This window comes from Garra rufa, chromosome 17 (genome assembly GCF_049309525.1).
Source record: "Garra rufa chromosome 17, GarRuf1.0, whole genome shotgun sequence".
Classification (NCBI taxonomy): domain Eukaryota; kingdom Metazoa; phylum Chordata; class Actinopteri; order Cypriniformes; family Cyprinidae; genus Garra; species Garra rufa.
This window is the reverse complement of record NC_133377.1, coordinates 29,711,892-29,844,015: the sequence shown is the minus strand read 5'-3', so window position 1 is coordinate 29,844,015 and position 132,124 is coordinate 29,711,892. Positions and strand designations below refer to the sequence as shown.

Below are 132,124 nucleotides of genomic sequence, written 5' to 3'. Positions count from 1 at the left end.
AAAAGTTTGCATTCACTTAATTTTTTTAATACTTCGTTAACTGAATGATCCACAGCTGTTTGTTTGTTTGTTTAGTGATAGTTGTTCATGAGTCCCTTGTTTGTCCTGAACAGTTAAACTGCCTGCTGTTCTTCAGAAAAATCCTTCAGGTCCCACAGATTTTATGGTTTTTCTGCATTATTGCGTATTTGAACCTTTTCCAACAAAGACTATGATTTTGAGATCCATCTTTTACACTGAGGACAGCTGAGGGACTCATATGCAACTATTACAGAAGGTTCAAACACTCACTGATGCTTCAGAAGGAAATAACAATGCTTTAAGAGCCAGAGGGTGAAAACTTTTGAACGGAATAAGAATGTGTACATTTTTCTTATTTTGCCTAAATATTTTTTTTTTTTTTTCATTTAGTACTGCCTTCAGAAGCTACAGAAGATACTTACATGTTCCCCAGAAGACAAAATAAATAAAATATACCCTGATCTTCAAATTCAAAATTTTTCCTTTTGAAGCATCAGTGAGCATTTAAACCTTCTGTAATAGTTGCATATGAGTCAGTCATTGTTGAAAAGGGTTCAAAAACTGAAAAACAGTGGGCAGTTTAACTGTTCAGGACAAACTCATGAACAACTATCACTAAACAAAACAACAGCTGTGGATCATTTAGGTAACAACACAGTATTAAGAATCAAGTGTATGCAAACTTTTTGACAGGGTAATTTTTATAAATTCAACTATTATTTTCTCTTGTGGATTTTATGTGAAAAATCTTATTCAGGTCAGTACTAAATAAAAAAATAACATGCATTTTGTATGATCCCTATTATTTTGGGAAAATGATTAACATTTTGCAGATTCTGCAAAGTGTATGTAAACTTTTGACTTCAACTGCAGATGTGTTTGTTTCTTCATATAAACATTTTTTTTTCATATAAACAAATTTTAAGGATTTTAGCATTAGATCACTTGCTCGCCAATGGATCCTCTGCAGTTGCCAAAATGCCAGATTTTTGTGAGCATTTTATTGGTGAGCAACATTTCTCCAAATCTGTCCTGATGAAAAAACAAACCACTGTTGTCACATGGACTTTTTATCAATGTCCTTACTACCTTTCCAGGCCTTTTAATGTGTCAGTTGAATTGCTGTCTATCCAGTGTCAGAAAGCTTTAGAATTTTCATTTTTGGGTGAACGATCCCTTAAATATTATTATTGGAATGCTTCTCAGCCAATCAAATTAAAGAATCTAAACTAACTGTTGTATAAATAAGAGATAACATGCTATCAGCCAGTCATTAGTGTTAAATAAACCCGTACAGGTGGTCAGGACACATACTTGAAGCAGTCAGCTAACTGACAAATACATACTGATTTGAAATTATTTTATTATCTTGTAGAGATCGTGAAGAGACAGAACACGAGCACAGCTATAGGAAACAGGTTTCCTGGATGAGCAAATAGGCTTTCTTTACTTGGCTTTATAGAGCATTGTGCTACATGGTGAAATGCTAGACTAGACCAGCAAAATTTTGCACAAATCCAGGAACTCCAGTCATTTTCAACAAAAACAGACATAAGCATTTTATGCTTAATGACATACCTAAATTGGTCAGCAAACAAAAATGGCATCCAAATAAATGATACATAAACGTGTAATAACGCAAAAATTGGATGATTGTACATTTTTGAACAATTTCTGTATCTGAAAAAGTGCAAGAACCAAAAAGAAAAAGAAAAACAAATTGTGCAGTTTGTGCAACATTGCCCTCTACTAAAACAGTCTAACACAAAAGTAGACATCTTTCACATTAGTTGCTCTAAAGATTGAATCGTTCAATAAAATATGCTATGTCTTTAAAAGCAAAGGTACAAAGACCTTAAAATAGCTTTATCCCCCATTCCCCCAAATGTAGTACAAAGCCCATCTCTTAAGTATTTAAAAGTACAAATATTTTAGAAAACAACAATAGTGCGAGACATTGCACGTGTCATCTTTACATACAAGGGCTGTACGTTTAGAAGCACAGCCATAAAGATGAAGCATATTAAGACTTTTTGTTTGTCTCACTGCACAGGGAATGCTCCTCATTAGGCTACGTCTGCTAAAGACTGCAAATGTGCAAGTTTCTGATTAGGAATCTTCATTGTATCAATACTAGTATTTATCACAATTTCTGTAGGTTCAATAATAAATAAGTGCTGTTTGAAGGTATAACATTAGGTCATTAGAGTCATTTTTCTTGGTTGAGTTCTAGGCCACATTTTGCTACTATATAAAATATACAGTTTTTTCATAAAATTGATCTATATAAACAGATTTTTCACTATTATATACACACACTCTAGCAAGAACACATGCACGCCAAATGCATCCAGCCGCACACACCGTAAAATTGTTCCGCAGTTTTGGCAGAAGGAATTTTTAAGACAAGAAAAAGACTTTTCACATATGGCGGTCATGCGGATATTCACACACAACAAAGATCGATCTTTAAAGGAATAGCTCACCCAAAAATGAAAATGAAGAAATTCAGCATCACTTGCTCACCAGTGGATCCTCTGCAGTGAATGGGTGCCGTCAGAATGACAAACTGATAATCCACAAAACTCCAGTCAATCAACTGAAGCGCAGCTTTTTACCTTTTAAGACAATTGAGAAACCAAAAGTTTGTGGATTACTTGTAATGTTTTTATCAGCTATTTGAACTCTCATTCTGACGGCACCCATTCACTGCGAGGATCCACTGGTGAACAAGTGATGCAATGCTACATTTCTCACAAGTACATTTTCAGCAAATGTTCATTTTTGGGTGAACTATTCATTTTAGATAACCCTCCTTTTGTTGCAAAAACACTGGGGATAAAAAGGACCTATTTAGATATATATGCTAAATGCTGAGAAATAGAGGTAGAAAGGGAAACGGACTACTTGCGCCCCCTAGCTGGATTACTTGTCGATGAGGCCCGCCTCTTTGATCTTGGTGTAGAAGAATTTCTCTAGTAGGTTGGCACATTTGTAGTACTCGCTTTCGGGAGGGTTGTACTCTCGGCAGTTAGTGAAGATCCTCTGCATGTCGGCCATGAAGAGCTTCCGTGTTGTATAGTAACGACTCTTTAGACGCTCGCTCATCGTCTTCAAGTCTACGCAGTGCAGAATAACAGTCAGGCATTCCATGCTCAACAGTAAACATAAGGTGCACTGTGTCTAAGAGATCTTTGCTTACCCATAGGGAAGCGGATGACTTGGTAATAACCAGGTGCTTCGTTTTTCTTCACAGGCTCCATGAAGGGCCATGCATTCTGGTGTGACTGAGGAGCACAATATGTGTTACTCGTTAGTTGTTTTATGCTTTCATACATGTCACTTTAGAAACATGTAGGTGATGCAGATGTATATTACCTTGACCTGCTGTAAGATGTTCTTCAAGGTGCTGTACAACTGGTCTGGATCCTTCAGCTCTTTGCTGTGAAAGATTATACAAAAATGAAACAAACTACATGTTTACATAAGATTTGCTTAGCTGTGACTTGTAGATACACACTCACCTCTTCCCTAAAGGCTTCCAGCCTGTCTCACCTGCTCAAAGACAAGTAAATTAATAATTAAATTAAATAGTTATTAAATCAAATATTTATTATGATATAAATGAATTATGAGAATAAAAGTTCTGCCTTAATTACTCACCCTCATGTCGTTCCAGAGCAGTAAGATATTCGTTCATCTTCGGAACAGAAATTAAAATGTTTTTGATGAAATACGACCCTGCATAGATAGCAACGCAACAACCACACTCAAAGCCCAGAAAGATAGTAAGGACATTGTTAAAATAGTCTGTGTCACATCAGTGTTTTTCTCTGCGCACAAAAAATATTCTCGTAGTTTCATAAAATTAAGGTTGAACCACTGATGTCACATGGACTACTTTAACAAAGTTCTTACTATATTTCTATGCCTCAAACCTATTAGTTGCGTTGCTGTCTATGGAGGGTCAGAAAGCTCTTGGATTTTATCAAAAATATTTTAATTTGTGTTCTGAAGATAAACAAAGGTCTAATGGGTTTGGAATTACATTAAGGTGAGTAGTTAATGACAGAATTGTCAGTTTTTTTGGTGTCTTTAACTAAATATTTATACAATGCTTTTCAGAAGTTTGGAGTCCTTAAGATTTACAGCATCTTTTATTTCAATTTCAAATGCTGTTCTTTTCAATTTATTTTCAGCAAAGCATCCTGAAAACAATTGTATCACTGTTTAAACTAAATATTAGGCAGCAAAACTGTTTTTAATATTGATAATGCTAAGAAATGTTTATTGAGCACCAAATTAGCATATTAGAATGATTTCTGAAGGATCGTGTGACACTGAAGACTGGAGTAATGATGCTGAAAATTCAGCTTTGCCATTACAGGAATAAATTACATTTTAAAATAAATTAAAATAGAACAGTTATTTAAACTGGAGATGTTTAGATTATTACTGTATTGGATGTTTAATGTTTACTATAAATAAATAAAGCCTTGATTAGCACAAGAGACTAAAAATTGTTATTATTATCTAAACAATATGATTTGTGTAATAAAATGTGAGCCTGGACCACAAAACCAGTCATTAGTCTTAATTTATTGAATTTTGAAATCTGAAAGACTGGAGCAAGTGACACTAAAGGGGTTAGATGATCGTCTATAAAACCATTGGAGAAAACTGATTATGCCATTGGAGTGATTTTATATATGTGACCCTGGACAACAAAACCAGTTATTATAAGGGTCAATTTTTTTAAATTGAGATTCATACATCTAAATAAATAAGCTACCCATTGATGTATGGTTTTTTAGTTTTAGGATAGGGCAATATCTGGCTGAGTTACTATTTAAAAATCTGGAATCTGAGGGTGCAAAAAAAAAAAAAAAAATCAAAATATTGAGAAAATCGCCTTTTAAAGTTGTCCAAATAAAGTTCTTAGCAATGCATTTTACTAATCAAAAATCAGGTTTTGATATATTTACGGTAGGAAATTTACAAAATACCTTCATGGAACATGTTCCTAATGATTTTGGGCATAAAAGAAAAATGATCATTTGGACCCATACAATTTATTTTTGGCTATTGCTACAAATAAACCCATGCTACTTATGACTGGTTTTGTGGTCCAGGGTCACAAATGAAATTTAAAAAAAAAAAACATAATAGTGAGACTTACGGATTCCTGGAATGCTCTCAATGGCAATCTGACGAACTCCCTCTTTGAAACAGGACAGGCCAGGGTAGACTTTCCGAATCTGTGCTTGCTTGCGCTCTATAAGCTTCTTAATGATCTGAGAGAGAGGTTGAGATAGAGATAGAAAAGCCTTTAGGCAATAACAGAATAATGAATTTGACCATATTGAGTCACCTCTTTGACACACCTCAGATCCCATGCTCACTCACACACACACACACACACACACACACACACACACACACACACACACACACACACACACACACACACACACCTCTTTCTGTTTCTTGATGATGACAGAGAACTCAGTGTAAGGGATGCAGGGGTTCAGTTCACAACCCATGAGTGTGGCCCCCTCGTAGTCTTTAATGTACCCCACATACTTGGATTTCGGCACTTTAATGTCCTTAGAGAATCCCTGACAAAAAGCAAGAGAAACAAAATAAGAACATAAACATGTACTTAAAGAAAACCCTGGGTAAGGCTTGTATGGCCTAATATATCAAATGATGTCTCTTACTGAAAAATGCTATAGAAAACCCATGAAAGACTTAACTTGTTTTACAAAAATCGTTTTATACATATTTTGGATTATGGGGGCGCCATTATTTCAATGACGTGAAATGGTTGCACTTGGTGAGCTACTAGCGCTACCTGTTGCTATTTTTACCACACCACGACTCGGAAAATAAAATACTTATATTGACCACAGCTCTTGAAAGAGCTTACAGGTGGCGATGGATAGAAGCATAGGCTTAAACGAAATGTCGTATCATCAGTTTTCCCCACAAGGAGTCTAAACACCCAAATATAGAGTGAAATCCATGCTAAGAAACTCCTTCAGTGTCGGCAGCATCATGGCAAGCATCTGCATGTTTACATCCTGCCAGAATAGCATCTAGCATTTCTTTTCTCTGCCGTTTGTAAGGTCTTTCAGTAGCTGTGGTCTACTAAAAGCTTCAAAGGCATCAGAGCTAAAGTGGAAAGGACAAAGACGCAGGTCTTTAGAAAGTTTCATTCATCCAAAAGCATCTTGCCATTCTTTTCTCCTCTTCTTATCACTAGGAAAGCAGTAAAGACTTAAATCAATGTGGCATCGTAGCAGTATTTTTTAGTATTTCCAAGTTGTGTTGTGGTAAAAATAGCAACAGAGTGCAGCCATTTCACATTTATCATAATAATGGCACCCCCTCTAAACTATGTATAAAAATTATTTGGATTTTTTTCTTTCATTGGTTTTCTACTGTTTTTTTGTTAAACAAAAGATGTTAGGCAGAACATCCACACTTTTTGTCATATTTGGAGCTTTCACCTCCCACTTTAGTTGTATTTTGTGTCATAGTACTAATAAAGCACTGACCTGCTTTTTGAAGTAGCCAATGGCGTATTCATCAGCGTAGGTGAGAAAGTTGAGAATTTCGTGCTTGATGTGATACTCCTTCAGATGATTCATGAGGTGAGTCCCATAACCCTTAAACAGCAATCAACCGAATAAAGATCAAGCTAGCAATGAGTGAGGAAGAAGAATGACAATGCATCACAGTATAATAAGACAACACACCTTGACTTGTTCGTTGGAGGTCACAGCACAGAACACAATCTCAGTGAAGCCCTGAGTTGGAAACATCCGGAAACAGATTCCCCCAATAACACGGCCATCTTTAATCAAAGAGAGAGTCTTGTGTTTCCTGTAAAAAGAGGAAATACATTGACTCATCATAATGCTATGCCACATTTCACAGGAAGCAATAGACTAACTTTAACCATGGTGGTTAAGAATGGTGGTAACTAAACAGTTGCTGGTATGCATAGAATGGCATTCAATGGCTACCAGTAACTGTTTGATTACTTCATGTTAAACAGAAGAAAGAAACTCTTACGGGTTTGGAACAAGATGAGGGTGAGTAAATGATGACACAATTTTCATTTTTGGGTAAGCTCTACCTTTAACATGTCAACAAAGCACTAGTTTTCCTCCACAATAGACTTGTTACTGTAAGCATCAGACTTTTGAGGTCTTAAAGGTGTTTTTCACTTCCAGAACAAAAAATGAAAAATTAGGATTTTACTGACCCCCTTGTCATCCCAAGATGTTAATGTCTTTCTTTATGTAGTCGTGAAAAAAATGTTTTTTTGAGGAAAACATTTGAGGATTTCTCTCCATATAGTGGACTTCTATGGTGCCCTCGAGTTTAAACTTCCAAAATGCAGTTTAAATGCAGCTTCAAAGGTTTTATCTAGCTTTATCTAGCGAAAAGATCAGTTATTTTCTAAAAAAGAATTACAATTTATATAGAATTACATTTGAGGTTAAAAAGTATATAAATTGTCAATTTCTTTAGAAAATAACCTGCATTTAAACTTCATTTTGGACGTTCAAACTCACGGGCACCATAGAAATCCACTATATGGAGAAAAATCCTTTTTTTTACAACTGAAGAAAGAAAGGCTTTAACATCTTGGATGATAAGGGGGTGAGTTAATTATCTGTACATTTTTGTTCTGGAACTGAACTTCTTTAAATACAAAGGTAAAAACATACGGGTCAAAGACGAGGCGTGTGATGTATTCTTTAGGCATGCGGGGCAGCTGGTGTGAGAAGACGTTCTGCAGGCCAACAAGCCACATGAGGATCTTCTTATTGGGCTTTTGGTTGAGGGAGTTTCCAATGACGTGGAACTCAATGACGCCGCGCCTCTCCTCTAATCGAGCAGCTTCATCACGCGCAGAATGAGCTGAGAGAAGACTGGTCTGAAAGAAAGATGCAGTGGAAATTACATTTTTTGGTTCGGTCTCTATGATATGAGGTTGGTATTTGTCATTTGTCAAATACAAAAGACATCAGACAGACTCTGTTTACCTCTGGTCCCAGCATGGCAGTAGGGTCTGTAATGGTAGACATGACTTCATTAATTAATTCCATAGGAATGTCACCAACCACACGGGGTCGTTTGCTATCTTCGTGAGACAACGGCTCAGAAGGCTTTCGCTTTTCTCCACCTAAATGTGTGCAGAGAGTCAAATCTATTAAGATGAAACACAGTTTCTGTGGTCAAGAAACACTTTTTTTTTACTTTAATTCATGTGGGTTTAACACCTTAAACACAAATTTCGCTAATAAATTTTCTTATGAAAAATGAACATGTATAGGTTTAAATGCCACAGTATAATGTATATTTACAGCGTAATCCATTATTTTGTAGAAGGGGATCAAAATGGCAATTTGCACCTGAGATTCAGAGCCAAATTACAGGGGGGTAAAAATAACTTAACTTATTGGGTCTTAACAAACTTTCCTTTAAGCGTCATAATTTTTAAGGCCCTGTCTGATTCAGTTCTAGAGATATGTGAACCACAAATCCAGTCATGAGGGTAATTTTTTTTAGACTGATTTAAACATCATAAATAAGCTTTCCGTTGATGTATGGTTTGTTAGGATAGGACAATATTTGGACAAGATAATCTAGAATCTAGAATCTGAGGGTGCAAAAAAATCTAAATACTAAGAGAATCGCCTTTAAAGTTGTCCAAATGGAGTTCTTAGCAGTGCATATTACTAATCAAAAATTAAATTTTGATATATTTACGGTAAAACTTTAGTTAATATCCTAATGACGTTTGGCATAATAAAACAATTTATAATTTTGACCCATACAAAGGCATTCCAAAAGAAAAGTTTATTAAGAACTAGAATCTCACATTGTATTTCAATATCTTTACTACTTCTTGAGTTATAGGCACACAAACTTTGGAAAAAGATTATTTATGGCACTGTTTAATCCAGTTGTTTTGACAGAAGGAAACGAGATACATTTCTAGTCATTTGTTCTTCAGACATTCCTCTTTAAAAGAAAAGAAGAATCATTATTAAGTGTTTTTTTTCACTGAAAATGTGTACTATTTACTGATTTACTCATGGAGCCATATTAAAATTGCAATATCTGTGGAACTGAACCAATCATGGCCTTAAAGAAAATGATTCCAAAAGGAAAGTTTGTTAAGACCCAGTATATAAAATGCAAACTTTGGAGAAAAAAACTTGAAAAGTGCTCTTTGCCCCCATTTTTGAATGTCCAAAATTGGCACATAATAGAACAAAGATTGCTCAAGTTCAGATTTTACAAATTAATTGCTAATAACTCCCAACCTTTGTGTAGAAATAACATTATAATGCTGCCCTCTTTCTTATGTCATTTTTACCTAGGTTGATTTGACATGGAATGACCCATCAGCTATCTGTAGTTTATATACAGTATATTGTTTAAATTAATTAGTTAAATAGTAAAAAATATATTTTAAATTAACGAAACAATTATAATATAAACGTATTTACAATATAAACAGAAAAAACTGATAAGCTCATATACAGTGTTATTATTTTAAATTATAACATATTCACATCAAAATATAACTGTCACTAATTTTTTAATTACCATATAAAAGATTCATGAACATGCAAATGTGCTGTTATTTGTAATTTTTTTTTTAACATAAAATCTCAGGGGGTACTTAATAAAATGTAAAATGATTTAGAATGTTATTACAATTTAAATAACTGTTTTCTATTTTAAAATGTCATTTATTTCTGTGATGCCAAAGCTGAATTTTCAGCAGCCGTTACTCCACATGATCCTACGGAAATCATTTTAATATGCTAGTTATATTTTTGGAAACTGAGATACATTTTTAGAATTTTTGATGAATTGAATGTTCAATTAAATAACATTTATTTAAAATAGAAATCTTTTGTAATGTTACAACATTTTTTACCGTTACTTTTAGTCAATTTAAAGGAGAACTCCGGTGTGATTTTGACCTAAAGTGTATTGAATCATGATACCGAGTGTGAACGTACCTTGCATATCTCATCTCGGTTTGTGTCCAGCTGTCCGAAATCTGGGGTCAGTTAGCCAATGCTCACAACAGGTTGTCAATGAGAGTCAACAGGGCATCGGAATAGTCATGTAAATAAATCACTGTTTTACGCCATTTACGAGGCACAAAGTAGCTCCAGACTTCATTGGTAGACTTCCAAGGGCCCTGACATTTAAAACGAGACATTGAGAACTCAGAAAAAGCACCGGTAGTTTATTTACAAGTAGATTTATACAGACATTTTCCACCAGGAACAGACCGGTCGCCACCATCTTAAATTTAGTCACGATAAGTCGAGTGTCGAGCACGAAGGAAACTACAACCTGATAAGTTGATAACCTGATAAATTCCTTGGTGCTCGACACTCGACTTATCGTGACTAAGTTCAAGATGGCGGCGACCGGATTTTCTCTTCCAGGTACTGTCTGTATAAATCTTCTTGTAAATAAACTACCGGTGCTTTTTCTGAGTTCTCAATGTCTCGTTTTAAATGTCAGGGCCCTTGGAAGTCTACCAATGAAGTGTGAAGCTACTTTGTGCCTCGTAAATGGCGTAAAACAGTGATTTATTTACATGGCTATTCCGATGCCCTGTTGACTCTCATTGACAACCTGTTGTGAGCATCGGCTAACTGACCCCAGATTTCGGACAGCTGGACACAAACCGAGATGAGATATGCAAGGTACGTTCACACTCGGTATCATGATTCAATACACTTTAGGTCAAAATCACACCGGAGTTCTCCTTTAAGGAAAGTATGATTTCTTAAAAAAAAAAACAGTAGTGTAGATTCATCATTAAGACTACATAAATGAAAATGATTTTCTAGCATTTCTAATCTTGCATTGAATATAATGTTATAAAATAAGCTAATACCTGGACTGGGCTCTAAAGCGGACGCTGTTTTCCGGGCCGGACTTACACTGCCTCCTCCAGCCAGCTCCACTGGGGCGGGACTACTGCTGTAGTACAGGGGGCGGGTCACGGGTGGAGCACTGATCACTGTACCAATCAGAGAAGAGAAACGTCTGTTTACATAACCATGCAACACATACAACTGAATCAAACTGTGCAAATGAACTCTGCTAATCACCTGTGGGAATCTGTCCACCTGATAAACCAACCATGAAATCTTCACTCCAGATGGGCGAATTATGACTATAAACCTCTTCCTCCAGCATAGACAAAAACCTGTGCACAACACAAACACATTCACATACACATAATATCAGCCTGTTACTTGTAGAGATTTGTGTTTGTGTGCTTACTTGGGGAAATGTGTGAGAATGAGTGTGCGTTTCTCAGGTGGTAGTTTGTCTTTCTCCTGCCGGGCCTGTTCCAGCAGCTGCTTCCTCATTACAGTGAACACAGAGCGTAGGAAAGTACGGCCGAAAATCTGTGTGGCCTCATACCGAGGGAGACTGTCACAGAACTGGGGCACGTTACAATAACACAGCCACCTGCGACACGAACACACAAGAAGACCAGAAAGGGCTTTTATTTGATCTCTCCTTTAGTATGTAATATAGCTTTCTGTGCTGCCAAACTTAAAAATTAGCAGTCACCTGGTGTAATTGACTTTATAACCAGCCACATCGTCATCAGGTGCTCTTTGCCTCCTTTGTGAGGGTGTCTCTAGCTGCCAATAGTTGATCTGGTTGAGGAACATCTTTGCAAGCTCCACAATAGTTTGCCTCTCCTTTGATGGTAGGTGGCTAAACTTGTACTGCACAAAATTGTTCACACCCTAAAACAAAAAAGACACATGAAAAAAAAATGTATGAGTGACACCAACAACAAAGACATCAGGAATGTGTGTAGGGTTGTTTGGTTCCTCACTGATTTGTGCATCACAGACAAAGTAAAGTGCCAATAAATAAACCAAGGAAACTAAGACTTGTGGTAACCCAGTGAATGTTTTTAAAAATATCCTCAAAATTTCCTGTTTCAGAATAAAGCCGCTATAGGAGAAGTATCTGTATCTGTATCTGCACCTTTACACTGATACTGATACTGATACTGAAGAAAAGGTTAACCAAATTTTGTTACCAAATATTCCAAACTGAGGGGTTTCTCAGACAAAATCCATACTTCATTAACTATGGTGATTAGAGCCTTGCAATATAAGCAGCTACCTGTTCGATGCTTGGTTTTTCGAAAGGTGGGCTTTCCAGAGCTTCTACCACTGGCCTTCCCATCTGCAGGATGCATTTCCGTAACAGCTAAGACATTTTCAACAAATATAGGTAGGTAAGATCGACAAATAATAGCAAATATAAAAAACACAGCAAAAATTTCAGGTCAGTTTTTTTTTTTGAAATTAATACTTTTATTTAGCATCTTAAGAATGCATTAGATTGATCAAAAGTAACAGTAAAAACATTTATAATTTAATAAATGTTAATAGTAACTAAATTATATTTCAAATAAATTTTATAATAATTTTTTTTTTTATTCAGCAAAGAATCCTGAAATAAATGTATCATAGTTTCCAGAAAAATATAAACCCGCACTTGTTTTCAACATAATAAGAATAAGAATAAGAAGAAATGTTTCTTGAGCACCAAATCAACCTGATTAGGACTTTTTTTAGCTAAAGACTTAAATATTACCTGCTAAAAATTCAGCTTCCACAGGAATAAGTTACATTTTAAAATAAAATAAAAAAAATAGAAAACACTTACATTGCTGCTCAAAAGTTTGGGATCAGTAAGATTTGTAATGTTTTTTAAAGAAGTTTCTTATGCTCATCAAGGCTGTGTTTATTTGATCAAAAATACTGAAAAAAGTAATATTGTCAAATATAATTATGATGTAATACAACGTTTTTAAAGTTGAATTTTCAGAATAATTACTCCAGTCTTCAGTGTTACATGATCCTTCAGAAATCATTCTAATATGCTGATTTATTATCAGTGCTGCTTAATATTTTTTGTAACCTGTGATACTTATTTTCAGGATTCTTTGATCAATAAAAGGTTCAAAAGAACAGCATTTATTCAAAATAAAAAGGTTTTGTACACTACTGTTCAAAAGTTTGGGTTCAGTACATTTTTATTATCTTTTTTGAAATAATTTTTTTACTCATCAAGGTTGTGTTAAATTTTTAAAAAGTGATAGCATTGTTAGAAAAGATTTATATTTTGAATAAACACAGCTCTTTAACTGGTTATTCATCAAAGAATCCTGAAAAAAAGAATCACAGGTTCCAAAAAATATTTGGCAGCACAACTGTTTCCAACATTGATAATTTTACTAATAAATCTGCATATTAGAACGATTTCTGAAAAATCATGTGACACTTAAGACTGGAGTAACAGCTGAAGTATAATAAAACTAAAAAACTTTATTTTATATTGTAATAACATTATGCAATAGTACTGTTTTTTTCCTGTATTTTTGACCAAATAAATGCAGCCTAGATGAGAATTACAAATCTTACTGATCCCAAACTTTTGAGCGGCAGTGTATTTCCCAATATTAATCTCTTTACTGTATTTTTGTATCAAATACAGTTCCTTGCAAAAGTATTCATACCCCTTCATTTTTTTCACATTTTGTTTTGTTGCAGCATTATATTAAACTGCTTTAAATTACTTTTTTTCCCACATCAATCTACATCTCATACACCATAATGACAAAGCACAAAACAGGTTTGTATTAACTCTGCAAATTTATTAGAAATAAAAAAAAGATCCCGTTGCATAAGTATTCATACCCTTTTCTGGGACACTCGAAATTTAGCTCAGGAGCATTCATATTCCTTCTAGATGTTACTACACTTCAAGTGGAGTTAAAATGTGAAAGGCACACACCTCTCAGAAAAGGTCTAACAGCTGAAAATGCATATCAGAGCAAAAACCAAGTCCTGAGGTCAAGATAACTGCCTGTAGAGCTCAGTAACAGACTTGCGTTAAGGCGATGATCTAGGGAAGAGTTCAGAAAAAAATCTGCTGCATTGAAGGTTCACAGAAGCATTATCCATAATGGAAGACGATTGGAACAACTAAGACTCTAGAAAATGTCTGCCAGCCCCCATCCAAGCTGACAGAGCTTGAGAGGTGAAAAGGTGAGGCAAAGAATGGCAGATAATTGCCAAATGCAGATGTGCAAAGCTTGTCACATCATACCCAAAAAGACTTGAGGCTGTAAAGGTGCTTCAACTTTGTACTGAGTTAAGGGTATGAACACTTATGCAATGTACTTATTTCAGTGTTTTATTTTTAATAAATTTGTCAAATTTGCAAATCTGGTTTTTGTTTTGTCATTATTATGGTGTATGGAGTGTAAACTGATGTGGGGAAAAACTAATTTAAAGCAGTTTAACATAACGCTGCAACAAAACGTGAAAAAATGTGAATACTTTTGCAAGGCACTGTAAATGCAACCTTGGTGATCATAAGTGACATATTTAAAAAAAAAAAAAACATTACAAATCTTACAGATTTTTGGGAATTACATTAATTGTAAATACATTAACAGAAAGGTTATCACCATTTCATTCACTGATTTATTTTTATATTTAAGATATTATTTTTTAATATTTCAAAAACAAGGAATAGAGGTTGGCGATATTTAGGTTGACAAGTTTAACTGGTAGAGATTTTGGACTATTTTCTTTATTGCAGTTACACGACATGACCTTGTTGTGCTACAGGGTGATGAAAACATATCATTTGCACTCATCTTTAAGCAGTGCAGTTTAAAAACAAGTGATTTTAAGCTGCTGAAACATAATCAGCAGTTAAACTCATTTTGCTATCTTTGCCATCATTTTGCACTGTCAGAGAGCTGTTAGAGAGACACGCACACATTGAAGGTGGTGCTCACAGAGCGCAGGAATATTTTATCCACTTTATAGGCCTTGAACAGTTAAATACACACACTTGTATATGTCAAAATGTCTGTCTTTGTAAGTATCCTCTTAAATACAGTAATTTTGGTCTTAAGTGAAAGCAAACAGCTGAGAAAGAAAACATGTGTAAATAGTATATTGGATCCGGGCAGCTCTTAAAGTGACAGCAGTCTAATATTTCTGCTGTCTGTCATTCATGATAATCAAACAACAAAAAGAGAGAAAATCTCCCACCATTCCTGTGTTTTTATACATCAGATAACTTTTTTTTTTTTAAATTTAGGCTTATATTATTTTTTGTGATATTGACACTAAGGAAAAAATAACTATATTGTGACTCATATTAATTACTCATATTGTGATATAAGATTCTGGTCATTTCGCCCACCCCTACATGGTAGCATACTTAAGCACCACACAATAGCAATGTGCAACAACCCACAAGAACTCACTTTGAAGAGAGAGAAGTAAACTTGTTTAGTGTCAGGATCCTCTTCTTTATGGACACATGTGTACAAGTACTCCACATCCAGTACAATTCCAAGCAGTCTGTTCATCTCCTCTTCTGAAACATTCTCCAGGTGTGTCACATGGTCACCTGGCCAGGAACACAAAAGAATAAAATTGTGACTTTGTAAGAAGCCTTACCACTGATGGAGCACAATCATAAACAGTACAATATAAAACATACTTGACATTTACTCAATGTAGTTTGTGTGAAAACATTAGCGCTTCACAACCCTGACTCATTGTAGGTCTTTCTTGAAAGGTTTGTATCATAACACTGAACATCCATTTTTCTATAGATGACAGGAATGGGATTGTATCTTCCGGAACTCTATTATTACACAAACAATGATTACCGAGGGCGTGGCTGCAACTTCTGCACGGCTCCATTAAGTTAACAGCAATTGGCTGCTCAGCCCTGGGCGGGGTTGGAGGGGGTGGAGTTGGTGGTGGGTTTTGACTCTTCCAGCCATTACACTTACAAGCTCCTTCAGCCTGTGTGAGGAAGAAACAGATCAGCCACAAAATAAGATTCTAAAATAACTACATTAGGAATATCTTCATACTACTACAATAAACGTGTTGAAGCACTGAACAGAAACCGACAGACCAATTTAGAGTAGACGCCAGTTACGTCACTTGCAGCTGCGCGCACCTATTGGTTGCAGAAAAACACTGTGAACAAGTGGAGGTAAACAGTAAAATCCATGGAATAAGAGAAAAAAATGTGCCTTTTGATTTCACAATCGGAATGCAAATCACTTTTATAGAACACTGTCATGAAAGACGTCATTTAAAGCTAAACGCAGATGTTTAAACAGACATACTATGGATGAAAACTGCTATGAGTACTCTACTTTTAAAGTGCCCCTATTATGCCTTTTCAAATATGATATTTCATGTAGTGTGTCATGTAGCTGTATGTGAACATAAACTATCTGCAAAGTTGTGACGCCGATAGTGCACTATAAATAAAGTTTTTGTCTAACAAAAAAAAGAGTCGGCTCACATTCGCCTAAACGAGTCGTCAGCAATTCGAATCTTTTTTCTGTAACGGCCACACGTCACGAGCTACACATTTGCGTAATGTCCGCCCACATTCAATTTCGCGAACAACTTGCCCGCCCACAAACAGTAGGCCTACCATTTTCACGTGGATTACATCATGTCAAGAAGACGCCCGCGCTGTGAGAGTGAATTTGCTTTATATGCCCTTCCAAAAGATGAAACTATCAAGAATGAGTGGTTAACATTAATTTTTTCAACACCTCAGCAGTCCAATGCCAATCTTGTGTTGTGTTCGCGTCATTTTACTGATGACTGCTTTTCCAATCTTGGGGAGTAACGTTACAACACGGGATTCACCAAACGCTTGGTTTTAAAAAATGGATCAGTGCCCAGTTTATTTGGACCGGCTTGCTCCTCTGAACTCCTACCTGTAAGTATGATTAATAATTGTATTTTCTAGCGATCGTTCAAAATACGTCTTTGTGTACGTTATGGTGTGTAACAACCCTGCACATGTCTTGGTAACCGGCTAACTTGCGTTTCTGTAGTTCTGTTGTTCAGCTGTGAGTGCAATGTAGTCTAAAAAGTCTTGTGATTGATGCAGCTTGATTGTCTGTCTGCCTTATTAGTTTAAGTAATGATAATGATAAACGATGGCTTAACGCAGTGTTATGGATTGTACAGTGTTGAAGTTCACAACGTAGAGATGTGTCCGGTTCGCTTACAAAAGCAAATTGCAAACACTGTCCACAGTTAACATATGACAACCACTGAGAAACGTCCTGCTCCGGTCGTGCTTGCAAAACAGTTTCTTGTCGATGTGCCACTTCAACAGTTTCATCGTCAGACTCCGGCTCGAATTGATAGGGTAAAATCGAGGCTATCTTTTCTATGCATTAACAGGTCTCCGCAGCTGTCATTCAGTTATGCCAATGGGCGTTTCGTTTTGCGCTTTAGCGGTAGACCAATCCAAAAGGACTGCACCATCTGACCAATCACAGCAGTGAGGGCTCACTGAAAGGAGGGGTTTAGAGAGACTGATTCTTCTAACTGCTTCAAACGAGTCGTTTACGAATCATTTAGAAACGGGGTAAAAATAAATCTAATTTTGGAGAAAACTAAAGTGTTTTTTGAACTTGCATACATGTAAACCTGTTTTAAGAGACTATTACAACAATATTAACTACCTTTAAAATGGCATAATAGGGGCACTTTAAAGCATAAATTTGATTTAAACAATAGGCCTACATAATATTCACATATGCTGTTCATATGGGACTTTTTTGTATTAGCAGCATGAAATATTATTTAAACCTATTACTATTAACATTTTTACAAAACATTTATTTTATCTCACAATTCTGACTTTTTTTTACTCGCAAACGCAAGTTTATATCTCGCTGGGTGACAAGCTCTTGTAATAAGCGAAGAACATTTTGAAAATGACATCTAATCAATATAATCTATAATCCTTTTTTTTTTTTTTTTTTTTATCTAACTATTTTGTACCGTGTAAATCTCTAGCCATAAAGGCTATATCTCCAGGGTCTTCTGCAACCATAATGCTCATCCCAAATGCTTACAAACCTATAATTGGTCAATAGAATCTTGTTCACATTATTTAATTTTATAATTCCTACCTATGTTCAACGTATGTTTTCAATGCTGATAGACTCGTTTCTACGGAGGACCCAATTACTCACAATTAAATCATTAAATATATATGCTGAAACATGCCTCAACACACTTCAAAAGGGACGCCCACTATTGTTGCGTGACATGCTGACCTGAACTGTAACCTCTGTAAAAGAAAATTAAAAGACAACCTGTTTGTGCAAAGAAAAAAATTGACACAAACCTAATGCTAAAATAAAATACAATGGGCATTTATTAATTTATTATTTGGCCCTTTAATAAGTCTTTTAAAGATGTCATTGTTTTATTAACGTTTTGATTACGCATTTATTAAATATTTCAACATTTTTGAGTAATTATGCCCCCCATGTTTCGTGTGTGCCTGATCTGACAACAATGAGCGGACAACGCCCCCCAGCAACAGACCCCGCCCCCGGTAACAGACCACGCCCCTTCAGCAGCTGTCATCCTGTCAAAACAAAGACGCCGCTCTCCTCTTGAGTAATCAACTTCAGCTTGTGTCTCCCGTTCTGCCAGAACTCTCGCAACAAGACAGCATGAAAGTTTAGTTTTACTTGACAAAAACACTATAAATATATGCATTCATTGTTAAAAGAAAAAATAAATTGACAACCCGCCAAGAGTACCCAATGTTCACGTCATCTTGCCCACTACGGGCAAACACAGCGGTATTATCTCTGTAGATCACGGAAATGATATGTTCATTGATACATTTTTGTTGTGCATTAATTTAAAGCAAGAAAAAACAACACATTCGCAATTTAAAAGAATGGAAGACAAAGCAATGGCTTTTTGTGCTGTGCTTGCAAATTCAAGAGTGGGTAAAGTAAGGTAACAGCTAGTTTCGGTTAACAGACAAACGAATATAAGCGAGCCTTTCCTTTGCGCTGCAGACGTAAACAATGTTTTGACATCTCTAACGTACCTTGCACGAGGAATATACACCGAGTTTCTCCAGTTTCTTCGGACGCGGGGAGGAGCGGAGCTGCGCCTTCTTGACGGCGATACGTGCAGAACCGACAGCAGCGCTCGAACACTCGGTTCCACCGACTCCTGGTGCAGCCGGAGCCGAGCCCGCCGCGCCCACCGCCGGGGAGCCCTGAGGAATCCCCGTGCTCTCCGACATCGAGCCTGCTTCCGCTCTCCGACTCGAATCCTCGAAGTCTGCCCGCTGTATTCGCTCTCTCTACCCCTCAACAGCGGGATCAGACATGGCGTTCATCCCTGCTTTTTTATTTGACATTGTAAATCCGCCTTGTCTCCACTAGGGGAGGCACAAAATGAATATCCCGTTATGATTCGGAGAGGGATACAAATGTGTCAGGTTTCTAAACGAACCTTTCAAGGTCAAATACATTAAAGCGTTTGACATGATTTATAGAGACATTATTGTTTCTAAGATGACTAGCTCGAAAACTAAAAATTGGTTTACCATCCTGACCAGGCTGGTTTAACTGGTTTTCGAAGCTGGCCTTCCATTCTGACCATCTTAAAAGTCCTCAAAACTTTTCTAAAACCAGCCTGACCAGGCCAAGAAGCCAGCGTAGGCTGGTTTAAAGTATTTTTTTTATCAGTATAGATCTGCTGGTTGCACTAATAGCATGCTTTTTACAAATTAAGGCCTAGTCCCAATGTCAACATGTTTTAGACCTGCAGACACCTTCAAAAGCTATATGAAAAGGGTTTCAAATGATGTTAAAGGTAATAAGAAACTGAACTTAAGGTTAAAAAGCAGTTGCATGCTTACCCCTAAAACTAAAACTATTAAAAACCTGAAAATAAAATATAAACATCAGATGAAAATCTAATGAAAAATAGAAATTTTGCCTTTACAGCTAACTGAAATAAGTTAAAATGAAAGTACTAAATTAAAAATTAAATAAAAATGAACACCAAGTATGATTATAAAAAACGAATAGGATGGCAACCAAAAAACAAACAAACATAAATAACTAAAACTTACACAAAAGTTGAAAATAAATTGAAAATACAAAAATAAAACCAACAAAAGGTAAATTATAGCGTTGCAAAATGTTAATTATTTTACCAAAATAAGTGGGATCATACAAAATGCATGTTATTTTTTATTTAGTACTGACCTGAATTAACATAAACAACGTTTACATATAGTCCACAAGAGAAAATAATAGTTGAATTTATTAAAAGTTCAAAACATATGCTTGATTGTTAATATTGTGTTGTTGCCTGAATTATTCTGTGTTTTTTGTTTAGTGATAGTTGTTCATGAGTCTCTTGTTTGTCCTGAACAGTTAAACTGTCTGCTGTTCTTCAGAAAAATCTTTCAGGTCCCACAAATGTTTTGGTTTTTCAGCATTTTTGTGTATTTGAACCTTTTCCAACAGTTACTGTATAATTTTGAGATCCATCTTTTGACACTGAGGAAAACTGAGGGACTCATATGCAACTATTACAGAAGGTTCAAATGCTCACTGATACTTCAAAAGGAAACACAATGCATTAAGTCGGGGGTGAAAACTTTTGAACAGAATGAAGATGTTTCTTATTTTATTAAAAAAAATTCATTTAGTACTGCCCTTCAGAAGCTACAGAAGATACTTACATGTTTCCCAGAAGACAAAAGTCAAATTTACTCTGATCTTCAAATTCAAAACATTTTCACCCCCTTACTCTTAATGTATCGTGTTTCCTTTTAAAGCATCATTGAGCATTTGAACCTTCTGCAATAGTTGCATGAGTCTCTCAGTTATCCTCAGTGTAAAAAGATAGACCTCAAAATCATGCAGTCATTTTTGGAAAGGGTTAAAATACACAAAAATGCTGGGACCTGGAAGATTTTTATGAGAACAGCAGGCAGTTTAACTGTTCAGGACAAACAAGGGATTCAGGAACAAATATCACTAAAACAATAACAAAAACAAAAAACAGCTGTAGATCATTCAGGTAACAACACAGTATTAAGAATCAAGTGTATTATGTATTATGTATATATATATATATATATATATATATATATATATATATATATATGTAAATGTCTTTTATGTGAAATATCTTATTCAAGTCAGTACTAAATAAAAAAATAACATGCATTTTGTATGATCTCTCTTATTTTGTTAAAATAATTAACATTTTGCAGATTCTGCAAGATGTAAACTTCTGACCTTAACTGTATGTATTTATTTATAGAGAGAGAGAGAGAGAGAGAGAGAGAGAGAGAGAGAGAGAGAGAGAGTTTATAAATAATACATTTGATACTGATCACCTGTCATTATCATAAATAAGACAGGTCTTACTATAAGGAAATAGGAAAACACTTCGTAAAATGAAGCTTATCGGCAATCAGTCATAGAATAAAATCAGCAATCAGTCCTTTATGAGCAAACAAATAAGTGTTGTGACTCAAGGTACAATTTACTTATTATGGGTCATTATCACAAACAAATGCTATTACACAAGAATCCGCACTGTGATGGGAATTCCACTCAGTGATAAGACTAGAAGTTAATTTGGCCCTCTGAACACACAATATTATCAATACCATTTATAAGAAATTTATTTGATACATTAACAGTAATATTTAGGTAACTGCAGTTTTAGTCTCAAAGGGGGAACACTTAAAAAAAAAAAAGACAAATTGAATGTAGCAGCGAATTTATGTGGTACCAGTATCCTGAAAGGTAGAAGATCGAGAGAATGTTAAAAGTGTATGTGTTGTCCGATACTGGGAAGATAAGCAGAGGAAGAACCATCATAAACCGTTGATGTGGACACTGTTTAGTGACAAAAACATTTGTTTTTGCTTTCTCATGAAAATTACAAAACAGACCACTAAAGAAAACCTTTTTTTTTTTGTTAATAACACTACATACATTTTTATAAGACCACCATTGATTATAATTTAACCATTTGTGAAAAAGAAACATATCTCCAACCCCCTATCAAAGCAATTCTTGGTTACTGTACAATTGTTTTTTTAATGATTATCTAACTCCCTATCAAGCATTAGTCCTGCAACAGTAAATGGAAAAGACGAATACATTGCAACACCCTATTTACAGTAAATTATTTATATATATTTATATCACTCTGGCTGTACTTGCAAGAGATAATATCAAGACCAAAAATTAGTGCAAGGCATGGAGTAAGAAACACCTGGGTGAGTTAGAACCAGAAGAGTGTGAGCGTGACTGGTGCATGGTTTTTTTTTTTTTTGTGAAGAAGGGGAAGTTACTTATCTTGTATGTAGACTTTTTTTGGTTGTTTTTGTTTTTTAGTTTAGGCCTTTTATGCTAAATGAAAGCGCAGCCACATATTCACTCAGTTATAGGACGGTGCCAATAATGCTGACAAAAAAGTGAAGGCTTGCTAACTGGTGAGAGAATAACAAGGGGGCGGCATCTTGGCTAAGTGTGTGTGGTTAAGAAGGAGGTGGGCTTTTTGTTGGCGGCGCAGCCTCAGGAAGTGGGCAGTCTGCCACTGAACAGAGCCGATGGGACATCCAGAATCAGAGCGAGAGCGAAAGAGACGGGGTGGAGCAAAGGGGCCGGGATAATTTGTCACATCCTCTCTCACTATGTGTGCCGTTAGATAAGGTTAAAATTTGATTGACCTTTTTCAGGCTTTGTAGTGATACATGCATCCATCATTCTGAAAAGTACATTTCTATAAAACTAAATCATAAAAAAAAAGATTTGAGAAAAAAAAAAAGAGCGACTGTAGAGTTCTGAAATATGACAGGGCAGGTGAACCCTTGCAGAGGCCCCACCCCTTTCATCCAGGTCAGGCAAATGGCATTCAGAGTATTTTTTTTTTTTTTTTTTGATGGATATCTGTGACGGCATATATTACAGTTTGGAGACAAGGCATGACCTAAAGCATGAGTACAGTAAGAGGCCTGGGTCTTTACAGGAAAACAACAAAAACACCGCAGATACATGGGCGGGGCAGAGCTTTTGTTACAGCGTAAGAGAGTTGTGGAAAATGGGGAAAGCGGAGGCATTTCATTAGTTAGTCAAAAACCAAGTTGGAGGGCGGGACCTTGCGTTAGTTGTTGCGGTAACAGAGTTTGGTGAGGGGGGATTTGCTTTGCGTTAGTTGCTGCAGCAGGGGGCCTTAGTGGGTTGGGCTGTCTCTGTGAGGTCCACACCCCTACTCCGCCCACTGTTGGCTCCGGCAGCTTGGGGCTCATTCTTAGGCAACCTTTTCGCTGAAGAGACACAAAACAAGAAATTACCATTGTAACACTTCATAATGTAATGCTCCTAAAAACAGACTTTACTTTATTAAAGAGGTCATGAACTGATGAACGCGCAAACCAAATGATAAAGAAGGCTCTGAAGAGAAGACGACGCTGTGCAGTGCCAAGTTGTGGAAAAACAGTTTTTGCGTTGCCTTTCTTCTGATCTCAACGTTAGGAAAGTAGATAAACTTTATTTTTACATGAGAACTTCACAAACAAGGGACAATTTAATGCGTTTTTTTTTTTCAAAAAGATCAAAACTAAAAAAGGATTCTGTGCCGACTATATTGGATCATGGTTTTCATTACATGGCCACTACTGCTTTGTCTCTTCTTACAGATTGGTTGATATGTATTGAGTTATTTATGTGTTTTTGACCTAAATCACAGCAGCGTAAATCTGTAAATAATGTAGGCTGTCAAACAAGCACAACTATTAGCCAATCATAGCAGTGGGTGTTTACTTCTGAGGCTACAATCCGCCAAGCCTATTCAAAGAGCGTTCTGATGAGGGGGGTTAAAAATAAATCATTGCAACGCAAATCGAGAAATGATTTAAAATCGTTTCTGAGATTTTTCCGAACACATTGCGATTGTATCTCAAATCGATTCTGAGCTTAGTTTTGAACAGCAGATGGTACTGCTTGCTTTAGAAACAGAAATGCTCTGCTTGTTTCCAAATTCTTACATGCACTTGAATCTAAAATAATCATTCATACAATGGGCTGTGTTTACATTAATCTCGCGTCATAAAAGCATTCTGAACCGAGGTGAAATTACACAAGTGCTCTTCAGCACTCTTCTTCACGAGCGTTTGAGTGTGCTTTTAAAATCTAAGCTCAGAATCGATTCCAAAAAGAATCACGATGCATTCGAAAGATCTACGAATGGATCCATCGTCCCATCCCTTCTTATTACTTCGAAATTATGTTTTTTGATGTAAAAATCTTGAAGTGGATCTTATGATGAAAAACATTAGAAGTGGATCTTAGAGAACAGTACGAAATAAAAAAAAAGTAGTTAATGACCCCTTAAAAAAAAAGGAAAAGAAAACAGTAATATTATTACAGTTTAAAATAACTCAATTTCAATATATTTTGAAATAAAATGTATTCCTGTAATGCAAATCTGAATTTTCAGTAGCCATTACTCTCATCTTTAGTGTCACATGATCCTTCAGAAACCATTCTTGCATGATAATTTGGTGCTCAAGAAACATTTCTCATTATTATCAATGTTGCAAACAGATGTTGCAAAAACGCAAAACATTTTTTTTTTCAGTATTCTTTGATCAAAGTTCAAAAGAACTGGAAATCTTTTGCAACATTATATTTTTTACTGTCATTTTTGATCTAACGCATTCTTTAATAAATAAAAAAATCGTATTAGCTCAACAAAAATATCAGGGTTGTGCCCGAATAGTGAATCCTTATTAGGAAAGGTACAGAAAACGAATATCGCGTTCCACTGAGCCACTAAAGGGACATGGTTAGCTGCTTTCCAGTGATAGCCCGTTATATTACAGTACATAAAAGTTCACTTTTCACATAAACAGAGTAAAGCCTAAATTGTACTTCGCTAGCGTATGCATACAATCGTACACACCATTTGATGTTGTGCGCGAATGTGGGGGCGCTCTAGAAAGCTTCATCGATGTCCAATGCCTGCTCCATTTTTCCTTGCGAGTTATGACCAATAACAAATATTTTTTTAACCGTTTTAAACCAAAGCTGAGCTCCAGTATTTTGTTGTCTTTGTTCCGTCTCTTAAGTTTAGTTTTCTACTGTGCTCTCCAGGACCGGAGTTTGACACCCCTCCTTTAGAGGTTCCATAGTACATGTAATATTCTTTCCGGACGCGGTATTTGGGCACATCCCTAATAATTATTATAAATATTAAAAACAAATTTCCATTAAAACATTTAATGGTAACACATTACAATAAGGTTTCATTAGTTAGTTAGTTAGTTAATTAACATTAGTTAACTACTATAGTTACCATGATCTAAGAATGAACAATACTTCTAAAGCATTTACAATAATTTCAGCATTTACTAATGCATTATTAAATCAAGTTGTGTTTGTTAACATTAGTTAATGCACTGTGAACTTACATGAACTTACAATGAACAACTGGATTTTTATTAACTAACATTAACAAAGATTAATAAATACTGTAATGTTTTGTTTAGAGATGCACCGATTGACCGGCTAGTGATCGGTGACCGGCCGGTCAATTTCTCCTCTTGCCGATTCCTAGCCGATCCCAGCGGCGCATGCAATTACGTCACAGCCACGCGCGCACACTCACAGTCGATGACACAAGATGACACAAAGATCGCAGTTTGTAACATTTATAAGGCCAAAATACAACGTGAGGGAACAACCACGAACCACGCGCTTGTTTAGCTTGGCTGGACATGTGGTAGATCGCGCCCCTGCTCTGCATATTTTGCATGTCTCTGTTAGTCAACACACCTGATTCAGATAACTCACCCGTTAGAAGTGAGCTCCGTGAATGAACTGTGTTCCGATTGACATGGTCCCTGCGCAGTGTTCATTGCTCCCTACTCCCTGAGCAGGGGATATCCATTGACGTTTACTACACTTTCATTCATTCATATATTTGCACTGCGCCTGCATACAGCCTTTTCACACACTAATAGTTCGAAGCGAGCATAAATGTTCCATTTGAAGGTAATTAAAGCGTGCGCAACGTGAATTTAATTTGTATTTATTTACAGATGCATTTATGTTACACCTCTCTAGTAAGTTTCATCTGTGTGTGAAGACGCTGTATGCGGTGGCGTAGCGCAAATATGTGAATGAATGTTCTGAAGCGTAGTAACGTTACCGCTGGATTAACTGGTGACAAGGCAGAAATGCTTCTCTTTATCAAGAATAATTTGCCATTAATGCTCAAGTAATAGCATTTAGTACGAGCATTGTTATTTCTACCTGTTTGAAGACACAGTGCACTTTTTGTTATTAAAGTTATTGTTGTGAGATGATCCTGCAATTAATGTTAAAAAAAAAATTCCATATAAAATTCATTGAAGAAAAGTAGATTTTTGTATGCCTGCTTTGTTACTTATATTTTATTTCTAATGTTTTCAAGGCTCAGAGCACTTTGTATTTTGTTAAAGTTATTTTAATATGAGAAGATGCTGTAATGTTTAAACATTTCTTTTATTATAAAATAAAAAAAATACATTGAGGAAAAGATTTTTGCTAGTATAACTATACTATGTTAGTTACAGGAACTAGTTTTATACCTTTTTCAAAGACACAAAGCACTTTATTTTGTTGTAAGAAGATCCTGTAATGTTTAATAATTTATTTTATTATAAAATAAATTTAATTTAAGAAAATATTTCTGTATAGGCCTATGCTTTCATTACAGTTCTTAAAAAAAAAAAAAATCGGAATTGGCAGGTCACACTTACTGAAAAATCGGAATCGGAATCAGCCAAGAAAATTGCAATCGGTGCATCTGTAGTTTTGTTCATTGTTTGTTCATGTTAGTTAATACATTAACTAATGTTAACAAATGACACTTTATTGTAAAGTGTTAACCATTTAATTTGATTAAAAAACAAGTATTATTAAATAATAATTTGCTACATCTTGGGACCAAAGCATCACAAAGAATTCTATGTTGTATTTACAACATCTTATAAATACTTTAAAGCATCACTGTTAGGCTTTACTATGAAGTAAAACCTTACCAATGGCCATGAAGATCTCATTGACATTCATGGAAGTCTTTGCTGATGTCTCCATGAACAGCAAACTGTTGTCATCTGCATAAGACTGAGCATCCTGTTAAAATAAATCAGCTCACGTGAGGGAGACAGCAACAGTCAGATATAAAAACTCTCTCTGGTCTTGTTGCAAAGTCATGTATACCTGGAAGTCCACAGCTCTCTTGTTGGCAAGGTCAGCCTTGTTCCCAGACAGTGCGATGACAATGTTTGGACTGGCCTGCCTCTGAAGCTCCTTAACCCAGTTCTTTGCTCTTGCAAACGACTCCTTCAAGGTGAAGAAAGCGAAAGTCACAATAACAGAAGCAGAACAGAGAAATGTGGCAGTATGACAGTGAAGTTAGTCACAAATCTACTCACCTCGTTGGTGATGTCATAAACTACAATGGCAGCCTGGGCACCTCTATAGTACATGGGGGCCAAACTGTGGTAGCGCTCCTGTCCGGCTGTGTCCCAAATCTCAAACTTTACTGTTGTGTCATCCAAGCACACCGTCTGTGTAAGGAAGGCCGCTAGAAGCAAAAGAGAAAGGTCGTTAAGAACACGTGTGAACAGGTACACATAACGCAAAATACAAAAATCCCCTACCTCCTATTGTGCTCTCCTGAAACTCGTGAAACTGCCCCTTGACGAAGCGCAGTACGAGGCTGGACTTTCCCACAGCCGACTCTCCTAGCAAGACCAGTTTAAACTGGCAGATCTTATTGCCCGCGTTGGACCCGTTGGGGCGTGTTGCTCCTCCCCTATTGGCCATGACAGTCGTCAATCACCCCGTCTCCTTTAAGCGGTCACACACACACTGAGAGCTGTCCCAGTACTGGCTGCACAGGACAACATGTAACCAAAAAAAGAGAAATGAAAAAGAGCACTTTCATGTTGACTATAGACAAAGATCTTTTCTTTCTTCTCTTTTTTCTCTATTCAGAGCTCTCATACAGGGAATCGCTCATCTTGGCTATAGCGATAGCGGCAAGTAACTCAAATGCTATTTTTGGTTTTGAGATATGCACATTTTTAGACTAAAACCACTGGATTATACAAAAATAATTGGCATATATGACACTATGACAACTAAACCACCAATTAAACAGTTTTGCTACATGATATAATTCACTACAGACTTTGCCATTACTGGGTAAGGATTATTTAATTATTTTAATTATTAATTTACTTTAATGCCATGTAAGCAGCAAAGGCTATCTTCATGGCTAAAACTTATAAATAACAAAAGTCATACAATTAGGATAAGACATTTAAGGTTAATACTAGGCAAAATAATCTAAAATACATTTAAGTGATAATTTTTAAAATGCATCAGTTATATAAAACACATCACTGAATAAAACGGTTGTCTTAGGTTAGAACACTACAGTCCAATAAAAAAATGTTTGGTAAGGATTATTAAAAATCAGTCTGATTTAGAATGATCAATAATTCAGACTGTAAAATAATTTGATAAATTCAATTAAACAAAATTGGCTAAAATATAAAGCAAAAATATATATGACCAAATAACTAGTCATAAGGGTCTATTTTTTTTTTAATGAGATTAAATAAATAAGCTTTCTATTTATGTATGGTTTGTTAGAATATGACTATATTTGGCTGAAATACAACTACTTCTGAAAAAATCTGAAATCTGATGTCCCAAAAAATTCAAAATATTGAGAAAATTGCCTTTAACTTGTCCAAATAAAGTTCTTAGTGATGCATGTTACTAATGTACTTAATACAGTAGGAAATCTACAAAAATATCTTTATGGAACATCATCTTTACTTAATATCCTGATGATTTTTGGCATAAAAGAAAAATCTATCATTTCGACCCATACAGTGTATTGTCGGCTGTTGCTACAAATATAATAATAAATACAAATTTAAAATAAAAATAATAGTCATTTATTAAGACAATTAACACTATTAAAGTAAACGCAATGTATCACCATTTTTTTACAAAAAATATTAAGCAGCAAAGGTTTTTCAACACTTATAAGAAGAAATTAAAATTAATTTATTGAGCTCCAAATCAACATATGTGACCCTGGACCACAAAACCAGTCTTAATTTTTTCTGCCAAAAATTATTAGGATATTAAGTTATGTTCTATAAAGATATTTTGCACATTTCCTACCCTAAATATATCAAAACCTAATTTTTAATTAGTACTATGCAATGTTAACAACTTCATTTAGACAACTTTAAAGACAATTTCTCAGTATTTTGATTTTTTTGCACCCTCAAGATTCCAGGTTTTTCTAATAGTTGTATCTCGGCCAAATATTGTCCTATCCTAACAAACCATAGATCAATGAAAGCTTATTTATTCAATTAAATCTCAATTTAAAAAATGAAATTTTAAAAATGACTGGTTTTAAATTAAACATTATTTAACATGGCTGCAAATCCTTGCAGAAATAAATGTCTGTAGCCATGGTAACCCATTCTAGCACAGAATGTCCTGAGTAAGCAGTCAAAACAAGCATGCTCATTTAGCCCGACGCAACAATTCAATGGTGGGGGAAACATGTCACTTCCCAATTAGGAACCTCAGCCTTAGGAATGACTGCACATACCTGGGATACAATACAAGAGATATAGCCCTCAACTCAAATGGCGGTATTAAAACTCAAGGAATCTGATCACAGACATTTACTGTGGCAGTGACCTCAACAGCAGAAAAACACTTTCCCTGTCAAAACTGCACAGTTACTGCTGTTGTGAAATAGGAGAACATAAAAACAGACCCCTGATGCTCGTGTGGCTGCTGCGGCGTTGCATCATCATAAACTGATCTTTCTCTGAAAGAAACCAAGAGCTGCTTTGACACTAGCATCAGATCAACAGGATCTCTATCTGCATAACAGGACATAAACTGACACCTTAAGAAACAAGCCTGGTATGTCTGGTTTAAGACATAAACCATGCCAAATCTGCTGTGTTCATCCATTTGGTATGTATAGCAGCTGATATAACAACCACATTTGTCTCTTTCACACTTTCTCAGAGTGCATTGCCAAGGCTTGCATACAAAATTCCAAAAACGAAAGAAAAAAGCACAGCTTATGAAACAAGTCATGACATTGCAAAAGTCTCATCACCTGTGAGAGGTTTTACTCAAGTGCTGCTGGTCAGTTTGTGGTCTCATTTTGATGACAGGCCTAACAAAAACAAACCTGTGATTTCTGTTGAAGGTTGACACACAGTCATCCTGTGCATGAATCATACACCCAAAATAAACCGCGTATTATCAACACCACAGCACTTCATAGCCATAAAGAAGAGCAAGTTGACATTGGTTGGACTAACGTTCACCCAACTTAAACAATTCCTCTATTTTTCAACACACCCCTGAGCCTCAAGCCAAGGAACAAGCTGTCTTGTTCCTCGCAAAGACAGCCCACATCAGGTCAGATGCCAAGTCTGTTAAACTACACTGAGCGGCTATACCTCTGAGAATCTGATAATAACGACAATATAATAAGCTGATAAGCTGCAGATAACTTTAACTCCAGCATTCCCACCCTGTTTGCACCCAAACTGCATTCCGACATAACCCTCAGCAAAGCATATCACTATAAACATATATTCACGCTTCTAATGAACAGGAACATGTGTAATGTATATATTAGTCTGAAGAGAACAGGTCTGATGACTTGTGTGGGGTGACTAAGGACAAGGGGCCTGTAACATTTTTGACGAATTCTAGCAAGCTAAAGTGGCTAACTAGCTTGAGGGATACGCCAAAGCAGAAAACGGCACATTCAACGGAGGTATTCGGTGTCTTTTTACCTGAATGTCAGCCGACAGGTTGCGTGAACTGATTTCCGACGACGAGGTGCTCAAATTTTAGAGAGGTTTTCCTTATTATTGGGGTCGGTTAGTAGGATTTTTTACCAACCCCGATCAAGTCTCCTCCTTTCTTTTCTCTCTCGCAACTTCCCCTTTAGAACCAAAACACAAACAAGAGTTTCCGCCCCTCATGCCACGTCAGATGACACTTCCGCCCTGCAATGACGTGCTTCCTTCGCGTAAAACATCCTGAATTAAACTCATTTCTAAAATCTCTTTATTATATAAGGAATAAAAAACTCTAAGATTTGTGAAAAATTGCTATGATTATTATTATATATTATTACGATTGTTTGAATCTCATTGTAATGTATCTGTAATGCTATTCATAATCTGTTAAGAGATTTTTGGTTGTTTTTGTTTGTTTAAATGCGTACACTACCAAAAGTTTCTGAACAGTACGATTTTTAATGTCTTTTGTACTCATTTAGTTGTTCAAAGGTACAGGAAAAAACAGTATAATTGTAAAAGATTTTTAATATTTAAAATAACTGCTTTCTATTTGAGTATATTTTAAAATGTATTTTATTCCTGTGATTTCAAAGCTGAATTTTTAGCATCATTACTCCAGTCACATGATCCTTCACAAATCATTCTAATATTCTGATATGCTGCAAAAAAAACATGTATAATTATTATTATGCTAAAAACAGATTAGATTTTTTTTTTCAGGTTTCTTTGATAAATAGAAAGTTCAGAAGAACAGCATTCATTTGAAATAGAAATCTTTTGTAACATTATAAATGTCTTATCATCACTTTTGATTAATTTAAAGCATCCTTGCTAAATAAAAGTATTAATTCCTATAGGCTAATTTCTCTCCCAAAATACTGACAAACTTTTGAATGGTATATTGTTACAAAAGCTTTTTATTTCAGATAAATGCAGATTTTTGGATCTTTCTATTCATCAAAGAATCCTGAAAGAAATGTACTCAACTGTTTTAAATATTGATAATAATAATAAAAATGTTTCTTGAACAGCGAATCAGCTTATTAGAATGATGTGACACTAAAAGACGGGAATAATGATGCTGAAAATATAGCTTTGATCACAGGAATAAATAACATTTTAAAATATATTCAAATAGTTTACTGTTTTTGCCGTACTTTGGAATGGATCAAATAAATGCAGGCTTGGTCAGCAGAAGAGAATTCTTTAAAAAAGCATTAAAAGTCTTTCTGTTCAAAAACTGGCAGTGTATGCGTCTGAGTTTGTAAATTATGTTTAATTTGTAACTATTGGTCATTATTTTATGGATTTGTATGTGATCCCTTGGCTATGTCCTTTTTATATTGTCTGTTTCAAAATCAGTCTGGTATCTTACACTATTTGCTATTGTAGAGATCATGTGATGTTTTGGTAACTTCAATGTATCTATCCGTCTGTCTGTATTTACTTTCACTTTTACTTAATCTATCTATCTTTCTATCTATCTACATCCGTCTGTCAGACATGAGAAACAATCATTTTCACATGCAGTTGCAATATCTATCAACAGATGGCGCAAGGATGCTGTTTTAGGCAACTATTCTGCTTTAAAAATGTCTGGAGAAGAACAGTTTAATTGGAACTTTCAGTCATTTCAGATGTTTTGGCGAAAACATCGTTTATCGTTTTAATAAACCGCTACTTTTAATTTTAAATTACTTCTAAAACGTGATTCATTTTATGTCCCAGTCATAACAAAACATTATATCCTATTTTTGACACAAAATAACAAACCAGTCTAGCCATTCTTTATGTTATGCAAACCCTCTAAAAGTGATGAAGATTTGTGTAGTTTTCAGATATAGCCCTGACTTGAATAAAATATCATCTGGGTCTAAAGATCGCTGATGCTTTGCTTTAATTGCGCCGGAACGAATGTTTTGGTAAAGACAGTAAGAGTTCATTAAAGCAGTCAGGAAATGGCTCGCAGAGTAAACCTTAATTGCCCTCTAAAATGAGACGATACATACACACACACGACCTCCTGACATAATACTGTAGCCTATACCATAAATAATAGCCTGGAATGGTTTGGGACAAAAATGAAGATAAATCGGACTACCATGAAATTGGTTCCATGCGTCAAGCAGAAGACAGTTCTCAATGGATCATGGGCAGAATGTCATATAAAGTAGGTGTTGAAAGAGTTCCGTCGGCGTAATTGAGGCAATTCATCAGATAATTAATCAATGAACACTAAAAATGCTGACTTTGCTGTTATCAATTGTAGGATTTCATGCAACCCCTCAACTTGATTTAGACCTTGCTTCTATGTTAATCCGGTCACCTAATACTAATTTGACGTTATATTACGGTTTTATATACTACATTTATTTTTTAAGCCGTTTAATACCAATGTATGATGACTGCATGTCAAGATGCTCTATACAATGTACAGATCTGACAAGGATAAATGGTTATGCTGTTTTTGCAGCAGTTTGTCAAACACCAGCAATCTTTTTCTCTTCTGTTACATTTCCTTTCCTGGAAGAAAAAGGTCAATGTTCAGATCTCAACAGTTGCCTTTGTGACCCACTGTGTAACAATTACAAGAGCCTGCTATTGTAATTGCGGCCCCTGTGGGGCCCGAAGTAAGCTGCAATAATTGGTCTCAAAAGAATATAGACCTCCTTTGAATATAATGCCATGCAATATCAAATATGAGCTTATAGCAATGCCTGGAGGCATTCCGTCAACGAGACTGAGAAAAAACCCTTTTTGTATTTTGCTCTAGGGCACAGATAATTCAGATAAAACTGCATTGGCATCAGACTATACAGTTATAATAAAAAAGACATTATATATCTAAGCCTTCCTTATTTTATTTTACAATGAGTCAACAAAAAAGCTAAACTGTTAGTGATTCAGATACAACACAGCTATTTCTGTATCTGAAAAGTGATGACATGCTAATTTTTAGTAGCCTTTCCCTTTCAGAATAAGTATGCTGTGTATTGTACTGTACTAGCCAGTTCTGTTTGAATATAAAAATAGGTGTGAGAATAGAAGTACATCCTTGAGGATTTGTGCAGATGATGTTTTTCATCATGCTTCATGGTGTTATATATTCATGTATTCCTCTGACAGGTAGTTCATAAGACCTGTAAGTGTGGCACTGTGTGAGACATGAAGTACATTATCCTATTAAAATTCAGCATGAAGGAATTACATGCCCGAGACTGTCGAACAAATGAGACACATGGTCACGCAGGTCATTTCATTCTCTCTCTTCCTCTTCTTTTGCTTTCATTCGCACACAAAGCGCTTCAGACGTTAAAGAGTATTTTCCCTTATGTTCATCTGTGGCAGGTTCTTTATTGGTATCTACGGTTCCATGATGAAGCATTAATGGAAAAGTTCAGCCAAAAATACATTAGCTAGAAATGTACTTACCTTCAGGCCATCCAAGATGCAGGCTGTTTCTACATCGGAACAGATTTGTAAAAATGTAGCATTACATCACTTGCTCAGCAATGGATCCTCTGAAGTTTATGGGGCTGTCAGAATGAGAGTCCAAAGAATAGATGATTAAAACGTCACAATAATTCAGTCCATCAATTAATATATTGAAAAGATGCATGTTTGTAATAAACCATCCATCATGAAGGGGTTTTAACTTCAAACTTTTCCTTCTATGGATACTGAAAACTATTTGAAAATCTAATCTGAGGGTGCAAAAAAAAATTAGATTGAGAAAATCACCTTTAAAGTTGTCCAAATGAAGTTCCTAGCAATGCATATTACTAATCAAAAATTAAGTTTTGATATATCTGCAGTAGGAAATTTACAAAATATCTTCATGGATCTTTACTTAATATCCTAATGATTTTTGGCATATAAGAAAAATCAATTATTTATATGACCCATACAATGTATTGTTGGATATTATAGCTACAAATATACCCATGCTACTTAAGACTGGTTTTGTGGTCCAGGGTCAAATATTATGTTGTCTTTAATGTCAAATAGTTAAATTTATCCAATTACTTTAATCAATATTTTAAACTGTTGTTAATAACAAACGACTGTTTAAAATGTTATCTAAATTGTACATGTAAAAACAGGAGTTCCAAAAAAACATTATTGTAGATTATTGCTATTTATATTGTAATAATGCTTATTAACATCGATATAGACAACAATATAAAATGTTTTCGTTGTGTTTTGGGCATGTCACATTCTGGCTTCACAGACAAACGTGTCAGTCCATGACATTAGCAAAGTCTGTCACAAGTTATGGAAAAACTCCCTTTATAATCACTGAAGCTACGAAATTAATATTTTATTTACATCATATCTGCGCTATGTTGTTTATGATGCGGAAATTTGCGAACGTGCGCAATCGACAACAGCTCCTGTGTTTTCAGCGCTGACTAATCTAAGCGCCACTGATTGGCCAATGCATTCCAAAATTCAACAGAAACCCATTTGATTGGCTATAAGGCTCTACACTGCACAAAATAGTCCGTAATAGCAATCTTTTCATTCATTTTCACATTTCATTTTAATCGTGACAGACCTAATACGTTGTTTGATTGAGCCCTTTTGTCTAGAATTTATGGGTCATTTTAGTTCATTTTGCCCTCGTTAATTTCCAACCCTGGAGTCTATCCACAGTATTGCTATGCTTTCTCCAGTGAAAAAGTTGTTTCGTCTGAATTAAGAGGGAAATGTGTACAGATCGAGCTAAAACAGTCCAAAACTAGTGGATTTTAATGTGAGAGGACAGCAGGTGATCGAATTTTCACCAGAGGTAGGCTAAAATTATTATTGATTATGGACTAGTATTTTGGGCAATTATGAATTAGCGATCGATTTGTCTCTTATAAAAACACAGCTTTTTACTTCACTATTTGAAGGACTAGACCAGAGACATAGATTACTTGTGGATTATTATGATGCTTTTATCAGCCAGTTTACTGAAAGGTTCTTTGAGAAATGGTTCTTATGGCATCTCTGCCAAAACCCCTTTTGGCTCTTTTATTTTTAAGAGTGTACAGTACGACAGAAAGCTGCACAAACAAAAAAGCTTAGCCAGCTTTAAATCACATTACAAATAAGCCACTTGACAATTTCGGGAGAGACTTGTGTTTAGCGAATAAATCAAATCGGAGCCACTGCAACAATGTTTTCAGCTTGCCAGAACAATGGTCAGGAGACCAGAACCAGTTTTCTTTTCAAAGCTTCTCTCTCCCTCATCAGAAAGCATCACATCAGTGTACTGCTCTCTAAACAGCTCCGACGGCTGCACCAGAAGGCTCTTGTTGATTCTTTGCTGCTGGTTTTCTATTTTGTGTACACACACTGAACACAACCTCTCTCAACAAATCCCTAAGAGAAATCCAGTAATGTGGAACCCCAAATGTGTATCTGAAGGATATGGTGTTGATCACCACAAAACATTTTGACTCATGCCTTGAGGCATTTACAATGGAAGTGAAGAGAATTTCTTGGATATGAAACATTAAATCTATTAAAATATATATTTTGCATTTAAATAATCATTTGATGTTTACATTTTGTCAGATAAATTGACTTTTTTAATGCCACTATGAACTGCATTGGCAAGCTTCAAATGGACCTTTTGACCTTGAATTGGTTTGATGGTTTAACCTTGAGGATATAAAAAATGAAAAGTGGCCGACAAATAGCTGTCCCTGAGGTCCCTTAAGCTATTTGAGACCAACTACACTAGTCACAAATCATTTTTCATACATCCACATATGAATTCATGCTGTACCAGTATATCTTCAGGCCTCAGCAACTCTACTTATGTCTATACAGGTGTTTTGTTGATGTGTTTGTTATTCAACACTTCTGTCTACTGACACAGGCCATTTTCCGTCTGTCCCTCGTCCATTTAACCTTTCGCGGAGACGTTTGTGATTCCCGATATCTCCACCAACCAGGAGAGAACGCGTCTTTGTACGCAACTTCCCATTTTAATGTGCTTTTAAAAGGCTTTTCATATCATTCACGCAGCGAGTGGCTCCCTTCTGCCCCCAGAAACTTGAAAAGGAAAAGGATGACAGAAGACAGCCTGGCTTTCTGCACCATGAGCAAAAAAAAAAAAATCTTACCCAAAAAACTTCAGCGAAGACGGCGACAGCGGCGGTGATGATGCTAGAGCCAATTTAGCTCTCCCGCAGAAGCCCTTGAGCCCAAAGGAGGGGTGCTGAGGTGATTGACGAGCAAAGCACAGAGCGCGCGCTGCTTTAACAATCGCACGAGACGCTCACAAAGCAATTTCTGCACTGCCAGAGTCCATACGAGCTGAGTTTATCAAAACGTCTCAGTGTGTTGTAGAAGGTCTGCATGGAGATGGAGTATCTAACAACGGTTGAGCATCACAACATATGTCGGCCACTGTCAAAGAAAACAAGCTACTGTTCATTACATGAGAGATTGCATCATAAATGCCTTTAGTTTTATATATACATATACATAGGGATCAAAGTGTTTAAATATATATAAATATATATACACAACATCTATCTATCTATCTATCTATCTATCTATCTATCTATCTATCTATCTATCTATCTATCTATCTATCTATCTATCTATCTATCTATCAATCTATCTATCTATCTATCTATCTATCTATATGTATCTATCATCTCTGTCTGTCTGTCTGTCTGTCTGTCTGTCTATCTATCTATCTCTTTCAATCTATCTATCTATCTATCAATCTATCTATCTATCTATCTGTCTATCTGTATGTATTTATCTATCTATCATCTCTGTCTGTCTGTCTATCTATCTATCTCTTTCAATCTATCTCTCTATCTCTCTATCTATCTATCTATCTATCTGTCTATCTGTATGTATTTATCTATCTATCATCTCTGTCTGTCTGTCTGTCTGTCTATCTATCTCTTTCAATCTATCTATCTATCTGTCTATCTATCTATCTGTCTGTCTGTATGTATCTATCATCTCTGTCTGTCTGTCTGTCTGTCTGTCTGTCTCTTTCAATCTATCTATCTATCTGTCTGTCTGTCTGTCTGTCTGTCTGTATCTATCATCTCTGTCTGTCTGTCTGTCTGTCTATCTATCTCTTTCAATCTATCTATCTATCTATCTATCTCTATCTGTCTAACTATCTGTCTGTATGTATGTATCTATCTATCTCTGTCTGTGTATCTATCTATCTATCTCTTTCAATCTATCTGTCTGTCTATCTATCTATCTATCTATCTATCTATCATGTCGGTATGTATCTATCTATTATCTGTCTGTCTGTCTGTCTATCTATCTTTCATCTGTCTGTATCTATCTATCTCTTTCAATCTGTCTGTCTGTCTGTCTGTCTATCTATTATCTCAGTCTGTCTGTCTATTTATCTATCGATCTATCTATCTGTCTATCGATCATGTTTATTTATCTCTGTCTGTATTTATCATCTCTCTGTCTGTTTGTCTATCTGTCTATCCATCTATCTATACTTTTATTTACAGTGTAAAGTATACATTGTTTATAGACATTGTGTTTATCTGTCTTTTCATGCAGTAAATATATGTAAATACAGAAATTACATAATAAATTATAACGTTTATATAAAGTGTAAACATTACATATATACACACTCTCTCTCTCTCTCTCTCTATATATATATATATATAGTCTGTGTATAGTGTATAAAAGAACACGGTCAAAAGATTATATGTAGGTATTTATGTGTAGCCTATATATTTATGTAAATATATGAATATATAAATGTGCATTTGACTCGGTTGACTACATGAACCATTGCAATTTATCTCCCCATACAGGATTGGATCGGGTCAACCATCGATAGATTCACTCAGTGTCATCTCTGAACAATGAGACCTCTCGCTCCATCTGACAGCTCCGTGGAAACACAGGCAGTTTAAGCAGCCGGTGAGCCACAGGAGAATCACTTCAACTGCTGAAGGCCATTGATCTTCTCCAGCTCCTCTTCCTCCTGATGAGGAGCGAGGAGCTCTCCAGAGAAACGCGTTTTCACAGTCATTCATCACCACCTGCAACGTTAATGTGTTACACGTGAACACGCACAAGGCAGCGTTTGTACATTTGAAAGCATAAATGCAGTCAGTCTAAAAAAATAAATATACGACAGCACATATAAGCCGCAGTAAGCATTTTAGAAACACCATGCATAAAATTGCTCTTCAACTTGACAGATGTCATTTAAATAGGTGTCCAGAGAAAAATGAAAAATTGGTTCTGTGACAGCCTTAGGCTCTATAACAGGGGAAAAAAAGAAAAGATTTTGCATGCTTCTGCATTATTCTACATGAAGTGTGTTCACACTGATAAATGCAGGCGTAGTGCAGTAAATAGATACTTTAAAGTCCACATAAAACCAAAACTGACACATTATTAATCTTGTGGTGGTCTTCATATTTTTAAATCAGAATCTATACATTTTTTTTTTTTTAATCTCTGATGACGTCAGTTGGGCAAAACAAGCCCCGCTTTTTATTCATTATTCAGTTTCACTTAGAAATATATCACAATACTTAAGTTTAATTTGGTCGCAGCTTCTGTTTCACACAGACTTTAAGACCCTTTCCCAAATAGCACCTTAAGCCCTCATGGATTTCCACACTTTTGTAACGTAATGCAGAGAGGGTGCATAGTGATTAAAATGAAAAATGATACACCGTATGGCCTTGTGGACATCCAAAGTACAGAAAGTCTAGGACAAAGTATAGGACAAAGATACAAAGGACAAACTTTGTTTGTGCACGCAGTCAAAGTGTCAAGTCAAGTCACCTTTATTTATATAGCGCTTGTAACAATACAGATTGTGTCAAAGCAACTGCACAGTATTTAAAGTGCCCCTATTATGCCTTTTCAAATATGATATTTCATGTAGTGTGTCATGTAGCTGTATGTGAACATAAACTATCTGCAAAGTTGTGACGCCGACAGTGCACTATAAATGAAGTTTTTGTCTAACAAAAAAAAGAGTCGGCTCACATTCGCCTAAACGAGTCGTCAGCAATTCGAATCTTTTTTCTGTAACGGCCACACGTCACGAGCTACACATTTGCGTAATGTCCGCCCACATTTTTACGTCGCGAACAACTTGCCCGCCCACAAACAGTAGGCCTACCATTTTCACGTGGATTAACATTACATCATGTCAAGAAGACACCCTGCGAGTGAATTTGTTTTATATGCCCTTCCGAAAGATGAAACTACCAAGGATGAGTGGTTAACATTAATTTTTTCAACACCTCAGCAGTCCAATGCCAATCTTGTGTTGTGTTCGCGTCATTTTACTGATGACTGTTTTTCCAATCTTGGGGAGTAACGTTACAACGCGAGATTCACCAAACGCTTGGTTTTAAAAAATGGATCAGTGCCCAGTTTATTTGGACCGGCTTGCTCCTCTGAACTTCTACCTGTAAGTATGATTAATAATTGATGATTGTATTTTCTAGCGATCGTTCAAAATACGTCTTTGTGTACGTTATGGTGTGTAACAACCCCGCACATGTCTTGGTAACCGGCTAACTTGCGTTTCTGTAGTTCTGTTGTTCAGCTGTGAGTGCAATGTAGTCTAAAAATTGTGATTGATGCAGCTTGACTGTCTGTCTGCCTTATTAGTTTAAGTAATGATAATGATAAACGATGGCTTAACGCAGTGTTATGGGTTGTACGTTACAGTGTTGAAGTTCACAACGTAGAGGTGTGCCCGGTTCGCTTACAAAAGCAAATTGCAAGCACTTCCCACAGTTATAATATGACACCCACTGAGAAACGTCCTGCTCCAGTCGTGCTTTCGAAACAGTTTCTTGTCTATGTGCCACTTCAACCGTTTCATCGTCAGACTCCGGCTCGAATTGATAGGGTAAAATCGAGGCTATCTTTTCTACGCATTAACAGGTCTCCGCAGCTGTCATTCAGTTATGCCAATGGGCGTTTCGTTTTGCGCTGAAGCGGTAGACCAATCCAAAAGGACTGCACCATCTGACCAATCACAGCAGTGAGGGCTCACTGAAAGGAGGGGTTTAGAGAGACTGATTCTTCGAACTGCTTCACACGAGTCGTTTACGAATCATTTAGAAACGGGGTAAAATTAAATCTAATTTTTGAGAAAACTAAAGTGTTTTTTGAACTTGCATACATGTAAACCTGTTTTAAGAGACTATTACAACAATATTAACTACCTTTAACATGGCATAATAGGGGCACTTTAAACAGAACAAAAGTGTGTAAGTAACGCATTATTGTAGATAATCAATTTTCAGTTAAAGGCAGTTCATCAATGAATTCAGTGATATCATCGTCAGTTCAGTTCAAATAGTATACGATATCGCTGGAAAATGTCCCCAACTAAGCAAGCCAGAGGCGACAGCGGCAAGGAACCAAAACTCTACAGGTGACAGAAATGGAGAAAAAAACCTTGGGAGAAACCAGGCTCAGTCAGGGGACCAGTTTTCCTCTGGCCAGCAGTTTGTACCAATGTCTGATTGTAGAGAACTCATCAGGTTCCTGTGGAGTAGCGCCGATGGCCGTCTAGGTTGGCGAGGTTTTTTAGTGATGATCCGTCTCTGGAGCTCATCTGGTTGACATCCACGGCTATTGAAGTCATCTCCAGGTGGTGATCCATGAACTAAGCTGGGTGTGGACTGGATCCGGGGGACTGCAGTGACCATCTGATCCGGATACAGGCTGGGTCTGGTGGCTACGGTGACCTCGGAATAAGAATGAAACAGACTAATATTAGCGTAGATGCCATTCTTTTTACGATGCAACGAGTACATCAGATGTTATGGGAGGTGTTTTCGGTTCCGGTTGACCTAATTAATGCAGCCTAACAATCCTTTAACGGATTTGAATTATAGGAATGTGTTAATGTTTTATGTGTAAGCCAGGTTAAAGAGATGTGTCTTTAATCTAGATTTAAACTGACAGAGTGTGTCTGCCTCCCGAACAGTGTTAGGTAGATTGTTCCAGAGTTTAGGCGCTAGATAAGAAAATGATCTGCCACCGGCAGTTGATTTTGATATTCTAGGTATTATCAAATTGCCAGAATTTTGAGAACACAGCGGACGTGAGGGACTATAATGCGATAGAAGCTCGCTCAAGTACTGAGGAGCTAAACCATTGAGGGCTTTATAAGTAATTAGCAAGATTTTAAAATCTATACGATGTTTTCAAAGTGTATACATACACTATACGCGCTTGTGTCAAAACTGTATAAGTATACTTTGGGCTTTAACGGATATGCATATGCTGCCACAATTGTAAGTTCAAAAGACAGCAAGTGCACATGAAGTGTGTTATTTGGAAAAGGGTGTACAGCACTCAACATGGCAGCATTCCTTGCAGGTTGTGCCTAAATGTGCTTAATGCAACACATCAAGTGCATTTGAAATTACCTTCTAATTGAAAACATCAAATGTTATGATGAAGTAAACTAAAAAACAAAATTTTTCAATTGACATGACACTGTCGCTTAAGTTCAGCATAAGGGGTTTCTATACAGACACCAATTGTTTGGGAAGTCATTACTTTCACAGTTTAGTAATACAAAGAATTCCTGTTGAGACCTGGGAGGCTGGGACTGGCAAAAACGTCAAAAAAGGACAAAATAAGCGTTATAGTTCATTTGCAGAGGCGGACTTACCCATTAGGCAAAGGTAGGCGACCACCTTGGGCCCCCTAACATGCTTTTCATATACAAGATGTGCATTAAGCACTGACACGTCAACGGCTGTTGTTTTACAGTGTTTATTCCCACGACCAGTGTTGGGAAAAGTTACTTTTCAAAGTAATGCATTTAAATATTGCGTTACTCCTTAAAAAGTGACTAATTACATTACTCAGTTCATTTTTATGGAAAGTAATGCGTTACATTACTTTTGTGTTACTTTTTAAATCGGGGCAGGGCTCGATTTTTTTTTTTTATATATATAAAAAGTTCTATTTTTGTCAAATGTAAAAGCCCTTTCACACCAAAAGCCTCAGGCTGAAGGAAAAGTAAATTCATGTCTGTACACTAGAATGCAGAAGAAGAAATTTCAAAACTTTACAGCAATAACAAAATGAAGCACAAATATTAGTTTATCTCAAGTATTTTTTGTTGTATGGTTGAATTGGATTAGTATGAATTGGTTAGTATGGTTGAATTGGATTATTAAAGGTCAGCAGCAAAGACACCGTTTAATAAAATGGGATTTAATACATAAAGGATATTTGTATTATTTAACATTTATTTATTGCATGTTTGCATCATATTCAAAGTTGCATCTCACTGTTTTTATTCATTTTGAGGAATACTGAATCTGTTTTTTTGGTGAGTGAGATTAATTACTGCGTGTTCACATTTATTCCAGGACTAAAGTAACATCTTACTCTCGGTTTCTCTCATCATGGGGACAAGAGACCTTTCAATCAATGAATGTTGAAAATAAGTAACCGGCATTTCTTATTTGAAAAAGTAACTCAGATATTGTCTTGTAAATTAAAAAGAGGTTTATCACTTCATAATTTATTTTGTTTTTGTGAAAACCTGAATCTTCATGGTCTACAACATTCCTATATTTTGCCTGGATACTCGAATGTAAACAACAGCATTGATTGCACAGTTAATGTACTGAATATGTTGTTCTGCTAATTTATGTTGTGTAAACCACAGAAAAAACGTGTAGAAGCTGCTGATTCATATAAAGAAGGACTTACAAAGCAGGAAATGGCTCAATATTTTGACAAACTAAAGTTAATAGGTGGTAAAGATACGTACAAGCAGTGTTAATTAAGATATTAGTCTAATATTTCACCTACCTGACAGGAAATGACAAGAACAAACACTAATGTTGTCAATATTCTTGCCCTGCATTGAAATCCTGGTTCAGTTTGGCCAACCACAAACGCCATTTGTTCCTGAAGACAGTTTTTTGCACTTGTCTCCTTGATTAGTTACAACTTTTGGCAGTCTATAGTACTCCAAATGTTTTTTCCCAGCCTGACCGATTAGTACAGCCCACAACATGACAGTAGTTGACCATTTTCAGCAGCAATAATCAGCAAATAATACGAGTTTTGTTGGCTCAGTGGCATTATGTATGTTCAGTGCCGCCAAAACATGACGCGTTGTAAAAAATACACTATTCAGTAAAACTCTTTGGCGCCCTCTGTGTTTCTCTCGCAAAAGTATTAGCCTCTTAAAAAAAACCTGAAAACTGAAATAATTTTTCCACCCACCTTATATTATTTCCATCACAAAAAGTTCTGGAAGCAAACACAAAGTTTCTTGGTGGAACGCAAAAGCGTTGACATATAATTTTTCCTCTCATCTCATTTTTTTTTTACCATCAACGTGTCCCTTTAGGGGCTGCGTGATATTAAAACTAGACACTCTGCAAGAGTCAAGACATGCTAGAGTCAGATTTGGAACAACAACATCGTGATCAGATCAGAATTGACTTGAATTATAGTTCTTAGTAGTGAAATGACTGTCGCTGCATTATGAAAAATATTGACATGACCCAGCTTTGACATAGCTTTGTCATCCTAACTGTCACGTCCCATGATATTAAGAGCTTTGACCTTGTTCCAAATACATTAATGAGCACATTTCTGAGACGACTGCGTTCAAGCTAACCCCAGTTCTTTTCTGTAAGTGCGAGTGCTCATTTGAATGGAAGAGCTGTATTGTACACATTAATGGATAGGCGAAGTGATGAATAGCCAGTGTATTTGGGTCAGGGCTATCAGAAAATAGTGAATAGCGTTATTGTTCGCATCAGGACGCACACAGACACGCACACACAGAAAATCAGTTGCTTGCGGAGACACACTATGAAGGCAATCAAAAGTTCCACCTACTGTACACTCTCTGCAGACAGTATCCTGTTCTCTTATCGAACTATAAATATCTTCTCTGGCTCAGCTTTTTCCGTTTATTTTCACAGCCGTCTCCATCCCTGCACCGTCACCCCCAGCCCCCCATCTCTAATAGTAGGCTACTCATCCCGTCCACTGTTTTTTTTTTTTTTTTTGTCTGTGGCTCAGGTACAGACTGTGAGTAGGATAATGACTATGAAGTGTCGTACCTGCAGGAAAAAAGAAGCCGTGTTTTACAGTATAATTAAATATGGATGAAGCGCAGAAGTGACTGTTCCGATACAGAGAACGAAACACCTCACGCGCTCTTTCACATCAACCTCAGGACATTGTTAAGGAGCATGAAACGCTGTTCACAACACTTTTCACTTCCATAAATTATGCATTGTCGAGTGAAATGAGGACAGGACATTTTAGCTATTCACAGCTAACAGTGATTTGATTTTGAAATGTGGGCAAGAAGTTTATAAAGACAAACATTTTTGAACTGATGAATCGTGCATCAAATCCATTATTTTTTTATTTAATACTGACCTGAATAAGATATAAAGGACGTTTACATATAGTCCACAAATTATAAAAATGACCTAGTTCACAAGTTTACATACACTTGACTCTTAATACTGTGTTGCTACCTGAATGATCCACAGCTGTTTTTTTGTTGTTGTTGTTGTTGTTGTTGTTTTTTTGTGAAAGTTGTTCTGCCTGCTGTTCTTCAGAAAAATTCTTCAGGTCCCACAAATTCTCTGTTTTTTTTTTTTTTTCTTCAGATTTTTTGTGTAAACCCTTTCCAACAATGACTGTATGATTTTGAGATCCAACTTTTCACATTGAGGACAATTGAGGGACTCAACAAGATTCAAACACTTAAAAAATTATGCATTAAGAGTAGGGGGTGAAAACTTTTGAACAGAATGAAGATGTCTACATTTGTCTTATTTTGCCTAAATATCTTTTTTTTCCATTCAGTACTGCCCTTCAGAAGCTACAGAAGATACTTACACGTTCCCCAGAAGACAAAATAAGTTAAATTTAACCTGATCTTCAAATTCAAAAAGTTTTGAATTATTCATTTTGAAGCATCAGTGAGTGTTAGACCCTTTTGTAATAGTTGCATGTGAGTCCCTCAGTTGTCCTCAGTGTGAAAAATGGATCTCAAAATCATACAGGCATTGTTGGAAAGGGTTCAAATACACAAAAATGCAGAAAATCGAAAGAATTTGTGGAACCTGAAGGATTTTTTTGGAGGAACAGCGGGCAGTTTAACTGTTCAGGACAAACAAGGGACTCATAAACAACTATCACCAAAAAAAAGCTGTGGATTATTCAGGAAACAACACAGTATTAAGAATCAAGTGCATGTAAACTCTTGAACAAGGTCATTTTTATAAATTCAACTATTATTTTCTCTTGTGAACTATGTAATTATCTTTTATGTAAAATACCTTATTCAGGCCAGTACTAATGCATTTTGCATGATCCCTCTTATTTTGCTTAAATAATTAACATTTTGCCGATTCTGCAAGGTGTATGTAAACTTTTGACTTTAATTGTATTTCTTATTATCAATGACTTTGTGGAAACCATGACATCTGTATTTTTTAGTACTCTTTGATGAACAGAAAGTTTAAACCAGAATTTCTTCGAAACAGAAATGTTTTTGTAACATAAATTTGTTTACGGTCACTTTCAATGTGTCCTTGCTTACTAAAAACATGAAAGGAAAAAAAAAAGCTGTAGCACACGTTCAAAATTCCCAAACATTCCTGCAACAATCGCCTCAAACTCCTGACGTTTACCTTCATCGGCCTCCTGTTTCTTGTCTCTTGCATCATGCATTTATCACCCCGCTGCCTATTTTTCCGCTGTTATTTTCCTGTCTCCCTCCCTCTTCATCTCTTTCCATCTCTCTGACCTACCTTACCTCATCTCTTCTCCATTTGTTTCAGTTTACAGTTGTTCCAGTAACCATGGAGACCTGTCAACACGTGGTATTCTCCTCAGATGAACCGCGGCGGTGGCGACAAAAAAGTACACACCGGTGGCGTCTGGCATGCGTGCGACGCTGCGTTCCCTGACGCTTACATTCAAGACATCTGCCACACGCCAGCAAACTGAGAAATCACAACAAGGACATGTGATAAGTGTACACACGCGAACAAAGCATACAAACACGCTCAAAACATGACCATTCAATACTCAGCAAAGTACATACAGTAGGGAACACAGAGCAGTTGTACCTCTTTAAATATCTATTTTATCTTAGGTTATTAGAAATGAAACTTAAAGTCATCGTTGCTAATGTACCCATTAGTGTTAGGGGAAATGCATCACACATAACGCGAGTTACATAATTAGATTACTTTTTCAAGTGACTAATCCACCTTATTTTGCCTGTAAGAGCAGACACAGACATTTGTCCATTTAATGTGTCTGGCTTCCGGTTTCATTCGCTTTCAGCTACAAAACAGCTCATTTTGCTGCTTAATATTTAAAACTGATGTGTCTTACCATATTATTTTTATTTATTATCTTAATTATGAACACACTGGTTTGTAGAGCAAACAGTTTTACCATTTACTGCACTTTGTTATTCTTTGTCTAATTTCCCTACAGTGGCTAATGAACCAGAAATCTCGCACATTCACAGGAAACGGCGCTTACTTCTGTGTTAAAAAATATGGTGGATAAAGTAATGCATTACTTTCAAATTTACAACAAAATATAGTTACTTTATCAAATAAATAACACCAGTTTTGTTTTGTTTTTTGTTATTAAAAAACAAATAAACAAGCCCAGCTCAAGTGACAAAAGCAATGCAAAAGTAATGTAATGCATTAATTTCCATTAAAAGTAATGCAATTAGTTACTTTTTTATGGAGTAACGCAATATTGTAATGCATTACTGTTAAAAAGAACTTTCCCCAACACTGGTACTCATAAACATTGACAAAACACACTTGTAAACGGATATGGACTACTAGTCAGATTTCTCATGTTTTTTTTTTTTTTTATTTTTTTTTTTTACTATTTAAAATATTTGTTTTCTATTTGAATATATTTTAAAATGTAATTTATTCCTGTGATTTCAAAGCTGAATTTTTAGAATCTTTACTCCAGTCAAATGATCCTTTAGAAATCATTCTAATATTCTGATTTGCTGCTTAAAAACATATATTATTATGTTGAAAACAGTATCATTTTTCAGTTTTTTTGATGAATAGAAAGTTAACAAGAACAGCATTTATTTGAAATAGAAATCTTTTGTAACAATATAACATATTTTTCATCACTTCTGATCAATTTCATCGCTTTTGTATACTATTAAAAACGCTTTTTATTTCAGATAAATGCTAATCTTTGGATCTTTCCATTCATCAAAGAATCCTGAAAAAACATGCTGAAAAACTGTTTTAAATATATTAAAAAAAATAATAATAATAAATGTTACTAGAATGATTTCTGAAGCATCATGTGACACTGAAGAGCGGAGTAGTGATGCTGAAATGTTTGCTTTGATCACAGGAATAAATTACATTTTAAAATATTTTCAAAAAGAAAAGTTATTTTAAATAGTAAAAAAATATTTCACAATTGTACTGTTTTTGCTGTACCCGGGATAAATGCAGGCTTGGTGAACAGAAAACATGAAAATCTTACTGTTCAAAAACTTCTGACTGTACATGTTTATAATTACATCTCTTCTGTAAAAACAACACAAAAATATTGATGACTAATCCTGCACGGCACAGATTGTCGTCCAATCAGATGCTCTTTAGACTTGCAATGCCCCTCCCCCATAATAGAATAAAGGCGCAGTCACATTAAAGTTGTTTGGCAAATTTCTTCTGGAGTAATTCTTTATACATCTCTACATTGATAAAAGATAATGGACCTTTTTGCCTGCAAATTTTGCTAATTTGACCACACCTTGATGCAAATCATGATCAATGGCTTTAGCTCTGTTTGGACGATAATGGGGTAATAAAGCTATTTTTGACATTTACAAGAGTTGGTCTGTGATCTCATTGCCATCTGAATCCAGAATGTCTGTTTTTCCAGCCGAATTACCTACTGTTTTTTTTTTTTTTTTTACAAACACCAAGGTCATGTGGTAATTGAATTGCTGTCCGAATCCACATCTCTGAAATGTGGAAAACAAAACGATTAAAAACTCACCATTTAAATCCTTTTTGACCACTGGCAAACACTGTATTGTAACTGTTGCACTTTTCTGTAATTTGAAAGCATATTTATTACTGAAATGCTGGAAAGTTTTTACAAGAGCAATATTTCATAACTTCTCCACCACAGAGAGTAGGAGCTGATAGATGAAGATGGATCAGCTGATGAACATTTTAATTTTAGTAATACATTGCTATTTATTAGATCTAGACTTTCATATTTTCATATATAACGTTTCTTAATTTAAGTGTCCTTTATACCAAATGATGGTAGATGGCAGTTTGTTAGTATATATTAGCTTATGTTAGCTTATTGACATGTTAAACATTACATTTGGGAAAAAGGCTGTGATTTTAACTTGGCGTCAGCCTCTCCGATGATATACATCTGCGGCAGAACAACATGCACAATACATCTGCATTAATCCAATAGCTGTAGTCATTTATTTGCATTACAGGTTTTCTCTAATAATATCAAAACAAAAAGAATTTAAATAACGTGATTACATTCCCAGTAGTACTGGAGAAAGGAGAGTTTCACAAAGCCATTGAGACAGTGAGAGAGCTGCATCGAGATTCATTGTTGCATTGGAATATGATTCCCACGATTCCTCCAGTAGCCAAACGTATTGCATCCATTTCCCAGCAAGTCTTTTCACAAATCAACAAGCTTTCCTCTGTTTTTAGAGGTACAAAAATACACCTTTAGTTGAGATACATTCATAGAAATATAAAAATGTAAACCCCATGCTCAAGCTTGGCATATGGCCGTCCCGTGACTGGCAGAGGGATGGAGAGGAGGAGTTCTGCAGGAAGGGGCGAAAAGACACAGTCTGTCCTGAATTGAGGGAGGAAATATCAAGCTGACTCAAGGCAGCGATGAAGACTTTTGGGGCCGGTTTAGATTATATATTATGTAATAAACATACTGTTTAAAAAAGTCCAAAAATGTCATGTTATTATACCTGAAACGTCAAGTTGAATAAATACGGTATTGGCTATATCAGTCACTCTTAATAGTGACAATATAAAGTCTGACATGCAGTTTCCAACAAGAAGATAAAAGACAGGATGAAACATACAGAATGCATATAGAGTGAACAGTTCAGTTCAAAATACAAATTTTGCCATCATCTACTCACTCTCACATGCTTCCACATTATGTACAACTTTCTTGTAATTTGTAAAAAGCAAATTTTGAAATGCTGCTTTTCTCTTTTTCTTCTCATATCTCACTTGCTCTCTTTAAATTGGTCCATTATGTTCGAGAACCAATACCATTTGGTATTATAGGTAATAACAGAAAACTAAAACAAAACTGAAAAAAAAAAAAAAAACATAACTGGGATAAATGACTTTAAAACTAAAAACAACAAATCAAATCAAAACAAAAAAGAGTAGAAACTTTGAAAATGAAATTATATTGAATAAAATAAAAGACTAAACTAAAAGAAAAATTGGAATAAATAAATGAATGAATAATAAATAAATAAATGAATAACATAATTTTTATGACTCCAAAACTTAAATATAATGGCAAAAGACTATATAAAACTAATCCAAAACTAAAAATGACACAGTAGAAGCTTTTGAAACAAAATTATATTGAATAAAATAAAAAACTAAATTAAACAATTTAACAAGACAACAAAAAAATATTTTTTTTAATGACTCCAAAACTTAAATAACTAAAAGAACAACAGACAGACTATATCTAACAAGAAAAACTAAAACTAATTAAAAAAAAATCCAAAATGTTATAGAGTTGAAACTAACAATGAAATAATATTGAAAATAAAAGATTAAACTAAAACAAAAATGGGAATGAATGAATAATATTTATTTTTTAACAATAAGACATAAATAAATAAATAAATAAATAAATAAAATAAAATAAAAACATTTTTTATCCAAAACTAAAATAACTAAAATGACAACAGAACAGACTATATGAAACTAGAAAAACTAAAACTAACCCAAAACTAAAAATGATAAAAAGTAAAAACTTTTGAAAATGAACTAAACTAAAACAAAAATGGGAATGAATGAATAACCAAATTACACTAAATAAAATTAAAAAACCAAACTAAAACAAAAATGAGAATGAATTTATAATAAATAAATATTTTTTAACAATAAGACAAAACCCACAATGACAGAGTAAAAACTAATAAAAACTAAGCTAAAATTAAGTCAAATTAAAATAAAATTAAAATAATCCTGCATCAAACCTGGCTCAATGTGTCTTGACAAAATCAGCAAAAGCACAAATGAGATTGGACCACTTCAGTGGAAGAGAAGATTTTCAGTACATTCGACTTAAAAAAAAAGTCGTTTGGAGCTCAAAAGTATTCATTTCAGTGTATATAAAATAACAAACCCAATCTCAAAAAATTTTTTTATTTGAGTGCTCAGCCAAAGAACGAAAGTCATACAGGTTTGGAAGGACATGAGGGTGAGTAAATGATGACACAATATTCATATCTAGATGAAGCATCCCTTTAAAATAAATGACTAAGTAAGGTCAACACCGAAAAACAGAAGTAGGAGGTTTGCAATATGTCCCCAGATTAAGACTGTGAAATAAGAGGAAAGCAAGCAGAAAGACAGAACGAGAGGGAGACAGGCGAAGCAGACAGACCACATCTGCGCCAGGGAGAGACAATTGACAGCAGGGGCCACTTTGCCACCGGCAAACCAATCCCCCAAGACCAGTCCTAAAGAGCAAGCAAACAGAAACCCCCCTTCCCCATGTCAATTCAACTTCTACTAATAATAAACTCCACCGTTTGAGCAGCCCACCCCCCCATCCCTAATGCCCCAGATCTCATTCCTACAGAAACCTCAGCGCCACAAATACCCCTTTAGTACTTGGCTACAGTATTATAACCCCGTTTCCCCCCCAAACGCACTCGCACGCATACTCAAGTACATGCACTCGCATAAAGCGTCCGCACATTGTGTAAGACTCGTCCCTGCTGTTCCTCCCTCCTGCCCTGAGGGCCAAGCAGAGGAGAAAAGAGAGACAGTGCGTGTCAAGATGACCTTCATGCTGCTATGGTGTCTACTGCACAACCCTACATGGCGTCGCTACAACCTACTGCAAGGGTATACTCTCCACCCTCTTCACAAGTCATGCAATTAAAAACAACAAATTGAAAGAAACCAAAGGGATATCCTGGAAAACTTTAGAATTGACAAGCTTTAAAGCAAGCATTTGTGCTTTATCTTAGTTTGAATGTAAAGTGAACAATCAATCTCGTCTTGATGAAGTTGATAACGAAGGAGTTTACGGGACGTTCACACTGGAAGTGATCTGAAGCCAACTGAAGTCATTTCAGTTTCTAGGCCCATGAGCAGCAAATGACTAACCAATGTGATGTGACAGTGTAAATGCTGTTTTAGTATGATTTAGATACTATTATAGTATTCATTCATATTTCGAATTGGTTTTTATTATAGTTTCATTTTAGTTTAAGTTTTAGTTATTTTGTTTGGGCTTTTTGTCATTTGTTCAAGTTCTATTTTATTTTTAGAATTGTACTTTAATTTGTTTAATTTTTAGTTTTTCATATTAATTTGGTTTAAGTAATGCTATTTTCTGCTTTTGTAATTTTTATTTTTATTTTTTTTAAATATTAAGAATTTAGATGTTTTATTTTCATTTTAATTTTATTATTGGTTTTTGGTCATTTGTATTTGGTTATGTTTCGTATTTCGCATTTTATGTTTATTTGACTTTTTTTGTTTTTATATTAATTTTCATTTAAGTTTTAGTCATGTTATATGCTTTTGTCATTTTTATTGTTTTTTTTTTCTATCAGAAATTTAGCTTTTTTATTTTCATTTTAATTTTATTATGAGCTTTTTGAAATTTGCATTTGGTTCTTTTTCATATTTAGAATTGTACTTTTGTTTTTTAGCTTTTCATATTTAGCTTTATTTTTTCATTTTCATTTTAAAATTTTAGTAAAATTACATAATTTTGCCATTTTATTTTTATATTAAGAATTTAGCTTTTTGTTTTCATTTTAGTTTTAAGTTTAAGATTTAGTAATTTGTTATGAATTAGTTTTTATTTTTTTCTTAGTTTCATTTAAATTTTTTGTTTAAGTTTTAGACATTTTGTGGGCTTTTTGTCATTTGTACTAGCTTTTTTCATATTTAGAATTTTACATTTTTAGTTTTTTATATTAATTTTAGTTTAGGTTTTTTAAATAATAGGAGTTTAGCTTTTTTATTTTCATTTTAATTTATTATGGCCTTTTGTCATTTGTATTTGGTTATTTTTCATCTGTAGACTTACTTTTATTTTTTATTTTAAGATTTAGTAATGTTATGTGATTTTTTTTTTCTTTTTATTGTTTTTTTTATAAGAATTTAGCTTTTTTATTATCATTTTTGTTTTAATTTTAAGATGTAGTAATGTTGTTATGAATTAGCTTTTTTTTTTTTTTTTATTGTAATTTTAGTTTAGGTTTTAGTCATTTTGTTACATACTTTTGCCATTTTTAAAGGTCCCATATTGTCAAAATCGAAATTTCCTGGCTTTTTTCATGATAACTGAGGTCTAGGGGCTATGTAACTACCATATGAGTTTCAAAACAGTCAATCCACAGTAAACTGCACACAGCCTGCTTAAAGTAGCTGTTCCATTTCACGAGCCGCTGTGACTTCCGTAAAAATGTGACGTCCGATCTACTCAGTCACCGCCTTCAGTCACCAACCACCATCCCACCCTCCTTTTGTCAAACCCAAAGACAACATTGCGTCCATTCCATTGCTAAGCAACAACAACACGAAAACTAATCTAGAAAACCCTGTTCAGTCGATAGATGTCGAAACTACATCATTGCACAGGCTTCCGAACAACATTAATATAAGAGACCAGAGGCACGTCAACTTCAGCCTCTTTCACACAGCGATTCCAGAAAATACACGGATAATGTGTCCCATGATTTGTTCCGGAATTGTTTAATTTGGTTCATTCACAGTTGTTTTCCGGAATCTGTGCGTGCTTTACACACAACCCATAAAGACATGTGACATTTGGATGTGAGATGTAATGCGACGCGTACATTTCACTAAACTTAAACTAACCTGATGAACAATCTGTGCTTCTGCGCTGATAGTGAGGAGCTCCCTGATCGCTGCTTCATTCCACTTTGAACGTATTTTTTCCGTCGTGAAGAGTCGCAGGGTAACGTGCATCATCACTACAACACTGCCTTTATGGCATTTGGTTCTGCCAGCGCTCGTTCCCGTAATTTTCCGGAATCAGCGCACATTGTGAAAGGGGCTTTACTAAAGCAACAGTTACGTAGCTACTGCATTTGGTGTTTGAAAAAGAAAGAAACATTAATGATCATTCTGAAATATCCTGTTGAGTACCACCAAGCCACAGCAGGCTAGGCTCTGGTCTAGGCTACAGCATACATAGTCTCGCGTAGCCAGACCTTCAGACTGACGGCTGAAGATCTGGAACTCATGGCAGCTTTCATTGGCCAAGTCCCGCCCATAAGACCATTTGATCGACATGTCAAACAACCAATCACAGTTTGTTTCGTTCAGCGTCACGTTTCTGTGCGTGGAAATGCCCCCAAAACAACAACAAACTGGCGTGCAACAAGTCATTGAAATAACCAGCACTGAAAGATAACGAAGAAGAGGGAGAACAAGCAGTAAGTTAGTAATTTGTTCGCGAACGTCGCATATGTGTATAACAACAATGGCGTCTGCATGAGCACCTTTCAGCAAAATGCTGAGTAAATCAGTCTGCGCTTTGTTTCCCGGCGGACCGAAAATAAACGCGACACTCGCGTCTCCCGGAAATCCGGTCAAATTCAACTAATCAGATGACGACTTCGACATTCCTGAAGTGTTTCCAGTTAAGCGTACCATATGCATCAGACGTTTAGCCAACGTTCCGTGGGCGTGACGTCTGAGGCTGAGACTACAGCATACATGACCGTAGTTACTTGTGGTTGGCCTGGCTGTGCGTCACTCAGAAAACAACAGGCCAATCAGAAGAGAGGCTCATGAATATTAATTAGACGGGACAAAATCGACCTGTGCTTGACAGAGCTCCTAAAAAAGGAGCTGTAAAAATATATTGAGATGGATTTTGGCACTTATACCGCAAATATATATTCTTAAGGACATCAACAACTAAAATAAACTTCCAGAAATGTGTACAATATGGGACCTTTAATAGGTTCTTTTTCAAATTTAGAATTTAGCTATCTTTTTTTTAATGGGCTTTTTGTCATTTGAATTTGGTTCTTTTTCATATTTAGAATTGTACTTTTATTTTTATTTTGTATATTAAGAGTTTAGCTTTTCTGTTTTCATTTTAATTTTAGTTTTAAGTTTAATATTTAGTAATGTTGTTATGAATAAGGTTTTATTTTTATAGTTTCATTTTAGTTTTAGTCATTTTGTGGCCTTTTTGTCATTTGTATTCATTTTTTTCATTTAGAATTTTACTTTTATTAATTTTTTAATTTAATTTTTCTTATAAAGGTTTAGTAGTTGTTTTCAGTTTTTCATATTAATTTTAGTGTAAGTTGTAGTAGTTATGTGCTTTGTAATTTTTATTGTTTTTTTAATATTAAGAATTTAGCTATTTTCTTTTTAATATTAGTTTTATGTTTAAGATTTAGTAATGTTTTAATCAATTAGCTTTTATTTTTATATTTTCATTTTAATTTAAGTTTTAGTCATTTTCTTACCTTTTAATAGGTTCTTTTTCAAATTTAGAATTTAGCTGTAATTTACTTTTTATGAACATGAATTAAAATTAACAAAATTATTATTTAATTAATTATTTGATGAATTATGATGACTATTAAATGCTGCCAAAATTAGTTTATAATACCATTTGAATGAACTATTTTGAACAAACCTCATTGTAAAGTGTTTCCAGTTTCTGTGCTTAGCATTAGCGGCGGCATTTGAAAGGGGATGCTGCTTCTCAAAGGCTTTAGCATGCTGTCATCATGCTGTGAATTAGCATGCAAAAAGTCTAATAAGTTACCTGTCCTGCATACAGCCATAAAATCTCTCTAAGAAGTTTCTAAATTCATCCCCTTTAAAACCTCATCGCTACAGTCATCAAAGCACTGCTTTGTAACGAATTCACAACCTCCAACAATAAATTCCAAGACAATTACTGTCAAACTTTAGATCGCCCGCTGCGAGCAATGTTCCCGTTATTATGCATAATCCATCTTCCTTTTATGTGAAGTCTATGGGAGTTTTGCGCAATTAAAGGTTAGTTATTTAGCTTATTTACTGAATATCTGTCAGCTTAAAGTTGACAGTTTTTTTAAGCGTCTTATATGCCTAACTAGTCTGATTAGTATCAATGGAAATGACATGACTATTATACTTAATCAACTAGTTAAATTTGTTAAACATAGCATTTTTTTACACCATACAGGGTTGATCTGACTAAAGTCAGTTATCAAGCACTGCAAATCTTGATTGGAAGAATTCATACTTTTAAGCACTGATTAAAGTTGGCTCATATGGCTGAAAATGGGAGTCTCTCCAGTCTTCTCTTTTTACTACTCAACGTGTGAAATGTATTCCCATCTTTTCAGTCATGAGGTTTCCAGACAATTATTATAAGTACAGTATGTAAGGGATGTTCCAAGTTGAAAACAAGTTCATTTTCCAAGTCGAAAATGAGCTCATTCATTCAACAGGACTACAGATCTAGGTCAGTTAACATCTGATTATGTTACCAACACAATTCTCATATGTCTCGACAAGACTCCAGAAAAACAGTGTGTACTTTAGTGTTTATTCAATAGAAAGCCATTGAATTTGCATTAATATAATTGCAGTTTTGAACCTGAGGCTGTCAAACGTGGTTTTTGTTTCGTTGGGCTGTTAACTGGTAGCGTGTTCCAGATGGTGTTAATAAAATGCAACTTTTCATGGCACAGAACTTTTGTAAGGCATCAATGATTAGAATAAATTAAAAGTTTAGTAAAACTTTGATGGATCCTTTTTGAAGTCAGTTGCATAAACAGGTAAATTGGTCTAATTTGAATGCAAAAAGCAAGTCTGATGACCCTGCTTACTACTGATTAACTGCTAGTCTGTCAGTCAGACAGTCTTAAAGGGACAGTTCACCCAAAAATGAAAATTCAGTCATTAATTACTCACCCTCATGTCATTCCAAACCTGTAAGACCTTCATTTATCTTCAAAACACAAATTAAGACATTTTCTGACCCTGCCTAGACAGCAACGCAACAACTTAAAAGGCCAGGAAAGGTAGTAAGGACATTGATAAAATAGTCCATGTGACATGGTTCATTGCAAAATTAAAATACAAAAAACAATAAAATAACGTTATTAACCGGTTAATTGGCCATTCCAAAAAGTGTTTCTGTTCTGAATTATTACTTTTTATTAATTATCAATTATTACTAAATTATTATTTGTTTTAGTTTCTGTTTCTGGTTACATTCCTGTCAAATTTTTTTTGTTTCTGTTTTTTGTTTTTGTTTCTTGAACTGGTTCCAGTGTTAATTTTGTTAATAATTTTCATCAGAATTTTTTTCATAGACGAAAACAAGACAATAGCGAAATAAAACTCGTTTTGATTAACAAAAACTATGCCGAAAATCTATAATAAAAATAAAACGTGACAAAAAATGTTAGGCAGGCACAATTTAGGAAGAGATTTATTCAGAACAAATCTCCTGCGTGGTTAAACGGTTAGATGCGTACATTTGAACTGTATCAGAGATCTATCCAGCCAGACATAAGCTAGCATACATTTGCTGCACATCTCAAAACGTTCAAAAATGTCAATATCTGGAAGTAAGAGAAGAGCAGACATATAGATAAATTTGACGTGTCCAAACAAAAGAGAACTCAGTTCAGTCCGGTTTTCCGAGTGCACACACACAGGCAGTGCCTCTTACACAGTGCACAAGTACTATTTCGTGTTGCATGAACAGAGAAATACTAAATAAATTGTGTTGAACTGTCTGTTTTGATGAGTATTCACACTGGGTTACTTCTTAAGTGAATATAAACAGTTGGGAGAATATTGGACCAGTACATTCCATCCGTGCATTTGGTTTTAAAGGGACAGCAGCCTAATTGAGTTGTTATTGTCTTTGGCATTTATGTTAAAATCTTATGACATTTAGTCGACTAAAACAAAATCAATTCAGATGACTAAAATATGACTAAAACTAAATGGCATTTTAGTCAAAAGACTATGACTAAGACTAAATCAAAATTTGATGTCAAAATTAACTCTGACTGGTTCAGAGTCTTGCTTGAAAGTTGTAGTTGCGTTGCTGTCTATGCAGGGTCAGAAAGCTCTCAGATTTCATTAAAAATATCTTAATTTGTGTCCAAGGATGAACAAAGGTCTTACGGTTTTGGAAAGACGAGGGTGAGTTAATCAATAACAGAATTTTCATTTTTGGGTGAACTATTACTTTAATATAGTGGCTGTTTATGCAACTGTCACCTGAAGTTTGGCTAAATATGAACAGTATCTGATGTATAATGAATGAATATGAAATGTGGGTTGAATCTGAATCTCAAACAGTTTTAGTTTTGCTGGGTTAAACTGACTAAACTGTGTTGGAACTCCAACTAGCTTTCCTGATTAGAGATATCCCTTTAGTTTCTAACATTGAAAGACATGCCGTTAGAGAGATTATCTTAAAAACTGAAATGGTAAACAGGTATATCTTCGAAGGAACCATTGCTCCATGGCTTTGGCAGTGCGTGTACCACTTATCTGATCAGTCCAGTCCTGAGTCCAGGTTAGCACGCAGATTCCAGTGGAACTTGTCCGTTTTAAAGGTTGACTGCTACAAACCCAGGGACCTGAGATCCTCCCCATCTCCCAGCGATGGCTGTCCAGCTCTGGGTAAAGTTCCAGGGGCGTGTGAGATGTGTTGGTGATGCTGCGGAAGAGGCGTCTCCAGGCTCTGCGAGCGGGTCCGAGCGGCAGTGCTGTGCGGAGAAAGGGTCAATAACGGCTCTCTGAATCTGTCTGTATGGGGGGATGAGGAAAATGGAGATGTGGTGGGACAGACCAGCTGCAGTTCTTGTGGTCTAAGCGGGTGGGATACAAGTCCTCCTGGATGTATTCCAGGGTGCATCGGTGAGGGAAAAGGTGGGATGGTCCAGGAGGAACCCTGGCTCTGGAAGTGGACGGGAGGTGATGGATGTCCCGAGGTAAATGTAGATGTACAGACACCTGGTGTTTGTGGAGAGGCCATCATGGATTCGATGAGGAAGGCAAGACTCCGCATGACTCGTCCCAGCTCAGCCACCTCCCGTCCGAGAGAGTTCACCTGTAATACATAAACAGGTGTCACATTTGACCTTTACAGGAATTAGGACGCAGAGATGTTTGTGTTTTGTCACTATGGATCCATTTAACAGATTCATTAGTCAGTTCATGACTATAATCTTCAGAATCAACAGTTTTTTGAGTGGGTAAGCTGATATTTCTATGTTGTCATATTTAGGGTAGAGTGCATGATATGATTAATGTTTTTCAGCACATAATTAATGAAACAGTCAACGTTTCATTAATGGAAGAATGCTGAGCAGTACTGCTAAATTATAAATACTCAGTGAAAGAATTACTGACTGAGGCTACTGCTATTTTCTAGCGTTTTAGTATTTTTTAGTCATTATTTTGAAATTTGGAACCGAGTCTCGCCCAGCAGTGGCGGCTCTTAAAGTAATAGCAGTCAAATAACTTATTAAACCAGCTGCTGTAATGTCTATAACCAAAGAACAAAAGAAAAAAAGAGGAAATCAATAACTTTTGTAGCTTTAAGGATAAATCTATTGTTCGTTTAGTATTTAATGTTTGATAACTTTATTCATTTTCTATATATTTCCTACTGAAGGGCACAGGTAAATAATGGGTTCATGTGAAGATTATTTTAACTTCACTTAAAGTAGAAGTTTTTATTTTTAAAGTACAATAAATGTTAAAATTGATAGCTCTGAATTATACTGTAATGTTGAATGGCTTTAGTCAATGGTTAAATATTAGGAAAAAAGAACAATTTCCTAAAGAAATCAGTAATATTGTTATCAGTGATACTCACCTTCAGTCATAAAAAAACATAAAAAAATTCTGTCTTTATGTTAATTCTACATTATATTGAAAAATGAATGTGAAATTATTGCATCATAAAAGTATATTTAAAAACTTTAATTTTAGGTAGGATTAATCATGATTAATTAAAAAAAAAATCAACTGACAGCACTAAACATTACATAATGAAATATTACAACAAATATTTTCATATGCTATCATTCAAAGAAATATTCCAGTATTCCAGTATTTTGTAGTACTTGAAATGTGCTGCACACATTAATCTGTTCATTTAAAAAATTGTGTTTAACACTTTTTTACATTACACAATGCAACATAATGAAAATTAATTTAACGAATTAACATGCATATTGCATTTTAATTTTCATTTAATAGTTTTTAATAAATGTTTGCAATATATACACATATTAATTCATCAAATTAATGCTATATATATATATATATATATATATATATATAATGTTTTTTGCTTTTGAATCTGGGTAAAAACAACCTGAACAAATGGATTTACATTAAATACAACAACAAATAAATAAATATGTGACCCTGGACCACAAAACCAGTCTTAAGTCGCTGGGGTATATTTGTAGCAATAGCCAAAAATACATAGTATGGGTCAAAATTATAGATTTTTCTTTTATGCCAAAAATCATTAGGAAATTCAGTAAAGATGATGTTCCATGAAGATTTTTTGTAAAATTCCTACTGTAAATATATCAAAATGTAATTTTTGATTAGTAATATGCATTGTTAAGAACTTAATTTGGACAACTTTAAAGGTGATTTTCTCAGTATTTTTATTTTTTTGCACCCTCAGATTTCAGATTTTCAAATAGATGTATCTCGGCCAGATATTGTCCTATCCTAACAAACTATACATCAATAGAAAGCTTATTTATTGAGCTTTCATATGATGTATACATCTCAGTTTTGTAAAATTTAACCTTATGACTGGTTTTGTGGTCCAGGGTCACATATGTCCTAATTCATATTAAAAAGTTGAGAAACACGACATAACAGCAACATAAATTAAAAACAAAATATTATGTACAACATTTCTCATACTATGATGCATTTTGAATGCATTTATCAGGCTACTCCAAATAAAACTCTTTTAAAAATTTGTTTTAGTTTTACACCTGAAAAGCAATTTCAATTTATTATATTGTGTTAATTTAATGAATTAACATGTATATATTGCAAACATTTAAATTTAAAAGTTTAAAAATTAATTTGGCCTATTTTTACAGTAAATTAAATATTAATGATGGACACAACATTTAAGCAGCAGAATAGCAGCTGCTTATTAAGCTGCTTTGTGTGTCCTGCATGCACAACATGAATCTTTAATTGGTTTGGATGGTTGATGTTTCAACGTCATGCAAGCTTCCTTGGCTTTTTTGATTAGCTGCAACAATTTAAAATAATATAAAAAGCTGATTTTTAAATTGTGCTTTAGATAAAATTCTGAGTTGACTTAAATAATATTTGTGAGTGTTTGCAAAGTAATATAATTCACTAAAAGATATCACAATTTGAAAGATGTCTAAGAGTACTGGACTAAAGGCATAAACAGCAAAACGGTAGATGGATCTTCAATTCTAAACATATTCCAGTATATGAAGACCTCTTAATTATTTTTAAGCAAGAAAAAATACTAAATGAAAAGAGTTTCCTACAGCAACAGAGCAGTGTGATCTTCTGAGGCCATGGGCTGTCCCTCTGCGTCCACCCATCTGTCATTGTCTGATAGAGCCAGCAGCTTTCAGGTGAAACTGAGGCATTATTTATTTAGCTCCCATGGGAGATCATTGTTCGTTGTTGACTTATTGATATTTAGTTATTTTTGGGCTCTCTCTTAAGAAAGATCATTACTTACAGTCCCTGGTGTGGATCACACAGGGTCTGTATTAAGTTTTTTTTTTCTTTAGTTTTTGAATCTGTGTCTTGTTCAGGACAGTTTAATTTACATTAAATACAACAATAAATAAATGCATCCTAATTTACATAAAAAAGTAAAGAAATGTGATCAACAGGAACATAAAATTAAATATTTCAAAATCAATTTTCATTCATAAAGCCACCAGTGTTACAATTTCTCCAACTGATTTTTCTAGATGTGCACTATAATTATTATTATCATGAAGCTCACTAAATTCAATTCAGATTCTCATAATTAACCCTCCTGTTTGTCTTTTTGCACTGTCTGTCCTCGATACACATCCCCTAATAAGCTCAGAGTGATAATGTTCGTGACGGTCCAGAACAAGGCACAGATGATCCAGATTCAGATGGACACTGATTTGGCAGCCACCCTCAGAATCGTGCCAACAAGTGATAATACCAAATAATGAGGGTAATTGGGTAATGATCCATAAATGCCATCAGAGGCAGGGAGGTACAAGACAACAGCTTCTAACAGGAAGGGACAACAGGAAGAGAGCACTCATCCTCTTGGTGGACCGAATCAAGCATGGATTACAACAAAATCCTGCTGAGAGGCCGGCTGTCAAACATATATAGTGAGATACAAAAGACAGAGACAGAGTTAGAGAGGAAAAAATGAGGAAGAGACTCAGCAGCAGGGCGTCTCTCTCACGACATTACCTGTCAAAAGCCTCGTGTCAAAGCCGTGGGCTGACAATCAAGACTGTGGGTTGTCACATAGATTTATATACCCACGCCAATTCTCAGCGGAACTACAGTTCTCTGTCGGTGTCCAACATGGACTCAATTATGTGGTAAGAACTGCAGCGGTAATTAAACAGTTAATTTAGGATTTTCAGAAAATTTCACTGGGGAAAAATATGGAAAAATACAGTACATCAAAATCTTTCAGCCACACTGACAGTAAGACTTCTAAGTTCTGATGGATTTTTATTAAACATTAATGTTCAGTTAATTTTAATGCTAATATTCAATTAATATTAAAAATGTATGTATTCACTTAATATTGCACATTTATGTGAGTGACCAGCAGGGCCCTGTGATGAGATTTCCTGACAAAGCCTTCCACTGACTAGTGGCTGATCGTAGTTGATCAATGATCCGTACTAGTTTGGCATGCATGTGATCCATAGATTAATTGCTTTTTACCATAACAGAGTTATCATTTGTATGTGTTTAAAGACTCAATTTTAAACCATTCTAGCAAAAGAAGATCCTAAATTATGTCTCTTACTAAAATATGTAGTAGAAAACCCACGAAAGACTTAAACTAAAGGAACACTCCACTTTTTTTGGAAATAGGCTCATTCTCCAACTCCCCCTGAGTTAATGAGTTGAGTTTTACTGTTTTGAAATCCATTCAGCCGTTCTCCTGTTCTGGCGATATCACTTTTAGCATAGCTTAGCATAGATCATTGAATCCTATGAGACCAATAGCATCGCGTTCAAAAATGACCAATGAGTTTCGATATTTGTCCTATTTAAAACTTGACTCTTCTGTAGTTATATCGTGTACTAAGACCGGTGGAAGTGCAAAGCTGCGAGTTTCTAGGCTGATAAGATTAGGAACTACACTTCCATTCCGGTGTAATAGTCAAGGAAGTTTGCTGCCGTAATATGGCCGAAGCAGGAGCAGTAATACCACGCAGCACATGTGCAAATGCTAAACTAGCTGGGAACTCATTTCTGAGAATACTCCGCCTGCTTCGGCCATATTACGGCAGCAAACTTCCTTGACTATTACGCCGGAATGGGAGTGTAGTTCCTAATCTTATCAGCCTAGAAACTCGCAGCTTTGCAATTCCACCGGTCTTAGTACACGATATAACTACAGAAGAGTCAAGTTTTAAATACAACAAATATGGAAACTTGTTGGTCATTTTTGAACGTGATGCTATTGGTCTGATAGGATTCAATGATCTATGCTAAGCTATGCTAAAAGTGATATCGCCAGAACAGGAGAACGGCTGAATGGATTTCAAAACGGTAAAAATCAACTTATTAACTCGGGGGTAATTGGAGAATGAGCCTATTTCCAAAAAAAGTGGAGTGTTCCTTTAAAGGAGTAGTTCACTTTCAGAATAAAAATGTACAGATAATGTACTCACCCCCTTGTCATCAAAGATGTTCATGTCTTTCTTTCTTCAGTCGTAAGGAAATTATGTTTTATGAGTAAAACATTTCAGGATTTCTCTCCATATAATGGACTTAATGGTGCCCCCGAGTTTGAACTTCCAAAACGCAGCTTCAAATAGCTCTAAACACACAGCCAGATCACAGCCGAGGAAAGAAGGGTCTTATCTAGCAAAACGATGGGTTATTTAAAAAAAAAAGATTACAATTTATATACTTTTTAACAACAAATGCTCTGAAGAAAGAAATACATATGAACATCTTGGATGACAAGGGGTGAGTACATTATCTGCACATTTTTGTTCTGAAAGTGAACTACTCCTTTAAGTTATTTAAAAAATCCACATCGTTTTATATATATTTTGGACTATGGGGGCACCATTATTTCGATTATGTAAAATGGTTGCACTCGGTGAGCCACTGGCGCTATTTGTTGCTATTTTTACTGTAACACAACTCAGACTACACAACTAAAATAAAATACTGATACAATACCACATTTTACAGCTTTTTGTTGTAATTTTCAGTTGGAGGGCAACAAGAGAAGCGATGTAAGTCTTCACTGCTTTTCTTAGCGATAAGATGAGGAGAATAAAATGGGAAGATGCCTCTTTCTTCTCTCCACTTTGGCCCTGATGCCTTTGAGGATTTTAATAGACCACAGCAACTGAAAGTGCTTACAAATGGCAGAGACAAGAAACGCTAGATGTTATCCTGATGTTTGTCATGACGCTGCGGCCACTGAAGGACTTTCTCACTGAGTGCAACAATTTCACGTCAACGAAATAGTGCCCCCCATAGCCGAAAATATGTATAAAACAATGTGGGTTTTTTAAATAACGTAAATTTTTCTGGGTTTTCTACTACATATTTTAGTAAAAGTCATCATTTGCATTATATGTAGCCATACAAGCTGTAATACCAGTTCACAAAACTGATCTAATGAATAATATGTATAATTGCTCAAAAATGTTCACAAAGTTTCATTTTGCATGCTTTAAAATATATTTATTTTTATGTTTTTAATATAATGCAAATAATATAACACAATCTAATGATAATATATATATCAACATATATCTTAAAAAATACAAAAAAAAAAACATAGCGCAGTATATATGGCACCTCTAAAACAAAAAGCTGTATACATACAGTTGAGGTCAAAAGTTTACATACACCTTCCAGAATCTGTAAAATTTTGGTAATTATTTTACCAAAATAAGTGGAATTATACAAAAGATGTTATTTTTTTATTTATTACTGACCTGAATGAGATATTTTACATAAAAGATAGTTACATATAGTCCACAAGAGAAAATAATAGTTGAATTTATAAAAATGACCCCATTCAAAAGTTTACATATGTTTACAAATCCTTCAGGTCCCACATTTCTGTGTATTTGAACCCTTTCCAACAGTCTTTTCACACTGAGGACAACTGAGTTATGTAACCATTACAGAAGGTTCAAATGCTCACTGGTACTCCAGAAGAAAATTTACAAATCTTCATTCTGTTCAAAAGTTTACACCCCTGGTTCTTAATGCATTGTGTTTCCTTCTGAAGCATCAGTAAGTGTTTGAACCTTCTGTAATAGTTGCATATGAGACCCTCAGTTGTCCTCAGTGTGAAAATATGGATCTCAAAATCATACAGTCATTATTGGAAAGGGTTCAAATCAGTGATGCGCGGGTTGATCCGAAATGAGCGGGTGCCTGCGGTCACCCGCGGTTACCCACGTTTACGAGTCATCCAAAAATATTTTTAATGATATTCGGGTTGCGGTCGGTCGGGTCGATTGAAATAAAGATGCCAATTAAACCTTTGTAATTAATATAGTACTAGACAATTTTCTATGAAATACATAGACCTACATTTTATTGGCTGAATAATATTTACCTTTTGAATGTTGAGCGTTATTAACTGTTGAATAAATGCTGACGCGATTGATGATTTCCCAACACGTTGAACTGAGCAATGCCACTGTACCATTTTAATAGGCTACTTTTAAACGCATATAGCTCAGTTTTATGTATTTTCTGAGAGGGGGTGGGATTTTTGTTGGGAAAGTCGAGGGAGAGACGCATACTTCGATTAGACTGGATAAACACATGCATCATCTTAATTGTTAAGAAAATGGTATTCCTAATAAATGTCTCGAATATTTTGATTATGTCCAATGCTTCTCTTTCTTTTTGGAATTATTAGACACATTTCACTATATCTTTTCAAATGCCTAGGTCTGTTTAATTTCCTTAATTATAAAATTTAGCACTATTTTAAACGTTTATTCAAGCAATAATATATAAATTATCTCATGCATATGCTTGTTTAAAACCAGGGATTAAAAACGAATTCCAAGTAAAAACTGTATTTTTTCTTTACATTTCCAGAGAGCGAAACAAATGAAATTAAACATTACTTAATAAATTCAAGGCACTATAATTTCCTTATTCATTTGATACAACTATAGCTATACAATTATCAAGAATATTAAATCAACTTAATAGGCTAGGTTAACGAATTTTCTTATACAAACATAACAATGCACTTCAAAGAAGTTTTCATAAAATTCAGGAATCACGAATATGACAAAATAATATTATTTTAAGGAAATATATAAGATAATATTATTTTGTCATATTCGTGATTCCTGAATTTATATATGAAAACGCTTTGAAGTGCATTCGTTATGTTTGTATAAGAAAATTCGTTAACCTAGCCCATTTAGTTGATTTAATATTCTTGATAATTTTTAGAAGAAGTTAAAAGTTAAGAAAAAAGGAATTAGCTTGTAGTCTATATATATTTAAGGCTATAGGCTATCTTTTTCTTAACTTTTATTACACTGTAGATTGAAATAAAATAATTCTTGATCATATTTAACATCGGAGAATCACTGACACTATTTAAATCTGTATAAAGGAAAGACAAAATAAATCACAACAAGAACAATCTGTATTTTTCTTGTAATCAAGAACATTCTTTTGACAATATTTCCTAATTAAAGCCGAATGATGTTTGACAGTGAACACATCTCCACCGCAGCCGCATATAATCGCTGGTGTCAGTCGCAAATATTAAACATGCCCAGTGGTGAAGTGGTGGCCGGAGAAGTGGGTGTACGCTTAATTTATAAATTCCACCAACCCCTAGACGTGACTCTCGGCAATCTCTGATGAAATCGGTCGGGTTTTCTATGTATTAGAGACGTTTTGAACTTATTTGAACGCATTTGTTTACTGGATCCTTGGACTGATACATTTACAGGGGTTCACTGGTTGAAGAAATTTCTGATCGTAAAAAACGGCTTCTTTTTATTTGTTAGGTATTGTTTTCGTTATTGTGTACTTTTTTAAATTACTGGGGTGGGGAGATGGAGCGGGCGCAAGCGCATCATCAAATATATTTCAAAGCAAGCCGGTGCCACGGTCCTGACTGCGTCTTTTTGGGTGTTTTTAGCAAATATTTACATGTATTCACATATGACTGGATTTGGTGGACTGTCATGTTTTTGGCTAATGCAGGTGATGATGATGCGCATCAGAGGGGATTTAGAAGTGGATATACGCAAAGCGTACCCTCCACTACACCACTGAACATGCGGGTCAGGAAGCGGGTCGGGTACAATATTTTCTTTTTTCTTTTTTTTTTTGCGGTCCGAGTTTCGGGCGGGTTAGTTGAAAACGTCGGTCGGGTTCGGGTTGTTTATACATTGACCCGCGCATCACTGGTTCAAATACACAAAATGCTGAAAAACCAAAGCATTTGTGGGACCTAAAGGATTTTTCTGAAGAACAGTGGGCAGTTTAGGGACTCATGAACAACTATCATTAAACAAAAATAACACAGCTGTGCATAATTCAGGTAACTGTTTTGTATGATCCCTCTTATTTTGGTAAAATAATTAACATTTTGCAGATTCTGCAAGGTGTATTTAAACTTGTGACCTCAGCAGGATATGAATTCAAGCAACAACCCTGCTGCCCAGCAGTAATTTTCCCCAAATAAACCTCTTTACAAATCAGCAGTGAATTTATAACGAATCATGTATGTGTGCAATACGTGGGAAACCACATGCGGTGGGTTCAAGGGCGTTGTGGAAATCTGGAATGTAGGAATGTTCTCTTTCATCATCATGGGGCCAGTCCCACTTTCCTCTTCTAATGAGTTTTATGTCCTCTAGTGTTTGAATAACATCCCCTTCTCCTCTCTCGCAGCAGCCCGCCATATGGCTTGTGCGTACCTGGCACCAGGAGCTCACCTGAGCTGCGCTGGTTTCGATCTGTCAGTACTCACATTTAGCGCAGAGTTATCACCCGTAAAACCCACAGTCCATGGGAAGACTTTCCAAATAAACTGTAAGCGCAGACCTACCATTAAATTACACAGCAAAAAATGACATAACTAGACTGCCAGAGATTAAACTGAAAATCCTTTACCTCTTGGTTAAGGTGGCGTAGCTGTCCTCTGGTGTCCTCTGATTTAGCTGCTAATTCTGCACAGGGAAAAAACAATTATGTCCAACTGCCTCACACTGACAGAACATCCAGTGAAAACTCATTACAAAGACTTCAAGGAAGAGTTCACCACAAAAATGAACATTCTGTCACCTTTAACTCAAGTCTTTCAAGACATTTTCTTTCTTCTAAGAAACAAAAAAGTTATTTTTCAGAATGTCTAAACTGCCTTTTTCATATGAACATAAACAGGCATTCAAAATGACAAGGTCCAAAACAAATGAAGGACAGTTTTCTTTGTGTGCGGAAAAGACCAATATTCAAGACACTATTTGCTGAAATGGCAGAATTTTTCATTTACGCTGACATCCAAAATTGTAAAATAAGCTGAAAATATACTCAACCTAAGACCATCCAAGAAGTACATGATTTTATTTCTCTATCGGAACAGATTTGGAAAAATGTAGCATTACATTACTTGCTCACCAATGGATGGTCTTTAGTCAATAGGTGCCAGAATGAAAATTCCAAATAGCTGGTAAAACCACCCCAGTAATCTACAAGTAATCCACATGACTCCAGTCTATCAATTAACATCTTCTCAAATGTTTGTAATAAACAAATTGCTTTCTCCTGTGAAAAGGTCATCTCGTTTAAATCAGTAGAGAAATATACACAGATCAATTACCATTTGTGAGCAAAAACAGTCCTAAACTAATATATTGGTGGATTTTGATGTGAGAAGACAACAGACTTTTTCACCAGAGGAAGCAAAATTATAGATTATGAACTTGTATTTTGGCCAGAAGTGATGATTTAAATTTAAAACACGTCAATGATGTATTTGTTTCTTACAAACATGCAAATTTTCACTTTACAAGACATTAATTGGTAGACTGGAGTGATGTGGATTACTGCAATGGTTTTATCAGCTGTTTGGACTTTCTGAGGGCACCATTCAGGATCTAAGTGATGTAATCACACATTTCTCCAAATCTGCTCTGACAAAGAAACAAACTCATCTCCAGTGCTTTTCAAAAGTATTCACATTTTGTTACATTGCTGCCTTATTTATTATTAAATTGCTTTAATTACTTTTTTCCACATCAATCTACACTCCATACACCATAATGGCAAAGCAAAAAACAGGGTTTTAACATCTTTGCAAATTTATTGAAAATAAAAAACTTAAATGATTCAATTGCATAAGTATTCATACCTATCGTGAACAGTTGCAATTTAGCTCAGGAGCATTCATATTGCTTGTAGATGTTGTAGATGAAGCCACACATCTGGGGAAGTGTTCAGAAAAAAATTCTACAGCATTGAAAGGTTTACAGAAGAATGTAGTCTCCATTACCCTTAATGGAAGAAGTTAAGAGAGCTGACTTCCTAGCCAAACTGAGCATTTGATGGAGAAGGACCTTGGCTAGAGTGGTGACCAAGAACCTGATGATCACTCTAATTGAGCTCCATGATCATATATGCAGATGGGAGAAACTTAGGAAGGACAAACATCACTGCATAACTCCACCAATCTGGACTTTATGGTGGTGTGGAAAGACTCAATCCTCTCCTCAGTGAAGACGCATTTGGAATTAGCAAAAAAGCACCTAAAGGACCCTCCGAGATTCTCTGGTCTGATGGACTTCAATTCCAAGCACTATGTTTGTAGGAAACTAGGCATTGCTCATCACCAAAAGTAAAGTGCGCTGGTAGCAGCCTCATGCTGTGGGGCTGTTTTTTCAGTGGCAGGGACTGAGGAATGCGTCAGAGTAGAAGAAAAGCTCAATGCACCAAAATATAGAGATACCCTTAATGAAAACCAAGTCCAGAGCATTCAGAACCTCAGACTGGGCAGCAGGTTCACCTTCCGATATGGCCAATGAACCTAAGCACGCAGCAAGAGTGGCTTATAGACAACTTTGTGAATGCCCTTGAGTAGCCTAGCCACAGCCTGGGCTTGAACCCAATCTCGAGAAACCTGAAAATGTCTGTCAGACCCCATCGAAGCTTGAAGAGCTTGAGAGGTGAAGAGGTGAGGCAAAGAATGGCAGATAACTGCCAAAATGTTGATGTGCAAATCTTGTTGCATCTTACCCAAAAAGACTTGAGGCTGTAAAGGTGCTTCAATTAAGCACTGAGTTAAGGGTATGAACACTTATGCAATGTACTTTTTTCATTTTTTTATTTTAATAAATATGAATACTTTAAGCAAAGACACTACATCTTGGATAGCCTGAGGGTGAGTACCTTTCCATCAAATATTTATTTTTTGGTTGACATATTCTTTTTAAGGTGATAAACAAAAGATCATCATTATTAAATACTGGAAATGGTGTTATCCTTCATGGTGAGTCACCCTGGATATTTGCATAAAGACAAAAGATGCCAACATTCATCAACTCATTCATCTTCTGCCAACACACACATATGCACACACTCACTCACACACCTGCTGTGGTGGCAGTGGTATTAGTTGCACCACTGATGGTGTGCTGATGCCCAGAGGAAAATATAAATGTGTGTGAACTTTCTGTACCATCACTGTCCTCCGTGCCGTCCACGACCCTGAACACACACAAACAAAAAATCCACTTTACTGTTCTCACAAGGTCCTTCATGCACCACTGAGCCAATGTCTATTAAAATACTATATCTTTGAATGTTTTTTAAATGCATGCATGTGTGGGCGTGCGCACACCTTGGGCTAAGATTTGCGAGGTCAGGCTTTGTGAGAGTGGTATGCTGAATGTGGAGCTTTTTGCTGGTTTGTTGATCATTTTTCTGCATGTGCGTTTTCTGTTTGGTTCCATCGCTGAGGCACTGTATCTGATCATCTTCATCATCATCATCTCCCTCGTCATGATGCTCAGCTATTGGTGGATAGCACTGGATCACGTCTCCATTTCCTCTGCCCTCCATCTGCGATTGGACAGAAGAGATAGCGCTGAGGTCATGTGAGGCCAAATGAAAGTTGGATGACTAACCTTGGATGACTCAACTAGAAAAAGATTGGCTTTTCATTATTAACAACGAAACAAAAGTATATTTAGTTAATGTGACAGAACAAGAGCATCTAGTTAATATGCTCTTTAGAAAACTTCTTTCTAAGCAGTCATTTAGGGGCTTTTATGTGGCATTTAGGAAATTTTATGTTGGCCCCACATTTACCTTGCCATCTTCTCCTTATGCATTGAACCAGCAAATAATTACTTATTGTAAATGCTTGCTCTCAAAAGACAAAGCAAGTTTATTTAGATGGAACACATTTAATAAACAATGGTAAATAATGCAAAATGTTTTTCACACATTTTTTTTTATAAAGGGAGAAAGACAAAGACTAGCGGTGTGAATATTTGGGATGACAGCAAAATGTTTTGATTCACAACTCACTGATTTGATTCCGTTTTTTAAACATTTACAGGAACATAACAGAATATTAACAAAAACTGGTAAAATGGCATATAAGAAAAACAAATTCAGTGAGAGTTTGTATGGAACAGACAGTATGTTATTTCATTTATTTCTGTTTTAATATTATTAGAAATACATTTTACATAATAAATTGAATCATTACAAGTATTTACATTTTTTAATGTGACATACTATTAATATTAATATTAATATTAAATATTGCACACAACTCAATTTTAAATTTATTACTCCCTAACACAAACAATTAAACAATTCATGATGAAAGTTCATATTTTAGGATGATGCATATAAATTGAAACCAAAATCGCTTTGATGCATAAAAAAATATATTGAGATTTTATTTTAATTAATTAATGAATGAATAAACAAATAAATTAGTAGTGGGTGGTTTTACCAAAAATCTTTATAATGGATTTTTTAGGATTTTGGCGGTTTCATGGTTTTTCAAGTTTTTTTTCCCATGACTGTGCCTTAATATGAATCACAATGGGCCAGAACAGTTGCAAAACCACTGCATTTTAATCACGATCCAAACAAACATGCCACATAGCATGAGCAGTTGTTGATGTAAATTAGATTGTATACTTTTAAAAGCAGAAAAAGAATGGTGTTTTGTAAAATTATGGTACATAAAACATCAGCATGAAACAAAAACCGGAGACGAGCTGAATGAGAACGCAAATTCACTCTCTGACAGCAGGCAGCGCTTATGGGACAGCAGCAATACAGCGGTTTTTTTTTTGGTAACTGCTGTAAATAAAGCAGCTGGGCTTTAAAATACCACATTAATATGCACTATATGGAAATAAAAGGAATAAAAAATACTAAACTTACTAAATCTAAATACTAAATCTAAACTTTTCTAAAAACAGTAATTAAGAAAGTTCATATAAACCCCACCCCGAATTCAGTATTTAGGATTTTCTGCCAAAATTTTGTGCATTATGAACACTGAGTTTGCTCTGTCTCTACAGCATTTTCTCCTTTTTGCGTTCATCTTCACTGTCTCTGGGCTCTGTTAACAGCCGTTCACAGTTGGTTTATTTGCCCAGTTAAAGAATTAGTTGTGTGTTATTAATAGTTGTAAAAATTCTCTAACCATTAGTCAGAAATGTACAGTCAAGCCCGAAATTATTCATACCCCTGGCAAATTCTGACTTAAAGTTACTTTTATTCAACCAGCAAGTTTATTTTTTACCGGAAATGACACAGGCTTCTCCCAAAAGATAATAAGACGATGTACAGTACAAGAGGCATCATTGTGGAAAAAAATATTTTTCAGCTATTATTTACATTTGAACAAAAAGTGGCATGTCTACAATTATTCATACCCTTTACAAACTGTCACAGTCTCTGGGAAAATCCAAAGTTCTATACCATTCCAAATAGTCCAAGCTGTTCTAAAGCATCCTGATTACCCTGATTCATTGGGAACAGTTGTTTTAATCAACTCAACTGGTGAAAAACAGAAGCTCTCTGCTGTTGGTTTGTGGACAGACATGGCTAAGACAAAGGAGCTTACTGCATTGTGGCTGCTCACAAGTCAGGAAAGGGCTTTAAGACCATATCTAAATGTTTTGAAGTTCTAGTGGAAAGTATTATTAAAAAATACAAGATGTTCCGCACTGTGAAAAATCTCAGAGGATGTGGTCGAAAGCCAAAGGTGACACCTGTGCTGGCCAGGAGGATAGTGAGAGAGGTAAAAAAGAATCCAAGGATCGCCACCAAGGTCATCCTGATGAATCTGGGCTCTGCTGGTGGCAACATCTCAAGGCAGACAGTCCACAGACACTGCACACCACTGGGTTCCACGGACGCAGACCAAGGAGGACACCACTTCTCCAGATAAGGCACACAAAAGCAATTGCAAATGCTGATCTGGACAAAGAAGAAGACTTTTGGTCTTCTGTTTCATGATCAGATGAAACAAAAATGTAATTGTTTGGCCACAATGATGTAGCCTTCATTTGACGTAAAAAATGAGAAGCCTTCAACTCTAAGAACACCATACCCACTGTCAAACATGGTGGTGGGGACCTAATGTTTTGGGGGTGTTTTTCAGCCGGTGGACCAGGGAACCTAATCACAGTAAACGGCACCATGAAAATGGAGCAATACATCAAATTTCTCAACAACAACATCAGGCAGTCTACAGAGAAAATTGGCCTTGGACACCAGCGGACATTTTAGCACGACAACGACCCAAGACACAGCAAAAGTGGTGAAGAAATGGTTAGCAGACAAAAACATTAACGTTTTGCAGGGGCCGAGCCAGAGTCCTGAATTAAATCCAATTGAGAATTTGTGGAGGGAGCTTTTTCCACAATGATGCCTCTTGTACATCGTCTTATTATCTTTTGGGAGAAGCCTGTGTCATTTCCGTCAGAATTTGCCAGGTGTATGAATAATTTCAGGCTTGACTCTATATATACAGTTAACAGGGATCCCTCAATTTACAACGCTGTTTATGTTGCTTAGAGAAACTTACTAAGCTAAACTGCAGCATGCATAGTAAGAAAATGCAAAGGGATGTTTTAGTATGGACTTCAATGCAGGTACCATTTGGGCACAAACACACACACACACACACAAATGAAAACACCCTTAAAAACAACCTACACACTTTCCCTCAAGGACCAATTAGACAAAAGCTATGAAACAGCAGAAACACAGCAAAGTGAATGTCCTTAGGTAAAACTCATGTAATGGTAGCGGTCTTACCACTTGAACTCTGACCTTGCTAGCAATGACCCCAGTAAAACTTGACCTTTAAGGCATTTAAAACAACTGGCCTGCCAGCTTTGATAACATAATGATCTTTGACCCGTAGTTGTACGAGTAAGAGTGATCATGTCAGAACGAACCCTAAAGGCTTGACTATATCCGTTCAATAATAGTCAGTGTAATGGGTTTTGCTGTGTTTTACACCTCACGGTTCTCACGCCCATTGCCAATTACATAGCGAAACTCTGGAACGACGTTGGCTGGAAATAACAATCTCCATTTATAGAACACTTTAAATGTCAGTCCACTGAAAGGTGGAGGAAAAGTCAAGAGGTAAAACACAGCAAAGAGATGGAATAAACGCGAGGGGTATTCCCCATCTCTCTCTCTCTCTCTCTCTCTCTCTTTTAATCTCGCTCTCTTTCTCTTCTTCTATATATATATCTGATTAATTACACTTTTCGTAGACTAATTTGGTCATTTTCCCTGTTGAATAATTGAGGCTCCCTCACACTGTAATTGAAAGAGCGGCAGTTTCCCAAAGCAGTCAGTCATCCGGCACTTCAATAACCGCCCGCTCCTCCTTTTACCCCTCCCTCGCCCCTAAACGCGCTGTTCCCCTTCCTCTAGCTCCGCTCCCTCCCTGATTACTGCTTCAGGCATGGAAGGACAGGGAATGGGGAAGATGATCATCACCATCATCATCATCATCATCATCATCATCATCATCAATTTTTCGTTCTCTCTCCCTGCTGTTTCAGAGCTGTAGTGTTCTTAGCTTCCCTCATTAGGCAAATGAGGCGGGAGGTAGATCATTGTTAGGGAAATGAGCCCCAAGCTATTATAGTCAACACAGCACTGTTAGTGGATAAGTGCGGAATGATTGACAGCTGAGGAGAAGACGCACCTGTGTGTCCATGGACTTACTGGACATCCTGGATATGACCTGGAAAGTGAGACATATGACAAAATGTAAGCATACACTACTGTTCAAAAGTTTAGGGTCAACAATACATTAAAATGACCAAAAGTGACAAAGTAAAGGCATTTATAATGTTTTAAAGACTTATATTTTAAATAAAAGCTGTTCTTTCAAACTTTTTATTCATTATAGAATTCTGAAAAAGTATATTTCACAAAATTTCCACAAAATATTATGCAACACAATTGTTTTTAACTTTGATTATAGTAAGAGAATAGTAGTACTCTTAGTAAGAGTGTAATAGTAATGTTCTTTGCGCAATAAATCAGTATATTAGTGTGATTACTGAAGGACCATGTGACAATGAAGACTTAAAAGGGATGGTTCACCCAAAAATTCTGTCATTAATTACTCACCTTCACGTCGTTCCAAACCCGTAAGACCTTTGTTCATCTTCAGAACACAAAGTAAGACACTTTGGATGAAATCTGAGAGCTTTCTGACTCTGCATAGACAGCAACGCAACTGACACATTCAAGGCCTATAAAAGAAGTATTGATTGTTAAAATAGTTCATGTGACAGCAGTGGTTCAACCATAATTTTATGAAGCTACGAGGAGACTTTTTCATGTACGTGTTACTCAAAGAAAGACACAGAAGAGAAAAAAAATTGTTGAATAAAGTTATTTTATTATTTTCATTATTTATCTGTGGCTTCATATAATTATGGTTAAACCACTGATGTCACATGGATTATTTTAACAATGTCCTTACTACCTTTCTGTTGTAGTGGTGTTGCTGTCTATGCAGGGTTAGAATGCTCTTGGATTTCATCAAAAATATCTTAATTGGTTTTGAACAACACGAAGGTGAGTAATTAATGACAGAATTTCTATTTTTGGGTGAACTATCCCTTTAAGTAATGGCTTAAATACAGTTGAAGTCAAAAGTTTACATACCTGTACACCTTGCAGAATCTGCAAAATGCTGATTATTTTACAAAAATAAGAGGGATCATACAAAATGCATGTCATTTTTTATTTAGAACAAGACTTTTCAAATAAAAGATGTTTACATATAGTCCACAAGAGAAAATAATTGTTGAATTGAAAAAAAAAATGACCTCATTCAAAAGTTTACATATACTTGATTCTTAATACTGTGTTGTTACCTAAATTATCCAGAGCTGTTTTTTTTTTTTGAGTTCCTTGCTTGTCCTAAACAGTTAAACTGCAGCAGGTTCAAACACTCACTGATGCTTCCGAAGGAAACACAATGCATTAAGATCTGGGGGGGGGGGGGGGGGGTTGAAGATCAGGGTAAATTTAACTTATTTTGTCTTCTGGGAAACATTTAAGTATCTTCTGTAGCTTCTGAAGGGCAGTACTAAATGAAAAAAAAGACAATTTGTGGCACCTGAAGGATTTTTCTGAAGAACAGCAGGCAGTTGAACTGTTCAGGACAAACAAGGGACTCACAAACAACTATTACTAAACAAAAACAAAAAAAGATTCAAGATGATTCAAGAATCAAGTTTATGTAAACTTTAGAACAGGGTCACTTTTATAAATTCAACTGACAATGACCCTTCTTATTTTAGTAAAATAATTAACATTTTGCAGACTCTGATGCATTTATCTATGTATTACTTTGCGTGTATATAATATATTACATTTTGGTGGATATTAATCTAGTATCCATGAAATCAAATAACTGAATCAGGTTATGCCCAGGTCAGGCTTTTACTGCTACAGAAGTGCATTAAGGGTTTCAGCAACCACAACAAATAAATGAGAAATTCTAGTATCACAATCTTACATAGCTCTCTTGTCCCTCTCTGAGGTTGTAGGTGAGGTCGTGTGTTATGTCCTGCACAAAACGGTGGGAGTATTCAGGATACAGGTCGAGCACCTCATACAGACCCCTCAGATTAATGCACTGCAGGTCGCAATACGTCAGCGCCTTCACGTCAGCGTTCGTTTTTATTACGCGGTCATCAACCGACATATTTGCACCAATCAGGTCACCTTTACCTGCACACAAACAAACAGGAAGATGCAAAAACAGATATATATTTTTTCAGATATCTCTAGGAAATTGCAAGCGTGTTTACTGTTTAGTCAGTGTGTCAATATGTAGGCTAAACTAGAAAGCTAATCCGGGTTCCCTTAGGAGTATGAGGAATGTATAAAGTAGAACGAAAACATGAAAATGTTTCCTAATAATGTTAACTATAGACCTTATTTTATTCATAAATTGAAAAGCACTATTTTTAAAATCCATTAGACTCTCCTAAGGAAATCGTGGCTCAAAATGCTAATTTGTTTACTATTTCAACACTGTGGGACTACAAACAGCTCCATTAGAGGCACAAACGATACTGTTTACTGTAGGAAAGCGTGCAGGCATGTAAACACAAAAACTAGCACAAGTGAACCTTCTTGAGAACTCAATGTCAGAGAGACCTTCCTTTGTCAGCAGGGTGGAGAGAGCGTGTGAGGGAATGATGAGAAAGATAGTGTGTGTTTTTTCCTGTCAGAACTCATAAGGTGATATTAACACAAACACACACACACACAGACAGGACCTAACAGGATGATGGGGATTATATTTTTTCGCACATTTGGTCCACTGTCCTATGAGCCTGCTGTGTGTGTGAAGCCTCACAGAGAGAGTGACCAATCACAGAGAGCAGCTTTTTCAACTGTAGGAACACATGGGCTCTGAAGTTTTCGCTTAATGAAAGGCAGTCTTTTTTCCCTTCATGCACTAAAACTACACTGAGTTTGTTTTTGAGATAAAAACTGTTTGCTTGTGTGTAATCGGTGTGTGGGTTTGTGTAAACTGACCGAGGATGGCTAGCACCATGCTGTCCTTTAGCACCTCCATGGAGCCGGAGCAGACAAAGAAAAGGGCCTGTAAAGCATCTCCTTGACGAAGAAGGTACTCGCCCGGCGCACAGAAAGATGTCTTTATGTGCAGGGAGAGAGAGCGGAGACATCCACGGCTCAGAGAGGAGAAGACGGACAGCTCTAGGATCTCTTTATTTAGATGCATCGCGATGTCCGAACGCAGCTCATCTGGAAAGTCTCTCAAGAGCTGGAGAGAGTGGACAGGATAGAGTGAAAAGGGATATGTAAAAAGAAAAAGGAAATAGAACAAGAATGGGAATGTAAATGGGAACAAAAAAAATAAGAAAAAGAAAAAAAGAAAATTAAAAATAAGAAAAATGGGGGAAACCAAAAAAAGTAAGACAATGAAAGAAAAAGGAAAATAAGGGAAAAAGTGGAAAGGAAAAGTGAAAGGAAAAGTGGAAAAAGTACAGAAATTAAAAAAAATGTTGGGAAAAAAGGAAATAGATAAGTGAAAAGAAAAAGATAGCAAAAAAGAAATAACAGAATAAAGGGAAAGTGAAAAGAAAAATTGAAAACAAACAGACAAAGGCAAACAAAAAATAAGTTAAAAAAAAAAAACAAAGAAATTGGAAAATAATAGGAAAACAAATAATAAAAGAAAAAGAAAAAAATGCAAAGAAAAGCAAACCGGCAAGAAAATTTGAAATATTAAAAAATAAATTAAAAAGGAGAAAACATAAATAGAAAAAAGTAAAAAGTGAGAAGAAAAAATCAAAAAGAGAAAAGAAACAAAGGCAAAAGAAAAATGAGAAAGGAAAAAGAAAAAAACAACAAGCAAAAAGTAATTAAAAAATAGGGAAAATAACAGGAAACAAGAAATAGCAAAAATAAAGAAAAAAGAAAAATGCAAAGAAAAAGCAAAAAAATAAAATAAATTAAATTAAATTAAAATAAAATGTTGAAAAATAAATTTAAAAAGGAAATAGAAAAATGAAAAGAACAAAGAGAGTAAAAAGAAATAATAGAAAAAAGGTAAAAAGTGAGAAGAAAATAAAAGGAAAAAAGAAATTGGAAAAACAAAAGGAGAAGAAAAAAAGGAAAATGCAAAGAAAATGTTGAAAAACAAATTAAAAGAACAGAAAAGTAAAAAGAAAAAGATGGCAAAAAGGAAATATAGAAAGAAGGAACGTGAGAGAAAAAGAAACAGAGGCAAAAAATTAGAAAGAAATAAGAAAAAACGAGCAAAAAAGAACAAAGATTAGAAAAAAGAAATGGTAAAAATATAAGGAAAGGGAAAATGCAAAGAAAAAGCAAAACGGCGAGAAAAATGTAAATGTTGAAAAATAAATTAAACAGGAAATATAAAAGTGAAAAGAAAAAGATGGCAAAAAAGATATAAAAGAAAGAGAAAAGTAAGCAGAAAACAGAAAAAAGAGAAAAGAAACAAGGGCAAAAAATGAACAAAGAATAGGGAAAATAATAGGAGAAAAGGAATAACAAAATGAATGGAAAAGAAAAATGCAAAGAAAAAGCAAAACAGCAAATAAATGAAAAATGTTGGAAAAATTAAAATAGGACACAAAGATAAAGAAAAAAGATAGCAATAAAAGAAATAATAGACAAAGGAAAAGTGAGAAGAAAAAGAGAAAAGAAACACAAAGAAAAAATAAAAATAATAAAGGAATAATAAAAAAATAAGCAAAATGAACAAAGAACAGCGAAAATAATAGGAAAAGAAAAGCAAGAGAACAAATAAAGTTAAGAGTTAACACTTATTTACATTATGAAGAAGAGAAATCTTGTGTTCTCTCTGTGAATTTATGTAACAGCACATCACATTCATTAAACCGGCGTTAAAATCATTAAGCATGCAGCTTTATGAGTTTTCACCCTTAAAACAAAAACTGGAAGTATTCAGGCCATGCCTCATTCCTGCCCTCCGCCACCCTTCATCTGCTCTGCTCATCCATCCATATATGCAACCATCCTTCAGCCTGACTGAATGGCATCTGTCACTCTCCCCTTCACTTACGGCACACACATCCCTCTCTCTTTCTCTCGCTCTCTGTCTTCTGCTCTCCGGCCATCAGCCTCACCATCTATTATTCATAAATCCGTGATTTAGCAAGGTGTTTAGATTCCATCTAAATTTTTTCCGCTCTCTCTCCTGACTCTGGAATAAAGTCCCGGGCTCAAGGACGGGGCACACGCAGTCGTCCCCTCCTCAAGTGTTCAACTGTCTATCTAAATTATACTTGCCTTGGCTGTTGCTTTGCTCGTGGCTTCAGGATGTTACTTCATTATTAGTACATCACTTACAGTACCATGGCATAAAAATGTATGAAACCACGGTGTTCTTTGATGTAAATACGATGTTATGTGATTGCGGTAATCTTGAAGAGTAACTCACTTATTCTGCATCAATACGTAACACTTTATAAAGCACCTTAGTGCAATAGGCAAGAACACCGTATGCTTGCGAAGTTGGCACATCATCTTGCGCAGTCCAGCTGTAAGGAATTCTGCAACGTCAAATGATTCAGCTGTGCTGTGTAATACTCTCTGAAGCGTGGGGTTTACCTCATTGGAGTCGATGCCGTTGTTGACAGACCAGGTGGTCTGGAAGTACTCCAGCATGCGCTGTTTGAGGGTCTGGGGCAGGTGGTGCACACGGATGAAGTCCTTCAGGTCTTTAGTGCGCGTGTGGTAAGAGGACCAGCGCGAGTACATGCGTTGGATGATGGCCGTCACGTTGCCAAAGACCAGAGCGTGCATCAGTGCTGCCAAAGATACAATGACACACACATGCATGAATGTACATTAGGCCTGAATGACCTAACAAGTCATGGTGTCTTCTCTTGAAAGTTGAAAATTAATATCATTTCTACGACGGTCTTTTAGTGCCATGTTAAAAAAAATAAATAAAAATCAATTACAATTAAAGTCCTAATATTTTAAGAATAAAGTCAAAATATTTAGAGAATAAAGTCAAAATTATGACAGTAAAGTCTAAATGTTTCGAGAATAAAGTCGAAATTATGAGAGTAAAGTCGAAATGTTTCGAGAATAAAGTTGAACTTATGAGAGTAAAGTCTAAATTTTTTCGAGAATAAAGTTGAAATGTTTTGAGAATAAAGTCGAAATGTTTCCAAAATAAAGTCGAAATATTTAAAAAATATAGTCGAAATGTTTTCAAGAATAAAGTCAAAATTATGAGAATAAAGTTCCAATGATTTGAGAATAAAGTAGAAATTCCAAGAATAATGTTGAAATGTTTAGAGAATAAAGTTTAAAATGTTTCCAGAATGAAGTTGAAATATTTTCAAGAATAAAGTAAAAATATTGAGAATAAAGTCTAAATGTTTAGAGAATAAAGTAAAAATATTTAAAAAATATAGTCGAAATGTTTTCAAGAATAAAGTCAAAATTATGAGAATAAAGTTCCAATGTGTCAAGAATAAAGTAGAAATTTCAAGAATAAAGATAAATTGTTTAGAGAATAAAGTTTAAAATGTTTCGAAAATGAACTCAAAATATTTTCGAGAATAAAGTCAAAATGTTTAGAGAATAAAGTCAAAATGTTTCAAAAATATAGTCAAAATTTTTTTTAAGAATAAAGTCAAAATTAAGGTTCATTAGTTCATTCAATGTTAATTTCAGCATTTACTAATGCATGATTAAAATCACAAGTTGTGTTTGTTAACATTAATGCACTGAACTAACATGAACAATGAGCAACTGTATTTTTATTAACTAACATTAACAAAGATTAATAAATAGTGTAATAATTGTATTGTTCATTGTTCGTTCATGTTAGTTAATTTAACTAATGTTAACAAATGACATCTTATTGAAAAGCGTTACCAATTATTTTTGTTATTGAGTGCTCTAAATGATAACATGAACAGTTAGGTAAAGAGTCATCAATCATAATTGACAAATCTCATTGTGGATCCTTTCTATTTCTGTGTATTTATTTTGGAGGCACTTGTTCTCTGTAAGATCTGTGGTAATACACAGGTGGTGATTGAATGTGTACATACGTGTTAGGGTTGTAATTGGGTATTATTGTATGTTTGGGAAGGGAGCAGAAGTGCCCCATGGCGAAGGGTGACATTTCACAAAATAAAGGCCATGAATTCTGAATGCGAACAACTGGCGTGACCTCATATCATCCTATTTAATGACAGACAAACATACACAAACATATGCAGTTACACAGATACTGACTATTACTTTTTAGACTATATAGATAGATAGATAGATAGATAGATAGATAGATAGATAGATAGATAGATAGATAGATAGATAGATAGATAGATAGATGCCACGTGAACACTAAAATATTGTTTTTTAATCATGGACATAATTAGAAAAGGTTAAATGGTCTTTAAAATGGTTACACTTATACTGTAAACGGCTAAAAATCACCACCATATAGAGTTGAAGTCAAAAGTTTACATACACCTTACAGAATCTGCAAAATGTCAATTATTTTACTAAAATAAGAGGGATCATACAAAATGCATGTTATTTACTACTAACCTGAATAAGATATTTCACATAAAAGACGGTTACATTTAATCCACAAGAGAAAATAATAGTTGAATTTATGACCCTGTTCAAAAGTTTACATACACTTGATACTGTGTTGTTACCTGAATGATCCACAGCTGTGTTTTTTTTAGTTATAGTTGTGCATGAGTTGTCATGATCTGGGCTGTGGGGCTTCCCTCAGCCACCTGAGGTCGCTGTTTTCCCTTCCCTGCACTGCACTTCCCTGATTGTAACACCTGTCTTGTCATTAGCACTCATCAAAGCTCTCACCCGTTCACAATTATCTGGTCTATAAGAACTCTCATTTCCCACTACTCATTCTGGCTGTATTGTCTCCTGTACTGTCTTCTGTGTGGTTTGTGTTCTTTGTATCCCGTCATTGATATTCTTGCCTTGATCGTGTTTTGTTTTGCCGTGTTGGCCTTTTGGTTTTGTTTATTTTGTGTTTATTAAATATATCTTGCCTTCCCTGCACTTGGACCCAGATCTCGTCTATCTCACCGTGACAGAATGCAGCCAGCCCAAGTGGGTCCAGCGGGTAAGAATTTTTTTGAGGAGGCGGCGTCCCCTCGCTTGGCGGCGGCGTACGCCCGCTTGGGGGCGGCGCCCGCCCGCTCTGTGCCTGACGAGGCGGCTGTGCCCGAGTGGATGGCGGCCATCTACGCTCGTTGGGCAGCGGAGGACGCTCGTCTGGCGGCGGTTCTCGGGGCGGCGGCGACCGCTATCTCTGTTCCTGACGCGACCGTGACCGCACTCTCTGTTCCGGACGCGGCGGTGACCGCTATCTCTGTTCCTGACGCCGCCGCGGCGGTGACCGCTATCTCTGTTCCTGACGCGACCGTGACCGCACTCTCTGTTCCGGACGCGGCGGTGACCGCTATCTCTGTTCCTGACGCCGCCGCGGCGGTGACCGCTATCTCTGTTCCTGACGCGGCGGTGACTGCGCTCTCTGTTCCTGACGCGGCGGTGACCGCTATCTCTGTTCCTGACGCGGCGGTGACCGCTATCTCTGTTCCTGACGCGGCGGTGACCGCTATCTCTGTTCCTGACGCGACCGTGACCGCGCTCTCTGTTCCGGACGCGACGGTGACCGCTATCTCTGTTCCTGACGCGACCGTGACCGCGCTCTCTGTTCCCGAGGCGGCGGCGACCGCTATCTCTGTTCCTGACGCGGCGGCGACCGCTATCTCTGTTCCTGACGCGGCGGCGACCGCTATCTCTGTTCCTGATGCGGCGGTGACCGCGCTCTCTGTTCCGGACGCGGTGGTGACCGCGCTCTCTGTTCCGGACGCGACGGTGACCGCGCTCTCTGTTCCTGATGCGGCGGCGACCGCTATCTCTGTTCCTGATGCGGCGGCGACCGCTATCTCTGTTCCTGATGCGGCGGCGACCGCTATCTCTGTTCCTGATGCGGCGGTGACCGCGCTCTCTGTTCCGGACGCGGTGGTGACCGCGCTCTCTGTTCCGGACGCGACGGTGACCGCGCTCTCTGTTCCTGATGCGGCGGTGACCGCTATCTCTGTTCCTGATGCGGCGGCGACCGCTATCTCTGTTCCTGATGCGGCGGTGACCGCGCTCTCTGTTCCGGACGCGGTGGTGACCGCGCTCTCTGTTCCGGACGCGACGGTGACCGCGCTCTCTGTTCCTGATGCGGCGGTGACCGCGCTCTCTGTTCCGGACGCGGAGGTGACCGCTATCTCTGTTCCTGATGCGGCGGTGACCGCGCTCTCTGTTCCGGACGAGGCGGCGAGGCCAGCTCGCGTTCCCCTGGCTGCGGGGCCAACTCGCGTTCCTCTGGCTGCGGGGCCCGCGGACGTTCCACTGGCTGCGGGGCCCGCGGACGTTCCACTGGCGGCCAGGCCAGCTCTTGTTCCACTGGCGGCCAGGCCAGCTCTTGTTCCACTGGCGGCCAGGCCAGCTCTTGTTCCACTGGCGGCGAGGCCAGCTCACGTTCCACTGGCGGCGAGGCCAGCTCACGTTCCTCTGGCGGCAGTGTCCACTCACGTTCCTCCGCTGCACGGGCCTGGCCCGCCATCCCTCCCCTTGATGCACCTTCCACCGTTCCTCCTCCCTCCAGATTTTTTTTTGTTTTGGAAACGTCTGGAAGCCGTTCCCTTGAGAGGGGGTACTGTCATGATCTGGGCTGTGGGGCTTCCCTCAGCCACCTGAGGTCGCTGTTTTCCCTTCCCTGCACTGCACTTCCCTGATTGTAACACCTGTCTTGTCATTAGCACTCATCAAAGCTCTCACCTGTTCACAATTATCTGGTCCATAAGAACTCTCATTTCCCACTACTCATTTTGGCTGCATTGTCTCCTGTACTGTCTTCCGTGTGGTTTGTGTTCTTGGTATCCCATCATTGATATTCTTGCCTTGATCGTGTTTTGTTTGGCCGTGTTGGCCTTTTGGTTTTGCTAATTTTGTGTTTATTAAATATATCTTACCTTCCCTGCACTTGGACCCAGATCTCCTCTATCTCACCGTGACATGAGTGCCTTATTTGTCCTGAACAGTTAAACTGTATGCTGTTCTTCAGAAAAATCCACAAATTCTTTGGTTTCTCAGCATTTTTGTCAACATTTTCAACAATGACTGTATAATTTTGAGATCCAACTTTTCACACTGAGGACAACTGAGGGACTCAACGCTCACTGATGCTTCAGAAGAAAACATGATGCATTAAGAGCCGGGGGGTGAAAACTTTTTGAATTTGAAGATCAGGGTAAATGTAACTTATTTTGTCTTCTGGAAATGTAAGTATCTTCTGTAGCTTCCGAAGGGCAGTACTAAATGAGAAAAATATTATATTTAGGCAAAATAATTTTTTTACAAATCTTTATTCTGTTCAAAAGTTTACACCCCTGGCTCTTACTGCATCGTGTTTACTTCTAAAGCATCAGTGAGCGTTTGAACCTTCTGTAATAGTTGCATATGAGTCCCTCAGTTGTCCTCTGTGTGAAAAGATGAATCTCAAAATCGTACCGTCATTGTTGGAAAGGGTTCAAATACACAAAAATGCTAAAAAAACCAAAGAATTTGTGGGACCTGAAGGATTTTTCTGAAGAACAGCAGGCAGTTTAACTGTTCAGTACAAACAAGGGACTCATGAACAACAACATCACTAAACAAACAAAGCATAACAACCCAGTATTAAGAATCAAGTGTATGTAAACTTATGAACAGGGTCATTTTTATAAATTCAACTATTATTTTCTCCTGTGGACTATATGTAAACATCTTTTATGTAAAAAATGTTATTCAGGTCAGTACTAAATAAAAAAATAACACACATTTTGCACGATCCCTCTTATTTTGGTAAAATAATTACCATTTTGTAGATTATGCAACGTGTATTTAACTTTTTGACTTCAACTGTATAGACATACACAATATACAAACTTTTTTGGTCTTACACAAACTAAAAAAGGATTCAACCTTGTTTTCAGTTTCTAAATAGGGAGCAGACACATACAGCCTCCAGTTTTTGGATCCTAATGATAATCCAAATTTGTTCTACCTCCAAAATATCTCCTGAACTTCAACCTTTCAGCAAACACACAAACACACACACACACACACACACACACACACACACACACACACACACACACACACACACACACACACACACACACACACACCTCCAATGAGCATGGTGCAGATGGAGAAGATCTTCTCTGCGTCTGTGTTGGCAGAGACATTTCCGAAGCCCACGCTGGTCAGGCTGCTGAGGGTGAAGTACAGCGCTGCGATGTAGATGCTCCGCAAAGATGGTCCGCTGCTCAGCGTTCTGTTGACTGCTACAGTGCTCACCCCCTCGTATGGAGACTCCAAACGCTTCCCAAGCTCGTGCAGCCAACCTGAGAGAGCAAGACAAAGAATAAAATGTGAGATGTAATTAAAAATCTCTCAATGAACTGTGTTTGCATCAGTTTCATGTGTGTCCATATTGTGGAAAATTAGCTTGCACTGCAATGACTCATCAGTGAAAGGAATTGTTCATCTAAAAAGGAAATTTCTGTCATTATTTACTCAACCATACGACTTTCTTTCTTTTCTGGAACACAAAAAAGTTTTTCTGCAAAGTGTTCACACTACTACTTTGCACACAGAGACCTGCTGCACATAAGCACCATAAAAGTACCATTAAAGTCCATACAACTTGTAAACATTTTTAAACACAAATTAACATTTTTGATGAAATCCGAGAGCTTTCTGACTCTACATAGATAGTACTACTACTACCACATTCAAGGCTGAGAAAGGTAGTAAGGACATTGTTAAAGTACTCTATGTGACATCAGTGGTTCAATCGTAATCTTATGAAGATACAAGAATACTTTTTGTGTGCAAAGAAAAAAAAAAGACTGTTTGTAACCCCTAAACAGTTCTCTACAAACAGCAGTTGTTTAGAGGCAGTTCATCAAACACATCGGTTTCTTCATGAAACAATCCTTGTGTTTGCTGATAAGGAGGGACCCATCAGTTGCCACACTCTACACTATCTAAAACAGGGTACCAAGAGGAGATTCCAGCCCAGTGTTGCTATAGTAACTGCCCATCAGTGCAGGCCGGGGGTCAGCGGTCGGATGCTGAGGGGAAGCAGCAGCTTTCCATCAATACTGATCGGGGACCGGGCTGTGGGAATGCTGGTACTTTCAGAACGATCCGTCATTACGGACCATAGAGCAGCACACTGGGCCTAATTACAGCCCCTCCTGCAGTCAAGATGGAGAGAGAAGCCCGCGGCACGACGTCTGGGTGACTGGTTTGTTTGCCATTCGCTCACTCTTTCACTCACTTGGCTGCTTGCTGTCCCTGGTGCATTCTTTCTATCTTTCTTCTCCTCCACTATCACTGTCCATAACACCATCTAAACAGTGTCAGGCTTATCGCTCTTCTTCTGTAACTATAAATTCTGCTTTCCATTATCGTTTGATGTCTTCATCGCACTCTCTCTCTCTGTCTCGCTCCGAAAACATCAGATTAAATCAATTCATAATATGTCCATAATGCAACTTTAACAAATCCATACCGATCTGAAATTAAGCAATTCAATCAGATTCAATTCCACTTTGATTATAGTTAAGAGACCCAGACTTGCACTAAATCAATTAAAACACTGTTCAATACTGCTTCGGTTTAATAATAATAAAAAAAATAAAGGATAATTCATCTCTAAATAAATGTTGTTTTAAACATGTTTGGCTTTCTTTCTTCTGTGAAAACTGAAAAAAACAAAAAAACAAAAAAACAAAAACAAAGATGGTTTAAATAAATGTTTCAGTGTTTTTTCAGTGTCTATACAATAAAAGTATGGAAATAGGGACCAAAATAACTTGGACATCACTTTTATTGTATGGACAAAATCAGTTGAAACATTCTTTAAAATATCTTCTATTGTGTTCTACAGAAAGAAAAAAGTCATACGCATTAGGACTTGAGGGTAAGTAAATCAATGCCAATCCAAAATTTATTCAGACACCTTCAATATTTCTTATATTATCACAGTTTATTCGCCATAGTTTAGAAAAGGGTAATAAAATATGATAAGAATTTAGAGTTAAACTGTTGGAACAAATTCACCTTGATGATGTCATATAACTCTGATAGAAAGGTATGTAATGGATTACAATGAACTAAAAATGCAAAAACAAAAAAACAACTGTTAGTATGACAATATTTACACAACTACCAGTAAAAAAACATAAAAAAATGTCTGGTGTCTAGTAGTCTAGTTTGACTACTTTCAATGTAAAATTAACATTAAATGACATTAAAAGCATGTTCAATTTTATATAAAATACAAAAACGTGAATGTGAAAATGTTTTAGAATTAATCTGAAAATCCTACATGTTGCACATACTGAAAATGTTTGGAGAGTTGTAAAATGCTACAAGGTTATTGCTTTATCGTGATTAAAAATAACATACCGCCGACAATAAAATCTACCTTAAAACAAGCAGATAGTAACAAAAGAACAAAATAACAAAAGAAAATGTAAGTTAAAGGCACACTGGCTGAAGCATCAATGCCATTTTAGCTTGCTTCTGCAAGTCTTTGTGCTCTTTTATTTAATGTCGTGACTAGTGTTTCACAGAATACATACCTGAGAGCAAGTGCAATGCTGTACAAGGTGCACAACTGAGCATGTTTAGTATGCCAGAAAAGACATACTGTACATATTGAACTGTCATGCAAAAAGTCGAAATATGTGTGTTTACAAACCATGCACCATTGTAAAAGTGTTTTAAAGTCTTAAAGTCTGTGTAAAGCAATATTAAATGTGTGTTCAGTTAAATTCTAAACAACATGTTTTGGCACAGTATGTCAGATAAAATAATCCATGTGACATCAGGGGTTCAACCGTTATTTTACGAAGCTATGAGAATACTTTTTGCATGCAAAGAAAACAAAAATAATGGCCACATTATTACACAATTCGTCTCCTCCACATCAATCTAGCGTCATTTTGGAGCGTATTCACTCAACGCAAACAGCGTACGCTGTTCTGTGGCCGCTGCGTCACGCGGATACGGTGTTTACATAGTTTACGTTTTGTTTTGATTAAAAAAAGTGTATCCGCATGATGCAGCTGACAGAGAACAGCGTACGCTGTTTGCGTTCAATGGATACGCGCCAAAATGGCGCTAGGGTGATGCCAAGGAGACAAATTGTGAATATTAATTTGTGTTCCAAAGACGAACTAAGCTTTTTCGGGTTTGGAACGACATGGGGGTAAGTGATTAATGACAAAGTTTTCATTAACAGTCTAACTCCACAATTCAGTATTACATAGTTCACAGTTTTTGTAACATGTTTTCAGCAATACATTTCTAACATTTATACTACAGGGCCATTGAATGCTTAAATCTGATTGGCTGACGAACGTTCTAAGGTATGCATTATTTTCAGGCAAACGCATGGTGAACATAGTTTCAGGCAGCTCTTGACCGCATTACGTGTCTTTATCACTACGCCACACGATTTCAGTTATTTCAAAGGTCCTTACAGCCTAAAACAGCAACCCACAACGACACTGGCCAAACAAATAAACACAATAAACAATAGGATAAAAACTACTGATTATTTCCATGTCTTTGCCACAAAATTAAGTTTTATCAGAATCAGAATCAGAAAGAGCTTTATTGCCAAGTATGCTTGCGCATACAAGGAATTTGTTTCAGTGTTATTAGCTTCCAGTACACAGAGACGCACAGACAATAAAAATAAGAGAACCAGAAAAAAATACACATATGTAAGCATAAATAGACCAAAAATAAAAATAGAAAATAATAATAATAATTTGTAAAAATTGACAATAAATATGTATGTACAGTTGTGCTATAGGTGATAGGATGGAATACAGGGATGTGTTAGGGTGGAGGTGGTAGCAGTAGATAAAGTCAGATTATTCCACACATTTTTGCACAATGGGAGGAACATTTTAACTGTTTATTGCCTGGGGGAAAAAACTGTTCACGCGTCTGGTAGTCCTGATCTTTGGGGCTCTGTAGCGCCGTCCGGATGGTAAGAGTTCAAAGAGGGGATGGCTTGGATGTGAGGGGTCCAAAGTGATTTTCTGAGCTCTTTTCCTCACTCTGGATGTGTACAGTTCTTGAAGGGTGGGCAGGGGAGCACCAATAATCCTCTCAGCAGACCGAACCATTCTCTGCAATCTTCTGATGTCTGATTTTGTAGCTGAGCCAAACCAGACAGTTATTGATGTGGACAAAACAGACTCGATGATGGCTGAGTAGAACTGTCTCAGCAACTCCTGCGGTAGGTTGAACTTCTACAGCTGGTGAAGGAAGTACAACCTTTGTTGGGCCTTTTTTACAATGGAGTCAATGTGAGTGTCCCACTTCAGGTCCTGGGACATGAAACATCCCAGGAACTTGAATGTCTCCACTGTAGCCACAGTGCTGTCCATGATGGTGAGTGAGGAAAGTGCAGGAAGTCCACTATCATCTCTACAGTTTTGAGCTTGTTCAGCTCCAGGTTGTTGTGACTGCACCAGACAGCCAGCTCTTTTACCTCCTGTCTGTAGGCAGACTCGTCACCGTCCTGAATGAGGCCGATAACCGTGGTGTCGTCTGCAAACTTCAGGAGCTTGACAGAGGGGTCTTTAGAGGTGCAGTCGTTGGTGTAGAGGGAGAACAGCAGTGGGGAGAGAACACAACCTTGAGGGGTGCCGGTGTTGGTGGTGCGGCTGCTTGATGTGAATTTCCCCAGTCTCACCAGCTGTTGCCTATCTGTCAGAAAGCTGGTGATCCATTTACAGATAGGGTTAGGAACAGAAAGTTGGTTTAGTTTGGTGTGGAGGAGTGAAGGAATGATGGTGTTGAAGGCCGAGCTGAAGTCCACAAACAGGATCCTCACATAAGTCCCTAGTCTGTCCAGATGCTGCAGGATGAAGTGCAAGCCAATGTTCACTGCATCATCCACTGACCTGTTTGCTCGGTAAGCAAACTGCAGGGGGTCCAGTAAGGGTCCGGTGATGTCCTTCAGATAAGCCAGAACCAGTTTTTCAAATGACTTCATGACGACAGATGTTAGCGCCACAGGTCTGTAGTCGTTAAGTCCTGTTATCTTGGATTTCTTTGGGACAGGAATAATAGTTGAACGTTTTAGGCAGTGAGGGACTTCACACAGCTCCAGAGACCTGTTAAAGATCTGTGAAAAGATGGGGGCCAGCTCGTCAGCGCAGGTTTTCAGACAGGCTGGTGTCACACCGTCTGGTCCTGGTGCCTTTCTTCTTTTGTTCTTCCTGAAGACCTGGCGCACCTCATTTTCGCTGATTAGAAGTGAAGGAGGGGGGGAGAGGGGGGTTGTTGGAGGTGGTAATGGCTGTGTGAAGAGATCGTCAGAACAGGTTTGGGGGGTTTCAAATCTACAGTAAAACTCATTCAGGTCTTCAGCAAGTCGTTGAGTCGCCTCAGTGCACGGGGGTGGTGTCCTGTAGTTTGTGATTGTTTTCAGGCCTTTCCACACTGAACTTGGATCATTCGAAGTGAACTGATCTTCTAACCTTTTTGCATAGGTCTTTTTAGCCACTCTAATCTCTTTATTCAGTGTGTTCCTGGTCTGGTTGTACAAGACTCTATCCCCTTTTCTGTAGGCATCCTCTTTGGCCTGACGAAGATGTCTGAGTTTTTCTGTAAACCATGGCTTGTCATTGTTGTATGTTAAATAAGTTCTGGTAGGAATGCATAAATCCTCACAGAAACTGATATATGAAGTAACAGTCTCTGTGAGCTCGTCCAGATCGGTGGCAGCAGCTTCAAAAACACTCAAATCAGTCAAATAGAAACAGGATTGTAAGACCTGTTCTGTTTCGTTGGTCCATCTTTTTACAGTCTTAACTACAGGTTTAGCAGATTTAAGTTTTTGCCTGTAGGTTGGTATAAGATGAACCAGACAGTGATCAGATAGTCCCAAAGCTGCCCGTGGGACAGAGTGATATGCTCCTTTAATTGTGGTGTAACAGTGGTCCAATATATTACTGTCTCTGGTCGGACATGTAACATGCTGTCTGTATTTTGGCAGTTCACGTGAGAGATTTGCTTTATTAAAATCCCCAAGAATGATTAAAACAGAGTCCGGGTGTTGTTGTTCTGTCTCTGTGATCTGATCAGCGAGTTTCTGCAACGCCAGAAAGCACATACTCTATTTCAGTGTTTTTCCACCTTTTTTGAGCCAAGGTACATTTTTAATTGAAAAAAATCACAAGGCACACCAACAATCGAAACTGTAAAAAAAAGTAACTCTGTAGCCTATATTAACAATATACAGCCATTCTTATCGAAGTGTCTTGAACAGGAATCAAATAAACACAAAGAAAAAAGTATTTTATGATCTTTCATATTCAGGGCTCGAAATTAACTTTTTTACTTGGTAGCACTCAAAAAGTAAGGAGCACCAAAAAAAATTTAGGAGCACCCACTGAATATTAAGGAGCACAACAACTGCCAATTGAGCAGATCAGCCAGCACTCATCCTGGCATTTCTTTTTAGTAATGCACCAAACTTAATTCTTCATGGCTGATTCTGATTGCTGATGCTTTACAAGCAAATGGGCTGACCCTAGATTCTAAAAGGCTTTTTTAAAAATATTTATTTTAAACCTTAAGCAAAGGACAAGAATATATTAAAATATGAGTACATGAACAAGATGTTTATTTTCTCTATTAGGTAGAGCCATTTAAATTAGAGACAACCACTGCATTTTTAAACAATCTATGGTAGAAATAACAAAAAATAAACTACACAATTCTTTCTTAATCCTATTAAGTGCAAACAATAAATGCAGCCATAATCAAAGTAGGCTACTCTCTCAATTTCAAAGTGCAAATAGAGACTAAATTTTTCAAGCATGATACATAGCTATTGACAAATACACAACCTATGAACCTATTATAACCCACATATACTAATAACAGCCTAGATATGTTATGTAGCCTAATTTGTGTACATTGGGGAGTCGCTCTCTAAACCCGATGTAGCAAAATTGCCTTTGAATGCGCGTGCATGTTTTGCTTTCGGTTTCGTTTTGACGATCGCACGAAACTCTCGGCGGTGCTGAGCATGCATTAACGCATTAATTTAACAAAAGAATTTGAAAGTGGGGGACCACAAACAGGATTTCGAAAAGTCTGATGTGAATGTATGCCTTGTACATTATATACTGAGGCGGAGGCGCCAGAATTGCATCTGACAGAATGTGCACGAGACTATATTTCTTCATAAGCATATTGTGAAGAGATTTTAATGGTCCACAATCAAAAATCACAATCAAGTCACATCACACACCCTTAATTGCAATGCAGTTTGTGCAAATCCGAAATGGAGGTTTGAGAGAGAGAGAGAGAGAGAGAGAGAGAGAGAGAGAGAGAGAGAGAGAGAGAGAGAGAGAGAGAGAAAACATTTGGAGCAAAAAAACGTTCGGTTTCAGCGGAGCGCAGTGTCAGTGACGGAGTGATTGACGGCTAATATCTCAAATCTGAATTTAAGCTAAGAATTTAAAGATTACGTTTAATTGGTTATGTAATATTGGAGAGAGAACGGCGATGCTGTCACTGCATCAGCTCACAGCAGTCTGTGCCGTAGTTAGGCTAGCGAAAGTTTTGTAAAGAAATGAAAACATCGCACCACAACAATTTCTCGCACTCGCACAAATGCTCCCAAATATATTTAGAGGTCGCGCAGATTACATTTTGGGAGCATATGCGACCACAATGGTCGCAATTTCGAGTCCTGATATTCCTTCTTCTGTCAAATAAAAAGTGCAATTAACAATATAGTCATTCTTATCAAAGTGTCTTGAATAGGAATCAAACAAACACAATGAAAACAGTCTTTTTTAATCTTTCATATTTCTACCTACTCAGTGTGAAACCTGGGCCTGTTTTAGGTGAAATTGAATAATTTCCCACGGCACACCTGACGATCTCTCACGGCACACTAGTGTACCGCGGCACAGTGGTTGAAAAACACTGCTCTATTTCTCCCACTCTCTCTCTCCCTTACAGACGCACACATACAGTTTGCACACATGTTAGCATATGCGCTAATGTTGTAAGCGCTGCTCTGATGATTAACAACTTAAAAACTACATGACAGTTCTCACACGCGAGGTAACATCAGCTAAGTCTTGAAGAAAATTAACTTAAAGTTTCACTATTAGTAGAGACGCTGCTGCCGATTCCTTTTGAGAGACACACAGACTTGAGAGAGGTAATTCACAACTTCATTTTTTCATTTTTTTCTTTGTTTTTTGTTATTATGAGTGTATACAAATAAAAGTAGACCCTTTACAGATTCGATTGATGTACTACTCTTATCTGTACGATCAGAAAATCTGTATGATCTGTACGATCTCCTTTTGAGGTTATTAGAAAAACTGCCACAAAACACGCCGGCGCGTTTGTCAACCCCAGGGGGTTAACTGCATTAGTTTGCTATCAACGGCTCAATTGTTGTTAGTAGGTCTAAAATGACGTTTTGGAATTAGCAATGAAGGTGTTAGATGAGCTGCGCAAGAAATTAATCTTACTCACAATAGCATTTTAAGGACAAAAAATGGACGAATATCTTGAAATATATCATCTGTGTCATCAATGTCTTGAGGTGTGGTAACCGTAGCATAAGTGGAATAAATGACTTCGGTCTGTTGAATTCTCAGAAAATAATGCACACACACACACACGTGCCGTGGCCACATAACCACCTCGGGTGTGCATTATTTTCTAAGAATTCAAAGGCCCATCGTCAATTATTCCTTACTTATAGCTGATGTGTTTAGACAGACTTTAGCATAGTACTGTGCAAGAAGCCACACAGTACTATGTTGGTGTTTTACAGCTACTAGTGTTCATTTCAGCTGGAAACTAACAGTTTTATCTCACACATATATGCTATCTTTCTGTCTGTGAGTCAATTTTGTGAGCCAGTCTCACCAATATCCCAGGTGTCTGCATTGCTCTCCACCTCCTTCTTGCCAATGATGTACCAGATGCAGGCCATCCAGTGTGCCAGCAGTGCAAACATGGACATGAGCAGGGTCAGCACCACCGTACTGTGCTGGGAGTAGCGGTCCATCTTCTGCAGCAGACGCAGGAGTCTCAGCAAGCGTACGGTCTTTAGCAGATGGACCACTGACACCTGGCAGAAGGGGAAAGGGGAAACACATTAACTGTCAAGGATTTGCTCTGCATGCCAGTGCATCTGAGGGTTGTGAAGGGCACGTGCCTGTCATCTTAAATGAGTGCAGTAAATCCAAATCAGTTAAAACCTAATTAAACAACACAACAGGATGGAAGTCCTTAGATTTTATTAATAAATCTTTGCTGAATTACTGCGAGGGTACTGTAAACCTACAGTATAACCATAGTAAAAGCCAGCAAGTCAATACAGTAGGGATGATTCGATACGTGTATCGGTACCGTTCGGTTCTCCGACGAATTCCAAATGGAAGTGATCATCCCTATCACCTTTGTAGGGGGACTAAGCGAATCTGCTTAGTGCTGACAGACGCGGGTGTGTTCAACTTGAAGTGGCGCTGCCCCGCTTCAAGTCGAACACACCCGCGTCTGTCAGCACTAAGCAGATTCGCTTAGTTATGCTAACAATAAAAAGACAGCGACATCTGCTGACAGTGTGTTGTCACGTAAACATCCCAGCTGAAGATAATGAGGAAATAACATCGCTCCCTTCGCCAAGTGCATTGCAAACGACTACATTATGACCTGCACGTGCCCTAAGTCCTTCCACAAAGGTGATAGGGATGATCACTTCCATTTGTCCGAGAACCGAACGGTACCGATACACGTATCGAACCATCCCTACAATACAGAGGAAAAATGTATGCTAAAACAGAAAACAAAAACATCTCTTAACAGATGTTTAGAGGTTAAGGATGTCTTGCATAATGGTGTAGCATGCAGGTACAAGAGCTCTGAGACAACTGGGATTAAAATATTTAAGAGATCATCATTAGACTGAGAGACATTTGGGCCAATTACGCTGGTATAAAACATCTTTTCTCTCTTCTTCTCTTCGTCTCAGTCATGCAGAACCGCATTTTCTCAGGTGAAAGGAAATAAACCGCCCGCTAATAAACAAGACAATAAACCACAAGAAATTGACTGCAGTTGAAGGATATGAAGAATATAAACATGCAAACAACGGAGAACAAAGCAGGCTGCCTAAGTTTGTGTGCTATTCAGTGTAACAATCATTATCTTCCTCTTTTCTGGAGGACTGGAGGACTGGGTTCTCTGTCACTGTCATACTGACAGAGAACAGTCCAATATATCATTCAGGGTATAAAACTGACATTAATAAAACAGATACCAGCCAAAACATTTCATGGTTTTATTTTAATTCCCAAAACAACAGTCTGACTGCTGATAATGTAAATGGTGCACGCAATTCAAATACAAACTGTCTACTAAGAAAACATCTATCAAATCTTTGCATCGTCAATACTAAATTTACCATCAGTCACTTTATTTTTCTGTGTCCATGTTTACCTTACATTACCTTACAAATATTAATGACTAAAACAACAATAACATATGTAAGTATTAGGGACTCAATTTATGCAGTACTGTAAGTACATGTAGTTTATCAGTATTGCCCATTAATTTATCAGTAAATTCATAGTAACATGAAAAGTGTACAACCAAAATATGCAAAAAGTTAATGTTAGACCCTGCAGGCATGTTATTCTATATATTCAGCAGTAAATTCATTTTATGCATAATGTTTTATGTATTAAAGGAGGTTTAAAGTGAATGAGCAAGTGAGAGAATTTTAAATAGCCCATATATATTCCATAACTATATTTTCATTATGACTGCATACATAAAAATAACACTTTGTATTAACCTGAACACGAACTTTCACACATGCACACTGCCAGGTCAGTAACAGATGCGCACACACTGCTATTAGATCAGTTTGTCTAGAGCTTCAGGCGGTAACTAGTCAGCAATATTCATCACGGCTTCTCTTATTATAATCAGACAGACAATCCCTATGAGAACCAAGCCTTTCACGTCCCTGCTGCATTAAATAATAATCCACGTTGTAATGGCCACAATCTTTCACTTGACAATCAAATATTAATAAACATCAGGAGATCATGGTCTCAGAAGCAAAAGCAATGAACATTAATGTCAATGGAGAAACAAAAAGGCTGAACTTAACAGCTGGTTGAAAATTAGATAAGGAGGGTGAAAATGGAGGTGGAGAGGGTAAGGCCACGGCAGGGGTTCATATACTGAGCTTTATGTGGTAATGTGTCAACGTGTATTACCAGCTAATACACTCATACTGCTGACAATGTGTAGGTGGCTGGAGAGGGAAAGGAAGTGACAGGAAGGAAAGGGTAATGACAGAGTAAAGGGAAAGGAACTGAAAGGAATAAAAAAAGAACAGAAAGGAGAGGAAAGAAGAAAGAAAACAAAGGAAATGGAAATGGATGAGGAGAGGGAAAAAAGGAAAAGATCATTAAAGAGTAGGAAAGGAGAGGAAAAGAAAAGTAAATAAATGGAACTGGACTAGAAGGAAATAAGAGGAAGAGGAAACTGAATGGTAAATGGCCAGGAGAGGACAAGGAAAAAGAAAGAAGAAAAGCCAGGGAATGGTTTTGGGCCAGGACAGGAAAAGAAAACAGGAGGAACGGAGAGGAAAAGGAAACAGAATGACAAATGTTTACAGGTTTAGAAAAGGAAAAGGAAAGGAAAGGAAAGGAGAGGGAAATGAGAGGAAAAGGAAACAGAATGGCAAATGGACAGGTTAAGAAAAGGAAAGGAAAAGTAAAAGGGAAGGAAAAGGAAAGGAAAGGAAAGGAAAGGAAAAAAGAAAAGACAGGAAAAGGAGAAGGAAAAAGACAGAACGTGACAAGAAAAGAAAAACGAAAAGAAAAACAAGGAAAAGGAAAGACAGAACAGGAAAAGGAACAGGAACAGGAACAAGAAAAGGAAAAAGAGGACAGGACAGGACAGGACAGGACAGGACAGGAAAGGAAAGGAAAGGAAAGGAAAGGAAAGGAAAGGAAAGGAAAGGAAAGGAAAGGAAAGGAAAGGAAAGGAAAGGAAAGGAAAGGAAAGGAAAGGAAAGGAAAAGGAAAGGAAAAAGAAAAGGGAAAGGAGAGGACAGGACAGGAAAAGGAAAAGGAAAAAGATAAAGAGGACAGGACAGGAAAGGAGAGGAAAAGGAAACAAAATGGCAAATGGACAGGTTTAGAAAAGGAAAGGAAAAGGAAAAGGGAAGGAAAAGGAAAAATACAGGACAGGACACAAAAGGAAAAATACAGGACAGGATATGAAGGAAAGGAAAGGAAAGGAAAGGAAAGGAAAGGAAAGGAAAGGAAAGGAAAGGAAAGGAAAGGAAAGGAAAAACAAAAGGAGATGGAAAAGAAAAAAGGAAAAGGAAAAAAAGAAGGAAAAAGACAGGAGAGGAAAAGGAACAGGAACAGGAAAAGAAGGAGAAAGAAAAAGAGGACAGGACAGGACAGGAAAGGAGAGGGAAATGAGAGGAAAATGAAACAGAATGGCAAATGGACAGGTTTAGAAAAAGAAAAGTAAAAGGAAAAGGGAAGGAAAGGAAAGGAAAGAAAAGGAAAGGAACGGAACGGAAAGGAAAGGAAAATAGAAAGAGGAAATGAAAAGGAATGTAAATTGGCCAAGAAAAAAATAATCAAAGAGAAAAGGAATGGGGAAAAGAAGAAGAATTGACCAGGAAAAGGAAATCTAAGAGGAAAACAAAGGAGAGTAAAATACAACACATATCTTTCTTCACTTTTGATGTTTTCTGTGCACTTGTGTGAGTGTGTAGTGCAGTTGAAGGGCAGATGTGAAGGGATACCAGAGGAGCAGAGGTGCAATCTGTAATTGGAGCAGATTTAAGGGAACATCTCAGAGACAACAAGGTCTGTATTACAGCGGCACTCAAGTAGAGTCCACTGCATTTCACTCTCCTTCTCTTAATAAGCCTCAGCGGATTTCAAGCGCTCTTTCACAGTGTTTCGCTGTGCAGAGGGATGCAGGGTTTCATTACTGCATGTGTCATCACTGTAAGTGTGTGTGTCCAAGTGGCACTGATCGATTCCGCCAGTCTGGATTGGCCAGAAAAGCTGACTGTCTTTTTCTGTGAATTAAAACCAGGAGCCTGTGACCCTTGCTTTTGTATAGGAGTCGTCAGAGCCAGTGTCAGACAATTTTAGAGCCTGTTATACATCTTTATTTGTACCTGAACCCAGGATCACTCATTAAAAGTTCTACATCCATGATGTCATTCACGGTCCACCCACTCAGGGTCACCCAGCTGCTGCTCAATATTTTGTTTTACGCTTAAGGAAGTTCAAAACAAATCACTGAGCTAAATACAGCACTGGAGGAGCTAAAAAGGAAATATCAGAATGCCTAAAACTGGGCATGCCTGTTCAAGCAGGCCCATGTGGAAATCTACAGACTTTTTTTGCATTTTCTGCTGTTAATTGGACGAGGCTCTTCTACAGTAAATGGATTTCAACATGCTTGAATGCACTGAAAGTACTGTACTCTTATACATTTACATATTTGGCAGACGCTTTTATCTAAAGCGACTTACATTGCACTCAAGGCTTACATTTTATCAGTTCATGCATTCCTGAAAATCATGACCTAGTGTTTGTGCTACAAAAACGCTATTTCCAGCAAGTACAAGTTTTTTTCATAGCATTGCATTTAGGTAGAATTTAGGCTACTTTACAGTACCAATGTTTTAAAACCACAATAATCAATAAAAACATAATATAATAATAAGTTTACATGGATTACCAAACCTGATCATTCAGCAAATTGCACCTTTGAAAAAAAAAACCTTGGTTGCAAATACAGTTGAGGTCAAAAGTTCACATATACCTAGCAGAATCTGCAAAATGTTAATTATTTTACCAAAATAAGAGGGATCATACAAAAAAATGCATGTTATTTTTTATTTAGTACTGACCTAAATACGACATTTCACATAAAAGACGTTTACATATAGTCCACAAGAGAAAATAATAGTTTAATTTATAAAAATGACCCCATTCAGAAGTTAACATACACTTGATTCTTAATACTGTGTTGTTACTTGAATAATCCACAGCTGTTTTTTTTTTTTGGTTTAGTGATAGTTGTTAATTAGTCCCTTGTTTGTCCTGAACAGTTAAAGGTTGTATCAGCGATTTCTAGCCTAAAACATAAAGTGTCAATTTCAGCTGACCTTTCTTCACGATCCGCTCTCTGCCTGCCCCATAATTGTCTGTGAAAAAAAAACGCGTCTCTCTGGTCAGCCTAGGGTCCGAGATATGCCAAAAAAACAATCGGCGCTATCAACTATTCCACAGATAAACAAACAGTGTTCCAACCAATCAGCGTCAGGGGTTTGGTGTTGTGGACTTTCCTACTGGTGCAGGGATGTGAGGGAGGCGGAGCGAAAGTCCACAACACCAAACCCCTGACGCTGATTGGTTGGAACCAGGCCCGGTTCCAGAACTTAATCACTGAGGGTGCTTCCTAAATTAATGAGGGTGCTCTAAACTTATACCCATAGGCGACATTAGGGGGTAGGAGGGGGGATGGCGCGATAAATACAAGACTCATTGTGTAGTTTAGAAAGCTTTATTGATTATTATAACGGAATTTTGTGAGATCTCTATAAATTCAGTGCTTTTAGTGATGATAATAAAGGGACCGCGTATTGTAGCCTACACTTTCCAGGCTACAGTCCATTTAGAATTTGTATGAAACTGTCTTTTTTCGGACACATACACGCTGCCATGTTTAGGGAATTACATCTGCATATTTATGCTGGATTCATTCTCGAAATAGCAGTGACTAACACAGTGACATCAAAGTAATGTACGGGGCAAAAATATAAATGTGAAAGCAGCCTCAGGGATTTAATTCTGGAGCCGGTCTACCACTGATGTCGCGCGTCCTGAGCCAGATTTTAAAATCAAAATACTTAAGTTTGGTATGTAATGGCAAATTGATTATAATTAGTTTCGTTTTATTTTTAATTAAGTTAATTTAGAAAAAACGTTTGGAGCATATTTGTTCGTAAATATAAGTTTTTTTTTGTTTTTTTTTTATTGTAGGCTATTATTATTATTTTTAACGAACAGCGCCCAGCGGTAGACTGTCTGTTTGATCAGTTTGCCTACTCAAATCATCATGATTTGCCTAAAATCTATAGATATAAAATAGTTCAAGTATAAAACAATGTTAGTTTAAACGTTAAACCTATATAAATGTGCGGTATTAGGCGCATATCCAATAGTTTGTGCAGCTAAAGACGCAGGACATGGGCGCCAGTGCATTTTTTTCAGTGGAAGCAATTTAAAATGATCTGTCATTTTTGCTCACAAAGGTAAGAGTAATACATCATTCGGTACTGTAAAGGGTGTAGCGTACTTTTATTTGTGTGCACTTAACAAAACGTATAAAATAGTTTTACATTATTACTTAACGAAATAAAACAAATAGAAAACAAAAACTCTCTCATTATGTAATCCGTAAAGATAAATTTCTCTCTAAAGGCGCAAAAGGATTTTTGTTACACTGACTCAGAATACACTAGTTTATTAATATATAATTTAAATAAGCTTTACTCTTTCCGGCCCGACACATTCAGTGTTATTTATTCATCTTTGTGGCAATTTTCAGCATATTGTGTGCTTGAGCGCGGATCTGTTCCAGCTGCGCTGCCGTCCGTAACGGTCTCGAAAGTGAAAGCAACAGTGACCACCAGCGCGGCATTTTTTTCTTCACCATAATTTATGGATGTCTAAAATATTAAAATAAGGAGAAACCAAAAACAGATAAAACCGGTGCCCGCCCGCCTCTGAACTTTGACGTGAAAATTGGCCTGAAGCCCAGCAACTAGAGGTGTAAAAAAGTCGGCCAGTCGGCCGGGGCTGAAATGCAACGCTCTAATTGACTGCTTTGATGCGTTACAATATGGTAGGGCATTGTTAATGCTTACAGCCGAAAAATAAATCGTTTTTTTAACGATTATGCACTGGATTGTTATCTAAATCAGCAATAAAATAACATTATTATAGCTTTAAGTGAGGGTGCTATTGATTTCGTTTGAGGGTGCTTAGCACCCTCAAGCACCCCCGTAGAACCGGGCCTGGTTGGAACACTGTTTGTTTATCTGTGGAAAGGTTGGTAGTGCCGATTGTTTTTTTGGCATATCTCGGACCCTAGGCTGACCAGAGAGACGCGTTTTTTTCACAGACAATTTATGGGGCAGGCAGCGAGCGGATCGTGATGAAAGGTCAGCTGAATTTGACACTTTATGTTTCAGGCTAGAAATCGCGGATACAACCTTTAAACTGCCTGCTGTTCTTTAGAAAAAAACCTTAAGGTCCCACAAATTCTTTGGTTTTTCACTCACTGATGCTCCAGAAGGAAAAATTATGCATTAAGAGCTGGGGGGGGGGGGGGGGGGGTGAAAACTTTTGAACAGAATGAAGATGTGTACATTTTTCTTATTTTGCCTAAATGTCATATTTTTTTCATTTAGTAGTGCGCTTCAGAAGATACTTACATGTTTCCCAGAAGACAAAATAAGTTAAATTTACTCTGACCTTCAAATTTAAAAAGTTTTCACCCCCAGCTCTTACTGCATTGTTTTCCCTTCTAAACCATTAGTGAGCATCTAAACCTTCTGTAATAGTAGCATATGAGTCCCTCAGTTGTCCTCAGCATGAAAAGGTGGATCTCAAAATCATACAGTCATTGTTGTAAAGGTTTCAAATACACAAAAATGCTGAAAAACCAAAGAATTTGTGGGACCTAAAGGATTTTTCTGAAGAACAGCAGGCAGTTTAACTGTTCAAGACAAACAAGGGACTCATGAACAACTACCACTAAACAATAAAAACAAAGCTGTGGATCATTCCGGTAATTCACACAGTATTACGAATCAAGTGTATGTAAACTTTTAAACGGGTCATTTTTATAAATTAGTTTAAATGTTTATATACTGTTTTTTTTAGATTTACTGAAGTTGAATCCACTAATATTTTTACATAAAGAAAAAAAATGATGTAAAACACAAATATAGTTGTGCTAGGTTAACCAGTGGTACCCGAAAGCATTTTTGAATATATTTCATAAAAATTCAAGTGATGGGGTCTGTACATGTTTCAAGTTTCCTACATGCATACTACATACAGTACTTTTTCTACAAAGTCATGTAAATGTAATAAATTCAAAATCCATTTGAAAGCTGTGAAAACATGTTCCCACAGATTTTTTTCATGATACATATTTTTTTAATATATGCGTTACTCACCACGCTGACTTTGAAAGCGTAAAGGAGATCAAAAGGCAGAGCGGCAACCAGGTCGATGATGAACCAGGTGGTCATGTAATGGATGCAGATCTGTCTTGCATCGAAGATCACCTGCCCCGACTTGCTCACATACGTAGTACGAAAACTGAACACGATGTCTAGCAAAGTAACAGACAGAGTAGAGTCAGCGTCTTTTCCACAAAACACTCCATCAGCATAATCTCAATGAACGACAGTGTGTCCATTGAAGCATTTATAACAGCAAAACTGCTTTTCTGCCAGCTATATATCAAGCGGACTGTTATCGCAGACTAACAATAGGAAAATGAAACATTCATGAGCTGTCACCAAATCTGAACACCAGGCATTCTAAATAGAGACATTATCAAGGTTACAAAACCACACCAAAGTTCAGAAACAGTGTTAAAATATATATGTATTATAGGTCATCCTGCTGTATTGTACTACACTCAACTCAAATCAGTAACATACGTTTCATTCATATTTAAATACAGAATCAACATGCTTTACTCTGTCAACATAAACATCTATTTAAGCTAACAAAGATGCAGGAAAAAGAAATAATAGCACAATTTGAGTAGCACAGCATGTGTGTTTCTTGAAAGCGCTCAAGTAAAACTCAGAGATCAGTCATGGAGAGAAACTGAAATGTCAAATGTCTTAAAAAAAAAGAATATTATTTGTTTCAATAAAAACTGCCCTTTTAATTCCTACAATCTAATTTCTTGAGAATGAAGGAGACTGAAGGAGAATGATATGTTGCCCTTTGGCAAAGCTTTACCACAGAGGGTTAATGGAAGATGTCAAAGAGCCTGAAACTGATTTAAAGACCTATATATATAATCAAGTGTAAAGACCTACATGTGATAGAACAAAGATAATCTTGTAAATCATGATCAGGCTCACAATGAAACACACACTATGTGATTGACCAATTAAATATAATGACAAAGATCAAAATTGGATTCTCTTACCAATGATGAAAAGAATCTCGACCGCAATGTCAGTGACAGTGGTGCTTCGTGTCAAGTCTTGATCACCAATAAAACAAACGTTATACGGCACCGTCACAGCGACATAGAACGTAGCCAGAAGAATCAGCCAATCCCAGCCGGCTTTGAAAGTGCTGAAGTGGAGAAGAATGAACTTGGACTTCTTGGCATCAGCGACTTTATATTCAGGAAGAGCGGGTGGATCGCCAAACACATTCTAGAAAGAGGAGAAGTTATGTAACAGTTTTGTTTCTGTTTTGTCTTTCAGTTTCGGTCCTCAGTTTCTGAATGGTCTCACCTTGTTAAGTTTGATTTTACTTTTTTTTTGCCGGTTGTGCAGGTGTCCTGAAATGTGGTACAGAACTGTGCTAGATCGCAGTCGCGTGGAGCCGAACGGAGACTCGCCCGTGACCTTCTCATGGCGGCACTCTGAGGAAAGGTTAGACTGTTGTTACAGAAGTCAAGGGCAATGTGGTAGACAATCCATCAAGAAACAAAAACACACTGCATAAAATAAATTATGGGCTTGCGAAAGTATTCATACCCCCTCATTTTTTTCACGTTTTGTTATGTTGCTGCCTTATGCTAAACTGTTTTTTTCCACACCAATCTACACTCCATACAACATAATGGCAAAGTAAGAAGGTTTTTAACATTTTTGCAAATGTATTAAAGATTAAAAACCTAAATCATTCCATTGCATAAGTATTCATACCCTTATCCTGGACAATTAAAAATTTAGCTCAGGAGCATTCATATTGCTTGTAGATGTTACTACACTTTGAGTTAAGTTAACCTGTGGCAAATTCAATTGAATGGGTATGATTTGAAAAGGCACACACGTCATAATAATAGATCTAACAGCTGAAAATGCATATCAGAGCAAAAAACAAGCCCTGAGGTAAAAAAACTGTAGAGCTCAGAGACAGGAGTGCATCGAGCCACATATCTGGGGAAGAGTTCAGAAAAAAATTCTATTGCACTGAAGGTTTACAGAAGCATTTAGTCTCCAGAACCACAACTCTTCCTAGAGCTGGTCTCTTGGCCAAACTGAGCAATTGATGGAGAAGGGCCTTGGCCACAGTGGTGACCAAGAATCTGATGGTCACTCTAGTTGAGCGCTATGATTATATATGCAAGTGGCAGAAACCTACAGAAGGACAAACATCACTGCAACACGACAACAATCGGGGCGTTATGGTAGTGTGGAAAGACTCAAACCTCTACTCTGTGAAGACACATGAAAACACACTTGGAATTTGCAAAAAAGCACCTAAAGGACCCTCAGACTGTGAGAAACCAGATTCTTTTGTCTGATGAACCTCAATTCTAAGCATCATGTTTGAAGGAAACCAGGCAGTACTGCAGAGTATCTCGAAAGTAAAGTGTGCTAGTAGCAGCCTCATGCCATGGGGCTGTTTTTTAGTGGCAGGGACTGAGGGACTCATTAGAGTAAAAGAGTGCTCAATGCACCAAAATACTGAGATAGCCTTAATGAAAACCAGTCTAGAGCATAGACTACAGCAAACTAGTCCAGAACATTCAGAACCTCAGACTGGTCAGAAGGTTCACCTTCCAATAGGACAATGACCCTAAGCACGGAGCAAGAGTGGCTTATAGACAACTCTGTGAATGTTCTTGAGTGGCCCAGCCAGAGCCTGGGCTTGAACCCAATCAAACATTTCTGGAGAAACCTAAAAATGTCTGCCAGACCCCATCCAAGCTGACAGAGCTTAAGAGGTGAAGAGGCGAGGTGAAGAATGGCAGATAATGGCCAAATGTTGATGTGCGAATCTTGTTGCATCATATCCTAAAAGACTTGAGGCTGTAAAAGTGCTTCAGCTAAGTGCTGAGTAAAGGGTATAAATACTTATGCAATGAACTCATTTTTATTTTTTTTATCTTTAATTAATTCATGAAATTGTGACAATTCAGTTTTTACTTTGTCATTATGGTGCATGGAGTAAAGATTGATGTGAAAAAACAGGAAATAAAAGCAGCAACATAACAAAACGTGAAAAAAAATGAAGGGGTATGAATACTTTTGCAAGGCACTGTATCACATGTTTGCATTTTTTTTTACTTAATTTAAAATAAAAAGTAAGCAAAGTAAATAGAATAAAAACATAAAATGAAATAAAATACAACATGAACAACTCAACATTTGCAACATTACATTGACCAGAGCTGGTATTGGTAAGATACAGTGCCCTCCACTAATATTGGCACTCTTAGTAAATATGAGCAAAGGTGACTCTGAAAATAAATCTGCATCATTTATCCTTTGGATCTTTCATTCGAAAAATTCACAAAATTCTAACCTTTCATTGAAGTAAAACAATGGAAAATGGGGGGATATCTCATTATGAAATAAACGTTTTTCTCTAGTTCACGTTGGCCACAATTATTGACACCCCTAAAAATTTGTCTAAGTAAAATATCTCTAAAGTATATTCCCATTAATATTCCCATTCCCATTAATTAATTACAAACCACGGTGGCTAGGAGTATAAAATTGTCCAGTCGTGACTTTCTGTTCCACAGGACTATAAATATGAGGAACACAAAAGCCAAATTCCCTTAATCATCCATCACAAGAAGTAAAACCAAAGAATGTAGTTCTGATGTGCAGAACAAGTTTGTTGAGCTTCACAAAATAGAAATTGGCTGTAAGAAAAGAGCTAAAGCATTGAAAATCCCCATTCCCACCATCAGGCAGCTAACCCTTCAGATGGTTTTGGTGCATACAGGGATAAAACACTACCCAATGCTCACGGTTAAAAATACTGCTGGGTCTTTAATGTTGTGGACCTATTTTTCTGCCGGAGGTCCTGGACATCTTGTTTAGATACATGGCTTTATGGATTCTATCAAATACCAGCAGATAAAAGATCAAAACCTGACTGCCTCTGTTAGAAATCTTATAATGGGCCATGGTTGCATCTTCCAGCAGGACGATGATCCAAAACAAACATCAGAATCAACACAAAATTGTGTCGCTGAGCACAGAATGAAGCGTCTACCATGGCCGTCCCAGTCCCCTGACCTGAACCCTGTATAGAAACTGAAGAGAAGAAGCACCAACATGAAGCTGGGAAGAGAGAGATTCTGGAGAATCTAGAGAGATTCTGTATGAAGGAATGGTCTCTGATCTCTTGTCAGGTTTTCTCCAAACTCATTAGATATTGTTGGAGAAAACTCAGAACTGTTACCTTGGGAAAAGGATGTTGCAATAATATTGTGCCAATAATAGTGGCCAACGTGAACTAGAGAAAAACATTTATTTCATAATGAGATTTCACCCCTAGGTTCTTTTGATTGACTTCAATGACAGGTTAGAATTTTGTGAATTTTTTGAATGAAAGATCAAAACGATAAATTATGCAGATTTATTTTCACATCCAGATTTGCTCATATTTACCAGGGGTGCCAATATTAGTGGAGGGCACTGTACTTGAAAAAACAAGCTAGATTCTGAAAAATGGGGCAGTAGCCTATTCCTTGAATACATGATCAAGCAAATAAGAAAGCTAAACCAGCATCCCCTAACATCTTAAATTCCTGCTCCAAAATGTTATGTACCCACAAAAAAATAATTGCATTGGTGAATGAAAGTGTATAATTCAGAGAGTGGTTATTGCTGCTTTGTGAAGAAAAAGATTTCATGCATTGAGAGCGGTTTTATTCAAAGTGGCCTGCTTTCCTTCCATTGCCCTCCATACTGCTGTTACACAAAAAGCTGATGTAAAACAAGAATAATTTCCTTTCTGCTGGTGACCTGCTTTACACCAGTGGTTTCCGCTAGTTGGGGCTCTGCTGCCAGAATTTTCTCATTCTCATGTTAAACACATCTGTTTCAACTGATCGAATGCAGTAAATAATACTACTGCAGTATTTAATCTAAATACTGCAGTAGGTTCATTTGATTTAGTCTTTGAGGTTTTGAACTAAACCAGTGTCAAGGGGACATCCTAGACTGGAAATGGTTTGACCAATGCACGCTCCTTTCCTGTGTTGATGCATTTCCTACTGAAGCAATTTGCTACTGAAAATAACAAAGCAAAAACCACTATGGATTACCATAATCTGAGCAACCCAACCCTCAATCTATAAACCCGAAACTTTGCTGCTAAATTGCTGAAAATAACATAATATTTGCTGAAATCAGCTCTAACGAAAAGTAGCTGAAAGTATGGCGAGCTCAATAAATAATACTTCAAGCTCCACTGTAAACACTTTGAAGAAAATAAGAATGAATCCATGTTTACATTGCATTATTTTTCTTTACTAATCAGCAAACAGAATGTCCCTTGACTGTGTTAGTTCTTGTTGGCAGCAAAAATAAAAATGAAATGACAAAAAATGCCAACAGGAATATTGTAGTGCAATGGCTACACTGTTAGAGACAGAGACAAAACCATATGAAATGTGTGGAGTCTCTGTGGATATTGACCAGTAATGTGTGTGTGTGTGTGTGTGTGTGTATGAATGTGCAGCATGTAGCATTTTTAAATCAGCCAGCTGAGGAAACAAGCAGACAGCCAAGCTGCCAGTCTCAATTGCCGAGGGCAACAGGGGAAAAATGTCACTCATTGCAACCCTGCCGAACAAGGTACCAAGGGAAACCAAAGCAGGAGTAGGAAAAGGACTGAAGGGATGGAGCGACGGACAGACAGGGAGAGAAACACAGGTTGAGAAAGAGAGAGAGAGACAGAATAAGGGCTAGGAAGTGAGAGAGAAAGCTGGGAAGCTGGTTATTAGAGAAGGATAGAGATCACTTCAGTCTGCAGGGCCGGAGGAGGAGAGGGGCGACAGAAACTCATCCATAAAAGGCTGCAGTCAGCAGGGAGACCAGCGGCGTAACACTTATTATAGATCCTAATAAATGTACTCCCAATTTACTAGCAGCACAGGTCACGAGAAACACAGGAGGATGGAGAGAGAGAAAGGAACAAAAGGCAAAAGTGTGAAAAGAAAAAAAAAAGAGGCAGATAGGCACAGTTGCACTGGGATTCCCTGCTCCGCACAGTTTCCTTCGGTGCTTGAGGCCAATATCTGATCTGGGTTCTCGGTGGCACAATAAACAGTTTTTCATCCCGCCTCACCTTAACGAGACGTGCACAAAAAGGGATTGTGTGAGGATTTTTCTTATACTACTGACACGTTTGTCCCTGTGGACTTAATAAAATCCCTTAAAATGGAAAATAAAATCCCTTAAAACGCAACTAGTTTATTTGTCTATAGTAACAATCTTCAATCATGTATATACACTGCCACTCAAAAGTTTGGGATCAGTAAGACTTTTTTTTAAATTAATCTCTTATGCTCATCAAGGCTGCATTTATTTGATAAAATATACAGAAAAAAACAGTAATATTGCAAAATGTTACTACTATATAAAATAATGTTTTTTATTTTAATACACTTTGAATATAATTTATCCCTGTGATGCAAAGCTGAATTTTCATCAGCTGTTATTTCAGTTTTTAATATCACATGATCCTTCAGAAATCATTCTAATATGCTGATTTATTATTAGAATTATTAATGTTGGAAACAGTTGTGGTGCCAAATATTTTTTTGGAACCTGTGATTCTTTTTTTTCAGGATTCTTTGATGGATAACAAGTTAAATAGAATGGCGTTTATTCAAAATCTAAATCTTTTCTAACATTTTTTTCTTAATTTAACACACCCTTGGTAAATAAAATTATTAATTTCTTTCAAAAAAAGAAATAATAAAAATTTACTGACCACAATAAAAATAAATTTAAACAAATGCTGTTTTTTTAACTGTTTATTGATCAAATAATCTTGAAAAAATTAACACACAGGTTCTAAAAAATATTAAGCAGCACAACTGTTTTCAACATTTACAATAAACCAGCATATTAGACTGAAGGATCATGTGACACTGGAGTAATGAAACTGAAAATGTAGCTTTATATCACAGGAATAAATTACATTATTCATTAGGGATGTAACGGTATCAAAACTTCACGGTACGGTATGAATGGCACGGTACAGTATTTATTGAATCATTTACAGGAAAAACAAAACTTATGAAGAGACTCGAAAAAAGTGCCAGAAGTGTTTATTAAACAGTTTACATGAACACTGAACATATCAATGGCATACAAATTAGCCATCTATCTATAAACTTTGAAACAGGAACTTATTAATTATTCTTGAAAACTCAGAAAAAATAAAAATAGCAGCCTACTTATTGCAGCTGGCCCATGTGCTGAATGAGTATTTGAGAACACTCATTCACTCACACTCACTTATTCAGACAGAGACAGGTTTCAGACAGAGAAACCGAAATGCTTCCACACATCTGATTTAAAACCCGCTTTAGGTTCGACCATTTCCATCTCTTTGGCTGTATCTGAAATCGCCCCCTATACCCTCAAATAGGGCACTATTTGAGGGGACATACATTTTAAGTGGAAAGGAGGGATGGATGTCAAAGGATGATGGCCACGCCTGGGCTGATGGGAATTGTAGTTCCCGCTACCTCCCGTTCGCTCCATTCGCCTGAGCAAACTTTTCTCAGAAGACTTATCGTTTTATCGAGTCATGCGACCACGGTAGTATTGAAAATTTTTGCTATTGGGGTACGACGGTATTTACAATACCGTTACATCCCTATTAATCACATAGAAAACACTTATTATAAATTGAAATAATATTTCATAATATTTCAGGTTTTTCTGTATTGATGATCAAATAAATGCAGCCTTGATAAGCATTGGAAGCGTCTTTAAAAAAAATAATTTAAAAAATCTTACTGAACCCTAACTTTTGAGCGGCAGTGTACATGAACTTCAAAAGAAATCTGTCATTTTTTAAAGTAATTTTCTTTACTTTTACTTGGATTTACTTTTTAGTAGATTAGCTCACTTCCAGAATAAAAATTTCCTGATAATTTACTTTGGCCATGTCATCCAAGATGTTCATGTTTTTCTTTCTTCAGTCGAAAAGAAATTAAGGCTTTTGAGGAAAACATTCCAGGATTTTTCTACATATAATGGACTTCAATGGGTGTCAATGGGTTGAAGTTTCAATGCACCTTCAAACAGCTCTACACAATCCTAGCCAATACAATTGGTAATTTTCTAAAAAATAATAATAAAATGTATATACTTTTTAACCACAAATGCTCATTTTGCACTAGCTCTGTAATGCGCATCTACGACTTCTCGCATTACCTAATTAAGTTGAAAAGGTCACGTGTGCTTAGTTCTTCGACTGTGTACTTTGGTATAAAAGGGTAGGGTAGGGTGAAAAAAACCTCCCATCTTATTTTCTCCTCATCGCTATTTTATCTATTTATGTAAAGCATATTCGCTTTGTAAACACTGGTTACGGTATATGTGAGGTCGAGCTAGTGCAATACGAGCATTTGTGGTTGAAAGTATATAATTTCATATAATTTTTATTTTATTTTAAATGAACGATTGTTTCTCTAGATAAACCCTTATTTCTCGTTTGGGATCGTGCAGAGCCATCTGAAGCGGTATTGAAACTACAATTTGGACCGTCAACCACCATTAAAGTCCACAATATGGTATATAAATTGTATTTTTTTTTTTTTAGAAAATTACCAATCATTTTGCTAAATAAGACCCTTATTCTTCGGCTGGGATCGTGTAGAGCCCTTTGAACCGACACTGAAACCCCAATTTGGACCTTCAACTTGTTGGCCACCATTGAAGTCCTGGAATATTTTCCTCAAAAACCTTAATTTCTTTCAACTAAAGAAAGAAAAACATGAACATCTTGGTTAGATCTTAAGTTGAATGTAGTGGAAGAAACATCCATGAATATTATTTCAAAGAAAAAAAAGTGATGAATATCTTGGCATTCAGAAATTCATGCACACACATAACCCACCCATCATGTACAAACCTTCTTTTTTTCCCTCAAGTATAGATTTGGCTTTGGTGTCAGTGACATCTTTAAAAGAGGCGAGGAAGAGGACCACATCTCCTTTCTCATTCTTGATAGGCACAATATCCAGCAGACACCAGAACACACTACCTGCAGTGGAATTGAAAGAGGCAAAATTTACAGGGCATATTCAAACTGTAAAACATAACATTCAGCAAAGTCACACTGCTACCTAATTTGACCCCTTGATCCTGATGCCATCCATAATGTATAATGTCAACCAATGTGGTGAGGTGAAGTGAAGTGAGGCCAAGTATGGTGACCCATACTAGAAATTTGTGCTCTGCATTTAACCCATCCAAGTGCACACACACTCTGCATTTAACCCATCCAAGTGCACACACACAGTAGTGAACACACACACACCGTGAACACACACCCGGAGCAGTGGGCAGCCATTGACTCACCTCAGTCCTGGTATTGAGGGTGAAGAGAGTGCTGGTTATTCACTCCCCCCACCTACAATCCCTGCCGGACCTGAGACTCGAACCTGCAACCTTTGGGTTACAAGTCCAATTCTCTAACCATTAGGCCACGGCTGCCCCAAGAGCGTTCCCTGACCGGGAATCGAACCCGGGCCGCGGCGGTGAGAGCGCCGAATCCTAACCACTAGACCACCAGGGAAGCCACTAGACCACCATGAAATGTCAACCGATATCTATTTAAGCACTGTTTTAGCAAATTGTTTCTAATTCTGAGATCCACTTCCCTGCCCTTTTTAACTGGATATACTGTGTCCTTATAGGCATAGCTCAAGTAAAGTCACTATTTTAGTTTTCTTTGCAGACAAAAAGTATTCTCATAGCTTCGTAACAGAAGTAAAATTGGTTGCAATTTACACTGACTTTTAATAGAATTTCTGCACTGAAAATAACTAGTTAATTTAGTTGTTACCACAGTTTTAGCTTACTTGGCAAACCATTACTTCCAGTCTATTTAAAGTGTTAAAAAACCTGAAACAAAAAAAAAGACTGGTACATCCAAAAAGAGCAGCACCATTATAGTATCCAATTCTCATGTAGGTGTGTGCGTGAATGCTTGTTTGTCTGCGAGTATTGAGCGGTGTGGGTGTATGTGTGCGACAGGGCATTTATATGTGTGTTTAGCTGTGTGTGTGTTTCTCTCTCCACCAGTAGCTGTTACTGGAAGCCTCTAGGGGAATTCCGTCTGATTGCTCACAGCTGGAGAAGTCTTTGTCAAATCTCTCATTTCCTCACGAAAAAGCCTCACCATTATGGAGAAGAAAAAGGGGATGAAATAATAAGGCTCTCTAGAACAAGTGTGCTGGAGATGTTCCATTCAATATAGAACAAAGGGGGAGAGGAGAATGAGCTCAAGGAAAAGGTAGAGGGAGGTGTTAAAACTCCACAGCATCGTCTGAAGATTTAAGCCCTTGGCAAACTGAAAATATTAGAAAATATATAATATAATATAATATAATAAGCAAAAATAATAAATTGTGTCACAGTACTTAAATGTACTTCAATGAACACCATGGTACCACCATGGTTACCGTTCAAAAAAACAGTACTATGGGACTTTTTAGTTAAAATCCAACATAAGAAGGACATTCAAGTAAAATAAAGTGTGGAATTGAGTGGAATATACCATATTAAGGAAAATGAATCCAAAAATTTGCATTTGAACGATTGATGGTTCAGTATGATATCCTTTCTCAACGTCATCGCAAATTCCACAATTAAACTTGCACACCTGCTGGAGTTCAGTTTGTAATCCGACTTTAGAGTCTCTCTCTGGTGCTTTTGGCCAACCAACTCTAATAAAACCATCTGCTTCTATCAATGGCTAGAGATTTCACTTTGTTAAGGTGTGCTGTAATACCTCCATGTGCTATTACTAGTGATGGACCACATAGCTTTCCACATATTATTACTGGTCTCCTTTTAACGCTGGAACGGTGAGTGAATGGGGTTTGCGATATTGACAAAAAATGATTTTTCAATAATGATAATTAGACGATATTTTGCTGAGTTTGATATTGTGCTGGTATCTTAAGGACTATCATCAATAGCTGACTCTTAAATCTTTTGATATTCTTCATATTTTGTGTGGTCAGTCCACAGCAGGGATAGAAATCAATCTTTTCCAACAAGTTTAAATTGACTTTTACCTTTTATGGGCATTTTAACCTTTATAAAGCCATTTTTTTCTAAAAGCCTTTCTTTTGAGTCACATTCTTACATTTCCTAGTCAATAGGAATTAGACATTTGGGCTGTAGAGATTTTGGACTATCGTCTCTATTACGGTTACAGGCTCATGTGACGTTGCTGTGCTACGTGGTCACAAAAACTTAGTTTGGATGCTTTTTTTAAACATTGCGGTTTAAAAATAAGTGATCTTAAACTGCTTAACCCTTAAATGCATGAATGTTTCACCAATCATTATTACATATTCACATTATTATATCCAACACGGATGGATCTCTAACTTCTACAATAGCAAAAAACTCTTGACATTTTAAGAACAATTACAGAAGAATAAAATAAAGCATATTTCGTTACCTATTGAAACTTAAAGGGGTCATTGGATGCAAAACTCACTTTTACATGTTGATTGAACATTAATGTGTGTTGGCAGTTTGTGTACACAATCACCCTACAATGGTTAAAATCCACCCAGTGTTTTTTTTTTTTTACTTTAAAAGTAATATCCCCTTTTTTAAATTAGGTCATTCTTAGATTCTTGTCGGGATGACGACACACCAACAGAGGCCGCTCCCACGATAGTTTATTGACATGAGTGTTTTACCTTAGATCTGCTCTAACCGAGTTGAAACAGTCTGACTTCGATCGCCATTGTGTCAACTCAAGAAAGAGAACTCATTTTGCTATATACGCTCACTGTCTGAGAGACTGTTTTAGAGATGCGCACACATGAACACGGTGCTCACCGTGTGGGAGTATTTGAACAGTTATTTTGCTACTTTATAGGCCTTGAGCAATTAAATATACACACTTGTATGTGTCAAAATGCCTGTCTTTGCAAGTATCCTCATTGACACAGTAAATTAGGTCTAAAGTGTAAGCAAACAGCTGAGAAAGAAAACACATGCGAACAGTATATTGGATCTGGGCAGCTTTTAAAGTGACAGCAGTCTAATATTCCTATTGTCTACCATTAGGGGCTTTCACACCACATAGTTCTAAGAACTCAGTTCTAGGAACTAGCCAGCATGGCGGTGTACTTTATTTTGCTATCCTCACTTACATAAATTAACTATAGTGTCCTGCACCCACTAGTAATAAAAAATCAAAATCAAATCAAAAATTATATCTGGTGTCTGAATAATTTTTGGTTTGACTGTACAACCAGCATTGCACCAACAAAACACCAAGAAAAGAGCATTATCAAACACTTTTTTTCTCACCAGTCTTTTTGTAGAACATTATCTCCTCCTTGAGCTCGCTACGTTCCTCGAGTGCAGAGTCCACGTGAAGAATGATGTGCTCACTAGTCTCCGGCCCATACAGAAACTTGCATGTGCAGCTCTGTTGCATGACCTCGGTTCGGGCAAATCCAGTAAGCTCACAGAATCCATCCGAGCAGTACACAATCGGGAAGCCTTTGGACACTTGTGCATTGGCCAGGATGAAGTTGCTGTCTGTTAGAAACACAAACATCAAGCAGAAATTTTAGCCTACTAATGTGTATTGTTACTGGTTCCTTATTAAACTTTAACTAGATGTTCCCAAAGGATTTTAGTTTGTTGTTTTACTAGAGGCCATGTTGGGATAAATTTCTTGTTACAGCAAGGGGACAAATCAGGTGCAAAGATGCCCTGCCATGTTCACTAAATCACAGTTGTCTGTTATCTTTTCAGTTACCTGTTATCTCTTTTACCTTTAAATCTCTTGAGACAAAACTTGTGACATCTAAATCTTTTCAAGCGGACAGAAGTTGATGCAGCTTGGTCCAAGCCATGCCAAAAATCATTAGGATATTAAGTAAAGATCATGTTACATGAAGATATTTCGTAAATTTCCTACCGTAAATATATCAAAACTTAATTTTTGATTAGTAATATGCATTGCTAGAAACTTAATTTGGACAACTTTAACGGCGATTTTCTCAATATTTAGATTTTTTTGCACCGTCAGATTCCAGATATTCAAATATAGTTTTATCTCTGCCAAATATTTTCCTATCCTAACAAACATAAATCAATTAAAAGCTTATTTATTCAGCTTTTAGCTTTCAGTTTCAAACAATTTATCCTTATGACACGTATAAGAGAGTAAACACACATACATGTATATACATGTTTTACAAACTATTAAAGGTTTTACTGGAACATATGTCTTTTGTCTGAAGCATTGTAAGTCACATGACCTTGCACAACATGTTTTAGACAGAAAGCTTCAACTGCTCTTCATGTGAAAGGCTTTGTTTTGTTTCCATTACATAACCAATTTCCTGCCTGGATAATTTTTTTTGTATTCTGACTTGTTTTATTGTCTTACCCTGTCATTGTGTCAAAACAGATTAATAGCGTCTATGCATCATAAATGAATACAACAACACTGCCTTGTAAACGTTTCTCAAAGGACAGCTCACGAGCCTCTTCCCTGAATCCCCAGACTAACACGCACAAGCATTATTAAACACTGGCATTTATGAGAAACGTTCACATGGCGAGGAGACAGACGTTTGGTGCTGAACGACTTTACTGAGACTTGTTCTGCTCACATAAGCAAAAGTAAAGTTAGGCACTCATTTATAACATCGTACGTGTTGGGGGGTCAGACCCAGAGAGATATGAGAAGAGGGACGATGAGAGAGAAGTAACAGCTAAAAAAGAACATTTAAATGGCAGGGAAAAAATTATGCTGTGAGAGACAAAAAGAGAGTGAGAAAGCAAGGGAAAAGGTGAAATAATACAGAGGAGGAGAGTTAAGAAAAGAGGAACAATTTGGCTGACAGGCACAAGTTAGATAGCAAAATGGACTGCGGAACATTCTTTATGAATGCATATCGGCACCAAAAATAAAAATTCTGTTATTAATTACTCACCCTCATGTTGTTTCAAACCCGTAAGACCTTTGTTCATCTTTGGAACACAAACTAAAATATTCGTGATAAAATCGGAGGGCTTTCTGACCCTAGCAACAACACAACTACCACGTTCAAGGCCGAGTAAGGTAGTGTGTCGTTATAAAGTTTCAGAGCCTTGAACATTGTAGCTGTGTTGCCGTCTATGCAGGGTCAGAAAGCTTTCGCATTCCATCAAAAATATCTTAATTTGTGTTCTGAAGATAAACAAAGGTCTTACAGGTTTGGAAAGACATGAGGGTAAGTAATTAATGACAGAATTTTCATTTTGGGTGAACTATCCCTTAAAGGGGTCATCGGATGCAAAACTAACTTTTACAAGTTGTTTGAACATTAATTGTGTGTTGGCAGTTTGTGTACACAACCACCCTACAATGATAAAAATCCACCCAGTGGTATTTTTTTAATCTTTAAAAGTAATATCCCCTTTTTAAAATCAGGTCATTCTCAGCTTCTTGTCGTTGTGATGAAACACAGTTGATTGACATAAGCATCTTATCTTAGACCCGCCCTCACCGAGCTGAAACAGTCTGAATATGATTGCCATTGTGTCACTCAGGTGCAGAGGAAGACTCTAATTGAGCGACTGAGGTGTTTTGTTGTTGGATGTAATAATGAACATAGCAGTAGTCATTTACTTTCATTTTTAAAAGGAAAGCGCCGATCCCGATCTACATATGCATCTATGTTTGTGTGAATCATTCGTGATGCAGCTTCACCCACAGCAGAAGTGAGTAAAGGATTTTTTTATGCATCTTTGCAAATGGCCTTTCTTAATAATGTGCTTGTTGGCAAGTTTCGCCGATAAACACGGCTAAAGTAAACATTACAGTTCGTAATCTCTCAGCAGGGCAGAGCTCATTTGCACCTACAGTACAGTACAATAACCAAAGTATATTAGAGACTTTTCATTAAGACCCTAAAGAATCATATGAACTTGTGAAAAATGGGCATCCGATGACCCCTTTAATGTGACTGTTACCATATTTAATAGGTCAAATTGTCAGGTTCTAGCTTTATACCAATTGAAACACTGTATTTCTTATGATCAGTGCCATAGGTTTGACTCCCATGGGATTTATGAAAAATATTCACACACAACCTAGTAGGGGATGTAACAAAATCAAAATCTCACATAAAGTCCACAATATTATATATATTCAATATTATTGCCATATTAAAAAAAAAGTTAATTAAAGTTACATTATTCTATTTAATGCACTTTAAAAGTTCAAAATTAAGAGCTCCAACCCATGTTCTTAAAGGAGAAGTTCACTTCCAGAACAAAAATTTACAGATAACCCCCTTGTCATCCAAGATGTTCATGTCTTTCTTTCTTTAGTTGTAAAGAAATTATGTTTTTTGAGGAAAACATTTTAGGATTTTTCACATACAGTGGACTTTTATAGTGCCCCAAGTTTGAACTTCCAAAATGCAGTTTAAAAGCGGCTTCAAACGATCCCAAATGCGGTTGTAAACAATCCCAGCCGAGGAAGATGGGTATTATCTACTGAAACGATCGTTTTTTGTTTTTTTGTTTTTATTACAATTTATATACTTTTTAACCTCTAACGCTCATCTTGTCTTGCTCTGTCTGAACTCTGTTTTTTCTGGTTCAAGACAGTTAGATTATGTCGAAAAACTCCCATCTTATTTTCTCCCTCAACCTCAAAAATCATTTCAAAATAATCCTACATTGCTGCAGAAGTACTGACTCAGTGTTTGCAAAGTAAGCATGGAAAGAAGTTCCTATGACAGTAATAGCCATATATTGTAAAACAACTGCACTGTAAAATAAACGAAAATTAATATTTCATAAATATATTATTTTTGCTTTACACTACAGTAGAAAAAACTACAATACTTCTTTCCTAATTTCTACACTTTAATGATATATTTTGAATTTGGCCTGCAGTAACATTTTACCACTAGTTGTCAGCAATTAATGCTGCACTTTTAAGCTTTTATTTTGACTGAAACTGCAGTAGAGCTTTTATTTTGATGGAAATACAAAATGGCTTACAAAAATGTGTCTCATTACAAATCTAAGAAATGCTGTAATTGTCTGCCATGAAAATAAAGCATAACTGGTAGACATTGCGTTCCCAAATGCACGCTAAACTCACAGCACATGCGATAACTACTTCACTGCATTCACTGTGAACTGAGCCATTCTGAGGCGCAGAAAACACTGGATCACAAGCTCACTGCCTGAACGAAACACACAGCGAAAACAGACTTGATGAAGGAATTAAGCCATATTGTGCTTTTGGTTGTAGTTTGACAGATACTGTGCCAAAGAGGTTTCAATATATTTTTGCTTTTTTACCTGGAAAACCTTTTGTTTTAAATCATCATGTGACCACGTTAATATCGAGATAGTTTTGCTATCGCGATACCACGTTCTTGATAATACCATTACATCCCTGAAACCTAGGCAGATAATATAACTCATATTTAGTCTAATTCATAAGAGTGTGCAAAACAGTGTTATTGTAGTATCAGTGAGAAGTATTTAATTTTTAGTATTCAGTTTCATTTCACAAATCCAATTAAAGTTTTTTTTTTTAATCTCTGTATAGTTTTAGTAATTTTAGTACATCAAGTTACACTGCATAAAAGAGAAATGTTACCTAGGCAACTAGCTCAAAGAAAAAATAATAATTTCAGTTATTTTATTTCAGGCAACAAAAACATTTTTTCCCCCTGTGATTTTACTTTTAGTTAACTATAATAACCCTGGCACAAAACTATTATTTGTACACCCATCTGATGTGGCTTTGATTAAAACACTTTGACAGAATCAGCAGAGCAAAAACTTACAAAAATAATGAGTGGAAACAGTTGCTATGAAAATTTTCACAATGACTGACATTGATGAATGCCAAAGTAGCCCTACTAGCCATACTGGTTCTGCAGTCTACAGACGACAGCACATCCCAGAAGCAAAATATCTCGATCTTACTGTCTATCTACTCACTCCCAGGTCATAACCTCTGGGCCAGCAGTACAACAACAGCTGAAAAGACCTACTTGCTCATTCCAAGTGTTTGTGTATATCTAAGCATATCTAAGCATGTTTGTGTTTTATCTAAACATATGCATACAGTGTATACATTTGCTGTGCAAAATATGTCCTTACCCTATCCTCAGACACGTTTTCATGTGTGCACTGTCACAGACAGCGCATACAAGCAAAAAAAATATATATCATCCTCTCTCATTTCCATACCAGACCTCATGTGGTTTACTCTGTCAGTTTATGTTTAATTGGACAGATTGAATCCAGGCTGTAAAAACAGGGTGTGTGTGTGTGTGTGTGTGTGTGTGCGCGCGCACGCATGTGTGTGTTTATCCAAGAAACTGCTTTTCAACATGCGGAAAGATGGGGGGGGGGGGGGGGGCAGGAGAGAGAGGGGGGAATGTCCACATTTCTCGTCTGCCCCAGATTGTTGTATAAAACACACACACACACACACACACACACACACACACACTTCCTCCCTCTGTCCCCCTCTTGTGAGTCTATGTCCCAAACAGGAACACCTGAGAGCTATTTAAAGAGGCAGTATGATTAGTGAGGGGAGAAAGAACGCAAGGTAAAAGACGAATGGAGAGAACAACTGGTTGAGATAGAGAGATGTTTGGGGGAGGGAATGGCAGGACAGATGCTGGAACCTTCTAGTGCAATGCAGTCTTGAAGCATCTTTTTGCATTTAATAGGAGGGTAGAGGATGGCTAGAACAGACATTGGATGTGAGCTTTGGTATAATACTTTTATTTTCTTGCATTATATACAGTTGAGGTCAAAAGTTTTCAAACATGTCGTAGAATCTGCAAGAAGTTAATTATTTTACCAAAATAGGAGGGATCATACAAAATGCATGTTATTTTTTAATGCTCACTTGAATATAAGATGTTTCACATGAAGGACGTTTACATATAGTCCACAAGAGAAAATAATAGTCACATTGATAGAAATGAAGTTTACATAAGCTTGATTCTTAATAATGTGTTGCTACCTGAATGATCCACAGCTTTTTTGTTTAGTGACAGTTGTTCATGAGTCCCTTATTAGTTTATTTTGAACAGTTAAACTGCCCAAAACCTTCTTGGGTTTTTCAGCATTTTTGTGTATTTGAACCCTTTCCAACAATGACTGTATGATTTAGAGATCCATTTTTTCACACTGAGGACAACTGAGGGACTCATATGCAAATATTACAGAAGGTTCAAATGCTCACTGATGCTTCAGAAGTAAACAGGATGCAGTAAGAGCCAGGGGTGAAAACTTTTGCACAGAATGAAGATTTGTAAAAAAATTTATTTTGCCTAAATATATTTTTTTTCATTTAGTACTGCACTTCGGAAACTAAAGATACTTACGTGTTTTCCAGAAGGCAAAATAAGTTACATTTACCCTGATCTTCAAAAAGTTTTCACCCCCGGCTCTTAATGCATCATGTTTCCTTCTGAAGCATCAGTGAGCGTTGCATCAGTTGTCCTCGGTGTGAAAAGATGGATCTCAAAAGTATGATAACATTAGTCTCAAATGCTCACTGCGGCTTCAGTAGAAGCAGTACTAAATGAAAAAAAATGATATTTAGGCAAAATAAGAAAAATTTACACATCTTCATTCTGTTCAAAAGTTTTCACCCCTTGCTCTTAATGCGTCGTTTTTCAATCTGGAGCATCAGTGAGCATTTGAACCTTTTGTAATCGTTGCATATAAGTCCCTCAGTTGTACTCTGTGAAAAAATGGATCTCAAAATCATACAGTCATTGTTGGAACCTGAATGACTTTTCTTAAGAACAGTGATGAACAACTATTACTAAAAAAACAACAGCTGTGGATGATTCAGATAACAACACAGTATTAATAATCAAGTGTATGTAACATTTTGAACAGGGTCATTTTTTATAAATGTAACTATTATTTTCTCTTGTGGACTATTTGTAAATGTCTTTTATGTGAAAAAATCTTCTTCAGGTCAGTACTACATTAAAAAAAAACATGTATTTAGTATGATCCCTCTTATTTTGGTAAAATAATTTTCCAGATTCTGAAAAATAAAAGTGTAACTTCTGTGTCACTACTGGCACAAAACAGAATAGCAAAAGATTATGACTTAAAGGGATATTCCACCCTAAAAAAAAAAGAATATTATGTCATTATTTACTCAACCTCACGTCATTCCAAACCTGTATGACTGTCTGCCCTCAAACAAAGGACACAAAAAGATACTTGAATTAGTTTTTTCTGAACAGTGAAAGTCAAGTCAAATTAGACAATTACCTGGCTGTAGCATTGTTTTTCAGAGTTTTTTAATTTTATGCTTTAGTAAAGTAAAAAAAATTGATGATGACAACTATGTATTGTTTTCGTTCTGCTTCACATACTACTTGTAAAAGAAAAACAACAGATAGCATACAGTATACAGTGCATAGTACAATAACATCCACTGTTATTCTTATTATAGAGCATGTCCTTCAACTCTAGGTATCGAGTGCTTATGATTAAGTATGTTTTTTAGCTCGGCCTTGATTTTGCTGGCTTGAAATCTTGACTGTCTTCTTGTTCTGAATCCTATTTCCTTGAAAGAGTGCATTGTATAATGTATCAAGTATACTGTCTTGCATTGACATCTGAGAAAAGGTTTGAGCTCAGATAGAGGAGAAAATATTTAACTTCATTGATCATACCAAGTATGTTTTTATGTATAATAGACCCTTGAAGCTCAGCAAAAACGACCGTTTTAAATACTCAAGGCTAATGAGCTCTACCGGCATGATGGAGCTGACAAGAAACTAAGCGCACTAATTTAAAACCGTCTGCATATGGTGCTGAAATCCTTTCAGCAGTAAAGAAGCAGCAACAGGAAGAGTCTGAAAAGGCTCCATCGCATCTAATCATTTCAACCTTTTTATTTCACTAATCTGTTGTGGTTACATAATCTTTTGTCACCGTCTCAGCAGGGTCCTTTAAATTTTGTTTCAATTCAGGCTTTGTGCCAGAGCACACAAAAGTATTCGCTGAATGTTAATAAGACAAAGGAAGATGGCAAGGTCTGAAAGTCTAGACTGGCACGATTCCGGAATTCCATTCTCGGAGACTCTGGAACAGTAAGAGAGATCTATCTGTATTCTGGTGTGATACGTGTGGATGACCGTGCCGAAACCACAGAGCGCATCCTCACAGTGTCCGGCTTCCACCATCCAATAATGTCAACCTGTATTACCTAAAGGCAAAGGCAAAAGCCATGTTCTGTTGCTTCATTTCCCTGCATGCTTTCTTTAGCCCCTCCATCTTTTTTGTTTTCCCCTCTTAGGCTTCCAGTCCTAATGATGACTGATGAGCTCAGTTTCAGCTCTGTGTGAAGTTCAGTGAACAACAGAAGAACAGCACACTGACATCTCTATCCCAAGTCTAAACAACAGACACGCATTGTTCTCCCAGTCTAGAGCCTCAATTTCTCCATCTCTCAGACCTACAGATCTGTTCCCAACTGGCGGAGGTGCAGCAGACACGCCAATTTCCTCATTTTGTGCCTGATACGTGTTGAGTTCAGCGGCAGTGTGATTATGCATTACATGCAAGAGTGAACCGCCTGAAATATCTCCATTACCTGACTTGGGTGTCTAACCCTGCGCTTCGTAATTTTACTAACGGAAGCATCTACTTGAAGTGTTCTTTTAAAAGGACTCATCCAAAATTACTCTAAATTACTCTTTCACAGTTAACCACACTCTCTCTTTTTCTTTGGGTAACACACAACTGCAAACACACACACACACACACACACACACACACACACACACACACTGCTTTACTGTAATTACCCACCATATGCTGTCCTGACAGCTACCTGCATGAAAAGAGTATTTTGAAGTCTTTCGTATTGATGGAATATTAACGCATAGCAGCGAGCACACACATTAGGATGCTGCAGAGGGGAGTTTAATACATGTATAGCTTCTCTTGACAATAATAAATCAGCAGGCTTTCTTATGTAACTTGGATGTTGCACAAGATTATGAAGTCAAGGGTGTAATTAGTGGTGCTTGCTAAGGAAAGCATCACTTTTCTATTTATCGTACTTACGGTTAGCGTTTTTTCAAAACTCTCAACCTGATTATTAAAGGAATCGCTTCCTCAAAAATAAAGAAAAATCTGTCATTGTTTACTCACCCTCATGTCATGCCAAACATGTATGACTTTCTTTGTTCAGAACACCAAAAAAAAAAAAAGTTGTTTGTCTATGCAATGAAAGGTAAAAGAATAGTTCACCCTCAGGCCAAGATATTCACCTTATTTTTCCTGTAAGAGCAGGCACAGCATTTGTAAAATATTTGGGTCTGGCTTCCAGTCTCATCCATGTCCAGGCTATTTTTAGCCTGTGAAACAGCTAATTTTTCAGCTTGATATTGCCAATCGGTGTCTTACCATGTTACTTTAAAGGGTTAGTTCAACCAAAATTGAAAATTCTATCATCAATTACCTACCCTCATGTTGTTCCAAACCTGTAAGAACTTTGTTCATCTTTGGAACACAATTTAAGATATTTTTGATGACCCTCTATAGACAGCACAGGTACTACCACGTTCGAGGCCCAGAAAAGTACCAAGATGATTGAAAAAGTAGTTCATGTGACATCAGTGGTTCAACTATAATTTTACGAAGCTACGAGAATACTTTTTTGTGCAAAGAAAACAAAAAGAAAGACTTTATTTCACATTTTCATTGTATAAAGTCATACAAAGTCGTTTCATAAATCATAAAGTTGGTATTTGTTTTCTTTGCACAAAAAATATTTAATTTATGACATTAGTAATTAATGACAGAATTTTCATTTTTGGGTGAACTAACCCTTTAATGTATTACCTTAATTACGAACAAATTGGTTTGTAGTGCAAACAGTTTTAGCGGATAATAAACTTTTTGTCACATTTCTTGGTTTCTTAGCAGCAGAAGTCGTCATAGTTGGGATAACTTCGAGAGAAGTGAATGAGAGAGCACCACAAATATATTTTTGCATTCCCATTTGCTCAAATAACAAAAGAAGTCCACAATACTGTTTAATGTCAGAATTTACCATCCCTTCCATAGACGCTGCATTAGAAACACCCTCGCATTAGTGGTAACTTTTTTTTTTTTGTAATTTGATGCAAAGGTGATATAATACAAAGTATAGTGTTAGAAATGCACATAAATTTAAAAACAAAATATAAAACACTTTTGAGGATTTACAATGTTGATGACAGTTGAAATGTGTGATCACAGGCTTGTGAAAAGAGTCCAGGAACCAGAGTTAGAACCAGCTACTTCTGTGTTGAAAAATAAGGTGGATAGATGAGTTTGTGTCTTCATCCAAATAGCTTTGGAGAAATTTAGCATTACATCACTTGCTCACCAGTGGATCCTCTGCAATGAATGGGTGCCGTCAGAATGAAAGTCCAAACAGCTGATAAAAACATCAATCCACAGGACTCCGGTTCATCATGTGAAGAAAAAAGCTGCGTGTCAATAAGAAACAAATCCATCATGGCATTTTAACTTTAAACCACAATATCTATAATTGCGTTTCCTCCGGTGGAAAAAGTCCATCCTCTGTTGTTTTTTGACATCAAAATCCACTAACATATTTGTTTAAAACGGTTTTTGTTTGTAAATGGTGCTTTATCTGTGGATATTTCTTTCCTGATTCAGACGACATTACTTTTTCACTGAAACAAAAAAAACTTTATGGATTATGGACTTCAATTGGAAGCTTTTATGTTTTGAAAGTTTTATTTTATCAATTTTTATGGCTATTTTAATTGGAAGCAATGGTTTGAAACATCTTAAAATATGAATTTATTTGTTACTAACATGCTGTGAATTACCAGAGTCCAAACTGCTGATAAAAACATTGATCCACTCGACTCCAGTCCATCATTTGAAGTGAAAAACTGTGTTTATAATCCATAATTACACTTCCTCCAGTGAAAAAGTCCATCCCCTGATGTTCTTAGACATTGAAATACACAACATATTTGTTTAGAACTGTTTTGGCTTGGAAACTGTGAAATGACTGTGTATATTTTTCTCCTGTTTCAGATAACATGACTTTTTTACTAGAGAAAGCAACTTTGGAGATTATTGACTCGTATTTTAGTTGGAGGCAATGGTTTGAAACTAAAAACATCCTGAAGATGAATTTGTTCATTACAAACATACAGCTTTTCACTTCACAAGACCAGATGGACTGTTTTGGATTACTTGTCAGAATGCATATTGTGATGTTTTATCAGCTGTTTTGGCTCACATTCTGATGGCACCCATTCACTTCAGAGGATCCACTGCTGAGCAAGTGATGTAATGCTAAATTTCTCCAAATCTGTTCCGAAGAACAAACAAACTCTTTGACATTCTGAATGCCCTGAGGGTGAATAAATTTACAGCAAATTTTCATTTTTGGGTGAACTATTCCTTTAATGGGGTCTTTGAAACTATTGAAACATTGGCTGCAAAATACTTTTGTTTGTTTAAGAAAGGTGTAACTTACAATTTTGATAAAACTGGCAAAAAATCCTTTAGTCTTACTTAAAAAAAAAACTGAAGCAGACCATTATCAGAAACCAGACCACCTATCAACCACCTGGAACATAACAGCAATCACCTTGAATATCTCACAAACCTTGAAAACTTTCGCATTGTACTGGAGAATTTTGTATGGACGACCATCACATTTTCCTCACAACTGATTTGGCTTCATAGAGCTCATACAAAATCAACCTGGCAACAGCATTTCTGCTTTGGCTTAGGTGCGCACTCTTTCATTTGTGTCTGTGATATAATGAACACAACATCCATCTACCATTAAAAAAAAGTGCAACCTCTTTGTTAATGCTCTCCACATGTATCATTTTTGGAGAGCCACTGTGGATGACGCCTAATAGGATGTTCTCTATTATCGCCCCCTGTGTCATTGTTGTCACTTTCCTTCCAATATGACAGGCGCTATTTCCAGCCATTCCTGTGCTATTCTCAGGCATGTTACCTGCGGCAGCCCAAGGTGTGACAGCCGTACAGGTAGTCTCCCCTGAAGGACAAACCACAGTCACATGAGTACAAGCCACCACGGTTTGGTAATATATGGACCCGACAGCCCAGAGGACACTATGTCCCCTGAGAAGGATTCCTGTGGTGGGAGCTCTCTCTCTCTCTCCAAGCACTAAAATAAAACAGTCTCGCTTCTCATTTCTCAAACCTTAGACCTAGATGGGGGAAAACAAGTTACCTAAAGGTAGAATGTGATAAGGCAGGACGGTACAAGATCTTTGTGTTAGGACACCGAAACAGTTTGGAACAAAGCGATAAAAGCCGACAGGCGTTGAAATCACTAAACTTTTATCGCATGAAAAAAATCCAGACTTGTTTTTACAACCGCACAATACGCCTTGAGATGAAATACCATCTGACTGTTCTGTGGTCGACCAATTATATTTGATCGATGCTGGTTGTTACCTGGGGCCACGCGGGGGATTTCATCCGGACGTTAAGCGCGTCTTTTTTCGTGCGTGATCTGGGCTATTGGTCTGAACTTTAATTAAACAGCCCTCTGATTGTTACTGTTATCTCTACCAACCCTATATGAAAAATAAACACTAGGACAGCCAAATTATGCACCGCCATCTAAGCCAGTGGATCTGAACATTTTGGAGGTCTCCCTAATCTAACAAACCTGGTTCAACTCAGTAGGGCCTCCAAGACCTGAAATGTGTGTGTCGAATAAGGGAGACATCCAAAATGTGCAGTTCTGCGAGAATGAGAGGACTGAGAAGTACTGCTCTAAGCATCAAAGCAGCCTAAGTGCTTTGACAGATCTAACCGAAGGGGTTGCCCTTGTACGCTGTCCATGGTGCTGAGCGAGCAGATGCTCAGTTTGAGAGCAATTTTGTGCTTTCAATGCAAAACTGAGCAAAAAACACTTGTGGAGAGGCATGGATATACAGTCAAAGCAAAAATCATTCAGACACCAGATATAATTTTTGATATTTTTTTTACTAGTGGGTGGAGGACGCTATAGTTAATTTATGTAAGTGAGGATAGCAAAATAAACTGACATATTATACCCAAAAATTCTTCATACAGTGGACTACCAGTAAAATGGATCAAAAATTGGAATCAAAAATTATCCAGACGCTTTGACCTGACTTATTTTGTTACACACCTTTCTATCAGAGTTATCTGACATTATCAAGATGAATTTGTTCTGATATAGTTGAACTCTGAGTTCTTGTCATATTTTATTACCATTTTCTAAACGGTAGCGAATAAACTGTAATAATGAGAGAAATGTTGAAGGTGTCTGAATAAATTTAGGTTTGACTGTATAGCGTGTATAACAAACTTTCCAAATTAAATGACAAAAATTTCCAAATTCAGAAAAAATCTTAAGGCCAGGGTGAGTCTTTATCTCTGAAATAGTTATGTGATGTTGACAGTAGGACAAGAAGTACTTTGCACACCTTAAAATGTACATTTTTCATAGAAAGCTGAAAAAATAAGCATACAAAACCAAGTAAACATGAAACAAACATAAGTGTTATTTACTACTAAGTATAAGCAGTTCATTTGAGTTCTTCTTTACTCATTTTATAAGATTCATTTTTAGGAAGCTAATTTCACTCTTACTTGCTAATTCCTAACCTTAATATTATTTAATGAATCGTGATTTATTGTGAATATAGTAAATATCCTGGCAATTTCACAGAGCACTTGTTCTGACAAATATTTGTCTATTTAAACGATCAAACAATGTACTTTCAGCTCTGCTTAAGAAATCTCATTAGTCTCAGAAGTCTCATTAGAAGCACCAAAATAGTTTTTGCAGACCAATCGGGGAAAATGCCATCGCGGTAACTCACGTGTGCCGTCAAAACGCGTCGCTATAGTATCCAAAAACGTGTTCTGTGGCGCGAGCAATCCCTTCATAACAGGCATTTTCCCGCCCTGATATCGAATTCCCCATCAAAGTGACGCGGCGTTGTCATAGACAAAGGTAGAGACAGTTTGAAGCACTCCGGTGAAACTGAGCTTTCAGCGGACTGAGACACGGAGGATCCCGTTCCCTCACAAGCGCGCCAGCAGGCTGGATGGGGATGCGCGCTCCCGTGTCACTGGGAGTGACGCTCGCAGGTGCGCGTCAGGTAAATGGCGCGCGAGTTTGCAGATTCATGCAGTTGTACGTTTAATAAACGTAAGACAAAAATATTTATGCTCTTCAGGAATACAACATATAAGGCTATTTTGTAAGGCAATAAATTACAAAAAAAGTTCAAAATTCAAAAAAGCTAAAAAGCTTGACATGTGAAGGTGAAACAATTTATCAAACTAATTATTACAAAATATATTTTTAAAAGTTTTATTAAGAGTCCCAAACTGTGCAGTTGCTGCTATTTATTATTCCAGTATTAAATTCTGATGACTTGTAATGTAAATCAATTAAAAATTTATAACAGTATAAACCATATTTTTCAACGTGGAAATAAGCCGTTTTCTGCAAGTGTGCGAGACTTCCGGTTCATTAGCCGCTCTAGTGAAATAAGGAGAATAACAACAAAGTGCAGTAAACTGTAAAACCTGTGTGTTCATGTAAGATAATACATTAAAATAATATAATAAGACACACCAGTTTGCAATATCAAGCAGCAAAACAAGCTATTTTGTTCAGCTAAAAATAGCCGGAAGTACACTGGAAGCCTCACACGTAAAATTTACAAATGACCACGCCCACTCTTACAGGAAAAGACTACTTACATTAAAAAACAAAACAATGCCATACATATAAGTTGTCACTCTTTATCTCATAATAATGTCTTAAATGTTATTTAACTGCTTAGTGTTATGTTCTCTAAGCTCAGCTGTTTTACTGATGAGGTGAAACATACCTATAAAACAATACAATACAGTGATGATTGAGAGATGAATCAACATATAAACAATAAACATTCTCCAAAAGTCTAATGTATCATATTTGACACTCACACTTGCTTTTGTAGCTTTATTGAACTCAACTATTGTTTAAAAATGACTAAATAGGTTGCAAATTAACAATTATTAATATGGTTAAAAATGAACATTTCTTAATATTTGCTTATTAATAAATGTTCACCTTTTGATTATTACTGATGCCTTTAGTAGTGTTTAGAAGTGGCTGATTATTAATTCCAAACTATTTTGGGTTCATTTTAAGCCAGCCATATAGTCATTTTTAAACAATATTTGAGTTCAATAAAACTACCAAGCAGGTTGGTGAAACAGTTAACAGTAGTCAAAACAACCCAGTCGCTGAATTTTTGAGTGCACATTTTAACATGATCATTTACATGTTTTTAAGAAAAATCAAGTAAACCTAAGTTGTTTCAGTCTAGTATGTGTTTATAATAATACGAATAGGCCTTAGAAAAATGCATATCAAACATTATACAGTAAGCTTTATAGGGTTAAAGTTTAGTACTTACCCACTTTTGTGCATTGTTATCATAAAGGTAATTAATCATTCTCAGAGTATGGCCTAGTTCAGTCAGTGTTGAGCACCATGTTGTGTGTCCGTTTCACCTCACGTTAATACAGTAACACAGCTGGTCTCAGCTGCTTGCATACAGAGAAAGCATTTAGGGTCTAAGCAGATCCCCCAAAACTGGATATCTGACACACTTCTTGCATCCACATAATGAAAACTGAGTACTATGCAAAAATTAGTACATCAAATAAACAGGTCTAAATGCATTGTTGTTAGTTATAAGTCACACTGTAGATATAAAATGACTCAAAAGGTGATTATATGGCTGATGTAATATGTCTGAGAATGTTAACCTGCATGAGTTTAAACATCCAAAATGTGTAGGTTGGGAGGCTTCCAGCAATAGATCTAGAGAAACACTGTAGGCCTACTAATGTATTTTGAGAACAACATTGTTAGCATGCTTGTTAAAAACAAAAGACATTATGAATGCAGAGCCTATTTGAACAAAGAAGTAGAAAAATTGTTGATTTTGTTTTCTTTGCATTTCCATTGGTGCTGCTTGTACTTGGATATTACTGTATTAAACGGTGTATTACTGTTCCA

General features: G+C 36.6%; 3 protein-coding genes and 1 non-coding gene across 4 annotated transcripts; all 4 read right to left on the bottom strand.

Moving 5' to 3' along the window:
• Positions 1–1,367: 1,367 nt before the first annotated feature.
• kat2b (K(lysine) acetyltransferase 2B) lies at positions 1,368–19,344 on the bottom strand. The gene is made up of 18 exons (XM_073822182.1): positions 19,048–19,344; positions 15,815–15,953; positions 15,404–15,549; positions 12,232–12,318; positions 11,662–11,843; positions 11,365–11,556; positions 11,190–11,287; positions 10,973–11,098; positions 8,082–8,221; positions 7,764–7,972; positions 6,783–6,909; positions 6,582–6,692; positions 5,496–5,639; positions 5,201–5,315; positions 3,546–3,576; positions 3,400–3,463; positions 3,224–3,308; positions 1,368–3,140 (listed from the first exon to the last, which is right to left on the bottom strand). The coding sequence occupies exons 1-18, from the start codon at positions 19,246–19,248 to the stop codon at positions 2,947–2,949; spliced, it is 2,391 nt and encodes a 796-aa protein (XP_073678283.1). The 5' UTR covers positions 19,249–19,344; the 3' UTR covers positions 1,368–2,946.
• Positions 19,345–21,455: 2,111 nt separating this feature from the next.
• Positions 21,456–31,042, bottom strand: rab5aa (RAB5A, member RAS oncogene family, a). The gene is made up of 6 exons (XM_073821925.1): positions 30,895–31,042; positions 27,694–27,926; positions 27,466–27,617; positions 27,251–27,373; positions 27,070–27,163; positions 21,456–23,310 (listed from the first exon to the last, which is right to left on the bottom strand). Exons 2-6 carry the CDS (start codon positions 27,857–27,859, stop codon positions 23,195–23,197), a joined length of 651 nt encoding a protein of 216 aa, XP_073678026.1. The 5' UTR covers positions 27,860–27,926; positions 30,895–31,042; the 3' UTR covers positions 21,456–23,194.
• A 27,785-nt stretch (positions 31,043–58,827) lies between these two features.
• On the bottom strand, positions 58,828–129,996 carry kcnh8 (potassium voltage-gated channel, subfamily H (eag-related), member 8). The gene is made up of 16 exons (XM_073821796.1): positions 129,921–129,996; positions 116,329–116,562; positions 112,898–113,029; positions 105,286–105,416; positions 104,970–105,204; positions 103,975–104,132; positions 95,592–95,796; positions 86,774–86,992; positions 81,156–81,355; positions 78,570–78,819; positions 77,539–77,753; positions 75,706–75,744; positions 71,341–71,561; positions 71,092–71,207; positions 68,619–68,674; positions 58,828–59,316 (listed from the first exon to the last, which is right to left on the bottom strand). Exons 1-16 carry the CDS (start codon positions 129,994–129,996, stop codon positions 58,828–58,830), a joined length of 2,976 nt encoding a protein of 991 aa, XP_073677897.1.
• trnae-cuc (transfer RNA glutamic acid (anticodon CUC)) lies at positions 113,492–113,563 on the bottom strand. Its single transcript has one exon. It is a non-coding gene; the product is annotated as a tRNA-Glu (tRNA).
• Positions 129,997–132,124: the final 2,128 nt, after the last annotated feature.

Excerpts from the sequence above, each read along its gene's own strand:
- kat2b (XM_073822182.1), bottom strand. The coding sequence starts at position 19,248 with ATGTCGGAGAGCACGGGGATTCCTCAGGGCTCCCCGGCGGTGGGCGCG. Across the intron at positions 11,099-11,189 it reads AGGTGGACAGATTCCCACAG|TGATCAGTGCTCCACCCGTG; the intron begins GTGATTAGCAGA and ends TGATTGGTACAG. Across the intron at positions 8,222-10,972 it reads CGCTTTAGAGCCCAGTCCAG|GTGGAGAAAAGCGAAAGCCT; the intron begins GTATTAGCTTAT and ends GCACACATTTAG.
- rab5aa (XM_073821925.1), bottom strand. The coding sequence starts at position 27,859 with ATGGCCAATAGGGGAGGAGCAACACGCCCCAACGGGTCCAACGCGGGC. Across the intron at positions 27,618-27,693 it reads TCAGGAGAGCACAATAGGAG|CGGCCTTCCTTACACAGACG; the intron begins GTAGGGGATTTT and ends TTTTGCTTCTAG. Across the intron at positions 23,311-27,069 it reads TGAGATCTTCATGGCCATTG|CGAAAAGGTTGCCTAAGAAT; the intron begins GTAAGGTTTTAC and ends GTGTCTCTTCAG.
- kcnh8 (XM_073821796.1), bottom strand. The coding sequence starts at position 129,996 with ATGCCTGTTATGAAGGGATTGCTCGCGCCACAGAACACGTTTTTGGAT. Across the intron at positions 104,133-104,969 it reads CGAGATTCTTTTCATCATTG|ACATCGTGTTCAGTTTTCGT; the intron begins GTAAGAGAATCC and ends TTACTTTGCTAG. Across the intron at positions 77,754-78,569 it reads CATGGTGCTAGCCATCCTCG|GTAAAGGTGACCTGATTGGT; the intron begins GTCAGTTTACAC and ends GTTTGTGTGCAG.